This window comes from Chelon labrosus (genome assembly GCF_963514085.1).
Source record: "Chelon labrosus genome assembly, chromosome: 23".
Classification (NCBI taxonomy): domain Eukaryota; kingdom Metazoa; phylum Chordata; class Actinopteri; order Mugiliformes; family Mugilidae; genus Chelon; species Chelon labrosus.
The window spans coordinates 10,158,606-10,302,784 of NC_140356.1; the positions used below are offsets into that span (position 1 = coordinate 10,158,606).

General features: G+C 42.3%; 3 protein-coding genes across 3 annotated transcripts; all 3 read left to right on the forward strand.

Annotated features, from left to right (window-relative positions):
• Nucleotides 1-1,813: 1,813 nt before the first annotated feature.
• On the forward strand, nt 1,814-54,242 carry nrcama (neuronal cell adhesion molecule a). Its single transcript, XM_084573294.1, has 31 exons — nt 1,814-1,926; nt 22,136-22,186; nt 33,623-33,766; nt 34,582-34,687; nt 35,045-35,276; nt 35,349-35,493; nt 35,637-35,807; nt 36,985-37,096; nt 37,215-37,399; nt 37,963-38,094; nt 38,225-38,368; nt 38,574-38,685; nt 38,772-38,938; nt 39,085-39,232; nt 39,314-39,438; nt 39,761-39,790; nt 40,586-40,687; nt 40,864-41,061; nt 41,155-41,225; nt 41,389-41,614; nt 41,756-41,871; nt 43,264-43,474; nt 45,069-45,191; nt 45,313-45,489; nt 45,720-45,752; nt 46,306-46,371; nt 46,893-47,015; nt 47,172-47,327; nt 47,725-47,856; nt 48,410-48,488; nt 49,979-54,242. The coding sequence occupies exons 3-31, from the start codon at nt 33,673-33,675 to the stop codon at nt 50,211-50,213; spliced, it is 3,951 nt and encodes a 1,316-aa protein (XP_084429420.1). The 5' UTR covers nt 1,814-1,926; nt 22,136-22,186; nt 33,623-33,672; the 3' UTR covers nt 50,214-54,242.
• A 3,729-nt stretch (nt 54,243-57,971) lies between these two features.
• cntn1b (contactin 1b) lies at nt 57,972-65,145 on the forward strand (the record flags this gene model as incomplete). The annotated part of the gene is made up of 23 exons (XM_084573142.1): nt 57,972-58,026; nt 58,138-58,173; nt 58,291-58,417; nt 58,517-58,698; nt 59,321-59,416; nt 59,518-59,730; nt 59,830-59,929; nt 60,034-60,218; nt 60,315-60,439; nt 60,539-60,656; nt 60,760-60,910; nt 61,126-61,253; nt 61,374-61,546; nt 61,708-61,831; nt 61,983-62,150; nt 62,298-62,447; nt 62,524-62,594; nt 62,674-62,926; nt 63,072-63,193; nt 64,114-64,303; nt 64,401-64,522; nt 64,608-64,764; nt 64,848-65,145. The coding sequence occupies 23 exons, from the start codon at nt 57,972-57,974 to the stop codon at nt 64,928-64,930; spliced, it is 3,129 nt and encodes a 1,042-aa protein (XP_084429268.1). The 3' UTR covers nt 64,931-65,145.
• A 37,364-nt stretch (nt 65,146-102,509) lies between these two features.
• On the forward strand, nt 102,510-136,461 carry pdzrn4 (PDZ domain containing ring finger 4; the record flags this gene model as incomplete). The annotated part of the gene is made up of 9 exons (XM_084573127.1): nt 102,510-102,578; nt 122,888-123,159; nt 123,748-123,850; nt 128,764-128,862; nt 131,189-131,251; nt 133,618-133,719; nt 133,927-134,046; nt 134,403-135,467; nt 135,560-136,461. 9 exons carry the CDS (start codon nt 102,510-102,512, stop codon nt 136,130-136,132), a joined length of 2,466 nt encoding a protein of 821 aa, XP_084429253.1. The 3' UTR covers nt 136,133-136,461.
• Nucleotides 136,462-144,179: the final 7,718 nt, after the last annotated feature.

Here is a 144,179-nt window from a genome sequence, read left to right on the forward strand (position 1 = left end):
CACCGTTCCAACGTCTGCACAGTCGATCTTCTCGGTTTCAACGTTAAGCTCTCCGAAAAAGATAATCTCCGTCACGCCCATGGAAAACAATTAAATCAGTGAGCTGAAGCGCAGTTTTGTCAGGTGCACGTACAAGCAACATATTTTAGATCTCGTGTTAAGTCATGTTTTGAGAGATGCTCAGAAAACTGTTGTTTCTACTGCAGCCCCTCCACCACCACCATCACCCCGGGGCTTGCCGCCTTTACTAGCATTAAATGCACTTTAGTCGGTGGTGAAGGTTAATGCCGTTGGGCCTGGATGAGTGTTAACACATGGCCATACCATGTGGAGAAAAAACCTGTGCATGTATTTTTCACACAGTGCTGTTGACCCGAACATGCCTTATGGGCAGGTACACATGCCACAGCTGTAAAAGCCAAGCTCACTGGTTGGCTACTCGTAAAGAAATGATGGGTGAAAATATGTAGTCACAGAGTGAGATGGAGTGAAACGGTCTGGACATGATCGTTATTAACGGCAGCTGCGTCGATGACAGAGTCTTAAGACAAGCTTGGTCTGTCGCTGGCTGGAGGAGAGTTATGTGGGAAGGGTGAAGGGTGTTCGCACGCGGGTGTCATGCGAGAAGAAGGGTCTGGAGTTCAAATTGTGAAGTGAATTGGCGGGTGAGTGGTGATGATGTGCAGTGAGAGTGTTTGACAAAAGCACTGACTTGTTTGCGTCTGCATAGGACCACCTGTCCAGAAACACCTGTGTCTCGTATAAGAGTTTAGGAAGCACCCAGATCCAGAAAGTTGTCTTAATCTTCCCCATGCTGCACCTTTTGGACTGGATGTTGTTGCTAGTCTTCTGGATGCTCTCTCTGATTATGATGCAGGCATCTCAGGAGACACATAATGGAAACCTATTAGAGTAGGAACTGTGCCATATATGTTGTTTGAAAAAGAAATTCAGGTTTTAAGTTTAAAAAAATCTTAGGAAAAATTAGGGGGAAAAAACATGAGGACAACTTATTATTTCTGCAAATAAACATACAAATAAAACATAATTAAACTGCTACAGAACTTGCTCGCAGTATCAACAGACACAGGTAATATGTTTCGTCCTTTTATATAGAAAGCTTGCAGTAAATAAATTAAAAAATAAATTAAAAAAAATCATAGTAGTTGTTGCTCTGCAGGGTTCTTGTTTATTCCACATATCTCTTTCTGCAGGTCCCACTGCTGCCGCTCCTTGGAAAGGGGGCGCTGTAGTTCCCTTTTCTTTCTTTTAATATCTTTCCGCACAGGGTTGGGAGCGACTCAAAGATGGGTATAAAGTAAAGAAGTCTCACTCTGATATATTTTCTGTCAAACAATGCGTTAAAGAGCTTGGTCAATTTAGAGAATGTCAGAATGTTTTGCAGCCCTCATTATCAGACTCACTATGCATATTGAAACTCATATTAGCTGAACTATTTAAGTATAAAGTACGTGTTTGCGTGCACACAGGTGACATGTTCCGTTGAACATCTTTGCAGGGTGTTGATGCCATGCTGAAACAGTGTGGATTCATTTTTAGACTCTTTCTAAGCTCTCATAAGCCTGCAGCCGCTAAAACTGGTAGCCAGCAGCGACGACCACTTGCTCCCACCGACTCGGTCTGGGGGAAAAAAAAAAAAAAAAGGTGTGCCAGGTTTTCGCCGACGAGCGCGTCGTCTTCGCGGTGCATAGACGATCGTCGTCGCTGCTGGTTTTGACAGCGGCGGGGGAGCTGGTGAGGAGGAGAGCGGAGGATCCGTGTGGACCACAGCTTGCTGTTGCAGCGGCTGAGGGGGGACGGACACACCAGCCGGGCACGGTCCCTCTAACACACACACACACACACACGCATCATCTCCAGCACTCAGTGAAGGAGGAGGATACAGCAGCAGGTTTGCAGCAAACGGTGAGTTTAAATATACATTTCTTTCTTTCTTTCTTTTTTTTAAAAATGGGGATTGCATTTTTATTTTTTTTTTGTCCCTTTTTGTCGCCGGTATCATCATATGTCGCCGGAGAATAATGGTGCAATGAATGTGTCAGATCGGTGGCTTTTCAGTGGCCACACTGATGCAGGTTGTGTAGGATGACCAGGTGCAAATAATATAGCAATATGGAGGCTGAGGACGCCGCAGGCAGGACGCCGTTTTTATTTATTTATTTATTTATTTCATGTGGAAGCATCAGAGGCAGAGCGTTGCAATCTCACCGCACCGCACTGCATCTTGAGAAGCAGCCATCAAAGCGAGCAGAGGGGAGAGAAAGCAGTGTGTGTGTGTGTGTGTGTGTGTGTTGATGGGAGCTGTTGTGTGGAATGAATTGTATTCAGTGCTGCAGGAGGGTTCGTGCTGCCGGCCGGTGCAGGCAGGCAGGCAGAGAGGCAGGCAGAGAGGCAGGCAGGCCCGCAGCGCCCAGCGGATTATTTGATGTCTGTTGGTGATGCTGCCAGCTGTAGCTCAGCTCCTCCGGGTGTCAGTCCAAGTGTTCAGACTTAAAGGAAGAAAAGGCGTTTTAGGCCTTGTTTCCATGTATGAGATTTGAAGGTGTGGATGGGAGGGGGGAAACGTAGCCCGCTCGCCTTTATGATCCACACTGATCACTGATTCTTCCACAAAATGAAATAAAAGGCTTCAATGAAGAGAAATAATTTGTGATTTTTAGCTTTAAAAAAAACAAAAAAACAAAACAAAACAGAGGAATACATATATTAAAATATATACATAAAAGATGATAGGCCTACATGATTTGGTGAGGCTGACATTGTGAGCCTGATTAATCTTTTGTCTTAGTTAAACCCCATTTGTAAATGAACAACAAGCCTAATTATTGACACTGGCTGTCAGGATTGGAGGGGAAACAATTCTTCACCGAATTAATCGATCAGTCAAATGTGATCGTCTATTATCTAACATTCCGGTCAACTAAAAAGCAAAAGTGCCAAATGTTTTCTGGCTTTAGCTTCTTATATGTGTCATTAATTTACAAATGGTAAAAGACACAGTGGTTTTATGCGACGCTGTGGCGGATTGCAGGCTGTGACAACTTTCTGTTTGGGTTTGTACACGTGTGGCAGACTTGTGATACTCAGAACATGCTAAATTATACCTGGTATGTCCTGTTTATTGTTACTTATGTAAAATATATCTATCTTGTGTGTATCCATTGCGATTTAAAGCAGGATACAGAGCATTGATGTGTGTGTACACTTGTTTGTTTGAATAGTGATTATTGGTATGGTTCGCTGTGTACCGTATAAGACCAGTGGGCATCACACCTGACTAGTCCGTGACTAAGACTCATTGTGACGCTAATAAGGATGACTCCACGTGTCACTGTGAGATTGAAAGTGTGAGCGGTTTCATGCAGTGTTAATATTTGCAGTGAGCATCTGCTGTTGTTCCAACACTCTGTGATACAATATGACTCGATGCAGCGTGTTCATTTCAGTACAGAGCAGCATCGCAAGGGAGCGGGTGGCCTCCAGTTGTGTTGTGTTGAGAAGCTGCACCAGGATGCTAATATCAGCCTCATAACCTACATTTTGAAAGCTCCAGTCAGCATTTCTTACTGTATTCGTCTATTGTAATAAGAGCTGAGACCGCACAGAACTTAAGTGGCACTCTTGCCTCTACTTCTGACCAACAGCCGACGCTCTCTGCAGATTTGCAGGTCTTCTGTCAATCACAGTAAAAACTAATGCAAATGAGAACAAATAGATCTCACGCAGCCATGCCTTAGGCTTAGGCAAATACCAAAGCCTTCTCTTACTGGGAAGACAGTGTGTTATGTACTCAGTATTCCTTTCATGATTTTGCTTTGCAAAAGTGAAACTCCGCAGCAGAATCTGGCTTTTCATAGAAAACATTCTGACAAGTTGCAGCAGGAATAAACTCAGGTGTAAAATTAAATAACAGAAGAATTAAATCAAGACTCTTGAATAAACCCTGTTATTATATGAGTAACGTCTGTGCCTCTCCTGCTAGACAAGTCAAGAGTTTCTGCTGTTAAAAAGACATATTTATATAAAAACATCCTGGTTTATTAAAGTGTTAATATGACAAATTCTTTACCAAATAAACTTGACAGTGCTATTAATTATTTAGCAAGTAATGTTCTCAAACGCTACATCTCATTTGCAAAATAAAACACTGTAATCACGTGGCGTGCCAGGTGTTGTTTGTTGGCACCGTGGCCGTCGTGACCGCTGCCGGCGAGCTTTTCCTCCCCATGAGACATCAGAAGACATGACTTCAGTCTCCTGTGACAACTCCCCAGACTGTCAGAGCGGAGCCAGCACCGAGCCATTACTCATGGCAGACACGGCGTCGTCGTCACTCTCCCGCTCTCCCCATTTATCCACGGCCCATTAGACGAGAAGTCGAGTGATGGAGCTTATGGTCGGTTTAGGTGCATTCTCATTCTGCCCGCTGTCGCCTTAAGTGATGGCACAATCACAAGAGATGCATAATATTGCTTTCAGGCTGTTTGGGGATCAGGGCTGAGGTCAGCTGCCTTAGGCTGGCAATGTAATGACTTTCAGTCTCTTAAACGTTTATTTTGAAGATAGGAGCCTTCTAATTTAATAGATTGAATAGAAACTTTAGCCAACATCAGTTCTTTACAATAATCTAAGAATAATTATAATTTTTCTATTGTTTTTTTTAGCCAATCAACTTTCAAAAAAAATATTTAATCATGATCATATCTTAACTATTGATATTTGATATTGTCATTTATTAAGCCAGTAAACTAAATAATTGTGTGTGATTTTTTAAAATAATGAATTCATTTGGTGTGCAGCTGTTTACATGATCAATACATTTGTCTGTTTTTGAGTAACCGAGTAAATGTTTTGTTCTGTAAGTAGTGACAAACGTTACCAAGCCAATTCAAAAATATTCTAGGAAGTTGTTTTTTTTCCAGTTGACTTGGTTCAGCCAGGGCCCTCCTGCAGTTTACGTTGATGTGCTCTATACTCGTAGAACCCAGGGTTACAATATGTAACCAATCATTTCTATTTTTTTGTTGAGTTGATTTTGAGCTGTCCCATTTTGGAGATGAGGGCGATTGGGGATCGGATTTGACTTCTGTGCCTGCACATTGTGTTTGTATTTGATGTGTGTTAACCCAGACCATGACCTTTTCCTAAACCTATCCAAAATGCGTCACAAAAAGAAAGAAAACAGCGAGTGAGAGTTAGACTTTAATGTAAAAATGAACTGGTAAAGTACAGGACTAGTATCGGACTCAAACCCCAGTCTCCTGCATGATGGGTATCAGTCAGTTACATTTGTTTTTTGTTTTTTTTGTTTAATTCATCCCTGGAGGTTATTCACCCCTTACATAAGCAGTCGCCAACAAAGTATGCAGGTGCAAATGTTAACAAAGTAATAACAGAGGTATTCAGGGTTTTTGCCTCAGTCTAGTTTTTGTCAGATGTTGCCCAACCCGCCATGGAAGCTGCAGCCAAATGAACACAATTAGCATCATGGATCAATCTGGTACTCTCTGGGTTAATAGCACCCTGCAGCGATTATGGTGGGGTTTGGAGTGGGAGGCGCATAAACACCACCCCACACCCTCGCTGTATGTTTTTCATTAAGGGACCGGGACACATTAAATTAGCACGAGAGGCTGAAGACTGATGAATTGGAAAATTGGGACGAGTTAGGGGCAGGGCTTGGAGTGTGACACTCAACTTCATCTGGTAAATGTCTGAGAGAGCAGATGCGGTTGTTTTCCCTGTCTTCCGCTCAAGACAGATGGTTTTTAAATGTGTCTTTTTTCCCCCTTATTTGGAAGGTGGTGTTATTGCTGGAAGATATAAGAGACCTAGTTTTAACTTAGTGAGTGGCTATTAGAGATAACTTACAACTGATCACTCTGGTACTTTTCTACATCAGGGCCACTTAAGTAAGTGTATTCAAGTTTACTATGAATAAACACATGCTCTAAAATACGTTCTCTCTGCCACTGTGAATTACTAGCAAGAGCTCAAACTGAATATGAGGCTGCTTCTGTAAATTTTTTTAATTGTCTATTCAAATATGTCACCATCAGGGAATTATGATTGATAGGAGTATATACAGTTAATAGTCATTCATTTAACCATTTGTCATTAACTGACAGAAGGGAAATTAATAGCGGGAGGAAATGTGATGGTAAGGAAAGAAAGCAATGGGATAAATGAAAGGAAAACTGGACAGAGGGAAAGAAAGGAAAAGGAAAGAAAGCAACAAAATAGAGGGAAGGAAAGTAACGGAAAGGAAAAAATGGATAGAAAGGAAAGGAAAGAAGCAACGAGAGAAAGGAAAGGAAAGACATGGAAGGCAAAAATGAAGGAAAAGGAAAATTGGATGGCAGGGACCAGAAAAAAAAAGAAAGCAATCAGAGAAAGGAAGGAGAAATAAGAGAAACTAAAGGATTAAAATAATGGATAAAATAGATAAAATGAAAAGGAAGAAAGGGAGAGGAAAAGAAAGGAAAGGAAAAAGGAAAAATGATGTAAGGGAAAGCAAAGAAAATACATGAATAAAATAAAGGACAAATGAGATGCAGAGGAGGAAATGAAACAAGGAGAGCAGGGAAAGGAGTAGGGAGGGAGAGAGTGGGAAGGCAGAGGAGAAATGGGAAAACGCATTACTGGAGAAGAAGGTGAAGTGAAGACAAGTGGAATTAATAAGGAGGAGTAAAATAGAGCCGCAGTGAAGAGGAGTAGAGTGAAGAGGAGAGGAGAGGAGAGGAGAGGAGCAATGTGCTGCAGCGATCGCCAGCTGTGCCAGGAGACATCTGAAGTAGACTGGACATTAATAAACAGAGACATACAGTACAGTAGCATGCAGCTACCGAACCACTGGCACACGAACACATGCACGATTCTCGCATGTAAATACACCCGATGCATGGGCAAAATGACACTTTTCTCATCCTCTTTCACCTCATACATGACTGTAGTCTTCTATGCCGGGACTTGGCTAGAATCCTGCAGGTCTGAAGCAGGCTCGTAGGCTGCAGATGAGTTGTTTGTGTGGATCAGGTGGGCAACAGATGGGCGAGTGGGTGAGAGCGGAGGAGTTGCCAGACTGGTAGTAGCTTGCCGAGTGCGGCGGTCACTTGCCGAGTGTGAAAAACATATCATTATCCGTCTGAACAGCTGATTTGGTTTCATACGGAGCCGTATGCAGTGGATTTGCTTTCACTGCAGTTGTGTTTTGAGTTTGCTGGACCGTCAGCGCGACACGGCAGATGATTCAGGCATTTTTATTCAGGACTGTGGGGTTTGATTTTTGAAGACAGGATTTCCTACCATCATCATATGCGACTATATGGTTTTTTTATTCTCTCTTTTAACCCGTCTTAAGGAAACAAAGGAGGAATGTTCAATTCCCAGCGCTGCGGGCTTAATTCGTCGTACAGAAGGCTTAAAAATAATATTACCCCCACCCACCAGAATCTTTGTCACAGCTCTAAAATGATTAGTGAGGATTTAGGTCAAAGAAGCCATTAGAGCTCGTCTTATCACACAAAACATCCAATTGGTCCAAGGTATCTGCATCACATGGCGACTGCGCGCCAACCAGCCTCAACGATGATTATTGATAGGGCATAATTGAATCTGTCAGTGATTTCTTTGCTGCTCCGAATCATTTTGCAAAGAAGGTGAAAACTGAATTTTGAATGTAGTTTGAGAAGAGATTAGTTTGATGGAGAATTTCTCTTAAGGCCGTCACGCGTGATTGGTAGACTGTGTAATTATGTATTGCTTTTTAAGCCGCTACTGGCCCGAGCAGATAGTGCTCACACGACACCCGTGACCCCCCAAGACTGGTTATTTCCTCCACCTTAGGGAGCTTCTTTTTTTTTTTCCCTTTTGAAGAAAGTGAGTCTGGACACAGTTGTTAATCATCAATATATGTGTGTGTGTGGGAAAAACGGCTCCAGTTCAATGGAGCCCGCATGTGTCCTCGATCCTACTCGTCTGACCCCGGAGAGGAGGGCGTTCTGAGGCCAGCCCGCCTTCAGCAAGAGCCCTCCGCTCGTACTGAAAGAATGTCTTTGTAGAGAAAGATAAACCGAGCAGTGAGCAGACGAGGACAGAGAACAGAAGCGGGGTGGAGAAGCCATCTATTAGCTACAGATGGGTCTGATAACTGATGAAGGAATTAAAAGGAACACTGACCCTTGAAAGATAAAAAAAAAATGAGAGGCATCCATCATCTTTAACATCCTTTAAAACTTGTTTATTCCGGCTTTTAATTTGAGCTGACGGAGCTTCGCGTGCCCCGGCCGTGCAGGGTGAACAAAATCCACCATTAAGTTTGAGACAATCTTTCACAGGCTGTGTTTACAGGGACACTTCTGCTAATGAGAATAGTGACCCTGTCAGAATACAAATGGCGCATATCGGGACAGTCGGTCTGAACAGGCGGGCGGTGTTAACCTTTGATAATCTGTAAAGTAGGAAAATATGAGCGGCATGTAAATGCTAGTTTTAACCACGGGGGGGTAAATATCTGGTGACGTGACAAATTTCTGTGCAGGATAGAAATAAAGTGGTGGCAAAAACAACAAGCAGAAAGCGGGTTGTTTGAAAAGATGCGTGTGGCACCGTCGAAAATCGTGGGTCAGTCTCGGCCCTCGGTCTTGCCTGGGAAACACATTGCCCCGAAATATTCCAATGGGATGTTCTTTCATCATACTTTTGACCTACTGTAAGAATAAAGAAAAAATCTTACTCAGCATCATTTGGCGCATCTGGATGTCGGCCCGTGTAACTCAATGGCATTTCATTGTCAATACCGCACCCTGTCACTCTAGCTGCACCGCCTCCCCTCGCCTCTTTCGCCCTTAAAACTGCTGAGCCGGCTGCTTTTTGGGCTCTCAGATTCTCTGCATTGTCCTATCAGAGCTAGGCGGTGCTACTCACCTTGGCTTGTTGCTCCCTGACATAATGCACCCCCCGACTGCTGCTGCCGCCGCTGCTGCTGTTGCTGTAGCACTTAGGCTTATTGCAGTTTGACATGAGATATGGGCAACTCCACTATGTCTCCAGTGTCTTGAGGGCCCTTCTCTGTATTTACAGCTTGTGTTTATTACGTTTTGCTTGACTTCTACGTGAGTTGATTGAATATCAGCTATTAAAAAAAATCAACGCGAGTCTAGAATGAAACCATTTTAAATTCTTGGTGCTGATCTAAAAAAGGAACCGATAGCGATCAGGCCATTTTCTGCTAAATTATCTCTCCTGCACTGTTTGCCTTCTTGATCTCTGTTCTATGGGAATCAGATAGCTGTATCTCAGCAGTCAAAGCCTGCACATCAAGGTTAAGGCCGACTACTTGGAGACATCCGTCAACATCAGCTGTACGGTGTCACTGTCCCTCAAATATTTGCCTCATTCTTTTAGACGTTTTGCTATTAATCATTTTGGTTGAGAAGTAAGATGCTGTATCCTTCATAATCAGGGATTGTGAAAGGCACTATCTCAGAAGAAGCTAACAGAAAGGTGACAGAGCCTATAGCCTATTGATGAAAGAATGCTAACGTTGCCTAAGCGTCTGTGGTGACATTAGCAGGAAAATGCTGTATTAAGTGACTGCTAATGTACAGATTAGACTCGCTGCTAATGCAAACCAAACATTTCCTTCTACTACAGCTTCACACTTAAAGTATTTAACTAGCAAGACAGAGGATAACCTTTATTTTGACGTAGTCAGAGCAAATGCAGTGCGTTTTGTCGATATTGTTCATCAAAAATGTGTCTATAAAGCAAGACAACGGTCCTTTCTGGCGTTTTTTGACAGCAAATCAGTTTGAAACATTACAGGGAGTTATGTAACAAGAAGGGGCGGCCACACTGAGCTGTTAGATGAAGAGCTGCAGACGACAAGCTGCTTCTCAGCGAGGTATTCAGTGTGCATTTAAAAACTGATCATGATTGCTCACAGAATAATGGACAACGATTGATGATTGTATGACTGCTTTATTAAAATGACAATAGTTTGGTCCCAGAATTCTATTACTTTTAGTATTAAACCACATGTGCTTTTACCTCCAGTAACTACACGGTGATAAATCAACCAGGACTTCCGTTTGAGATTTGAGCCACTTCAAAACTACTTTAAAGTGACAGCTTTGGCTGCACAGTTGAGATAAACAGCATAACTGTTATTTATCCACCACTCCGAGGAAGGAATGTGGGCTCGAATTACAGTAGGCCCAATAACATTATGAACTTGTAAAGCATGTACTTACACGTTAACTGTGGTTTAACACGCATATTTTTTTTTTCCACAAAGGTTCATTTACAGCTACGACCTTTTGGAATTATTTGTGAACATGTCTTTACAAGCGCAAAACTTCATTGACCCCGCTTTAAACACATACAGGAAAAATATGGGACTTTCATGTCTCAGTGCATTTCGCAACTGTCTCTTTTGTTAACAGATCTTGTTTCCTGACTGTACAAATGACTTGGTTGTGAACCGGTGGCTGTAATTTCAGTGATTCAGCCATATGTTTCTCTGGCGAGTGTTTTTGTCCAGCTGATTTCAGTGCGTTTCCACGTTGCGTCGCGCCGTAAAATTGACGGTGATGAAATGTGACATATGAACGCATCCACATTCTTTAAATTATAATTACTTCTGCGCCTGGGAGGACTGCGCTGCAGCTCTGCACTACGCCTGTTTGCCCAGCTTTCTTTTCCCCTGTGTCCTCCCGGCTTTTTCCCACCGTATGCACACTGCTGGTATTGACCCTCAACCCACTCCATCTCTCCTCCACTCTCCGCTCTGATCCATGACTCACAAAGCCCATTTAACCTTTACCCAGCTAAATGCAAGCCGGCTCTCGGTTTCACTGGCTGCGAGCACCAAATATCTCCATTTCTGTTGTTTCTGCTTGTTATTATATAAGCGTTGAGGAATATGGCTCTTGTCTTTTTCATTTGCTTTGTAGCCCATGTCTACGAACTGTTTATAACATGCAATATATGTCCCGTGAAGAAATTCTTCCCCTTTGTCAATAAAACAACCCAAGAAAAAGAGGAAACAGCCTCATGACTCCCAAAGAAACCCATTTGCTTTGTTAGATATCCTTTCTAGCCATTCATCCGGTCCAGCTATGTGATATGCTACCTGTGAGATATTCACTCTACAAAAGGTCCATTAATAAGTGGAAGAGCAGCTACTTTTCTAAAATGGGTATCACTGACTTTTCCCATGGTAGTTGCCTCTGTGTACACATTCACAAGCAGGTACTACAAGCTATCGGGTGACGAGGGAGTGTCCAGTAACTGCTGGATCACATTAACTCGCACTTGTTCGGTCTGAAATGATACAGTTAATACCCCCGTTCGCCAGTGTTCTTCTATACTTTGTATGGGTGTATGTGTGACTTTCTAAAGCTTGTCAGTACTTGTCTGACATCTTGTGCGACTTGTTTAATGATATTTTGATGATGTTAAACACTGGAAGGCCTTGATGCAATGCTAACGGATTTTGTGGACTGATCATTTGAAGACATGTCTGATGTGAATGTGCCTTCCATTAGAATATACTGTAGGCTACATCTCTCCTTGTGCATAGAAGGCCGATAACACTGTGTACTCAACAATGGAGTAAACAGCAGTGCGCTCATAATCTGGGATTGTCTTGCGAGTATTACCACTGTTGACTCAATCTGGGGGTCATTTTTAAGCTTTTCATTTGTACTCAAATTTGGTGATTTATTTATCATTTCATTGTCTGAGAATGTCTTTAGCCAACATCACACAATTTCACCGGTTCTAGCTTCTTGAATCTGAAAATTAGCCATTCTTTTTGCCCTTCTGTAATATTCAACTAAATATTGGGCAATTTGGGCATATTTCTTATTTTGGACACATTATGGATCATATTAGTGCTGGATTATTGGAAATAAAAATGCAGATGATTTGATCATGAATATAATATTTATTTGAAGATGTCTTGTTTTGGATTCTAAGTGCTTCTCAGACAGTATTTGTTTCAATCATCTTTTGACCATCATTATTCTTAGATGTTTTTTTCTGTTATAGCCTTGCGTGATAATTTTTTAAAGTATTTTTTATGGTGGCAAAAGGGTACACATTTGCCTTTATGTTTCCCTTGACCGATCTAAATCAAGATACCTGAACAAGAAAAATGGAGTGCCATACCAGGCCCTAGCTCTCTGTACTGTATGTGGCGTTAAGGCCGATACATGATTCTTGTCTGCAGTTGTCCAATAAGCTTACAGTGCGTCAGCCCCCGGTCATCATGTTATACGGAGGCTGAATACTGATGTGTGGATTGGTTAGCTTGAACCAGAAAGGGAAAAAACATTGCAGAGCTCACCAAAAACCTTAAAGGGTCAACAACAACACAAACAAGGGCAACAGTGGCCTAGCTTTCAGGTTGTTCTACGCACTTTTGGAACTAACGGACAGCAGACAGCTATAACAGGTAGATGTGCATGTCTGTAGCTCTGCGTAGCACTAGCATTGTACCATGTTGGAGCCTTAGGTGGGCTCAAAAATAAAGTAGCCTTCAATGCTCTTGACTAGTTTACACCACAGGGCTAATGCTGCACGCCGTAGAACGATTGACTTTCAGCTCGCTCTACCCATGAGACATGATTCATGTTTGAATAATTGATGTCCTCTCACATATATATGCAAAAATCTGTCTTATCTTAACCACTTCCACGGCTTTGGTGAATCAAATCCAGGCCAGAAAATACTATACAGGCTGATGAAACATTGAGGGATTTTCCCTTCTTGTCACTAGCACTTGGAAGAACATTTTGCTTCTCATTATCAATTTCAGCTTATTGTGATGTTTCTCACCCATGCCAAAGCATTTGCACACACTAATTGATTAAGTTGATCAGGTATCACAAATCCATAAGTGTCAGGACATGAAGTCCTATTGACATCAAGATTATTGATCCTTTGATTAGGTTTGGGGACCCTGAGGGCGTCCCTGTTTCAGACAGCTGTGTGATCCTTCACAAGCTCATTAACACAAGCTGGATAAAGATAAGTGGGTTAACTCAGTTTATCTTGGTTAGCCAAAATCCCTGCAGTCATTTTGTAAGATGGATCCTCCTCTAGCCAAAAGAAGGGGCTTCAATTCCCACTAGAGCCAAAAGACTTTCACTGTCAGTCACATTTAAATGCACAAGAGACACAGAGCTGCTTTCTAATACATAATCTCTGTTTGCTGAATCTGACTCCTCATCCAAACACTTCATTCCACTTTTACCAACACTGAAACACAGATGGAGTTGTAGACTGTCCCAATGTAAACCCTGTGCTGCTTTGCTGTGAGCTACACTCATTAGCTCAGACAGCGTCTGTTTTTAGAGTACCAATGTGCTGACTGGAGCCTTTGTATAGAGATAGCTACAGCCTCTCTTTTACTGATGGGTCCATGCAGTCTGGCTTGCCACGAGCTAAGCACCGCTGGCCAAAGAGGCAGTGGAGTCCTGTGGGCAGCCCTGAATAGCGGATGCTTGTGTCTATGTGTGAGCAGCGAGAGATGGAGTGATAGGAAGCTGCTAGAGTCGGCTATTTGAGTAGTTCCATTACAAAGTTTTACAAATGAAAAGATTTCCTCTTGGTGTTATTGATCTTGGCTCGCATTTCTTTTTCTTATATCTGTCTTAAAAGATAACCTGTCAGAGATGTAGTCATATAGACTGGCCTCGGGAAAGTTTATTTTTCTTTATTAAAGTGTAGCAGGAAAACTTTCCATACATGTGAGCATTGAACTTTTGTGGTTTACAGAAGGTACTTGCTGTTGGCTCAAGGATTGATCTTGTACACAAGCAGTTGTGGTGGTTTCATTTTGTATTCATTACCATTGTGGTTTAAAACTTTGGTCCAAAACAAGGTTTGAGCCCAGAAAAAAATATATTTAGCTCCAGTCTATGTCAACGCGAAACTACTTCTTAGATCTTCCGTGTGGGCAGTTAAGTTAGTGGCAGCAGATGATGATACAGCTGGAGAGATGTTAACCAATTACTATTAATTTGGCTGCAATGAAAACAAACCGCATGCTTAAAGCTGGTGCAGAATTTTCACTCATAAAGAAATGTCCGTTAGATTAAAGCCATTGCCAAACAAGTGCATGCAGTGCTGATTAAGCTAATCAGTGTCAGGTAAAGCCATCTCTATTTTGCAAGATTTTTAAATCTGTTTTCTGTAGCAAAACATTTCTGTGTCCTAGCAGTGTGTTTCATGTCAACAAGAAATGATTGTTTGTCAGAGCTGTAGAAGGGAAGTAGGAAAGATGGAGTAGGCTAAATGCTACAGCTATTAGAAGTATAGTGGAGCCTGCAGTGGAAAAGCAAGTTACAAATGTAACTCGGTTCTATGAATTTACCATCTATGGTGGTCAGGAAGAATGAAATAGGATCTAGGAGGTGTCTAGCAAGAAAATTATCAGAAGGGATTGGGCAACCGTAGGCTGTAGCCATACGTCATGCGCACGTGTTTTTTTGTAATAACTATCGCCACCTGAAGGGGGAGTCAAAAGTCCCACAATGTAGCTTTAAGAGCAAGGTGATTCAACATAGAACCTGCAATAACATTTATTTTTTTCGTCAATTACAGCACAACAAACCCAACACTGACGTATCACTTTAGCTTAAATGGCCACAAACTAGGGAATGTCTAGCTCTTTAGTGGCTACTTAGAAATAGAAATACAAAACATTAAGCTGGCAGATACTACAATGCTTAACTGTGTAGTCATTTCATGATATGTTGTTATTAAAGAATGAAAGTAAAGACCTTATTAAAGGTTTTATTTGGCTAGTTTTAGATCAGACATTTTAAAGTGTGCAGTGTAACTGCGATTTAAGAAACTGTGATTTTAGGAAAACTGACCACGGCCGTAAATAGGTTGAAGTTCTGGAGTCTGTTCAGAAGAGGTGAAGAAAGGAAGAGGTGTTGATCGTTGTAATTTGAGGAAAGGGAAGAGATTGGCAGGTGTGAAAGGGATGGCACTTGAAATATTGATTTTCTTTCTTCTCCAAAACATGTGATGGTGACAAAGGGTAGCTGTAGTCAGTCCCCCTTAGTGCAGAGATTGGTGTCAAATAATGAGGAAATTAGGACACATGCTTCCTCAGTGGAATATTATCTACTGTGACACAAATGTGTCACATTAGTGTATATATATATATATATATATATATATATATATTAGTACAAGCATGAAATTAGTCTGTTGTAAACCTGTGTGTTTCTTGAGTGTCTCAGACCGATGTGGCTCTCTGGTTCATTCCGTCTGCTGGATTTGACTGCAGGTGGATGTTGTTTCAATGCAAATTTGTTTAATGAAAATCAAATCATTGGTGGAAAGCAAATAAAGTAGGCGTGTGTGCACGTTTGCATTCATGTGCATGTCTGTGTGAATCCATGTGTGTGCCCTTTATAGATATACTATGTGTGCCCAGTTCATGGTACAGTGATCCTGTCCACCGCAGTAAGGAGCAAACAACAACACTGTACTGCTGAACCATGACAGCATCCAAATAAGTCATACCAAGCTCCTTCCTTTTGCTGCTCAGGTGTGGTCACGACTCTCGGCCGTCACACAGTTCAGGTCGGCCTCGGGAGACATTTGCACATGGGTTTTGTAGCTTCATTAAGGCTTCTTTTGTCGTCCCACAACAAAGCTGACAGCTGCGGAGACGAAAGCCACGTGAGGGGAAACTGAGATTTATACGACCCCAAGGCCTGAATAACAAAGACAGCACGTATTAATGCAAAAGCAAAGCCCACAAACACATTCATTTGGTACACATGAAAGCACCAGCAAGTGCGTAATGCTGCTGTTTAGACAGCACTCGGTTTTGTCTCTTTGTTGCCTGGAGTCCTTGTTCAGAAGTGGACTGCTGCTGTCAAGTTTATCCATCATATTGAAGCACATGTTTTAGAGCTTTTACAATCAATGAAGGGCAACTGCTAAGTGGAGGGTAATTAGTCACTTTGCGTTAGGCGTGTACATGCACAAACACACAGACGATTACAACTCCACCCAATCCTGCATGCCGTCCATATTAGCATTCCACTGTTGTCGCCTTCACCTGCTGGTACTGTCCTATCCGAACTGTTGTGCATGTATTTTTAACACTGAAACTAGAAAAGCTATAAAAAATACATGAATATGGTATGAATTTTCCACCATCTTATTCCTTAACTGTCTCTAATTGTTGTTGGCTTGAATCAAAACCATGAGCCCTAAGTAATTTCAAGCATAAGCTCATGGACTTGTGTCCTTTAGATTCTTTGATGACCTATTAATGTAGAATGGTCGTACCGTCATGCTGTGAACATTTTTGCTTTGGCTCACAAATGGCTGCGGTGTTGGGATTGATGCTGACATGAAATACCATGTCTGATGTGCTGTCAGCAGCCTGATTCATACCCACATATATGCATGGAAGCCCTGAGGGAGACATTCTTGAAAACGGAAAGCAAGACAAAATGCTGTGCCACGTGCTCCTTGATTCATTTCTAAAAATAGCAAATTCAGTAATGTCATCTCCTGTCGTCGCTGATTTCCAGTCGAGATCTTTCATCTAAGAGGCTTTTCTCACATGATTGCTGCAGGGTGTAACAACCACACAGCTGTCAGGTGCATTTTTCTTAAATGATAAGTGTGCTACCTAGTATGACAAAGCCACAATCAGGCATCGGTTTTCATGATGTGACTTTGCTGAGAAAATCTCATTTACTTTCATCTCACTTGGTTACAGCTACACTGCCAGACTTATGTAGCGAGTGCAATCACCGACACAGAAAGCTTTCGTGTTAGCTTGTCGCTCTCTCGCCACAGTGCTAAGCCTGAGAACAAGTTGTTTTTTTTTTTAACAAGGAGTCCTAATTTAATGAGATCCCATTGTGAAATCCCTCTCCAGTGACGTTACTAATATTAGGAGGCCTCGATCCTCTGTTCTCCTTCTGCCTTTCCCTCTGTTAGGCGGAAGATATGCAGTCAATATTAGACGTCTCCCAGGCATCCTTCAGGTCCTTGCTCTTTACTGTTTGCGCACCCCTGTCAACAAGCCTTTTGTTCCCACTCACTCTCATTTCCACTGTTTCTCATTGCATTCCTCTCATTTTGTTTCCCATTGCCTTCTTTCGCATCTGTCTCAGTCTTTGCCTTTCCATTATATCCCTTCTGTGTTGCTTCCCTAGATAAGATGGTCTCCAGGGTGCCGGCTGCGTTGACATTGCTTTAGCTTGTTTCTGACATGGCGTGCCACTGATGGCCAAGTCCTGCTCTGTTAAGCTCCCCTGTGCTTTTCGGCTCTCTCCGTGGTGATACAAGTTTCTGCCTAGTGTCCTTAGCAATGATGACTAGCATCAGGTCTTTTGTAGAAGATGGTGGAATACTATAGTACATATTTGAAAGTGGGCATCTAGAACATTTTAATTTAAATAAAGACCTACGATGTAACTGTTTGTTCTCTGGAGGGTCGCAGGGCAGCTGTCATTGGGCGAGAGGGAGGGTACGTCCTGGACAGGTCGCCAGTCTAACGCAGAGATACAGACAGTCTCTGGAGGTGGGAGGAAGCCGGAGTACCCGGAGAGAACCCACGCAGGCAAACAGCCTGAAAGATGAATCCAGCAGCTATTATCTCTTTATTACATGGGTATGCGTGATGTATGTATGTTTGCATTAAATGAGATTGTGTACCCTTGGGTGGCATCCCCCTGCACAGACTGCAGAAACTGACATCAAACTCTATGGCAGGCCTCTCCCTCACTGCGACTATTTAATAGAGTCAAGCGTCACATGGTGAGATATTTCATCTGTATTCATGGTGGCCCGTCTTCTTCAGTCATCTTGCAGATCTGTTTCTGCAGTCTCTCCGTTTCTCCTTTTGTTGTTGCAGACCTCCCAGCCATGTTTCTCATCCCCCTTCTCTCTTGGTTTAATACACTCCTTGTCTTGAGGATTTAACTCAAGTCTGATGATTGGATCTAACCCCATGAGAACTCATACCTGGACATTTTTACAATATGCTCCCTTCAGATGAATAAAGCTTAGCAGAGGATCGGCAGCACAGGAATGCTACTGCCTACTGGTCTTTCATCTTGATTTATCATTCTTGCTCTTCAATCTCGGTTTGTATGTGTGGCATCTTGATGACTCCATTGTGCGGCATTGAGTGGGAACCACAGGGATGGGGGAATTGTCCCTCTAACCTCTGGAGGTTAAAAAAAACAAACATTCGCAGGCAGTAAATCTCTCTGATTAAACCGAGCTCTGAGACTGCTCTTTTTGTGCGGGTCTGGACTATGTGTGTTGTCTGTCATCTGAAGGATGCTCACAGACTGATAAAAAACCCCTTGGAATAGTCATGGTAACCAACCCCTCCTGCTCAGAGAGACATTAAAATTACACAGAATGGGTTTGGACTCCAGATGAGACTTTAAATGCCCCTGGTAATCTGGCCAATCTTCAATGCAAGACTGTTTCATAATTTACAAATTTTCTAGTGCTCATCTTTGTCAATACCCTAAAATATTCAAGCTGTGGTTAAAGTGTACAAATGTAGAAAACGTTGCAACAAGTACTGCACAACTTTAGTTTTAATTTTCATATCCCGATCGACCCCAGAAAGTGTTTCAGTCAGCCAAGAACTATCAAAGAGGAAAGTGTCATGGACTAGTTTCACAACCATACCAAAAATTTACCAAAAATGTTTTTGTTCATTTCCATATCAGTGTTTTATTGATGTGATCTGACTTAAAATAAATGCAAAAACAGTTTTAATGTCTCTTTGCCTAAGGCAGCAATGCATCTCGATGACACAATAACACGGTGCACTAAACGCAACCTGGCAACCATCTTAATAAGGCAATTTGTCATTTTCTGTGACTAAAGGAACGTGTAAACAGATGTGCATGGGCACACACATACACACACAAAGCAATAAACATCCAAGGCCTACACCACAACCTAATGCACAGATGGAATGTCTGATACGAAACAAAAAGGCTTCCGGCTCCTATAAGCGAGACATTTGTTGGCATCCAGGTGCATCTGTCCACACAGCTGACATCCTTGTCATTGTGGATATGCTTCTTTTTTTTTTTTTCTGATTTTACCATGACGCTGGGAGGCAGTCGCAAATCCACGCAACCCTTTCTCTTTGCTAATAAAGGGCTGATAGCCAGTGATTGTATAAAGAAACATTTTGCATCAGACTTCTGTGTGTCCCGCTGTTTTTACAGTCTTCATTCTTGCCAGTAAGGGAATATCTTGCACAATGTCCTTGCTGTTAGCAAAAGACCCCTATTTACAGCCAGTTAGCCTAGCTTTCGGTTTGCAAACCAGTTTGAAAGTGCGTCGCCGCCAACTACTCCTACAAACTACCTGCACAGTTAACATTGGTTACATATTGTAGCCCCAGATTCTATGAGTGTAGGCATAATGCATTGCTGGAAATTGGTATCAGGTTATATCAGAGTTGTTTCATGAATACAAGTACATGAGCAGTATCGGGCGGAGTTGGGCGAGGCTCAACCGTAGGTTCACAATTAACAAATGAGAGCCATGGCTGTTTAAATGCAAATTCCCTTAACAATATAGCCAGCAATAGCATCGAGGCTACAAAGGGCAGCAGACCTGTGCATATTTGTGTCTTTTGTGTGTTTCAAATACTACAAAGGAATGAGATAAAGGTAGACACGGGTAAGGAGGTCAGGCAGTCGGGGCATGTGCCAAGTGTGTTTTCCGGGCAGCTGCTGCCTACGCTGATTGCTGAAGTCTCTTAGCCTAAGGGATTACAACAAACACAATAATTTCTCGTCGTGCCTGGGGTCAGTTACTCTATCAAAGTCTGAAAAATCACCCCCTTCTGCCACACACACAGCAAAACATTTAGCTGCATGTCGTTTACCGGCTCCCAGTGGATCCATAAACTCAGGAAGCTAATTGAAACAGGGCATGGATAGTAAATCAAAGTGGTACTGCACTTTGTGACATACAGGCCTTGGGACGTAGAGTTTTGCTAATCAGACATCTTGATCATACTGTAGTTGGTGTAGTGAAGAAACGTAGCGAGAAATTATGCTAGTTAATAGGAATAGAGTGCAGTGACAGTGGGAATCGGCTCTTTGCAGTGATCAGTTTTAGTCATATTAGGTAGAGAAGAATGACCAATGTTTCACTAGATTTGAGTGTTTCACCCTTTAAAAAAAGAGACCAGATGAGATCAGATCACTTCAGTGTTACGAAGGATTCGTAAGCTGAGCATAAAGGCTGCTAACAGCTAACTAAAGAATCGCTTACCACCATCTGTAATGCTTTCCAATTAACGGGTTATATCTTACGGGTAAATGACTCAATTCACCGGGAGAAATAACATCTTGACGTCAAATATGCAAGATGCGCTAACATGCTGCGGTTGTTAGGTAGATAGCTAGCATGCGCACATAAGAAGATCCCCTCTAACTCCCTGCAAGCAAGTGAATAAATATGTTAACCAAAATGTCCTGTGAAAAGAAATGGCATTCTTTGTTGTTGCGTGGTATCCTTGTCTGTATGTCTCTCTTGTTGTCTCCATGGTAACATGTCGGAGCATGAGGTCAGCTCTGCTAGGTTTGCTTTCCTCTCTGCTTACTCTCCGTCTCCTCCTCTCCCTCCATCCCCCCTCTCTTGCGCTCTGATGATGAAGCGCTTTTAGATTTGCCCGTTAATAATGCATGCTTCTGATCCCCACTCACTCTTCATTTTTTCATGTTTGTTCCCTTTCTTTTTTTTCCCTTACTCTATCTCACACACACTCTCTCCCCCATCATCTTTGCAGTGCCTCCCCTTCCACAGTTTTCTGACGCCTCGGTGTATTTCTGTCTCCATTCGTTAACGTCTCAGACTCTGCCCCCCCCCCCCCCCTTCTTTCTTTACCCTTATGTGTCTATGCCCCCTCTTGTCTCACTTCAATTTGTTTCAGTTCAGCTGAGATGAGATCAATGCAGCTCAGTTCAGATCAGTCCACGATATAAAATTCATTCAGTTCAGTCAGTATATTTTATTTTTTTCCAGTTCTAGTTAGCCTGATGAATGTTTCATGTACTTCAGGTGAAATGTGGTAGCAAAGGCTTAGGGTTGAGTCATTGGAGTTCCTCCAATCTCTCTCTCTGTGTCACCCGTGTCATTGCAAGGCCTTCAGTGGAGAGACTCATCTTTTTATATATCACCTGACAAGTTCAGCCTCATCCTCTACTCATTAATGACTACTCACGTAATTCTCCACCGTTCTCCTCTGAGCTAACTACACTTTTAATGGCACCGTGTCTAAACGGGCCAGCGTTTCTTTGTCCATCACATTTGTTTTGCTAATGTGAGATGAATGGAGAGTCTCTGAGGAGATTATGATAATGCATTCGCGGTCACGAAGGGTTGTCTTTTCGCTAGAGGTGGGTGGGTGGGGGGGCACCGTTATTATGTGTGCGTGTGTCGCCGGGTAACCTTTCACTTGTGTGTGTCCCCTGCTGGAGGTGAAGGTAATAAAAAAAAAAAGTATGACGGACACATTTTGGTTATTGATTGAGGGCCTTGTGTTCGGCAAGACGCAGTCATTTACTAGATATTCCCCGGAGAGCTCGGAGGACGTGACAGTGTATTGTACACTGGCCTTATGTGATGAATGAACTGACGTCTGTTAGCTTTGTGGACTGAATAATTCCCTTTATAAATTAAAGGCGCTTTTCATCTTTTTAAAATACAATATTGTCAACAAAGGAATTGAGAACCATGAACAGTTTAAACTATTTTTACAAACAGTGCTCCCTTGCTTTCTGTCTTACCTGATGTTAATGGAAAGATTCAGGTCAAAGTTTGCATGAGTGCAAGCGGTGATAGATTTTGACTAAACATTTCTTTGCCAAATGAATTGTAATGGAAACGTTGGTGCGCCATAATGTCAAAGGGGACAAAGCAGAAGTAGAATATCTTTTATAATGTTACAGTTTTCATTTACAGTGGATACTTGACCTTTTGTAGTAGTTCTATTTCTAAAACCGATGGCAAGAGATTTTCTTATTTGGGCTAAAAACAACCCCATTCAAGAATCTTTTCCTCTTTGTTGCAGGTTTCTACAACCGTCTGAAGACAAGCGTCAGCTGAGATTTAATCCTCACTGGTGAGTTTTAAATTATGTTTTTGGTAACCTCTGATTTCTTGTTTAATATTGATTTGAGGCTGTTATCTCATTGCAATCGTCTCTAGGTATAAACAACACTGTTATGCAATTATATACTGATCAGGTTGCAGTTTACATCTACTGTATGTCCATACTCTCATAATAAACATAGTGAAGACTCTCAAAGAACATAAGTGCTTTTGAAGAACTTTTTAGACAGAAAAATATCAATCCTCCTCTTATCCTGGAAGACATTGTGCCATGTGTTTTGTAAGGTCACCGTGACCTTGACATTTGACCTTGTGCCACCAAATTCCACACACTTCAGATCCACGTTTGTGCCAAATTTGAAGAAATCCTATCAAGGCGTTCCTGCGAATCGCCCTCACAAGAGCAGGTTGGCCTGCGTCCGTACGCGCATACATACATACGGTCAATATGAACACATAGTGCCTCCGGGGCAATGATACCTCTGGTTGCTTGTGTCGAAGCAGAAAAATGGGTCACCGAGGTTCAAAAACTGCTTATACTTTGCTTTTGCTCACTCACAATGCTGCTGCAGCTGGTTATTCTTTGCTCGTGTGTCTTATGTTACGCACTGATGGTACTGAAAGCGTCAGCCAGATTCTCCCTTGAATACTCTTTGTATTCAACTTTGGATTTTTGCTGATGGCATGTCTAGCCCGGTGTACGTGCTTTTATGTTTTGCATCTTCGGTTGTATTTTGCTCAGCATCGCAATCAGGCGGCACTACGTACACAACCCTACACAGTTAGCTGGTAAATAGTCATACATTAGATCCGTTGCTAATGGACCTCGGTGGGTTTAATAATCCCTCCAAATCATGGGCGTACTTCAAATGAGAAAGGTCAGTTAGCATGGATGAAAAGTGCTGAGTGTTAAAACGTGACTCACTGCTGGCAGTGACTGATTTATAGCCTTTGCAGTCTTGGCTGTGGCCTGTTTGTTTCTGCAGTATGTGCAGTCAGCAGAGTGTAAGTCAGCAAATAAAGAACTGTAGCTTTATGCTTGTTGTGTCCTGTGTGCGGCTGTGATTTAAGCATTCCCCACTAATAACCACTAAATAATAATAAAATATTACTGATTTTATATAGAGATATTAATTGCATTCGTGTAGAAACTCTGGACAGTCAGTTGTCAAAACAATATGACCACAGCCTGAAAGGCGAGAGGACAATATGATTACCCAGCATGGGTTTGAACACAAGACTTTATTTGAATATGACTGGAAAAATACGAGCCACATGTCCTGGCATCACCTGCTGCTCACATGCTGCCGAACGCCCTCTGTTGCACACACAAACAGAGAGGTGGGCAGCGCATTGATGCCATTTAACAGGCTCATCGACAAGCAATGAAAGTCCACCAGAAATGATATAGATTACTTCTCCACTCGCAAATACAAATGTTAGGAGAGGTACAGAGATTTCCTTCGCCGTGGGGTTAGGGTTAGCTATACGATACAACAGAATCGCCACTTCAGTGCTGAGCAGCAGCAAATATAAGACTTGTATTAATGAGCGCAGATAACAAGGCTCCGGAATACAGCATGCTGCATCCACCTTTTGGAAAAAGTATAAAACATATTTGTCAGAAGGGAGCAACAGTCTTAGTAAGTAGAGCACGCTCAGTGGTATTACATAACACATCACTACCACGTTTCCACCTTCTATTACTATCGTTGTTACCTGAATAGTCCCATAAGAGCCCTCCACTATATTGCACCGAGCCATAATTTTAACAGTTAAGTCATTATCGCTGCAGTTTATTTGACTGGAAAGATCTCATGGAAAAGTGGTTTGAGTTCAGTTATCGTATGATGATGATGGCTCTCTGCTCCTTCAGCTTCCCCTCTCCTCCAGTCCACCCCTCTCTATGAGTAATCCTGACGAACAGATGGGTGGAGGAGAAAAAAAAAAAAAAGAAGAGGCCGTGCCAGCTTGTTTCACTGCTGCTATAACACCGTCAATCAGTCCCCTCCCCCTCTCAACCCCTGCCCCGTTCCCCATCATGCCCTTTTCATTCCCGTCAACATTTCAGCCTGCTCTGACTCAATCTTTTACCCCCCCAATTCTCCCTCTGTCATTACTTTATGCTGATATCTGCCCTGCCAGCTCTGATTGGTGTTACCAATTGGCCCATCGATCATACCGGGTGTGATTGTTTGTCTGAGCATCCATCTGCACCACAGCTACCAGTCATAAAGGAAATCAAACAGGTTAAACCGCCTTCGCCCCGAAGGACGTACAGAGCCACACACAGCAGCTCATTTAATAGTAAAGTGCAGAGTCACGCATCAAGGCCACGTGCATCTTTCTGCTCATCAATACCTTTTACCTAGCAGTAGCACCGCAGGAATACCAACGAGACTTGGCTCGTTTACAAGCCCAGCTGGATTTATATGTCCACAGTGTGCCACACTGTATTAGAATGAGATCGAGTATTGATTTTAGCTCCTTTTAGCCAACGTTTCAAACTCACATTTTCACAGTTCACACGGGCGCAGGACGCCCCGCAACGGTTTTCTTCAGCTAGCTTCTGACAGTACAGCACATCTTAACCAGCGAGTTAGAAAAACATGTTTCTTTTAAATTGTATTAGAAATGGGTTTCCTTTATTGACTGACCGATTGTGCAGATGAGTTTATGCTGTAATGTTGACTCGATCATTAGAGGTCAATGGCATGGGAGCGGCATTGTGAAACCTGATATCAGTCTGGAGCGGAGTACGCTGGTTAGATAAGGTGTCTGAGGTAAAGAGAGGGAAGTTAATGACTGAAAAATGAGCTATCGAAGGATGAATGCACTGACTGCAAGCATTTCATTCTGATTTTTGTTCAGCTCAAATATGATATTTGCAGCAGTAATTGACATTTATAATCAGAGCATTGATGCAGCGAATAAATCATTAGACTTGAGGATCCCTCAGCCTGTCACACACAAATAAACAAACAACTGACTGAACCCCAGGGCTTGTTGATGTGATGACCTTAGACAGGCGAGTCCGGCACTCACAAACACACGTTTGCACACATGCTCGCACATCTAACGCCTGGCCGAGCCAGCGGCGGAGGACAAACCGGTCCAAAAGCAAAATGGCAAAATGTGTGCAATTGTCCCAAATATCACAGTGTTATCATCGGATGTCAGATGAAGTGAATTTTAACGGCAGCCATCAGTAATGGCTTTTGATGAGTCACACATGGATGAGTCCTTTGTTTTAAAGCTATTATCGTTTTCAGAGCGATTCCGGTTTAATTACATAGCCATGATTTAACAAAACCATATTTTAGAGTAATTTGTCATATGTAACGTTCATGGTCTGTATTTTAAATTCTCGTTCCTTATTTTGTTTTTATTATTACAAATTATAGCGAGCTCTCTCTTTCTTTCTTTTTTTTTTAAAGCATTTATTTGTTGATTTTCATCACAAAAGGAACACTGCAGCTTGTGTTCATAGTCCTTTGTCAGGCAGTGGGAATGATAGCTTCAGAGGTATCCTGCCCTTCCTATTTTCTCACCTTCTGTTACATGAATGTGCCTGGAGCAAAGCTGTTAAGATTTACTCCATACAAGACAGGGCTGCTTCCCTGAATAGGAAAAAGGGGAATGACAGTAAGGTATTCTTTTTTCTTTGGCAGGTTTGGGCCATTCATATTGGGGATTTATGAATGGTTAGAGATGGATGGGAATTTACTGCAGTTAGAAGTGATTATGGGGGATGGGGTCGGCAGATGATCATCTTCATGCAGGAGACATGTACAAAATAACATGATCATCATTAAAGCACAGAATTACAGAGAAAGGCATTACGTTTCTCTTTCACTACTCATTCATGAACATACTCGTTCTCTCCAGATTTGAGTGTCAGTCTAATATGATGTCATTAAATTACAGTTTTCATTCCCAGCCAAAGAGTGTCCAGCCGATGTTAATTCCTCGTTGGGCGGAGGATCACAAAGATGTGTCATTCACTGACCCTTTCAAATACACCCCTGACGGGCTGGATCAGTTAATTTAAGTTGCCCGTGTTCTCCCGCCAGCTACAGCATGAATCACCATTTATATTAAAGGCTGAAAGGCCACAAAGTTTGACTGTATTAAGCTTGAAGAAAGACAGCTCGGACCAGTTGTCACTTGTCACAGCAGCTAGTGTGCGGGGATTACATTAATTTTCACGGTCATCAGTTGTGCCACTGAATTGCATTTGGGAGCCTTCTTCTTCCATCTCAATGACAGATCAAGCGGTAACCCCTCGGGCAAAAAATAAATAAATAAAGCTAATACAGAAGCATCAAATAATACTGTTCTTAGTGACCACTTGAGGCTTTCTTCACTCAACCCACACACACTCCCCGAACACACTACAACCCTTTACCCATTTTTTAATTAGCCAGGAGTTATAGGTGGTTTAGACTTCTGTGGTAAGTTGGCGCAGAAGCTACAGCGACAGCGCACAACGCTACCCAGACCCCAGCACTGACGTGCACCTCCCCAGAATTGTAAATAGGAGTTGTGATTGGTCCACTTGGTAGTAGTGTGTTTCTGTAGTATTTCCGGCTGCTTCTCCATCTCTGCAATTTTCGAATCGATAGTTTTGGATGAATAAAGATGGAACGCATCGAGGAAAGGTTAACTGAGGAAGTTTGGACACACAAACATTTCACCATTGCTGAAAGTGAAACCGGAAGTAGAAACAAAAATGAACATGATTGGCAAAAAAGACACATCGCCAAGTAGCATTTGGGTGGTGTTTTTACAGAGCCAGCCAGACTGACGAGCACACAAGGATAGGCTACATGCGTAGGTTACGGCATGTCCCGCAGTACTTTAAATGAGCCTTTAGGTAGAGTTAGGTGTTGGCAAGTTGAATAAACGCTCTTCAGGAAACTTATAGGTGACTAATAGGCAAAGGACAAAGTTGGAAATGCATTTTCAAATGAGTACTGCATGCGACTGGAAACCAGGTCAAGGCGTACATGTAAATAATTTCCATCATCATAACAGTAGATGCTGGTGACATGTCTTTTATTGCCGGAGGTGTCAACTTGTGCCCTTGAACACCCCTGCCATTTCAGCATTATGCCAGCGGTAAACAACGAGAAAGGACAATAGGTCCCGTGGGTCAGTGTCAGGGCTGCAGATGGGGGGCAGGCATGGCCTGGCGCATGCTGACCATCAGCACTTCACAAAGCCCCAGAGAAAAGCAGGCACCGGGGGATTCAGCGGATGATGCTAGAATAACTGACCCTAAAAGGGATAGCCCTCTGTGTGTGTGTGTGTGTGTGTGCGCAGGGATAGTTTGTTTGGAGTAGGTGGCGGTTTGTGATCCGGTTTGGGGACTACTGGAGACAAAGGTCCTGCCAGATCTTACTTTTCATTGTAGTGAAGTGGATTTAGTGTAGTGAAAGCTCCTCTTGCGTTAACTTTCAGTGTATCAGACTGCTCCTCTGATGGAGTCAGCAGTTACATCATGACGCTCTGTTGGTTCCAGTTATGGAAAATGAGTAAAGCCTGCTGGTGTGCTCTTGAATTGCTTACAGGTCAAAAATAAAAGAATATAACGCTGTAGTTTTGGTTGGCTGCTGGTTTAAAGGAATGTTGGTCCTCTTCCCTGTGTAAACCATATCTGTAATACAAGCAGGCCATTACCTCACCCAAGTCTTTCTTATAGCCAACTCCACACCTCACCTGTGCATTTCCCAGTATCTGATATTTGTTTGACAGGATACTCAGCTTGTATATCACCCTGCATAGCTTCACTTTTGCTTGAATGCTTTATTTCCATCGCTCATATGAACTCTCTCTTTTCCTTCCAATCTAACAAAGGTGCAACCCTAGCCGCCTATTGTGCCTAAGTAAATGATACTTAACCCTGTAAAAAGATATGAAACGGGAAGAAATGGCCCATCTATTGAGGCAGATTAGCGAGGCAGTGCTACCTGTTGTTTTCCTCCCACATCTCCACAAAGTCTAGTCAAAGCTTTGTCCCAAAGAATGGACACTTTCTCACCTCACAAGGAGCTTTGCTTGTAGTAGATTTTGTAGTAGTAGGGTTTGGCAAGGACAGAGAAAGAAAGACGGAGATAAGGGGAACAAGACAGAGCAGACGGTAAAGCTATCAAATTGACAGATACAAGGATTGAGAGTTTTTCTGCTCAGGGTCAGACCTTCTTCAGATGTTTACACAGAGGACTTGTAGGTTAGCATGTCTGCTGCTCATGGTCTGTCTAACGCACGTCTGTCTGGTATCCATCTGCAGGGCTTTCATTTGGGGGATGTGAGTCACTCTCTACAGATGCTGGAAGACACATTTTATTGAGTTTGAATGTCTTACAGCTAAGTTCGCTTGTGAACATGATTGAATTAAACATATAGAATGCTACATTTATTAGCTAAAGTGTATGATATCTAACTTGGGTGTTGGTGGAGACCAAAAGCTGAGCTACACGGAGGACTATTAAGTTAGGTTAACAGGTTTCTTTATGCTGTTGCCAAGTGCTCATAGAAGTATATCAGTAAAGGGATTACGCTTCATACACAAGTGAAGATTTCCCGATAGGCACCTGTACCTACTTTCAACCACAATTAAAGGATTAGTTGTGTAAGTACTACGAGCCAGTGAGGATGAGTTCCTACCTCGGACATAGTTTGCACAAGGCAGTTGTTTTGCACCGTGTTTTCTTTTCCACTTTATTTTTAGAAGCCCAATAACTGGAATTTAGTTACAGTTTAGTTTTTGTTATAGTTTCATTGGTGCTTGGAAAGACGAGACGAGCCTTTCTCCTCTGGAAACTTACAGCGGAATAACGAAATGCAAAGTGTGCCTTTCTCCGGTAGCAGTGATATGGGAGCTGCAATTCATTTCCATGTATTTGTGGGAACTCTCATGGCTCAGAGCTCCCAGTCTACTGACCTGGTTACTGGAGAAATTGTAACAGAGCCACGGCAGTTCAGCATAATGTGGTCAGTGTGTTTTCTGATGCGTTTCCCTGCTGGCTCCCCAAAAGAAGTGAAATCTTAGCCTGCCCTGATGTCACGTTTAAGTTCACGACAGACTGCAAACAGGTCATTGTTCTATCGGTTATGAACAAACAGCAGTCTGCCCATGTATGTGGAGCTACGGATGAGAGAGCAAACCCTCCGGTCCAGTCCAGATGAAAGCAGTCTGACTCAGTCTCAGAAATATCTCCGTCACTATGATTTGATGTGACCGCAGATGACTGTGTTTTCCATCCCTCCCTCCGATTCTCTCCCTGCTCCGCTTCTCCCTCGTCCCTCATCTGTCCAGTCATCCAGGCTGTCATCTCTCAGTGTGTCTCTCTGTGTGACTGAAGGCCGTGTAGTGACCGACTTAGCACGTTGCTTCGGGGTTTGCAAACTGAGAGGCAGAAAGACTGTTGGGTTTGTATCAGCTGGTTTCACATCTTTGTTGTTGAGGATGGCTGGCTCTGCTTCTGATGGATGCTTTTGTCCAGGGTCATTTCAGTGAGAGCAAAGGGAAGTTAAATGTCTTCGGCAAAGAGATCGAATCAACATGAATGGCGAAACTGAAGTGTTTGAGTATGCAGGGACTGATGAAATTCATTGGGCGACAGTAAACAGGTTCAAAAATTAACTATTGCCAGAAGCCAGTTAGCTTAGCACAAAGACATATCAACATAGGAGCGCTATCAATCGTGTCAACTTTGCAAGAAGGCAAATAAACATTTCTCCAAATTGTTTTAAACTACAATAAGACTGGAAGCGGTGTTTTAACTTTCAAATGTAAAGAACTGCTTTTCACATCAGCTCAGTACGTGAGTGTGCAAAGCAAAATAGGGAAAGGATCCAGGTTGCTGAAGGTCAGCGCATGGTGTACATATAAATGGGCACACCAGTGGATTAATTCAGTGGCGTACGTGGTGTGCAGCCTCACCCGTGAGTTACATTTTATCCGTGCTTATATAATACTGCAGTGTTGAGGCTTCCGTATGGGTTTGTGGAATATTGACTCATCCCTTAATGGAGACTCCTTGTATACTGTTGCAACCTCACATGCAAAACGGACTAGTGGTATAACATAAGCTGAACAAGTTTCCTGTAAACTTTGCAGAAATATGAGTGTCAGCTGTTGAAAAGGCCCAGAACATGCCGTGACACTGGTATGAAGGGATGGCAGAACACAAAATGACAGTGAAGTAGAGGAAGGACGACAAACAGAGGAAAGGACTGAGTGGTCAAGAAGGAAAGGCAGTGCTTGGGGGCGACTTTTTGACCTCCGGGCTTTGACCCCTGAGTCAGTAAAAATAGGAAAGAGACGGATGAGTGCTGACCTGCCCACTAGCGTAAGTCATCCCACTCATCCTCCTCTGAGTGTTATCATCACCATTGTTTTTTGTTTGCAGCCTCGGAGCAAATGAGCAATGAGAAAGGATTTTTGCCGATTTAGCTTCGGGATGAATGAAGGACTTGTGTTTAATTGCGCTTTTGCTAATCGAGCCTTTTATTGGATAATGTTGCCGTCTTCCACCGCACGGCACGGTACAGGCTGGCGGCATAGCTTTTAACTGCAACATCCAGGTATTAAAGTCTATTTGGCATCTTCACTGAAGGTTAAAAGTTCAGTTTTATTGTGCATTATCATGCAAATTACATGCAGTGATGTATTTCAAACATGAATGTCTAAGCAATGGGCCAGTTATCTCCTGGTGACATTCTAGCTGTGAAATATGGAGATGCTGACATTTGCGCATAGTAGCTAATTTGTGTCTTTTTGTGCCTGTGCTTAGGGATTCATCTGTGCTGCCTGCTGATTTTTTATTTTTTTTTATTATTTTTACCCTTTGGGCAGTCTTCTCTCTGTAGATGTGGCCTGAGGTTCAGTGCAGCTCAATAGGGCCACTGTCACTGCGGGGGGAGACCACGTCTTCTCGAGAGGCATGGAGCATTATTGCCATTAATCTGAACATGGGCTTTTACATTTGCATGATCATATTGCCTCTTTCACAATGAGATTAAAAGATTTAGCATGCACAGGCTGCTTCCAGTGCACACAGTTGTGTGGCTATCTTTCTCAGTGTTGTCCTCCCCCTTGATTAACCAGTGAGAGTAATATCTAATAGGACGTGTCGGCGTAATTAGCTTTGTCCTGGGGTTGTGTTAACTCACACTTTGCTTAGCTCAGCCGGATAATATGTGACACACTACTTTCTGAGTTTGCATTCATTACCATACTCTCCCTATGTCATCAGACATGCTACACCTCCTGCAGAGTGGAGATTTTAGCAGTGCCTAAACAGGAGTGTCATTGCCATGGGGTGGGGGTGCCTGGTCTGGTCTGGTCTGGTCTGGTCTAGGTGGGTGCTACATGTCTAAGTAATATCCACACAAATGCCAGGTCCAAAAGTTTCCCAGTAGAACACTGTATTGTCACAAGATGGTCGATGTTATTTACTTCTCCTGTCAGTGGTTTTAGTTATGCCCGTTCGGTGTATAGTCTAGAATGAGTGTCCAGTTCAGTTATCTGGTGTTACAGTGAAAATAATGTGTCTTCTTAATGGTTTTGTGTTACTAAACAGAAAAGGGATATTGGAAATATAAGAAATGCTTGTTTGCCTCAGCCAGCTACAGGGGCATGTCACCATGTGTGAATGATTGACAGTAGCTGGCATAATGTCAGAGTGCTGGTGTTGAACTGTTTGGACAAAGTAAAGGAACTTGTACCAAACGGACATCTGCAGGTATGTCTCCATGCCGTTTGATGTGCTTCACCAGAGTTGTCAACTGATCCTTAAATTAAATTTTTTTTTGTTTTGGCTTGTGTGTGACCTCAGTATACTCTGGGGCACGGTCACACAGGCTTCTGAGACGGAAACAAAAGTATTTTTTTAACTGTTATCGAGAGCAGGTAATTGCTGCCAAGGTATTCTTGTGATCCCACGGGTGATTAATGTTTGCGGTAAATGGTGACGTCATTGCCTGGGGTGAAACCAGCATTCACATCCAGTACTTCCACAAATGGTGCCATGTTTGAAGTTCTGTTTTGGCAAAGCTTGGCACAATTCGCTACTCTTCGTTTCTTATTGAAGCTGGATGCCACAATTTCTGCTGTTACTAAAAAAAACTGGGCACAGTTTGTGGAAATACTAGATTTAAATCCTGTTTTCACCCGGGGCAAAGATATTATCCTCAGGGGCAGACAGTAGACTTGTGCCCAATCTTGAAAATACTCAGGAAAATGCTAAGTGACAGCTGAAATAACTTAACGGTTTAGCTACTGCCTGGCTCAGTGTGACCACCTATGAACTTTCCTATAAAAGAACACAGACATCAAATGTTCTGAGTCTTTTCTTAAACAAAAAAAACTGCATAATTGTTAACAGTATGATCATTTCATGCTTCAAATTTTAGCCTTGGTCAAAACATGAAGACTTTCCAGTTCCATTATTTTCTTTAACATTAAAGTGTATTAACAGTATCTCAATGCCAGGGGGGTCGTAATATATTATAAATATGCTAATAAATACTAATATATACAGACAAAGTTTATGGACAATGGTGACAGAGGACATAAAAAGGGAAAACAAACACACATAATTTCCCTGCTCCCCATGGCGTAGTTTACAAGATGTCATTAAAGCCAACATGAATTTGTGTGTCGGTGACGGCCGCGCGCATCAATCTCCATCCCTTTGTGATAAACTGCGCAGCAGAAGCTGGCGCTCCTGGGCCTGCACTCATGTGTAACGTGATCCACATGACACACCGACAAGGACGGTTCGGCTGACGTGACGCTTTTGCGCGCGCGTTCGCCAGTCCGTGGGCGGCGGTATCTGCGGCGGAGTTGTGATTGTTCCAGCCGGGCGCACTCACATGCATTATGTTTACAGGCGAGCTCGTGGCACGTTTGAATAGTGCATGGCCAAGATTGTGATGTAAACACAGCTTACACCATAAAAAACCCTGAAATATATCGGATTTAGTCAGATGCCACCCTTAATAGGAGAAGCGTGGCGCTTCGAGAGGGTAAATAAAAGAGGAGATGACATACGCGGGGAAAAATGCCGAAGCTGTTTAAGTTACAAGGACGGAAATCAAGTTTGTTTTGACTTCTCGTTGTGCCAAAGTCTGCAAGTTGGCAGAATGATGGGCTGTGCAACAGACTAGTCCCTTGCAGTGCTTGGCATTAGATACCCCACTACGGACACTGAGCCATGAAAATGTCAGTAAACTTCACAGTAAAATGCAGCAAAGTAAACTTTCCAATGTAGTTTAGACCAAATATTTACATCTGCTTGGCTATAGTTCCTTTTTATAGCCTAATCCTATATACACATTACAGTCACACATGTTATACCTTTGTAACTGTGTTTATGCATGTCTTAAAGTGCGTTGTGGTCCTGAAATATATATTCTATTTTTATTTTTACTGTAGTGTTGATCTGGACTTCTTCATCGCTTACTGCAGCTGGGACACACCCGAACATGGACGGGAATAGGAAGTGGGTGCCAGGCTTCGGAGCTGTGCTACTCATCCTCCTGAGTCACATGACGTCAGCGCTCGAAGTGCCTCTTGATCGTAAGTGTTGTCCTCATCAATATTGCACTTGCTGTGAATATAGGACGGGGTGGTTCACTTCGGTAAACAGAGGGCTACTTTTATACAGTGGGGCAATATGAATGAACAAAAAGGGCTGCGGCTTAATGCAGCCTCCAACTGTAAAGGGCAGGATTCTTTAATTTCAGCTCTGCATGTTTCAGCATGGGATTGTGGTTTTCAGTTATAAAACGTGATTACATTTTGAGGGTACTCCGTCAAACTTTACGTCTTCAACTACTTTTCTTGCATTTTGAACTCCCCAGAAAAGTGGGGAAAGCTGCTCAAAAAATGCTTAAAAGTACCTGAATGTGCAACTTATTAGACTTATACCTGTAATTTACGCCTTGCAAAGACTAACCCCTTTCCTCAATATTCTGTTACTGCGGTACGGCATGTCACGCTGGACAAAAAAAGCTAAAGTACTGGAAGGATGTAAGTTGGACCACACTGCCGTGACCTCTAGCGTGGAGTTTTTGCCTTTGTGTTGTGCATGCAGACGTTTCGACACTGTAACTGAATAATACGACATGCTTGGTTTGAAGTGGTGCTTAGTTTAGGTCAGTTCACGGAATGGGAGTACGTCTGTCTGTTAGATCAGAGCTGCGATAGCTGTTGCGTCTTTGTTTGCATTGAGTGTCCCAGCTCCTCGTGACTTGTTTGTCAAGTTTGGCCGAGTGTGAATGCTTGCCGCATGCCGCTTGCACATCCCCTGCTTGAATGCATACAGCCATTGCGCAGCGTAGCATGTTTACATAGTCGCTGTCTAAACCACGCTTCTCTTCCCGTTCCTCCAGTGCCCCAACCCCCCACTATAACAGTGCAGTCCCCGAAGGTTTACATCTTTGATCCGCGGGAGAACATCGTCATCCACTGCGAGGCCAAGGGGAAGCCTCAACCCAGGTGAGAGAAGCCCCCTTCAACGCTTAATGAGCGATTTACATTCAGCGTTACGGGTTCCCTCTGTGAAAATGTCGCTCAGTTTCTGAGGGCAACTTAACCTGGAGCAGAGTGGAAATATAAATCGCCATAGCAACTGATGTCTTGGAGACCAGGCGCTTGAGAAACACACCTGGAAGAGTGAAGCAGATGCAGCTTAGATTTGCCACCAAAGGATTTCGAATCAGCCAAACTCCTTGCTATGAAATAGGTTGATAAAATCAGTCTGCATGATGAATGAAGTTTGGAATTTTTGTGTTTTTCCTTCTTGCTTCTAGCCTTCAAAATAAAAGCGATATTGATTGTTTTTGTGGATCCTAGGTTTTCATGGACGAGAAATGGGAGCCACTTTGACGTAGAGAATGACCCCAAAGTCCTAATGAAACCTGGCGCGGGAACTCTGGTCATTGACATCAGTGGCGAAAAGGCTGAGGCCTACGAGGGAACGTACCAGTGCACAGCTCACAACGAGCATGGCACCGCTGTGTCTAATAACATTGTCATCAGGCAGTCCAGTAAGAACCTTATTATATACAATTACATTAAGGTTTTTGTACACTAAAATACATACATACTTTGAGCTCAAATATGAATCAGTATCATCCATGCTCTGGGAAGCCTTCAGTGCATCTGTTTGCGACTCGCAGGGTCCCCCTTATGGTCGAAGGAGAGAAATGAGGCTATCACGGTGCAGATGGGGGTCTCCCTTGTGCTGCAGTGCCGGCCACCTGCCGGGCTGCCCCCTCCCGTCATCTTCTGGATGGATAACAGTGAGTCATTTGCATGCATGCGTGCCTGCACAAGGGCATAAGGGTGATGTTCAAGACAAAAAAAGTCCGTGTTCACAAAATGCATTTTCAAGGAGACAAATTCACACAGCCTACGGACTCTATTCACTCTCTCTGTTCTTCAGGCTTTCAGAAGCTGCCGCTGGATGAGCGAGTGTCCCAGGCCTTGAACGGAGACCTGTACTTTTCCAACGTTCTCCCGGAAGACTCCAGGAGTGACTACATCTGCTATGCTCGCTTCCCCTATACACAGACCATCCAGCAGAAACAACCCATTTCAGTCACTGTCATAGAGAGTAAGTCAACTCGCTGAACAGGCAAAGATTTAAGCCGCAAACGGGTCGTTATGTCTCCAGTTCGCATTGAACAGTTCTACCTTTCCGGAGCTTTATAGACAATTTCTAGCAATATTTCACAATGGCCATACCTCAGTGTCACACTAATATAATCCTAATGTAAGTTCAAAATGGTACATTTGGTGCAATTTTTCACAAATTAAAATGCATTTTTGCAAGCCAGCAGATGGGGAAAAGGTCATTTTAAAATAAAGCATTGCTTTTTTTCTTTTTTTTTTTTTCTTTTTTTTTCTTTCCTAGTCTTGCATGCTTATGCTTTTCTGTTATATTACAGTGAAAACAGTGAATGAGACTCTGGCTGCTTTATACAATCTCACTGATTTCTATAGCGGTGAGTGCTGCTGGTTTATTTCCGTTCAGTGTGAACCCAGCCCTTGCCCAACCACGTCACAATCATCTTTAACTCGTGCCTCGGTCCCTTCCTCTGTGATTACATTAACACAACTCCTCCCCAGGTCTCTCCTATGCCACCCTAATGCAGATTAACGGCCAAATAATAGACAGTGACGGACAATCCTATGCTGCTGGTCGATATGAATACACCAATTTATTCCATAACAACAAAATGCAGTCCCCGCGACCCTTAACAGGACTAAGCGGGTATAGAAGATGAATGAATGAAAAAAACGCAGTGTCCATCAGCTAACTGAATTAAAAATTACACATTTTAAAACAACACATCATACTGAAGTGCAGCAGGAACATTTATTTTCTGGCCTTTTGAGCAAAGTACTAAATGAAGTCTAGATGCTTCAATGAGGAACTTCTGAAGGATGTGCATTTGTGTGTGTGTGTAGTTAGGGGGGTTTGTTTTCTCCACCTAACCCCTATGTTGCCATAGCAACAAACAGATGGCTCTCTCCGTCTCGGATTCCTCATGCTCATATTTTCTCAGATACTGTTCATAATGAGGCAAAAAACAGACATATTTATTTTACATTACATTCATTGTGCCGCGTCATCACTCGCTCATTTTCTATCCCCCTCTATCCACTTTGACGGTGTGTATTTCACAGTGCTGCGCCTTTGCCCTCCACAAGAATGCATCCTAAACTGCTCCTTTGTAAAAGTGTTTTGTCCTCGTGCTGATTCGCTCTTGTGCCTCCCCCACGTACAGAAAGTCCAGAGGGGGAGCGTCGACCTGGTTTTATGACACCTCTTGGCGCCACCAGCACCAAGATGGTTCTGAGGGGGGACACTCTGGAGCTAGAATGCATCGCTGAGGGCTTGTAAGTCGGCACATACCTCAGCTAGTCTAATAATTAATCTCATTCTAAGGGTTATCAAATGTAAGAGTTGCAAGAACAAGAGAAAAATGTTTTGTATTTGATACGGTTTCAACAATAGGCCCACTCCAGATATCGCCTGGCAGAAGGATGGGGGCGAGTTGCCGAGCAGCAGGACGTCCATCCACAGCTTCCAGAAAACGCTCAAGATTTCCGACGTGAACGAAGCTGACGCCGGCGACTACCGCTGTACGGCCACGAACAGCCTGGGCAGTGCACACCACATCATCAAGGTCACTGTCAAAGGTATATAGATCGGCTCGGGTACAGTATTCAAATATTTTATTCTTCTGAACCAACCACGACAATGATTAAGCTTTCACTTAACAGTATTTCTTCAGTAGCTCTAAGCGACAGGTGCATAGGATCATACGTTTTATCCTCAAAATGCTATTTTCCGTACAACCTTCTGAAAAGGTTTTCCCACAGAACCTGGCATAGGTTCCTGCATGATGATGTTGCCATATATAAATGCCCATGCATGCAAAGTTAGTGCCTCTTTGTGACTGAGCCAAGCGTTCTTTGAGAATTATGTGTCACCAATCTTTCAAATGAGAAATCTCTCCTTACCAGAAGAGGGTGAAGGCACCAGCACTCTAATCTACGTCACTTGCACCTTTTTGCTAATGACTGTGCAGGCATTTCCAGAAAGTAGATGGACTCGCCCTTTAATCATTTACCAAAACAGCTGCCAATTATTTTCTAATTGTTTCATCTCTGAACTGGTCTTAAGTCTGGACTTTTTAACCATTTATTCACATAGCTGGAAATGTTGCTAAGCAAAGTTTGTTTTTACCCGTGTTCTTCAGCCGCTCCCTTTTGGGTCAGTGCTCCCAGGAACCTGATCCTCGCTCCCAATGAGACGGGAATCTTGACTTGTCGAGTCGGTGGAGAACCCAAACCACAGATTGATTGGTTTGTCAACGGAGTTCCCTTAGAGAGTGAGTAAAATGAGTCCATACCATGTAAAAAACAGAATATGCTACATACATGGACTTTTGACTTGCTGTAGATGGTGTAGATAAAGAACATCCAGAACTTTCTGCGATTCTGTCTCTGGTGCTGTGCTAGATGCTCCCATGGACCGCAGCCGCAAGGTGGAGGACGACACAGTTATTCTCAGCAATGTGAAGTCAGGATCCAGTGCCGTCTACCAGTGTAACGCATCCAATGAGTTCGGCTACCTGATGGCTAATGCGTTTGTCAGCGTTCTCGGTGAGTTAAAGCTTATTTTATCAGCTACCTCATACACATTCCCGTTTAGAAAGACTGTGGAAATCACCAGCTAGCAAGTTTAACCAAGCAGCAGGTCAAGGTTTATTTTATTATATCTGTTTAGCTTTGGACATCCAATCCTATGTTAGATGGATGAGACACATCAAGTGGAGATTTAAATGGGCATTTTTTTTTCTCCCGATAGCTGAACCACCAAGGGTGCTAACTCCACCCGACCGAGTGTACCAGGTCATCTCTAACAACCCTGCATTACTTCACTGTGCCTCCTTTGGTTCGCCAATACCGACCATCACATGGTAAGTCAGGCTGAAGTTCAACAGGATTTAAAAAATTTACTTTTACATACAGATTAATACTAGAGCCGTCTTATTTGGTGTTTCAGGTTCAAAGACAGTCGGATCAGCATTAAGAATGACGACTCACATGTGATCCACGAGAATGGTACGCTGGAAATCCATGTGGCCCAGACAATGAATAGCGGAAAGTACACCTGCATTGCAACCAACAACCTAGGGATTAAGGAGAACCACGTCTACCTGGAGGTTAAAGGTCAGTAGGGTTTTGGTAACAACTCAGAGCAGTATTCTACTGGAAACAACTTGAGGAATAAAATACAACTTGTTATCTTTGCATCACAATATGGCACAGGAACACACTAAAGAGTCGATATAAACTTTTCCTTTATGTCTTTTTAGAGCCTACTCGTATCTTGAAGCAGCCAGAGTACAGGGTGGTGCAGAAAGGAATGACCGCTGAGTTTGAGTGCAAAGTCAAACACGACCCTTCCCTGGTTCCCACCATGACCTGGCTCAAAGACAATGGAGACCTGCCAGACGACAAGAGGTACAAAAGACATCAAGCTTTGGTTCATTTAATAAAGCTTTACCCTGTGAGGAATAAGGAAACATCCTCTTTCTTGCTCAGGTTTGAGTTGACCGAGGACGGTCTGACCATCAAAGATGTGACGGATAAGGATGAGGGCACTTACACCTGCATCATGAACACCTCCCTTGATCAGGACTCGGCCAGTGCTATGCTGACCATTGTCGGTAAGTTCACGTCACTGCCACACCAACATCCTGTTAATTGTGGTAAATTCTTCGACTGTACTGACACTTACTCTCTAACACAAGCGTCCTCAGAACTGGAGTCCTTTTCTTTTCTGTCCTGCTTCTGTTGTTTCAGATTTAAAACTCTGCTCTCATCCTCCAGATGCACCGAGACAGTATTTTTTACTAACGCCATGCTTCGAATATATTCTTAGATTCATGTTACCATAGTGATTCAGCTTTTAATGCAGTTTCTAAAATGTGTGTCGCTAACATCTAAACTTCTTCTTGCGCTCTGCTCTTCCTTCTCGCTTGCTGTCAGAGGCGACTCCTACTCCAGCCATTGTCTACGGTAAAAACAAAGACGGCAGTGTAGCGTTGTGTAACTTTAATTTTCCTTCGCTCTGTCGTCGGTTCAGTTTGTTAAACAAACCTGTACCTTCCATTTTTGGTTTGTGCATTCATTTTATTTATCTTCTGTTACATATTTTATCATTTTTTCATTTAGTTTTGTTAAATATAGACAGAATTTCACTCATTGCCGATCATCACAGTGTGTAACAGTTCACGTCACGGTGCATGCGTGCAGGTGTCTTCACTTCACCTGCCTGATTAGACCCGAGCGTGGCCGTGCAGGTGGCTCCACTTTGACGTTCAGAGGTCTAATAAAGCTGAAGTAAAGTCATCTGTGTGGGGTGCTTAAAATGTTTTAAAAAAATAAAAATAAGGGTTAATAAATAAAAAAAAATTAATCCAGCAGAGGAAAAACATTTTCCTTGACAAGACACTTTTTGGGAAACCTATTTTATCATTTTAATCACGAAGGGATACATTTATATCAAATAACTCTTTTAATATTTGACTTTTGCCAGCAAATAAAATTAGAAATGATCGTGCGTCATGTCCTCATACTCTCTGCTTTTGAAGCCATTCATTTTTATGAGTATATCATAGTAAAAATATTTAATGAGAAGACCTTGTCTAAGAAAAATCTGCGATAAGCTCAAAAGCAACAGTATGGATTAAAATAAATTCCTAATTTATTGCTGCAAAACAGTAGCAAGGACTGGCTGCTCTAAATTCAAAATTTTATTTATTTATTTTTTTTATTTTTTATGCGGTCCTGAGCTCGTTTTTGTCTTTGCAGAACAACCTGACCCTCCGGCCGACCTGGAGCTGACTGATCAGACGGAGAGGAGCGTCCAGCTCACTTGGATTCCTGGAGATGAACACAACAGTCCCACGCAAAGTAAGAAATGCTCGTATTTGCTGGCTGGTGCACATTAAAACAAATTTTCACATTTAAAATTTCCTAGTCAGAATGCAGGTACATTTTCAGGAATTGGGACAGGAAGTTGATAGTTGCTATGCTTGCTATGTGTGTTGTTCAAATTCTTGAACTCCCACATCTTTTACCTCCTCCAGAGTTCTTGATCCAATACGAGGATCTTCTCCACGAGCCAGGAGTTTGGAACAACCTGACCGAAGTTCCTGGCACAAGCACTACAGTGCAGTTACACCTCTCTCCGTACGTCTATTACTCTTTCAGAGTGCTGGCTATGAATCAGGTGGGCTACAGCGATCCCAGCCAGCCCTCACACCAATACAGGACCAACCCTGCAGGTGATGAATGTGGTAGCCTCCCAGAATAGAAATATAATAATTCACTGCTGAGAACTCTAAAATACTAACACAGAATGCTTTGGTTTTACACAGCTCCTGATGTAAATCCATCAGATGTCCAGGCAGTGGGAACAGAGCCTGGAAACTTGGTCATCTCATGGACAGTAAGATTGTTTTCATATTTCGATTTCTGACTGCTGTGAGCTTCAGTTTAGTGTGTGGATAGAATATATACTGGCACCAATATTCAGGTTATGTTGCATGCAGTTTGGAGGACATTCCACTTTTATTTTTAAGCACTGGACTAAATAAAATGACTGTTTGCAGCCACTGACAGGATTCCAGTCTAATGGTCCCGGTCTGGAGTACAGAGTGCAGTGGAAACGAAAGGACGTGGACGAGGGCTGGTCATCCCAGAAAGTGGCCAATGTTTCTCAGTATGTCGTGTCTGGAACTCCGACTTACATGCCCTATGAAATTAAAGTTCAGGCCCTGAACGATTACGGCAGTGCCCCTGAACCTGAACCGGTGACTGGGTACTCTGGAGAAGACTGTGAGTGAACTCTTTTTCATTTTTCGGTCACGAATATGGAGGTTGATGCAGGAATATAGAGCAAACTGATTTTTCATGCATTGTTTCTGTAACTGGTGCCACCATTTAGATTTTTTTAATAAATTTTTTTTTGCTTGGCAGCGCCTATGTCTGCTCCCGATAGTGTGCAGATCATGGTTCACAACAGCACACTCGCAGAGGTGCACTGGGAGCCAGTATCTTTCCCCTCAGTTCGAGGAAAACTGCAGGGATACAAGGTATATTTTGACAACACTGTCTTGGTTGTAGGTTGCGAAGGGCTGATGGTGCCTTGCTAGTCAAATCAATGCTTGAGTGACATTTTAACTAGTGCACATACACCCTAAATGTCTCCGGTAAACCAGCAACACCAGCTGATGTTAAAAACAAACAGCAACCCCTCAGTTCAGACCGTGATTCCCCCCAGATCATGTGCTGAAGTCTATGCATAAAGAGAGAGATTGACACATATGGAAACACCTTTAGGTAGGTTTATCTGCACACTGCACATGCATGACAAGTCAACACCACAGAACTGATTTTGCAGAATTAGTGAACACAAGGCCAAACACACCTTAAAATGGCCACCAGTTTATCCAATGGGAAGCCAACACACAATGCCAGCCCATCAGCTCCACCGGCAAAGAAAAGTCAGAATAACAGCTCAAAGTATTAACGGCAACCATAAACACAACCAACAGCCTACAAGCACGCAATACTAGGAATGCAAACTAACAAAACTCATTTTTTTTGGCGTAGTAGAAAGAATACATGGCATTTAAATAGAAAATACCCAATTTCTTTTGGCCGCCTCCTCAGAGGTGTGCCCATGAGGTGTTGGCTCTTCATTGGGTAACACGTCGGCCATTTTGAGGTGTGTTTGTGTATATATATAGGCCGTGTGTTCGCTCATTCCGTAAAATGTGCTCTGGAGTGTTGAATGTGTTTGTGGTGTTGACCTGTCATGTATGTGCTGTGCGTAGAAAGGTCTCTTAGAATGGTTTTCTGTATGTGTCATGCTCTCGCCTTCAAAAAGATAACTATGGCAAACTTAGCTTCAAATGTTTGTGCTAACTTTCAAAGACATCAAATGTCATACCTTCAGTCGGGCATTGGCCCACTCAGAGCAACAGCATTAGACTCCCAAACATTTCCATTAATCTCTTATGTTTGCTGCATGGTGGCTTCCCAAGTTATTCTGAAATAGGAGCACATATCAAATATATAATTTCACAGACTATAGGCTGATGTTACTGCAAAAATGTGGGCCTAAGATTTTAACATTCTGTTGTGGAATTGAGAGAAACTGGGAAAGAGGGGCAGACAAGCATTAATGAAGTACTTTATATCCACTGAAGACAGTTATGTGTCAAATCTGGCAGTTCTACACAAAAAGTCGTACTTTTTAATACACTGACCGGTGTCCTGTTTGAGTTTCTCATTGTGAAATAATTGTGTATTTGGGTTTGCATGTTGAGGTCATTAATATGCAGCTTTAAGACCTTTTTACATTTTTATCAAGCTCTTCTGACCCTTCTTCATGAAATGCCTCTCTACTGAGCCACCTCAGCGGAACCATGTGGTGAAAAAAACATCCTTTACATCAAACTAAACCGGCGTGTCTCCTCTAGGTTTACTACCGTCGTGAGCGCGGCTTGCATGAGGCGGAGGAAGAGGCAGAACAGCAGGAGGAGAAAGTTCTAACTTTCAGTGGGAACCGTAGCGAGGGACGTCTGCCGGGCCTCCAGCCTTACAGTGTCTACAGCCTCTCCATCAGAGTCCTTAATAACAAAGGAGAGGGGCCTCCCAGCCCCAGCAAGACATTTGAGACACCTGAGGGAGGTGTGTAGGGATCTAGTTCCCATGCATGTCTAAACTGATGATTTTAATTTCTGAAAAAATAGCTTGTATGCAGTTATTTTCCTGCCAATTTATGACTAACATACAATGAATCATGATTTTATTTCCTAGAGCTCTCACACACAACCAGAAAATATCCTACAACGTTATACTTGTACAAGTGACCACGACAGTTTGAATGTACACTGACAAGGCATAACATTATGGCCACTGACAGGAGATGCAAATAACACTGACCATCTTGTGACAATACATTGTTCACACACAAAACCAGTTTAGGAACAACTCAAAAAACATGAAGAGAACAAGAACACAAGGTGTTGACCTGGCCTCCAAAACTAGATCCCAAACTGATCAAGTATCTGTGGGATGCTCTGAAACAAGCCTGATCCACAGAGGCCCCTCCCCTCAACCCATAGGACCCAAAGACCCCCACTAACAACATTGTGTTGCCAGACACCACAGGACACCCTCAGAAGACCCATGTCCATTCTCTGATGAGTCACAACTGTTTTGGAGGCACAAGGGAGACCTACACAATATAATGTTATGCCTGATCGGTATAGCTACACTCATAATTCGGTGTCTTCATAAAAGACCACATCTCTGCCTCTTCTTGGTGGAAAATTAATGACACTTGCCATAAACTTTTGAATATAAATTTGTTGGAAAATGACCAAAGACGCACATACATAGAAATGATTTTATTGATCCATCTGCATGTCATGTCCCTTCACCCTCCTAGCTTAAAGTCCCACCTATATGCTAGCTAGCAATGGCACTTTGCTCTGAAAACAGACCTGGCATGTTACGTCCACAGGAGTGTCAGGTGAAGACAGACGACAGTGTCATCATCCATTGGCTATGGGTTCTTGTACATTTATCAGCTACCTTGATTCAGTACAGCAGACAAGAGCACTCAATCTTCCTACCACTGTACCACTTTTGCAAGATGTGCTACCAACCTTATGGTGCAGATGTAAATCAAATCCAAAAAATTATACATGGTTTCTTTTGGCCCCTATGAGCTAAGTAGTTAAAGTAACAGGATGAAGTGACTTGTTTCAAACACTTGCCAACACACTTTTAATGGTGAGAAGAAATTGCTCAATATTTTTTTGCAAAGTATTTTCATTTAAACTGGTTTGTTTAAAGTGTTCACACTGTTGCACTGTATAGATGTATGTACACAGAACTGCTTTCACCCAGATAGTGGCATGGTGATGAGAACATACTCCGGATGATGTGTTGCGGTTTTGATGCATACTGTTTGCTACCGCTAGCTTTATTAGCACTGCTATGACCTCTGCCGCCACCAGACACGCCATAGCAACTACCCATGTCACAGAAGATACCTGCAACACCCTTGCAAACATGCAGCTACATCCTAGCAACCAACTTGTGATGCCTTAGCAACTAGAACCGCAGCAACTCTGTTTATTGAAGACCTTAGCATTCTTACATTTCTTTGTATCGCTCCACAGCCATGATTAAACTCACAGTATATAAAATGCTGAATCACACAAAAGAGCTAGCGTGCAACAGGCCATGACAGTGATTCTGCTTTTGTCTTCAGTACCGGGGCCTCCCTCTTTTCTCAAGGTGGTCAACCCGAGTTTGGACACTCTCACTCTGGAATGGGGAGCGCCTATGCAAAACAATGGGCGCCTTACTGGATACACGCTCAAATACCAACCAGGTAGCCTGAGTAGAAGCTTGATTTGCTGCCTGTATATTGCAGCAGAATTATGCAGCATTTGTGCAATGGGAAAGCTATGTTATGCATTCCTAACTCTCTGACTCCTTGACTCTCTTTGCAGTCAACACCACCAGTGAACTGGGACCAGTCAAGGTCATGACCTTTCTAGCCAATGAGACCATCATTACCCTGGGCAACCTGAACTCGAGCATGCTCTACAAGTTTTATTTAAGTGCAAGGACAATCAAGGGCTCCGGCCCCATCATCACAGAAGAGGCTTTCACAGCCATGGACACTGGTTAGTGCTGTGTTCATAAACGCACTATTTAAAAAGCATATCAAAAGCACAGTATGAAGAAAAGGTTAAAGTCTGAAAGTAACCATAACAACGGTCAAAATAAAAGTGCTGTCATAAATCTAAGGGGTTCTTGTAGAAATTACAACCACGAGGAGGCTTCATTGCATTCCTCACTCCGCATCTTACACCCCTTTTATCTCTCTCTTTCTCTCTTTTTCTTCTCCCTGAAGCTCATATTCAGCCCACTGTAGAGGCGGGCAAAGGTAACCCAAGTTTGCCATGGAAGCATCTGCATGCTAATTATAGCAACAGAAATTAGAAACCAAAACCACAAATATAGCATTTATGCATGTTCAGTTTGTACATCTGCAAAACTTCCTGGTTAGTACGACTTCCATGGCTTCTGCAAGCAGCTGAGCTTGTGTCCTATTCTGAAGGAATAGGCTGCATTTAGTGCAACATAGTGTACAATGTAGGATTTTTTATGCATTTTAAAATGTGCTTCTTTTTTGAACCTTCAAATGAATAGTTTCATTAGAACCCTCTTGCATGATGCTTATGAATGCGTTCGTTCCGTTCTAGTGCTAACACATTTTATTCCCCTGCCGATGCTGTAAACGGATTGTGTTTATAAATGTAGTAATTCATTTTTGAGTCAAATATGCATGCCGCAGCTGCTCGTTTGTTTTGGGTTTGATGCCGGACCAGTTGCTTAATTTAATTCTGAGTCTCGGGACTGAGATGTCCGCGCCAGTACTGAATGCTTTCGATTGTGTTGGGTTTGTGTGTTGTCTCACTCTTTCCGTGTTCTTTCAGGCCCCACAGAGCCCCCTCATCCAACTCCCCCCATCACTCAGTCTCTGCATTCCCCGTTTCACAAGGGTACAAGCACTCCCCGTGTCCCTCACTTCCTCCCCAAATAACTATGAAATCGTTGCTGCAAACATAGTCAATCTCAGAAAGACACAACAACAACAACAATAAAGAAACCTAAGGATCAGTCTGTGTTCTTTAACTTGATTTGTCTTTACTGAGATGGACATTTTTTGTAGCAACTAAATGACCTGTTTTCTATGTTGAACAGATGTTTGGTTGAAAAATCTAACTAACATTGAAATCCTTTGAATAATTTTTAATTTTGGTTGCTCAGGCGACAGTTTGTAAAGTTTTGCTCTCATATGATGGAAGTTTAAGTTTCCAGGCATGAATTGTTTAACATATCAAACCAAAATGTAATGAACCGGTCGTGGAAAGGTTCTGTGGATATATTCTGACAGTTTCTCTATAAATACTTGGTGATTATTAAGGCCATGCTAATGAGCAGAAAATTCAGATGACTTAAATTGGTTCCTTCTATGAATCCTGAATAAAAACCCAACATTTCTTTTTCTCTGTGTGCTTAGCGCCTCCTGTAGGCCCTGTGTTTGGCACCGTTAACACGTCTGTATCAGAAGACGGTGCAGTGATCAGTTGGGAATACTTTGGACACCATAAGAATGTATATGTGGAGTATATTGTAGAAAACAGTAAGGCTTCTCCTTTGTATTTGCATTTCAGACATTAGTGCATGTCTTGACTGTCTAGAACTGAATCAGTTGAGTCAAAATATCATTTGCATTATTATTATTTCTCCCAAAGGATCCCTAAATTTATCTCCTCTCCACTCGCTGCACTTATTCTAGGTAAAGAAGACTGGAAAAAGGAGTTGGTAAATGGTTCACACTCGCATATGATAAAAGGGTTAAAGCCGGGGACGTCCTATAGGGTGCGGGTGGTAGCTAGAGATGCAGCTGACTCGACAGCTCACAGCACAGACGAAGTGTTGGTTGCAGTTCCAGGTGAGGCGGCATGCCTCAGGATAGATGGTCTATGTATTTTTTTTTGTCTGTCCGTCATCAGATGTACGGTGTTACATTCAGACATGAATGTACGCTGGTTGGTTTCCTAGTTGGTGTTCAAGCATGTCGGAAGTTGTCATCTGTTCCCACCTAAACTCATCCCTAAAAGACCCATTACTGTACTGTTGTGACTTGTGGTAGTCCTTTCTTTTGTCTTCTTTAATAATCATTGCATATTAACCCATTTTAAAATCCCCATTTCAGTGTTTACAGCCTCAGTTAATCCCTGTGTCAGCATGAAGAGACTGGATGTAGCAGACTGGATTTAAATTTTATTTGGACTGACAGTTATGCTCACACTCTGCTTTTCATCCCTTCCCTCCTTCTCCGTGTTCAGCTGTACCCAGCAGACAGGTTGACATCGCCACCCAGGGCTGGTTTATTGGACTGATGTGCGCCATTGCTCTCCTCATCTTGGTGCTTCTCATAGTGTGCTTCATCAAGAGAAACAAGGGTGGCAAATATCCAGGTAAAGCACACACCGACAAATGTATCAAGCCTTGGGATGTAAATGAAAGATGGGCGTACCACAATGACGTCAACCGCTGGATTGCGGACAACCTTTTTGAAACGTTGTGTGTAGCATTTGGCCAATGTTGGAGCCAAATGTGGCCGTATTTGGAAGAGAGTGGAGCTTGACAAGAGTTTGCTCTAGAGCAAACATGTCAATCAAGGCAGGCGAGTCTCAAAACATACCTCTTAAAGCTTTTCGACCCATGGAGAGCATTTCGGTTCTCATTGGTGCACCAGTTCTGTTCCGACAGAACCAATCGCCCTGTTGCATTTTGACTTAACTCTAACCTGCCGCATAAAATTATATGTTGCACAGAAAGACTAACTTTAAACAATCCAGATCAATGAAACATACGACGTACGAGCCACCCCTTGTGACCATCAGTGGCATTGCACTTTAAGCTACTTTAGCTATAGGCACTGACCTGGCGGCTACGTCCATCTTTTACATACATACTAGGGTCCATGATGGAAACTGAAAAACAAACGATATGCTGTGTTATCAACAGTGAAAGAGAAAGAAGATGCTCACCAAGACCCCGAGATCCAGCCAATGAAAGAGGATGATGGGACATTTGGAGAGTACAGGTGAGAGATCTGCTTAGAAAGGATAGTCTGACATATGGCCGAGATGGGGCCACAACAGACCTCAGTGTATGAGACATTGTTTTTTTTTCTTTCTTTCTTTCGTTCATTGTGTCCTGATTTGGATGTTTGCATGTAGAACATTTTACCACGCTACAGAGACACTCTCCCCACCAGACTCCATTACCAAACACTCCATAGAGGCAAGACAAAACTACTGTGTTGAATCTTACGCTGACAAACTCACTTGCACCCTGGTCACCTAATTAAAAACGTAGAACTCATAAGTCAAGCTATGTCTATTTGTAACACGTTGTCTAATCTCTGGTCAAGTAAACCATATACTAACTGATTTTAATTTCAACCTCAAGGCTTCAGTGTCTAAAGATTTAATTAGTTCTCTGGTCTAACTTTACAGCTGTTAATCTGGATGTCATTGTGCTTTAAATGTTTCCATCTAGTGTGTCTTGTCTTGCAAAACTGAAATAATTGTCACATCAGAAAGTAGACCTTGTGACTCTTGAACTGCTTTTCACGTGTCCCTCCATTTTTATCTTTTTTTGGGGGGGCTTTAGGTCAATGGAGAGGTAAGGCAACATGTGGTAAAAACCAGCATGCTATTCACGCAAAAATGTCTTTGAACTGTTTCTGGCTTAAGTGGAAGCAGAGGCAAGGATGAAACACATCAGGTCAACTATGTCACTATACTCACTGGTGTGACATAGTCAACACTGTAACTACTGTACAGTTACGGCGTTACCACTAAAAATATCATTAAATATTAACTCTTTTACTGACTCTCATTTAATTACTTATCATGAAATAATAATTCCAAAGTTTAAGTACAGTATAATCCTAACTGTAGGGCTTGCATAGTATTTACTAGAATACAGTGTTTTTAGATAAATGAAGCATTAAAACGGCATTGAACAGAACATAAATGTTAATGGCTTTGGAAAATATTTGCATTTTTGAATACTGCATGTAAACTGAAAGCATATTGACTGAAATATTTCAGACAGTGCACTCTCGTGCAGGTACATGTGAAGGATTGAAAGGCACGCATTTGCAAACTCCTCTTTAGCATTGCACCCAGGCTGAAACCACTACAGCACTAACACTTATAGATAATACTATGTATGTAGCTGAGCTGCTCCACTGTACACGTACGGTAGCATGGAGGACAATGTACCAGGCTGTCCTTTGTTTTTGTGCAATACAAGTGAGCGATTATGTTTCTATATTTGTAGCGCACTTGAGATAAAAACAAAATCTGGTATAGCATCCAAAACAGATATAAAGACATGCTGCTATGATACTGTCGATTTGACAAGTTATATTTGTGCAGTGGAAAAGCCAGGTTGCTTATGTGCAAAATGCTTGAAGAGCCTGTCCTGTGTGGGCAGCGGGGTTTTTGACAACTGCAGAAAAACCTCTGCAAAATGCATGAACTATATTTCACCTTCCCTCCTACACCTTCCTATTTCTCACAGTGACACAGAGGACCACAAGCCGCTGAAGGGCAGCCGGACACCGTCCAATGGGACGGTGCGCCGCGACGAGAGCGACGACAGTTTGGTGGACTACGGGGAGGGCGGGGACGGACAGTTCAATGAGGACGGCTCCTTCATCGGCCAGTACAGCGGCAAGAAAGAGAAAGACACACACGAAGGCAACGAGAGTTCAGAGGCCCCGTCGCCCGTCAACGCAATGAACTCGTTTGTCTAACGACGGTTGCCGCAGCCACTCCTTGTCACCCTGGCAAATGCGACCATGGAGATCTGTGGTAACAGTTGCAAAGGTGACATTTCGTTGTGGACACCTACTTTTACCCCGTGGTGGCTGTCACTGCAGTGGTCCCCTTGGCTACCTGTCACCAAGACTGCTGACACGTCCTCATCTCCACACCCGCCAGCCCCAGTCACACTGTGACCTCCTCCCTCGGCGCACACACACGCAACATACCAACGACCGACAGCAAACCCCCCACCCCGCCACCATGACCATAAAAAAGGTGTGAGACGAGGAAAGCAATATAGAAAAGCAGATGGAATGTACCAGAGGAAAGGGTTTTACCACTGAGCACGAATGTGGCCAAATGTGTGTGTGTTCGTGCCATTTGATCTTCTTTAAAACACTAAATATCCAAATATATATATTTTATCTTAGTACAGGACATGACCCGCAGGCAGGCAAATGCAAATCCCATTCGTAAACCAATGCATGAAGTAAATCATGACTCTACTGAGCATTTCACCACCCTCGTGTCAGTTGCTGCAAAGGTAAGCTGCCTGTCGGATCTGTATGTTGTGCACGCCTGCAGGCAGCTGGGTATGCTTTTTATTGTTTTCAGAAAGTGTTAATTAAATGATTATATAGACAAAATGGCGGCAGTGTCTTGGCGGACACTCGTGTGACTCAAAGTAGAAGCTAGCATATGTTTGTTTTCGGAGAAAGACTGTTTGTACATACGTGATAGAAAACGAAAAAAAAAAAGATATATTTCAAGGTCAGGTACGTCCATTTGTTGTCACTGGAAGCCTGGCTAGAAATGTATTGAACTCGGTCACTCCTTGTCACACCAGCCAGAACTCCCACACTTAACTCCAGTCGGCCAGCTTTTAGCCTCATGTTTTGCTTGCCTTTCTTTCTCAATCCGTTTCCTTGCACCGAGCCTATGCTTCATGTCACTGAACACTAACCGAACACATGGGGAGGCGTGATTGATCCAGTGTCGTTGTTAAGTGCTTCCACCCTGAGTCGTGGCCACTGTGCAAGCCTTTTTGTTCTAGGTGATCATAGTATAACTGCTACCCCGACGTTGTTCCCAATAGCATTTCTACTTGTGTATCTGCTAATGGCAGAAAACTGTATGTTACATGTAGAGGTTCACTGAGAGTACGCTCTGTAGTTTCCGGATATTTACATGTTGATGATCAAGAAGCTCTCAGCACGGTTTCTAGTGCCTTTGTAGAGAACAGTGACCATCCCTCTTCATACACAAGACAGACCTGGGCTCAGTGCAGTTCAAACAGTCCATGAATACATTATATACAAAATACCACCTGACATTACTCCAGTGACGGCTTTAAAAGCTACATGAGCACTACATTTAACATTTGCCAATAATATACAACAGAATTCAGCTATGTGAGTATGTGGGCTCATTAATTTCACATGGCTTATGTGAGTCTCATTTTTGGAGTCCAGGGTCCCTACATAAGGCTAAAAACTCTTAGCTAAAAAACTGATTTCAGTTCTACAATGGCATTAGTAGTGAGGAATCATTTTCTGGGGCTGGTTTCACAAAGACATTGAAGACTAGTCTTCACAAAAACGAATGACCTATTTTTGTATAAAAAGTCGGCTTTATTTTCATAACCTTGTCTTTTTTTTTTTTTACTTTTTTTTTTTGACCAAGCAGCACTCGCTGGGGACTGGAAAATGAAGCTAACGCTAAAGTGATGGAAACTGAAATTCCTTGAATGGCCACTTGAGGCTGTCTCCAGTGGAGGTCAATGGGGACTCCAGTCAGTCAGTCCCCATTGACCTCCATGTTAAAAGGCCGAATACCTGTAGTGAATTGCTCAGTTCAAGAAAAGAGTCATTTTAATGGTTTTAAGGCTTGAAGTTATGCATAATTAAGAGTGGGGGCCTTTGCAGATGCTAGCCACCTGCCTAGGCTTCAGCTGCCCACACCGGCTTCACTTATTCTCCACCTCTCATTTGTGAAGTTGAGTCAAGAAGGCCAAGATGGTTATGGTGTCAGATGTCGCATCTTTTCAAAACACTTAACAGAGAATTCAAAGTGTACAACTTTGAATTTCAAATTCTTACAGATCTAAGCCACAAGCAACATCTGTTTTTGTGAGACCAGCTCCAGCTATAGATTGTTATGGCCTTGTTGACAATCATGTTATCCAGCTTCCATCAGTTCATGTGGTGAACGCACCATCCAGCTAAGACTTTTACACAGGAAATATGTGGAATATTAAAATGTGTAGGAAACCTGAGGTCATGTATTCATTTCGAGCATTCTCCTCCTGACACGTTCATCCTGAGGAGGAGCCGCTGCTTTGCAGCACCGAACTACTGCCAACCTGCTCACCAGGTAACTGCCAATGGGAACCAGACGCTATAGTCTTACTGGTAGCTCTCAGAAGTGAAGGGGTCAGAAAACTGAGTAGTGATACTGAATGTGGAAAGTGTTTATGTGAATGAAAATATTGCTTGTTTCACTGCAAGTAGTAAACACACTGGTGACTTTGGTTTATGCATTTAACCTAATATATGTGTATGTTGTCTTGTTCTGAGTGCAGCACTCAGTGAGTTTTATATTACTGTCAATGAATGAAGCTTATGTGTGAATGTTTGGGTGCATGAGTGTGTGTGTGTGTGTGTGTGTGTGTGTGTGCAGCACATGCATGCTACCGTGTCATGGCGTGCGTGATGTATTACTTTCTATTTCCATTGATAACGGTCTATAATTCTGACGTGTGTCAAGCAGTCTGCTCCTACTCAGCGGGAAACACGAGACTTTAATTTCAATTTCCATGTTTTATCATGACTTGCATCAAGTTTTTAGGTTGCAATGTGTCCGCTTTCCACGTGTAGATATTTTTGTTGTATTTTTGTAAATAATGGCTTGACTTGAGCGTAGATGCGTTGAGGTTGGAGGTGAGAGCTTGACCTCTGTCAACCCCCGTTGCATTATGGGTAGGGGGGTTGCAAAATGGCATTGTGTGAGATGAGACTATTTACTGTTTTCACTCTTTCGTTTGATGTGAAATTATTTTATTTTCGTCAGGTGGATTCGCTAGGTCAAATGTTTCAGCCTACCAGGCATCAAAGGAGATTATTTAACTCGTGACTGAGCTCTTGTGACACCTGTATTGTTTCTGTCTCTGACAGTTCATGCACATTTTCCGTATTTTTTATAAAAAGGCACACAGTTCAAATTGTCTTTTCAAATTCATCTAGTTCAGGACAATATATGCAGCATGCTGGAGAACAGTTGTCCTAAACTAAATGGATAAAAAAATGACTTGTCCTTTTAAGAGTGTGCATTAAAAAATAAAAAAGAACTACAACAAAAAACAACAAAATAAAACTAATTTGGAGCATTTGAAAGGACGGCCGGCATGGACACATAAATGGACTGGCAAATTTGAGTGTGAATACCCTGGAAACGATGTTCTAGTTACTGGTGAACATACAGTAGGATACACAGTATATGATATGATATAATATGACATTCTGGTTAATGTTGAAGCTACACGAGAAGCATGAAAGGCTGTCAAAAATGGTTTACTCGACAATATAATATTGCAAAATATTTTGTATTTTAAATGAAGTTTAAAAAATGAAATAAATGTTGGTTTCAGGTTTCAAACTAGTTCTGTGTTTTTTGTTTTATGACCATGAGTTTATTGCAGCGTGCAAAGATGTGTGTGTGTGGCGCCACCTCGTGTATAAAATGGTTTATTTTTCTCCAGCAGAGAGATTAATTTAGAAGAATTAATCCTCTACAGATTAAATGACATCTGCTGTGTCCTTTATTCATATCTATAGGTAAAGCTTTACTGCAGTGACTTACAGTGACTTGTTTTAAAACACTACACCGATCAGCCACTACATTAAAACCACTGACAGGAGAAGTAAATAACATCTTGACCATCTTGACCATCTTGAGACAATGCAATGTTGTGCTTGGAAACGTTACTTAGACCAGACCAGGCACCCCCACCCCATAGCAATGACAATCCTGGATGCAGCCTGACACAGGCACACACACAAAAACAGTTTAGGAACAACTCAAAAAAACAAGAAGAACAGCACAAGGTGTTGACCTGGCCTCCAAATTCACTAGATCCCAAACTGATCAAGTATCTGTTAGATGCACTGGAACAAGCCTGATCCACAGAGGCCCATAGGATCCAGACCCAGAACTGTTTTGGAGGCACAAGGTAAATTAAGGCAGTGTTAAAAGTCTTGTGCAAACATATTTAAAATTAAACTATGGACTATTTATCTATAGGTATTGTATAACGTATCAACCACCTGCTTCCAGAATATAGGGTAAAGACTAGACTCCCTCATACATCTCATGATGTGTGGTAGACTGTGCCATTAATAATAGATTGATCAGAAGGTCATTTATGATGTACAGCACATGGCTGCACAGCACATGAGCTATATGTACCTTAAAGTATAGCCCTTTTTTTCTTTTTTCTTTTTTGCTAGCAAACAATAGGCATTAAAATAATCCAGTAATATTCCTAATATGATTAATTGTTCTGTATCTTATGGCACAAACGATCACTTTTGTATCCCTTGTCTGGGATGCGCAGCAGCGTGATGCTCGCATCCCTCCCTTCCTCCCCTCTCGCATGGACCAATCGCCGCCCCATCCCCGCTGCCAGCCCGACGTGCCACTCACGCTCTTTCGTCCAATAGAAAAGTTCGTGCGAACGGGACGCTCCGGCGGGTGGGCTCTGCGGGGCGATGCGGTTCGGGTCCAGGTGTGCCATGCGGACAGTGCTCTGAAATTCCCCCGTTCCCCCTCAAAGGTAAGAACGACACCACGCGAGAGAGACAGAGAGTGTGCATGACTTAGTCGCCTCTTGTGTCCGGACTTCGGACAATAAATCGAGGAGGATTCGTGGAGCCTGGGAGTGCAGAAATGGACCGGCACTGGGAGTACCGCAATGCAGAGCAGAGCAGAGCAGAGTGAATTACCGGTGCCGCTCATTCGTCATTGGGGTGAAGTGATGTAAGGGGCTGCGCAGTTACTTTTAGAGGCTGCTAGTTTTTTTTGGATGTCCTGGTTTAGCACCCCACAGTACACTTTTAGATAGTACATGCTAAGACAAGAAAGTCAATGCATGGAGGAGAAGCAAGGTGAAAGTGTCAGATCAGTATGCGTCAAGGGCGCAGGGAGCTCTTGGAGGCATCATGGCATCTGTTTGCTAGAGGATGAATTGTCCTTCATAGGCAAGGCAACTCCCTTATTACTCCAATACTTTTAAAGATATATATACTGTAGAGTCTAAAATATTGTTAAACACTGCAAATCCACCTCTGAATACCAACTTAAAAGATTGTTTCTTCTGCACCATTCTGTGTGCACTAGACTAGATGTAGCAACCCAGAAATGTGATCTATCACACTGTGTTTCTTTCTCTGTCTCCCCCTCCCAACATTTACTTCCCTTGTCTCCAGGGCTCAAACAAAAGAGTTAAAATAAAATGTATGTGAGTCCAGGAGCAATCTGGCTCCTCCCTGGATGTAAGAAACATTTAGCAATGGATACGGATATGCCTGCAAGATTGTCAGAGGAAAAGTGATCATTCCTCTCTTCACATCGCCGACATTTGGCCCCATTCAGTCTCCATGTCTTTGCTTTGACACATCTGAATAGATAATAAACTATTGTTTTGATACGTGACTGAATTCAAACATGGATTTGAATGTGATTTTCTTGCAGCCACCAAAAACAACGGCAAACATGGCCGTCCAGCCAGCCAGCCGGTCCCTGTCACACTGGACTTAATACATGTGCTGACCTAAATTTCGCTGGTCTGTCCAAAGAGGATCTGTGAGGGGATTACTGCTGGGAAACAAATGAAAACACTCTCAGATGAATCGATCAGAATTAACAGAGGGACAGATTGCTTCTGTAATCTATTAAGCCAGATCTATAAGTAACATATCTGAGTATATTTGAATTTGACCAGTGATGTAGTAACATTGGGGTGAGGATCTTTACATAGAAGGCATACTCTATAGATCTACAGTATGTACTGTATCGCATCCAGCTACTGTGCACTGTATTGCTATTAGTGTTGAGTCATCAGGGATGCCCACGAGGAGTCGGTGCTGCAGTCTCTGCAAGAGGATGTGCTCTATATTGTGTGTGTGTGTGTGTGTGTGTGTGCCTCCGATCTCCATTTCTCTCTCCCTTGCTCTCTCTCTCTCTCTCTCTCCATTTCCGGCCGGTTACTGAATTAGGATATTGGAAGGTGGATGCCTGGTCCTTTTTATTAATGCTGTTATGCTTCACTTTGCCGTTTCTTTCTCCCCTCAAGAAGAATCACTTAGCCTTTTTCAGTGTCCCAACGTTTCTAAAACAAGATTGTGGTTTTCCCGATTTACCTCACATGTACTCTCCCTGACCACTCCCTCGGACACTGTGGCAAGATTATCACCTCAAGCTTTAAGATGACGGTTTAGAGTCATCTAACGGCGGCGGGATGTCTATATGTTTGCTATATATAGTGAAACAACTACCAGTATCTTTCCTCTAAGTTTGTATGTCTTTGTTTTCAACTGACTGATCTAATATGACCTGCGCAATCCTTGTGACCAAAATCCAAAATAAGAGGTGGCAGAGAGGTATCATTTAGCGTTTAGAGTGAGCACCTGACATTACAATTCCTACCAATCCTATAACAGGATTAGTCATGGTTATAGAAAGCCTGGCTGTGAAAGGTTTCCTGCTGAAAATGCCTGAAATGCAAACCTAAAATGGGATTGGCTTTTTAAAAATACAACTAATGATTGTGCACTTCATTGGATTCCGTGTTTATGGACTATATTCACCCTCTTGACTCAGGTTGTAGACACATCAGCCTAAAACATCACTCCCATCTAGCTACCACTTCAGCTGCAATCTCGCTGCGATGGGGCTCGTGCTGATTCACCTAATTCCATTTTCATTACATGCCAAGCGTGTAATATTTCACTCAAAAATAGCACAACGAGTATATTTTCCTCGCGCCTAATGTTTTCGGCAATAAAACACGAGTTCTTCACCGGGGCAATTTATGATCGCACACAGAGGCACACCCTCCCCCACCCAGCTTCATCTCTGTCAGTCCTGGGTTTATCCAAGTCGCTCCCTAACCTCTCACTCTAGCTTATTGTATCTGATTCCTCCCTTCTGCTTCTCCCATTATGTCCCGCTAGTGAGAAAGGCTTGCTGCAGTTGCACAAAGCAGAACTGCTGTTTCATCCTGCAGAGGTGATGCGTAAGCACGGGCACAGCTGCAGCATGTTTTGTGCATATGGAGTTCTGGGATTTCTGTGTGCACAGGAGCAGCACGAGTGTGTGTGTATGTGTGTGTGTGTGTTTGTCCTTGCTGATGTTCACGCACTCGACTCACGTATTGTTCTGCTGAGTCACTGGCATCCTGAATCATTTATACGCACTAGGAGGATTCCAGCTAGTTTTGCACAGAATCTCTTTCTGTTCTGGAAAGTCATGCAAACACTATACAGCTATCAGTCTCTTGACAGTTTGGGGTCATAAGTGTTTAAATTTACACATTAAAATCAGGCTAAACTAAATGAGTTTGGTCAACCTGAACAAAAAATGTCTCCTTGTTCTCGTCTCTCTCAGCACTCTTCAGTTCATGCCACGTCCATCAACGTCTTTTCCATTTGTCGAACTCACGTGGCCGCAGTGGGTCCATCGTCTGACTTGTCATGGCTTCCACTGCTTTATTGCTGCTGGCCCTCTCCTCCTCCGTCTCCATCACAGGTAAGGGGACAGAGAGACGCCTGAACTTTCTCAAAGAGATAAACAAAGAACAAAATATTAATGTGTAAATCCAGCGCATTATAAACTGAGTGTTTCTACTTTTTTTTTTAGTGGCCGTCTTGTTTGGTGAGCCTAGAATTTATGGAGGTGAGTTCAGTTTTTCCAAAAAAGAAAAGAGAAACACCAGTGCACATTCAGGATGATTTTTTTTTTTTAATTTTTTTAAATCAGTACATGAGCTAACGTTGTTTTTAAACTGATCAGAGGATGCTACTGGTTATGGCCCCATATTTGAAGAGGAACCCGTGGATGTGGTCTACATTGAAGACTCTCCTGATGGGAGAATCTCCATGAACTGCAGGGCACGTGCGAACCCGCCAGCTACATACAGGTCGAGCAGTGTTTCCTGAAAAAGAAAATTATCCTGTACATTATACCACATTGTGCTGTATCACTTAGCACGTGTTGTGTTATATTGTATCACTGCTAGGTGGCGCCGTGATAACTGGGAAATCAAGCTGATGGAGCAGCCAGACGATCACTACAGCCTGGTTGGGGGGAACCTGGTTATCACCAACCCTCTGCAGAAGAAACATGCCGGGACGTACATCTGTGTGGCACGGAATATTTACGGCACGGTCATCAGTAAAGAGGCCAGGGTCAAGTTTGGATGTGAGCGTACAATCTTGTTTTAAGTCATTTGATAGGGTTTTCGCAAATGTCCAAAAACAGTTTAGATTGGTCCAAAAATGTTGGTTTCCTAGTGAGAACCAGAAGCCATTTGAAATATGAAAGGTGACCATGACAACATCGGCACATGCAGGAACATGGGAGTACGAGCATGACAAATGAAGAAGGCGTGCTGCCTGGCAATCTGAAGAAACTCGTTGTTCAATGTCGATATGGACACACCAGGCTTAGCCAGGGTTTTGCCACCAACTGGACTGTGGTGTGCAACTGATGCCACAGGCGAAGTGTGCCGGTTACCTTCACGGCAATTGGCTCTGTGGTTCCTGAATGGACATGGTGTGACGCAGGAAACCAAACCAGGTCCCCGTTGGTCAGAGTATCCCAATAAGTTGCAAAAACAAGCATTTTCCTTTCAAATGCCTCTTCACCTTTGCATTTATGATAACATTAAGATGCAGATCTGAAGGTCTTGAACTACTTACAGATTTAGATTTGTCTTCATTTGTAGAAATTGTCAACTTCATTTCTGGCCTTATCTCAATTAACTTTCTAATTCGATCATTCATGACCCGTGTTTGTTTGTGTGTTTCCGTCTTATGTGTAGTTATTCAGGAGTTTCCTGATGAGGAAAGAGAACCAGTGTATGTCAAAGAAGGCCAGGGAGCAGTTCTGCTGTGTGTCCCTCCCAAAGCCTGGCCAGGTATGTTCAGGCTTTCCTGTCTCCTTTGGGCTTCCAAAGTTGAATTTGCTCCTTCATGCTTTACACGGCAGTGCTCCATTCCATTACGTTTCTCCTTTCAGAGGAGGTGACCTACCGCTGGATCTACAACGAGTTCCCAGTTTTCCTGAATGCAGACCGCCGTCGGTTTGTCTCCCAAAAGACGGGAAACCTGTACATCTCCAAGGTGGAAGCCCAGGATGCAGGAAACTACTCCTGCTTTGTTTCTAGTCCCATCCTAGGGAAGAGTGTCTTCTCCAAGTTCATCCCTCTTATACCGTTACTTCCCGATGATGGTTAGTCACAGTGCTACAGCTAAACAAGAAAAAATGTCAAAACTTTTTTTCATTTTCAATGTAATTAATGTAATTTTTTTTTTATTTTTTGTTGCTCAGGCGAGGCGAGAAAGTACCCGGCAGATATAAGGGTGAAGTTTGGAGATACTACTGCCATGTTGGCCTCTAATATTACCTTGGAGTGCTTTGCTCTTGGAAAGTAAGTTTAGTTTCATTGCTGTGACTCAGTTGAAGTTGAACCGAAAGTGTTTCCCTCAGATGCAATTTCTATCAGGACAAAAAGCTGTCTTTGTGTATTTTCAGTCCCATCCCTCATATTGTATGGAGGAAGGTGGATTCCACAGACCTCCCAGCGAATCATGAAATCAGCGAATCGGGAGCTGTACTTCATCTGTACAATGTGCAGTATGAAGATGTTGGAGGATATGAGTGTGAAGCCATCAACACGAAAGGAAAAGACTACCACAAGGCCTGGCTCTATGTGGAGTGTAAGTGGAGTCCATGAGAGTGTGCTAAAGATACTAAGAGCTGTATGTCTATATATTGTATAGTAATATACAGTAATGTCCATTTTGTATTTTCAGCTGCCCCAGAGTGGGCGGAAACCATCAACAACACTCAGATCGACACTGGCTCAGCACACACCATGCGCTGTGTGGCATCAGGGAAACCTTTCCCTTTCATCCGCTGGTACAAAGATGGATATATGGTAGGAACAGATATCAGCTAGGGTTTAGATGTCAATATAGATCTTCTTTGCGATTATATTCAAGCACACATTGTCCTGTGTGTGTGTGTGTGTTTCCAGTTTGGGAAAGGTGAGCTGCAGTTTTCCAGCCTCACTTTTGCTGACTCTGGGATGTATCAGTGTATTGCTGAGAACTACTGGGGCATCAAGTACGCCAACGCTGAGCTGCGAGTCATCGGTGAGCTCTCTCAAAACACTGTATTCCTTTTAATTTGTTGAATGTTGGGAAGCGCATTCAGTGAACAAAAAAAAAAAAAGCGACACTTACTCCCTCTCTGTAGCCTGCGCTCCAACATTTGAGTTCAACCCTGTGAAGAAGCAGCTTCTTGGAGCTAAAGACGGACGGGTGGTGATTGAGTGTAAACCCAGAGCGGCTCCTAGACCTAAGTACACCTGGACGAAGGGCAAAGAGCTTCTCTTCAATAGTTCACGGTCAGCACAATTAATCAGGAAACGACAAAAATCAGACTACATTAAGAAACAACTGTATTTTCTTTGCTCAGCTTATTTAACCCTTTAACCCTAACCCTAACCTTAGTCTTGTTTAGGATCAAAAGTGAGACAACACACAGTCACCTTTGTTAACCAGTTTGTGCCTGTTACTCTCTACGTCAAGCAGCTCATCTTAATTAATTGTTAATTTTTAGAATTTCCATCTTGTTTGACGGGAGTCTGGAGATCCTCAATGCCACCAAAAACGACGAGGGAGTTTACACCTGCTTGGCCGAGAATGACAGAGGAAAAGCCAACAGCTCTGGGTATCTTACCATCACGGGTCAGTGTGTGTGTGCGCATATATGTGTCTGTACACTATAAACCTAAATACAGAAAATATTTAGTGAGAAAATGTTTGATCGTGTGGTTTTAGCTGAAACGTGATGTTTGTTTCACACAGAGGCTACCGTCATCACAGTAGCTCCTGAAGACAGCGAGGTTAAGGTTGGTGACGAGGTGATTCTGAGCTGCGCTGCCTCATATGACCCCATGCTGGATATCACATTTGTCTGGGCTATAGACTTCAGAGTGATCGACTTTGATGCCGAGTGGCAACACTATGAACGTGTTCTGGTAGGGTGACTATTCATTCCGGCCCAGTATTTTCTATATCTTATCATTGTTCTGGATGATAGAGATTTTAATTTCTTCTTGTCGTCTGCCATTCCTTCCTTTGTCCCTCTCTCCATTCACTTTCCCTTCCTCTCATCTCTTTTTCGCTCCATGTTTGTCAGAGTGAAGACGGTAGTGGTGACCTGAGAATAAAGAATGCCCAAATTTGGCACGAAGGTCGCTACACCTGCACGGCGCAGACCGTGGTGGACAACGACACTGCTTATGCGGACCTCAAAGTTGTAGGTCAGTCCCAGTATGTCTTGCCTGAGATAATGACGGATGCCAAAATGTATTGTTGGACGTGCTAGGTCTTCTAAAAGCTGTCGGTATTATTAGTTTTTTTTCATGATTACACCTCCCCACCCATTTGTCCATGTGTCTTCCTAAACTCCAGGTGTTCCTGGGCCTCCTGGTGTGATCCGGGTAGAAGAGATTGGGGACACATGGGTGAAGCTTTTGTGGACTAAAGGAGCGGAGCATAACAGCCCTATTCTTTACTACACCATTCAGACCAGGCACTTCTGGGCTCTGAATGAAGATGACTGGAGGGACGCCAGCACTTGTGAGTACTGCTTACTGCCAACAGATGGCCCACTTGTACCGCAGACGTGATAAACTAGAGCATCCCTCACTTTGTGCAGATTCCTTATCATCAAATGGAATTGATGTTCGAGCACAATTTGACTCGGTTGCTCTTCATGTCTTTCAGCTCCAACCTTTCTTGATGGCAGCGTGGATCGTGCAGAGGTAACTGACTTGTACCCCTGGATGGAGTATCAGTTCAGGATCATTGCTACGAATGAGTATGGATCTGGAGAGGCCAGTATCCCCTCCCTCAAGATCAAAACCTGGGATGCTCGTAAGGACAAAATATTAATATTTGTCGATATACAGTAGATATTCTAAAACAAATAACTATAAAACTTTTCCTTCAGCTCCAGTGGTTTCTCCCACTGATGTGGCAGGTTATGGGGGTAAAAATGGAGAGATTTTCATCACGTGGACAGTAGGTGTCTCCGTTTGACCCTTTCATTCACACTCAAGTAAAGTTTTTACAGTTTACCAGAAACTCTTTCCACTTGTAGCCTGTGCAGCCGTGGTATTTCTACGGCAAGAAGTTTGGCTACATCATCGCATTCAAGCCTCATGATGCTTACGACTGGTGGTACGAGACCATCTCGGATCCTGAGACACGACGCCACGTTTACAGAGACTCCCACTTCGTCCCGACTGAAGAAGACTTCCAGGTGCGAGAGTTTCAGGTGAAGATCAAGTCATTCAATGTGAAAGGAGATGGACCCTATAGCCTCACCAAGGTCATCTACTACCCAAGAGATGGTAAAGATTTTGGCTTTACTTTTAAATGACCAATAATACTTTATTCACTTGTGAAAATAGAAGAGATTGACCGTTTTGACCAGCAGTGCACTCAATCAACATTTTCTCTCGTTTTTTTTTTTTTTTTTTATTATTACTTCTCCAGTACCAACAGAATCTCCAACAGATGTCTATGCCAGGCCAGTGTCTTCCACTGAAGCTCTGGTGTGGTGGCTGCCGGTGGTTGACACTGGAACAGGCCTTCAGCAGTATATTGAGGGATACCAGGTACACGCCCACTGAGATAGCAACTAAAAATATCTATCCATGATGTTGATCTGCTAAGAACTGGTACAGCTCTTTTTGGTAATGGAAGCAATTTTTGGCAATTGGAAACAGAAATTTACCAGATAATTCAAAGGCTTAAAAAGCTGAGATACCATAAATAATAGAATAAAAGAGGGGTTACACTTGTTGGGCTACATCCAATACATCTGAAAGTACAATAATAACCTAGTAAACATACACAAAGTAAAATATAGTAAGTAAATTTACAATTACCTGGCTAGATTGTCATATTAGCAAAAAATTTGCTTCAGACTGCTAGCACGTCTCGCTTTGTTAGCAGTAAAATAATTCATAATGCTCAATTACAAATTAATTTAATCATAAATCAACAGTCACAATTGGTGAATGGTTTCCATTGGTAGTCCTTCGGTTACAACACTTGGCAAGCAAGCTAACACGTCACCGTTTGTTGAGCACATACGTTAAACAAAGCTGTAGTGTAAACTGTTAAGTCAGAGACATTGTCTCTCAACTCGTTCTTGCTTCTAAGTTTGGAACCTGGACTGATGTTGGAAGTCTTAGCCATATCCAGTTGTTATCTGGATATCTGCTGGCTACACCTGAAGCACTGAAATACTGGCTATTGCCCCCAGAGGCTAAGTCACTGGACAATAGCCAAGGGGTTCCCAGACTAACAAGTTGTGGCAGAGTAGACCCTGATAATGTTCATTTTGTTTTTTAAGGAGTATTATACCAGGTTCCATTTTAAATTTAAAATTAATTTCCCGCAATCACATTATCACCATATATTGACTTTAATGTCAGTATTAGTTAGCACTAATGAAACACTGTGAATCTTTATTCAATGATAAGTGTATTAGCATAACAAAACTCTCAATTTCAAAAACCCTGCTAACCAGGTCAAATACTGGAGAAAGTATGATGATCCAGAGCCGGGAGCCCATCGTATATTTGTTTCATCCACGGTCAACCAGACCAGGCTGGAGAACATGCTGCCAGACTCTCACTACCTCATTGAGGTCCGTGCCTTCAACGGAGCAGGCCTGGGACCACCTGGTGAACACTGTGAGATGTTCACAAAGAGACCACGTAAGACGGATAACTCACAATCTACGGACAATAAAACAATGAAATGTATAATAATTTGCAGATATATACATGGGGTTAATAAATGGGTTGTTTACAGCACCACCAGAGGCTCCCAGGATGTGGCGCTACATCAGCTGGACAGGAAAATGGTTGTATGTGTGGTGGGATCACATCCCGTACGACTGGTTTGGCAATATCTCCTTCCCCCTGTACTACAAGGTAGATGTTTTAAAGCTTTGCTACGGATATCTAGACTATAAAGGGTGATTAGAAAAACTGAACATCCACTTTTCTTGTATCACAGGTCATGTTCAGAAAGACGGGCTACATCTACGGGAAGGTCTACATCACTGGCTGGCACTTCATGGACTTCCCCATGCCTCAGCTTGGAGACTTTGAAATGATGGTGCGTGGCCGTTATGAAGGAGGAGATGGCCCAGTTAGGATGATAAAGCTTAGGGGTAAGACTGAAACAAATTTATGAATTATTACAGATCTGTGTTCTTTTTATCACTCTGTTTTTATGTTGTCTCTTCTTCCTCAGGTAAAGCATCTACGATGACGCCTACTTTGAGCCTCATGTCGTTGGTGCTGCTGGCGCTGGGCATTGTGGGATTGGAAATGTAATCCTCCCACAACTGACATTTGTATATAAAATACTCTGGGAAGCAAGTATATGGACCTAAGAGAAGTTCTAGTCTTCATTAACAATCAGTCTTTATACTGATAGTCACTGGCTAAGATCCCACATCGTGCGTCTTTTCCTGCATTTATTCTGACGAACGCCACACTGGAAGTTGTTGTTTCTGAAAAGTAGATTGGTTGCTGGTTGCTAACACAGCGGGATGTGCACAACAGAACAGTTTCTGTTTTATTTCTGAAAGAGAAGATCCAAAATCTTTGTAAAATTCAAATGTTTTATTCAACTCACCCCAAGGGTCAAAATGAATCGGGACAGATGATTGTTGGAAGACACAACGAGGTGCTTAATTCTGTAATTTAACACTGTTCACATGAAATAAATGCATCCATAAGCCATTTTTAAGTTGTTATATCACCGCAATGCAATTAATCCCTGTTCTTCTTCTGTCTGCTTAAGTTCCTAATGATTTGATAATGAGTTTGAAGTTGAAATTAAGAGAAAAGTGTTAGTTATAGCACTCAAACGTGTAAAATTCAGTATATTCAATTACATTTTATGAAGACGTATGCACATTTCTGTTTGTAATTTACAGCACTTGCTTCTTCTTTCTTTTTACCTCAGTCACACAGGCACTGTTGCAGAAGTGAGCGTCTTTTAAGACATTTAAGATTTTCTTATCATCCAACGAAAGCTATATCACCTTGACGTCACTCCCTGAGAAGAATGATTTTTCACAGACAAATGGTTGCAACAAGGAGGGACATGTGTATCATGTATCATGTATCATGTATGCTAATTTCCTTTATGTCAGGCTGCAAAACCATTAAACAAGAGTCTAATGAAATTCTATCCGATCTCATCAATTTAATTTTTTGGACAAAGGACAAATACAGCTTGGCTGGTTTTTGTACAGTTTGGCAACATTACATTGTAGAAATGTAGTCGCAGATATAACCATAATCACATTATTCTAGATAAATAATGTTATTCTAGATTAAGGGACCTTTATCCTTTAGACAGCTTTAGCTTGATAAACCATTTTCACAGCTTAGACACAATGTGCGGGGAACAAATATACGTATACAAAGGTAGGAAATAAATGATTAGCCTCTAGATAGCACTCATGCATTTCTATAGCAGAGGTCTAACGTTATCCACAGTTATTATATCTTTACTGACCCGCTTTTGCGAAGGCCTTGCTGGTGACGCTGCCTCTCTCATGCCTCTGTGCCTGCAACAGCCTTGGCCTGAGGCATTAATCTGTTTGGGTTTTCCGTCTTGTCTGTGAATACAGTATCTCAGAAATATCTTAAAGGAATGTCTTCATATTTGACTCGGTGTTCTCTTGGACACGAAGATGAATTTGGTTGTCAGAGGTCAATGTCACGTTGACCTTACAAATCATGCTTTTTGCCATAATAACTCAAAGGCAAGGAAAAAAGGCAACTTGTTAGATTTGTAGTTTTGTTTTGTGTTTCGATGACCCCCCAGCTTGTGTTCCTGAGAGGGGGTGGGGAATCAAACAATATATGTTAAAATGTATTTGTGGGTTTTCTATATAGTTTGATCTTGAGGCTTCTGTCCTCCTCAACATAGACTACACAGTCTAAAATGGGCGAGCTTTTGTCACTGATATGCTCCGTTGTGAGCTCGATGTTGCTGTCCACAGCACTGATGTACTGTGTGAAAGTTTCCACCTCCTCTACACAACTCTACATCCATAAAGAGACTGGTCACTACGGGTGACCCCATGGCACCATCGCCTGTAGAAACACCTGTTAAGAGTGAGATGCTATCGTAGGGAATGCTGGTTTTGTCCACGTCCAGTTTGAATTTCCTGACCTTGACATCTCCCTCTCAACTCTGTGAAATAAATGTTCTGCTTTATGATGTATGTAACATTAAATTCCTCTAAAGTCTTCATTCATTCATTCATCTTCTGTAACTGTTTTATCCTGTGAAGGTTCGCGGGGGGGCTGGAGCCTATCCCAGCTGTCACCGGGCGAGAGGCGGGGTACACCCTGGACAGATCGCCACTCTATCGCAGGGCTTTATACTCACATGCACACCTACGGCCAATTTAGAATCACCAGTGAACCTAACCAGCATGTCTTTGGATGGTGGGAGGAGGCTGGAGTACCCAGAGAGAACCCACATGCAAACTCCACACAGAAAGGCCCAAGTCAGCCCATGGATTAAAACCTGGAACCTTCTCGCTGTGAGGCATCAGTGCTAACCACCACTCCACTGTGCCACCCCCAAAGTCTTCACTTCCTCATATTAAATATGAGTCTGGAGAAACATAGGTGCAACCACAACAACTTAAAGTTGTACTTCCAGTTTATTCTTAACATTTTAGACAAGGAATATAAGGTGATGTCTGTTTTTGTGAAGAAAAATTATCCAAACTCACTGTGTTGCCGGTTGTGATTTGTGGTTTCAGTCAACAGATGGCAGTACATCCACAGCACACTAACAGTGCTTTCCTTTCAACCTAAAGAGTGTCATTGTGTGTATGCAGAAATGTTACTTGTTAATGATTTAAAACTGTTTAATTGTCTTAATTTGCACCTTTTCAGCACCACATCATATTATTGACATGTGCCGTCAGTTAGGTTTGCCACACTCCTGAGGCTTTGCTTTGCTCATTCCAAGTCCAGTGAACAGAGCATGTCCATAATACCTTGTGATTTTGTTACAGAGAAAAATAAGGGTTATTTTTCTTTTTTTTTTTTTTGTATGTCTGTGTGCTTTTATGAGCTTTAAAGTAGGCTTGCTTGTGTGCGGTACAGTAGTCTCTGCGTGGGTGGCTTTTATCTCTCCTGTTTCCACCTCCATTACCAGTTTTTCTCCCATTTTTTTACCTCCTTCCCCTCAAACAAATTACATGGGCGCAGAAACTCCCGTGCGAGGCTGAAATCAATGCCACCATCATTTACAAACAATCGCAGCGGATGCACAAAGGTGAGTCCTCCATGGCAGGGGGAGTGAGTCTTCCTCCAGAGAAGGATATTGAAAAGCCTGATTTAGTGAAACATGGATCTTTCTGCTCAGTGACGGGGAATAGAAATGCACTGTTTGTGCATTTTAGTCTGTGGCTTGGACATATTGGCCATGAAATTCACACATTTAATCACTGTTTAGGCTGTTATTGTCTTGGGCTAGTTGGGTTGTTACATTTCAGTGTGCAGAGTTTGCAGAAGATGACTGTGTGCATGCAAAATATGGATAACTCCTAATGTGCTTTAATGACTATGCGGATATGTCTGTGGTGTGTCTCACTGATATTGCGCTAAGATATGTGCAGGAAGCACTACAATCTCCAGTACCATTACTGTAAATAAGAAAGGGCCTTTGGTCAGCTCACCTGATGAAAGATGCATATGCAAACTGAACTCCAGCGGTGGCACAGGGATTAGCAACAAAATGCTTTCGGGGGAATCCATAGAGAGACTTATTTCACTCATATAGAGGTTTGCAGCACAATGGAGCAGACATCTGACTGAACCTTCATATGTTCATATGAGTTCATATGACCTGTATAGAGGGCAGCAGACAATTTAGCTGTTTTTTCAGTCAGTGGATGAATAAAGTGAATGGATTCTAACTAGCGATGAAACCTAAATGAATACGTTAACTCAAACACTGCTCTACAGTGTACAAAGTAAAGTTTTGACTCCAGTCTTTCCCGTATTTATGTAACTGTCCCACCTTTGATTTCATTTTATTTGACACGGTTTACTTAACAGAGCAAAGACGCAATATATTTTTGAAATATGACTTATACTTTTATGGCTCAAATTCTCGGAATCACTGAAATTGAGGCTAAATTGGATAAAATAATATTTTTTCTCACTAAATGTTCTGTATGCTATGAAATGCTAGCCTGCTGCATAAATAATTAATTTAATAAATACATTAAGTACATTTAATGTCAAAAAATCCTGCTTGAGGCATAAATAAATAGATATTATTGTTGTATAAATACTTTTATTCAGTAAAATTCCCTTTTCCGATCTAGTATCATTCTGTGTAGTACAGCGTGGCCTAAGGTATCCACAAGTCTCAGCCAACAGTCTCCTTCGTTTTTATTTATTTTTTGTTCTTGCCAAAGAAATTGCCTCTGTTTCTGACAGGTGTACTAATCCCACATGTCAGACGCAGTGAATAAATGCCCGGGATACAGCTGATTATTTACATATTAGATATTCCCTTTGCTGCTTTCTATTTGATCAGAAGACTTTCTCTCTGTGTCAGGTGGAACCTGTGCTGCTAGAGGTACATAAATAGATTTAGTAACAGAGCTGGAGCCCTTAGCGTTCAAAGCAGGTTCAGCCTGTGATTTCCTGCCTCTCACATGCGCTCATTGCATTTTCATAAAATCCTCTCAACCCTTTTAGCCCCATTTCCCTTCTCTGAGTTATTCCCTCCTTATCCATATAGCAGGGACTGTATTTTTGCAAAACAGCAAACTGTAAGTGTAAATGGAGAACCCATTTTCTATAATTTAGCCGCGGCTCTGGAGCACAGAGCGTAATGCTATGACAATAATAAACATCAAAGGTGTGGGGAAGCTCAGAATAAAATCTGAATACAAAGAGCCAAACCAGGACATATGTAAAGTACGCCGTATTAGCCTTTGCACTGGCTGATAAATCACATACATCTGCCAGGGGCCTTGGCTTCCTAGATAGTTAGGCCAGACTAGAGAAGCCGCTCCTGCTGGTCCTACTGAGAAACATCAGATGGCTCCCGGGGTTTGGAAAGAGCCACACTAAATCTCCCAGACCAATTTGGCGTGGCAGAGCTGGCCTGCGTTAGCAGCGCGGCTAACCTGGTTAGCAGCATGTAAGACCCTGGTCGCTGGCTCCTCCTGGTGTTTGATTGGCTCAGATGGGTTGTGGTGTCAGGTCAGAAAGTAATTGCCTCTTCTATGGACAGTTTATGACCCTGTTTACTCTGTGAAGAATAGCCCCTTCACATATCCCTCTGTCTGGTGGTGGTACTTTGTCGGGCTGATGGTTGATATAGCTTTCCTGCTATTAGTGAATGAAAAGAATGTGCACCTTGAGGCTGAGGGGGACATTTTTAGTTGTATTGTGTGGCATTGAGGGCGAACTGATTGCTTTCTGTGCATTGTATGCTCTCACAAAAAAAGCACTGTTTCTGTCCGTTGGTTAAATTGGGAAACTTCATTGTGAAAATATTCCCTAGATACCCAGCACCCGACAGTGCTGTCTAAACTCTGAAATAACAACACACAGGTTGGTCTATTGTGTTACTTGGTTCTGTGCAGCTCATCAGTCCCCTGCCAGATTTGTGCTCACTCCGCACCAGGACCCCCTAGTCTGCTTTGGCAGAAACACCAAATCCTCTCTCTCTCTCTTCATCTCTGTCTCGTGCTGGCAGACCTGACGCTTGCTGATGCTGACGCCAGGAAACCAGTTTCCAATCCTCTTTGAGTCCAATTAAAGATTAACAGCGGTACATCCACGGAGCCAGGGGCCTTTCTCATTGTAAACACCTTTTCAGCTTTTGTTTAGGAGATGTTCACTCGGTGTGATTGCTGAAATCGCAAAATGGCCCGTCCACACAAAACACACCATTACGAGTGTCTTTGTTTGAAATCTGAAGCAGCATTTTGAAACACAAAAGACGAGGACATGGTGAGTCACTGGGCTTAATTTAGTCCGAGATCTAGATTCAGTTCTTCTCTGATGTACGGGGCAAACAAGGGCAATGAAATAAAACAGAAATATCTCTTATTTGTGAAACGGAGGACATTTCCTCATGTTTATCCAAGATAAGGATCTTATTTGAGAAAAATCATATATGGTAGGCAATGGCGGGAATGATTTTTAATGCTTTCCCCCCTTCAAATGTGCCCAATACATTATTTGTCTCTTGCCTTTCTCTACTGTACCTATTTGTTCCGCAATAAGGTCCCACGAGAAGGAGCAGAACTTCACCACTTTTTGACATTTAGTTGATTCAACACTTTGGTCCAGAAGGAACTCTTTCCTCCACAAATAAGAAATATCACTCGAACAGGTAGTGGCGTTCATAGCGGATTACAACATTTGCCCATCCCCAACCGTGAAGCTGACATTTTTATAAAACGCCTCAGAAACTGGAACATTCAGCAGATTGGCAGGCGATTTTAGACATCCGTGGCCCCCGAGAGGACGGATCTTAATAATTTAGTGATCCTCTGATTTTAACACGCCAGAGTTCTCCCTTAGCCAGTGAAGTACCTCGACGCTCATCGGACGGATTGGCAGAACATTTTGCACAGACAGGTTTTGCAGAAGACGCATCCTAATGCCAGCTTTGACGTGGCGCTGACTTTAGCGTTTAGCTCAAAAATAAATCCCCACAGAGCTAGCATAGCTGTAAACTATTAAGTCTGGCTTATGTATTATTTAGTGCAAACCCGCAGAGCTTATGCGGCGCACATGTATGACCACTCCCATAAACATTCCTCTTCTCGTTTAATCCATCCTCAATGATTGAAGTGGATGAAGCAGGACCAGGCTGCCAGTGCCTTCAATTACTGACTAGCAAAACTATTATTATCCACCATCTACAAATAGTCTAAAAGGACATAGTGTTGAAATGATTCATCTTTCTACCCACTCTCAGTATGAAGTGCATAGACTTAAGTATTAAGTCTTAAATCATTGCCTTATTTACTCAAATTCATATAAAATTAAACGTCTGGTGCCAACCTTACAATGCAATGTAAGCATGTAAAACAAAACTGAGATTGAATGATTTGATATAGCAGCCACCCTGTTTTTGAAAGCTTTTCGGGGTTGAGTAATATGAATTACAACCTGAATATTAAATGACATAATAAATGCAGTTTTTGCATATTCTTGATAGATACGAGTCGAGCACCGCTCTCGTTTCTGCTGTGGGCAGGAGTTCTGGGGCCATTAGTGTGGCACGCTCTCAGCTGTCACACAGGAGGCCATAAAGTGAAGGATGGATGTCAGGTTGATAAAAGAGGAATGTGATACCTGTGTCAGGAAGGAAGAGGCTGGAGGGATGGGGGCGGAGAGTGGCACGGAGCAAGCTGGCAGAAAAAAAACGAAAAAAAACAGGAAGTCGGGAAGTGGGGGAGAAAAGACAGAGTTTTAAAGACTCCACAATAATGATGTGGCACCAGTCTGTCTGTGTGAGGCAAAATGATCACCTCCATCCCGGGCCTACGCCCGCAGAATAATGGATGGCTTTATTATATGCAACAGGGAAAAGGGTGACGTGAAAGTAGAAATCAAGTTTATAAGGAGTTCCTCCAAAAATATCCTGTTATTGATACTGAGAGGTGTCTGTCTGGGAGCCGTGATGAAAATGCCATCTTAAAAAGTCTAAAGCATTTGCTTCATCTGAATCTGAAGTGGTAGCTGATGCACAGCAAGATGCCTGCGTATTTTGTTTATGCATTTGCGTGTCCTTTATGTCTGTTTTAAATTCAACTCTTTTGGGGTTTTCCTCCCCCCCCCCCCCGACAGATGAAATCCTTTTCACACACAAATCATCTCACACTTGTGCTGGCAGAGCTGCATCAGATGTTATGAGCGCAAGTCGGCTCTGGTTCAGATCTATTGTCAGCCCAGTAGTTGCACAGTGAGTCGTTAGTGGTTTCGCATTGTTAAGTAGGGCAATCTGTTTTGCGTCTTCGTGCATTACTTCCACCTGTGCACAGCAGTGATTGTCCGCCTTAGCAGCAAATAATATCCTCTGTCAGCCATAAAATTTTATCTCCAGAAAAAAACCAACAACACAACAGTAAATATGTCACTCCCCGTAAATGATGACTTCCCTATGTGGGCCAAACAGAAACAAACGTGCCACATTGCGAGCTTTAACAATGGTGTCCCCTTCTTTATCTGAGCAGGTGACACTGATAGCAAACACTTGTAATGTCCTGTTTGGGTAGATAAGGGCGACCTGAAGACCTTGGTGTTAAAATTCTGCAAAATCCCAAGCGTAGCTCGCCACATTATCGCTTAATCACAGAGGACATGTTGCTCAAGCATTCTTTGATGCTGTTTGTGTTGTCATGTGTTTAAAAATGTATGTTACGTCAGCTGCATCTGGTTGAGAAAAAAATAAATGAATGTAAGGTTAATTAGCACCGAGAACTGTGCCACTTTTGAGATGGAATGGAAAAGAAAATCTTCGAGAGGGGGAAAAAGGTAGAACTGGATAAACAAACAAAATGATTGGGCGACGCTTCAAAAGTTGACGTCGGCTCAGCTTTATTTGTTAAGCATCGTGGCCATCACGGCACGTCAAAGGTCGGGCATCAGCTTGTGGCTTTGTATCGCAGGCTTCCACTGAAAATGCCTGCAGACGTTCTCTGTTTAATCACTTGTTAAAGTTAAAAACTGAAGCACGGAGTTGCATGCATGAACAGTGACTCTTCATTTCTTTGGGACACAATGACAACATTAAGATGCTGTAATTCGCAGGGTACACCCTTTAGTTTAACATTTAATTAAAACTAAGCACAAAGTAGAACCATGGCCAATCCTTGTCAGAGTGTTATTTAGCAACGGGAAACATATTAAGGTATCGGGAATGCGTTGACTGACAACATATTTTCCTTCAAAGTACTGATTCTTGCTGTACATGAGTATGTTTAGGCACTTGGTTAAGATCGTGGTTTAATAGTAAACATTTAACCAGAAATATCTCTTTCTGGCCTTTACCAAAGCCACATGTTGAAGCCTGGATATAAACCTGTCTCTGGTGTGGAGTCACCAACCACCTTCTGGCAACTGTGATGTAGATGGGGTATGCAATGATTTATTCATTTAACAAAAAACAAAGCAAAACACCTGCCGTGATTAGTGTTATTGTTGTTAGCTGTTAAAAGAGGGCTGGTGATTCCCAGAGCGCAGGCTTGTCATGACACGGCAGACGGTAATACATTTTGGTTGCTGATAGGTATAAAGCTGCTGTGGTACGTCTGGAGTGTCTTGAAATGGTCTTTAATTAGAGGAGGCACCTGGACTAGCTGAAGCTGATAGCAATATAATTAAAGCTATTACAGGGATTTGGTAGTATTGGACAAACCCAAATACTGTGACCTCTAGTTCAGGTCGAGCTCCAAAAACTACTAGTCTCAAAGCTGAGGCTGAGATATCTGGGTTGTTCCTCCAGTAATTTTATACTGTATATTCAAAGGCTGTGTAAATTGCTTGTGACATATAATTAGCAAAGTGCCTCTTAAAGTTACAATCCAGCATAAACACATAACCTCGGTGTACCCAAGAAACATTTTTACAGTAGTTATCCGTAAATACAAGAGGTGAAGGTGGCTTGTGTGGGAATGAGTTAATGTGTTTTTGCCTTAATTGAGACAGATGCATTTTTAATGACTGGTCCTAGCTCAAAGCAAGAGAGGCATCAAATTATGCTAAGTAAGTGAAAAATGCTAATGGCCCGGCGATGGCTCTGGGTTGTTGCTGAAAGACGAAACTTTGCAGTTTTTTAACGTCCTATCCCCCTGGTAAAATATTTCAACGCACATGGGCTTCATACCTGAAAATGCAATTTTAAAGGACGCCAACGTAGGACGTCATTGTTGCATTCATCTAAAACATCAGGGCGGTATGCATGTTCCACACACAGAAGCATTTAACACAGACCGCTCACAGCTTTGTAATCTCCAAACACAGCAGCCGTTTTCATCCCCAGTTCAGCCGCGTTTATCTCCAAGCTTCAGCCCCGACTGCACTCCCGAGGTGGCATTTTACCTCTCACCTGGAGAGAGTATGGCCGATATCAAAGAGGAGGCATTTCAATGTTGCGGGGACCACTTGTCAGATATAAGCGCAAATTCAAGCGCACAAAAGATTTGTTTGCAGGTGCGCCATGTGGAGAAGTGTGCACATTCAGACACAGGCGGGCGCATGAATAGTCACACACACACACATCGACGGTTTTCCTTTGCTGCCATCTGTCAGTAGTTGAAACCTCAAGGGAAGTACAGTAGCTGCGGATTGTTCCACAGTTGGGTGCTCAAATGAACAACATCGCAGATGTTTAGGTTGCTTATTAGTAGGTTCTGCACCAGTCTCCACAAGAAGACGGCCAGTTTCACTCCGCTTGAGGATGCTTAGCGTGCTCTCGTCATATAATAATGCCGCTGATCTAATGACGCCCCCGCAAATGACAGGAGAAACATCTGTGTTCTATTCATGATTGTCTTCCTCAAGGACGAGCTACGCTCAAGAAAGTTATGTCAAGGCCTGAGGAAGAAAAGTCAGCATGGGTGTCTGTAATGACAAAATTTTACTCCTACACTCAACAACATGTACATATTTGGAGCACTGATTTATCACATTCTTATAATAAATAATATATTTCAGGTTTTTTAAAAAATGTGAGATAAACAGAACTTCCTTTCCACTACATACAGATGACATGACAACAAATCTTCAACTCAACATCTATTAAATGAATTTATTGTCTTGAAACATTTCCAGCCTCTTACCAAAACAAGGAGCTAAAAGATACAAAAATGCTCCATTATACTAAGAAGAACTGCAAAGATGGATGATATGTCTATGGATTCATCACTATGAACAACCCATTTTAGATTATATATAGTAATTTAATCCAGTGCTGCCACAAAAATATTGGTCAGTGCATCTTTTTTTTTTGTTTGTTTGTTTTTTAATGAATTTAATTGTTGCATTCATTTTAATGATGAGTGGTTTAACAAAAGCCTATGCTAGCACCCCATCACTAAAAGGGAGCACGGTGAAGAACGATGTAGGAAGGTTTGATGGGTCTGACATGTGTGCACCACGAATGACATCACCATCACCTCAATTAAAAAAATAAATAAATAAAAAAATATCTCAAATTGTAGGCACCGCTTGCCGTCAATTCCCAGAAGAAGTCATTCCACAGCTCCGCATTAGTCATTGACGGATGACACGGCGAAGCCCTTCTCCCCATTGTTCCTGAACATTACACAAATTAGCTGAGTCTATAAGCCACTCGCCCCGCTGATGTCACCAGAGCTCCTCTGTGAGAGTAGATTACTTATAATATTGTGCGTTTGAAGGAATAATCCTTTATTAGCCTCTCCTTTGAGGAGTGATATGGAGTTTCACTTTGGGATCCTTCTGTTTGGATAAAAGATTGTGTGGAGCTCAAAGTTGTCAAACACTTCTTTTCTTTCCTTTTCAGATCTAGAATTTATCTGTCATCCTCGTCCAGTTGGAAGAAGTGTGTGTGCAAGTAGGGATTTAATGTCTTAGTCAAGGACACATCACAAGGGCATATTGTTTTTTATTGAATTATTTTTCTATGTGCTTTGGACCGACAGTATAGAGCTCTCTGGTACTGAGATAAAAGCTAGGCTCAGTGCAATTCCATTTTGTATGTTGACGTGGACCATCCACCACATTGTGCCATTCCACACCAGCATGTTTGGTGTGTCCACATAAACACGTCTTGTGTATTTAGGAACTCGAAAGTAGAAGTTTTGTGATGTGTTGGCTGATATCCTTTCCTTACGTCTTTGCACCTCGTACATTACGTTACCCACTTTTTAGCTTGCTAAGCTATTAGCCCAAGTGGCTTCTAGACACCAAGAGTTGCCTAGCAAAGGTGTACTCACGACTTATGACCAATATTACCACATAAACTGAGCATTTGAATCTAAAGTAATCTAAATGTTAATGTGTACACTTTGTTACAAAGTCTCAATTTGGAGCAACCATCTTCTGATACCCCAGGCCATTCTTGGATCATTTCTCAAATGCACAAGCTTTTGCTCCATGATTGGCTTCACACAACGCCATGTTCCTATCTCACCTTCTCCTCTGCACAGTGTCCAACATGAACAAAGTAAATCATAAAAAGAAGAAATGTCCAATCCCCTGTCTCAACAATCCATTAACCCCTTTCTCCGAAAGACCTCAGCCGTTGATTTCAGACTACCTTCTGTCAGGTGTGATTTCTAAACCCATCTCTCACACATCTTAAAACGTCCGGAGGGCAGTTTGTGAATCAGCAGACGTGGCTACCTCGCTGTCCGTTCAATAAAAATCGGAGTAAAGAAGAAAAATTCAATCGCTTACAATAACTCAACAACTAGTCAATAACAAGACAAGCTATACAAATGAAGGTTAACAAGTGGGGCTTGTCAACCTCCTCTGACCAGCACGTAGCTTTAATTTTGTGCAAAGGTTAGAGTAGTGACAATTGTCAACGGAGGGCGCGACCCCAGTGTGTGCAGGAACATGAGGATGAGGTTAAAGGTCAGAGGTCAGGGGCTTTGCGGCAATAAGGTCAGGCAGTGATACATTACTGTACTCAAACGACAATGCAAACATCTCCTCAGGAATTGATGAAAGAGGAGCATGTTTATCATTCGCATTCTGGACATACTTGTGTGCTACTTCATCAGCATTAATTTTGCTGCCAAAAAGCTATTAAAATGTATGGAATGAAATGATATTTAATGTATTCAAATGATACTGCAGCATGGCTAGACTGTTGAGCCTTTTGTTTAAACAGTTGTGTAGAGTGAATTGTTATTTGGATTCCAAATTAGCATAAACATTTGCATCCCATAAGCCTCTCTAAGGTAGTTAGCATTTTCCGTACCTAGAATTTAGTGTCATTCATCTAAACCAAGTATTGCAAAGCTGATCACTTGTAATCAGTTGAACATCTATTTGTATTTTTTTGAATAGAAGTCAATGAGGGAGAAAGTTTATTGCTAAAAGCTGTTTTGTCATCTCCTAAAGCTTCTCCCTGAATTAGTAGATGCCCTTTGTTTTGTGAAGAGAAGTGTACAAACACCAGCCAAGCATGAAGATTATTTGTGACCTTTAACCTTTTGAATGACCCCAATCACAGAGTTTGAAGTGCATCTAACGATGATGAGTAATTATGGTTATTAACAGTTGTCAGGGAGAGAGAGGAGAGAGGGATGGGATGCTGTTAAGCCATCCTCCATCAACAAAATTCAAAAGTAAATGCATGCTGAAATACACAAAGTCATTATTTACCCCAAGGAATTAGTTTAACAAACAATATGACACAATTCATAGACTGTACTATCTCTCTGCTCTTGCTTACACACACTCTGGAGATGTTTGTTCTCAGATAATGGAGCAATCTGGCGAATCCTGAGCGCGGAGCTCGTCAGTGAAAATCTGACATGGCACATTGCTCTGACGGATCACACTGTGGCTGCTGAGAGGTACAAAGCTGTTGTGCTGTGTCTGGAGCTTTTCGAACAATTCTTAATTAAATGTAGCATCTGGACTCACCAGACTGGGGAAAAAAGATGAAACATCAGGAAGCTATGACATCTTTTACAAAGCTTCACGTACAAGAAAGAATTTAGATAGATTAGGGTTTTGGGTGCACCGATGTTGAACAAAACCTTTTTAGCGTGTAGCACAATCCAGCGTTTTAGTTTATAATGATATCTGAAACCTTTGCCTCAACTAAATATAGAAAGTATTGTTCTGAGGAGCATATTTGCATGTGTAGTGAAGAATGAAACTCTGACCCGAAGACCCTGAGACTGATGAAAGCGCTGGGCTGCGGTGTGGGCAGCCAGACGAAAAAAGGCTGCGTTTGAGAGCCGGTTCCTCAGACAACAAGACTTGCAATTATCTCCACCGCAGGCCAATCAGACACACTGTGCTGAAGCAAGAAGACCGCAATCAATCTCCAATGCTTGTAATGAGAAACATATTTTTCTCTGCCAGTGAAAAGATAATCAACAGCTGAACAGAGGGGTCAACAGGTCTCCTCTACAAGGATGTACCGAAACAAATAACACAAATCTGTATCAGCCTCTGCTGCTTCATAGCTGAATCCTCAAACAAGGTTACCTTCAGACCTGCAGAACCGTAATGCTGTCTGTGGTATTGATCAGTGTGAGCATTTTGCAGTACCAGCACTTTTCCTATGCATCCTTTGTAAAGCATGCATTAAATTACATATGTGATATACAGTGTATACTATTTGTTCGTTCCAATACTTGGAAGTGCTGTCAAATTGTGTAATGCACTTTAACAAAATCACTAGATTAATGAATGCACAAAACTTCCAGCCAAGTTGCCACATTTTGGTGCCAAAAGAACCATTTTTGTTTTGTTTTGTTTTAAGATTAGCCTGAGGCAGAAAAATATTTCAAAATTATTCAAGATAATTTATTAGAGCTACATTTTGTTGAAAATCTGTATTTTTTTGTTCACTCATTATTCATTTCAGTGCCTTGCCTTATGAAGTATGCATGTGCACTGTAACTCAACTGCATAATTTAATCCTTTGGGTCATTATGCAGGGGGAATGTATATCCCATACAGGGTAAGTTATTCTCGAAAATGGAGCGGTGTATTGTATTTTTGAACACACATTGCTGTTTATCAGGATTTTTTTCTTTTTGTTTTTTGATTAGAGTTGGATGAAAAGACCATTACCATTCTCATACTTGTACAGCAACAATCTGTTACTCCTGTTTCTAGCCTCCGTGCTAACTGAGCTAACTGACTTAAAGGTATGTCTTATCTTAATTTCCAACACATAGACCTCCATGTTAATAAATTAACATGCTTACAGCCTGGAACAGGGTATCTGGTTCAATGATTTTGGTAATTTACTTGTTCATGACAACTTACGAGGAGTGACTGTTTAAACAAGTCAGGTGTTTAAATTGTATTAAAAGTTAAAGTTATACATAATTAAAGGGGAACTACTTTTTTTAAAAAAACCTGGACCTTATTTCTGGCGTAAAATACGAAATTTACTCATCCATATAACTTTTGTGTAATTTGTAGTCATTCGGGAGATAATTAGATCAGCGTATATCCATAAAGTGGGAGCGACTGGGGCACCGAAACGCAGCCTCTAAATAACGCATTATCTGCCGGCTTGTTTACCTGTAATTTGCTACTCCTAGTTTTTTGCAACATGGCTGAATATTGTTCCGATTCTGAGTTTGTGGACGAACCATAGCAGTAGCAAATTACAGGTAAACAAGCCGAAGAGATGACATCATCCTGGTCAGAAGACATCATCTGGGGTCTGTAGGTCAATCTACAGACCCCGGATGATGATAACAGGTAACTCCGGACTCAACAGGGAATAGCACTAGCGTAAGATAACAAAATATTGGTGAAATGAACGAGTTTCGCGGCAGATAATGCCTTATTTAGAGGCTGCGTTTCAGTGCCCCAGTCACTCCCACTATCTGGATATACACTGATCTAATTATCTCCCGAAGGAATACAAATTACACAGAAGTTATATGGGTGAGTAAACTATTGTATTTTATGCCAGAAATAAGGTCCAAAAACAGTAGTTCCCCTTTAATGATGTGGCCAGTTTCAGTGACAGGTGGGTGCCCGCACAGGTTGCAGACAGGTACCCTGTACCACGTTGTTTATTTCTGCTGTAAAGTTGGGCATTTTAATGGAGGTCTATGGGGATTGACTCACTTTTGGAGTCAGCCTCAAGTGGCCATTTGGGGAACTGCAGTTTTTGGTCCTTGGGTTTCTTTTTCAGTTCCAGTTGTACAATAGAAAGACATTTTTCTGTTCCTTTCCAAGAGTTAGATGGAACAGCAGTCCACCCGGGCTACACTCATGCTCCAAGCCTTTGCCCATTTTTGGATTAGCTGGTGGTTAGGCGGAGTCAGGCACGTCCAAGGTGGCAACACCCAGAGTCACCATACTGAGCTCTGCACTGATTTTTTTATTATTTATTTTTTCATAAGGCCCATGTTTAACAACCTGAAAATATCATAAAAGAGTCACAGGCTGTAGTCACCAGTTGTCAGAGCAAAAAGGAAATGATCAAATGTCAAAGTCTTTGTGCTGAGCTAATCAGCTGCAGGTGGCATTTACTCATACCAAAATGAGAGTGGTTTCAATCTCCTCATCTAACTCTCGACAGTAACCTAAATTAGCATATTTCTCAAAATGTCAAACTATTGCTAACACATTTAGACATTAAGTCCTCCACTGTGATGTAAATTGCAGCCCTTCAATGCATTTGCATAGTTTACACTCTCTGCAGACAGTGGAGAATATTCCCTTTCCACCGGATCAAATTGTGCTGTTTAATTGATGATCGCATATACAAATTGATTTGTATTATTTAATATTTTTCAATAATTACTTCACTTTGTGAGGTTATCCCTGTGGCGTTTCCCTGAACGTGCGCCCGCGTGCATTATGGCTTGTGTACGTCTGCGTGGGTGTGTTTCAGTGTGCGGAGAGTTAATGGAGGTTGTCTTGTTTTGTCATTGTTTTGGGAGACGGAGATGAATCCAATTCCAGATAATTGAAATCAGTAATTGAAATTTATGTTGCCGCTTAAATTTCCCTCTACGGTTCACATTTGTCCAATTAGAGGAGTAAAGACGCAGTCCAAGTTTGATAGTGAAAAAACATTCAATCCTCTAAAGTGAAACAGAAAAACACGTTAAATAATACATTCCTTATGCTCTTCTGTTTTATATTGGATGAAAATTCAATATCTCATTTCTCATTCCCTGGTTTTCAGCCTTTGAAGCTTATGTTCTTTTCTTTTTTTTTGTTACGGCGAGACAGCCTAATTCTTCAACAGTTTTGAAGAGTTTTCAACAAAGCTACATAACAGGTTGCAGTCTCCCGATTATCCGTTCAAGTAACAGAGAAATAAAGAAATCTTTTGAGATGACGACAACCACCTTTTCTGATTCTTCCCCAGGTATTTGCAATTACTTAAAAGGCGATGACAAATACAAAGCGTGTGTTTTGCGGTGACCTCTGTTCTCCATTTGACCTCATGTGACTCCAAGTTTATGACCTGTGACGCCTCTCAAAGGACACAAAAGACTTTCGGACCAGTGACATAAATCCATATTAGGCACCGTGTAAAGGATGATTGGACAAGGTCTTTTTTGAGATGCTACATATTATGTATTTGACAGTTGCTACAAGGACAAGACTAATTGCTTGTGAATGGAGATTGTAGCAGGTGGGGACTAAAGACCATGGCACCTACAACCACAAAAAGCATATAACAGAAAGTCACAATCACATAAAATTCACCAAACGTGAATCTGTTTTGGTTATGTAAGTTGAGAGGCTTTTTATTTGGGCTTTTCTTACTGGTTTGCAGTGGGCGGTGATGAGTTCACTGCACCGTGAATCAAATAGTAGTGTGGTGTAACAACTGGAATACTGATTTTGGTAGGGAGCCAGATCTTATGGTTTGTTTCATTCTTTCTGAGAACTATACAAACAGCAGTTAATTGCTCTTTTTTTCTTTTTCTTTGCTGACGCAGCTTTGAATAATATTTAGCAATCTGCTTTATCGATACTTGTATCACTGGAGCGCATCAAAATACTGCTATGGTTTCAAGATTGGTTCATTGAGATGCTGTGAGGCGTTTAGGGAACATCTGTAGACTCTGTACATAGGGCCAAAGCCTTGCCACCCATCGCAAAAAAGCAAATTCTCAGTTTATGTGAAACGCTGTGGTGTAATTTGTGCACAACAATTAAATGAATGGCTCTCACCAAGTATGACTCCATTGGTTCTGTCGAATAGAATCACTAATGCTTACATTCCCAGCACTGCAAATCATACATACATACACCACACAGTCTTGATAGAAAGTTTGATTTTTAGAGTTAGGATAAGGATGTTTTTGTAAAGAACTACTTAAAATTTAGAACCTAATTGTTCAGATTCATTAAAGGTGAAATCAGACATTCCCGAGAAGTGCCGCTGAAGTCACGGACATACATTGTCACAACAACGACACTAACAAGAGAACAACAACAGCAAGAAATGTAACTAACTTTAGCTGAGTAGTAAGCAAACTGTTGCCACAGCTGTCACTGCATGCAAACAGAACTAGACAGTTTCCCCCAACCAGTTCTCCGGTCGAGACAATCAGAGGTGCAGCTTGTCAGTAAGCAAGGTAGGCAACTGCTTAGGGCCCCAGGCCTGCAGAAGGCACCCAAGGGGTGAAAAAACTTTAAACTTCAGCACTGGTAATGTGCTAAGTTTTCAATGAGAGTATAGGAGACCTCCCTAAGGAGCCCCTGACTGACACAACTCTTCACACTCAATCCTGTTATGTGTCATGTGCACAACTTTTTAAAGTAGTTAAGTATGACAATTCCAAATGAAGACAGGGTATTCCTCAGAGAGTGATAGAAAGGAAAGAGGAAGAGGAGAAAAGAAAGCAAGTGTAACAGATGGTAACGATAAGCTGAATGTTGCTAGTCTGGCCTTGACTGTAGGGGAGAGACATTTAAATACAATACCTTGGTATCATATTATTTAATTTGTTCTTTCCGCAGTTGACTGGAGCTGACCAAGTCTGGAGTGGAAATTTTGCCTATAGGACTTCAATAGACCCAATTGCTTTTCTTAGTGCATACACTGAGGATATACACTGATCAGGCATAACATTATGACCACCTTCCTAATATTGTGTAGGTCTCCCTTGTGCCTCTCAACACTTCTGACTCATCAGAGAATGGACATGGGCCTTTCTGAGGGTCCATGTCGATTCTTTGATGAATCAGAACCGTTTTAGAGGCACAATGTGGATCAGGCTTATTCCAGTTTGGTCAGTTTGGGATCTAGTGAATTTGGAGGCCAGGTACCTTGTGCTGTTCATCATGTTTTTTGAGTTGTTCCTAAACCGTTTTTGTGTGTGTCTGTGTCAGGCTGCATCCTGCTGGGGATGACTGCTGCCATCAAGTAGTGTCATTGCTATGGGGTAGGGGTTCCTGGTCAAGTCCAGGTGGGTGCTACATGTCTAAGTAACATCCACATGAATGCCAGGTCCAAAAGTTTTCCAGTAGAACATTGTATTGTCACAAGATGGTCAATGTTATTTACTTCTCCCGGTTTTAATGTTGTGGCAGATTGGTGTAATTTCTTGAATTTCTAAAAGTATATTGAATTAAACTGACTTACTCCACCTTTATAGGTGGTTTTTACTTCTGCGTTAAGTTGACGCAGAGGCTACGCCGAGAATGCAGACCCCTACACAGACCCTTGCGCCGTAGCTGACATGCACCTCCCCAGAAAAGTAACTATGCGGCGCGGCAACGCAGAGCGTATGAACTGTCATTGGTTTGCTTGGTTATAGTGTATTTCCACTTTAGTATTTCCCTCTGCTTCTCCATGTCTGCAATTTACAAAATGATTGTTTTGGATCAATAAAGATGGAACACATAGAGGAAAGGTTAACTGAGGGGGTTCGGAGATACAAATGGTTGTACGACTCATCTTCGGTGAAATTTCTGCAAAAGTAGAAACCATCCAACTAGCGTTTGGATGGTGTTTTTACAGAGCGAGCCAGCACAAGTATAAATGTCTCGCACGGGCATTGGTTAGGTACGTAGGTTACGGCATCTTTGTCTGGAGAGGTATAAACTCTGCTTTCCCTGTCAGGCCACACAACAGTCACCCAAACGTTTAACAGCTGTTGATAGGTCTCAGAGGTCCAGGGGTAAAGCGAGGTTTCCATACATTTCCCATGATCAGAAAACCTCAGAAATCACAAGACATTTTGTAATCACAAAGAACTTTGGTGTTGAAATGCTCGCAGGGTGTCATTTCATGGAGCCTTGTTTTTTATTGTCCCCGCAGTCTGCAGCAGGATAATTGTCATGCATTGGAAGCAGGGGAGCATGACAGGCGCAGATAGACGGGGAGACACACCATATATATACTGTACTAGATCCTGACACTATAAAGCCATTTGTCTCACACAGAGCGGGGCATCCTTTGATCAATGTTTTTTTTCTGTCTCTTTCACCCTTTACCCCTCACTGTCTCCCACTCTCTTTCCATTTGTCTTTCTTTCTCACTGGCCTAATGCTCCTTTTCAATACATCTTTCTATGTCTTCTCTCTTCATGCTTCTTTTTTTTTTTTTTGACATTTTCCTGACATCATGCCAATAATTCCTTTTATAACCTCCATACATACCACCCACAGACTCTGTAGCGCTTGTGCGGGCTATTATGTGAACAATAATGGTCAGTAAGCTCATGAAGTACATATAATCTTCTCTGATACGATTTTAAATGCCAGAGTACTTTGCTGTTCAAGTCATTCTTTTGTCAGACATTCACCACTAAACAGATCACAGGGTGAGCTAACTATAGAGGTTCGCGGAGAGGAAATGGCATGATTACTTTTCCCGGAGTCAGTGACAGTAATTACGTATCGGGGCTGATAAGTCTACGTGTGCTGATTTTAAAAATAACTCCGTAATGTCTGCAGCATACACATTGCGATTACTCAAAGCAACTTAGTGTTACAGTTTGGAGTTTTTGCACAGCAGCATATGGCTTTTTAATAAACAGACACAAGATGAGCTCTTGGGCAAAGGCGACTTTGGGCAATTGACTGAGAATCCAACGGTTAATTTCGGCACATTGAAGGCCTCACGATGTTGGATTCTTCATCTTTAGGTGTCAACAAAAAGATCTAGTAAAAATCACACCCAAGTTTACTTGATCAGTTTGGGATTTAGTCAATTTTTTTAGTTTTTTAGTTGCTCCTAAAGCGTTTTTGTGTGTGTGCCTTTGTCAGGCTACATCCTGCTGGGTGTCATTGCTATGGGGTGGGGGTGTCTGGTCTGGTCTAGGTGGGTGGTATGTCTAAGCAAAATCCACATGAATGCCAAGTCGTGTTTCTTTTTGGCCATTTCCTGTTTTATTTTGAAGGTTACGTACTCTCTGTCACTACAGGTGTCTTCACTTCAGCCTTATGGTTGCTGACCTTGATTGCTTGCCCCACCCTGATGTATCTCACCTGTGCCTCATTGTTCCACTTGTGTTTAGCCTCCGTGTTCCCTTCCCACTTTGGGAACATGTCAGAAATGTTCTGTTTCATTTCCACTTTCCTTTTGCAAAAAGAAACTGCCACCGAAGCGGGATGAAATTAGTGCTTATACAAATAATTGTGATCTAATTCCATCTGTTGTGTTCAAGCCAAATGAGCCTGAGTTAAATGTGAATCAACAGCAATAATCTTGCAAGCTTGCTCTTACGTTTACTCTCCATATGTGGCCTTATGCTGGATGTCACACTCTATCACATTTAATTAACTCAATTTTTGTTGTGTCTTCTTTATAAGCACTTATTATTGTTGTTGCTAAGACACTAACAGTTTCCTAAAAATGTTCAAGTGAGAAAGAAAAGGATGAGTGGATGTTTTGGGTTGGCCAAATACAGAAAATGCTAGGAAAAGTGGGAGTAGTCATAAAAAGGTAAAGGCTGGGGAAGCAAAGTGACCCGACAATAGAATAAATGCAGCCAATACTCTGCCATTAAGACCTATTACATCAAACTGTGTCTATGTTTGGCATGATTGGATGCTTGGACCTTTTAATAGGGCTCTTCGTATTTTTAGCCCTCTTGCTCTAAAAGCTTTGAGTGGTCTTGCTCACCCCTGCCGCACTTGAAGACACTCATGGAAGCCGCCAGCCCAGACAGAGTTGAAATTATCATAAAAACATGGCCTCCTGGGTCAAGTAACCACATAGATGTGGTCAGATCAAGTTTCTAACTTCTGATCTAGAAGCGCCTAGCTTTTTCGAAATCTCATTTTTACTGACTGCACCACATTGCAGGTATAGATATACTCTTATTTCAAATATACCTTTATACAAACACACAATGCGCAGCTGCACAGTGAGAATTCAATGCGGTGTCAGACGTGTCTGGATGTGTTGGCCGCACGCGTCTATAGAGTTCCTGTTCTCGGCTGAACTGTAAAGAAAACATCATAGAAAAATAATAACTGCATTGCGCCAGTGTTGCACGGTGGAATTGTGTGAAATAGAAACAGACAGCAACAAATCCAATAAAGATGGTTTATGGGAAAGTCTTTCTATCTAAAGAGAGCTGTGAAACAAGAGGAGCTATTCAACTTTTGGGTATTTTTACACCCTATAGGACACCATTTCTGCTAACTTCAAACTTTTCAGTCTCCTTTTGAACTAACAAAACTCTTCTCCTAAAATGTTCCGCCTGGTGAGAGTGTTTCTTTTGAGCCTTTCTTCTTCTACTACTAAGCTCAGTGAAAACAAAGAGGGTTAAGCGGATCCTCATGAACTCTGACACTTTCGCTGACCTTGTGGCATCAGGAATCCACCGAAACAGCTTCCCTCTCATGAGATTAAACCTCCTAAACCATTTTGATCTTTTTGACCCAGTGGGATCCTTGAGGACCCCAACACGCCCTTATGGTCTGTCCTGATGAATTGACCACGAAAGGTCAGCAAAGAAAGAGCATCTTCATGGCAGGACAGAAGTCTAACAGACAAATCTGAAAACATTTATTAGACACAAGATCTGATGCACAGTTATGATCTATGTTTGAAACTTGGACCTTTTGTAGTCCGTTTTAAAATCTAATTTTTATCACAAATAGCACCGTATGACTATTGACTCTTTTTTACAAATTAGTAATTCCAGGTCTTGGAAATCTTTGAAAGGTATGCCTACAAACTCACCTTTTAACTACAATTTGTCCATCTGTGGTGTCAAATCCAGCCCAACAGTATTTCTGAGAGTATTGGCCTCATTATGTACTTCTAATTTTTTTTATGAGCAATGGAAACAGTAGTCTTGCTCGGTTAATAAGTCATCAGAGCATGCAGAGGACCAGGTGGACAGTTTGGGAGTCCCAAGCAATGGTGTCACATCCAGCTCTGTGGCACCTGGTCATGTTTAATTCCTTCGCTGTTTTTGGGGCATTTTCTGTTTTACTTCAAAGGTTACGTACTCTTTACAGGTGTCTTCACTTCACCCTCATGGTTGCTGACCTTGATTGCTTGCCCCGCCTTGATTTATCTCACCTGCGCCTCATTGCTCCACCTGTATTTAGCCTCGGTCTTCCCTTCCCGAGTTGGTCTTTGTGCTTCATGTTCTTGTTTTAGCCTGTTCCAAGTCTACTTAGTGATTTTTTTCTGTTCTTTGAGATTTCTTGGACTTTGTCTTTGCCTGTTTTTTCTTTCCAAATTTTGATCTACCACCTGCGTCTTGAGTCGTGTGTTTCAATATTCCTCAGCCTGTTCCTCGTTTCAAATTGACCAAAAGCACTGACTGTATACAAAGATGTGTACGTAGGTGAACCCTGTGTGATTGTGTGTGTTTTGAAGCTCTGTGTGGCAGTGTCTGACTAAATCCCAGCTAATTAAAAATGGTTAAAGAAGTGGAACATGACCAGAGCTGTGGCAGGTGGTTGACGCCCAGGTGGACAGCCAGTGACCTGTGAGGGCATCCATCTGCCACCACCCTTAAAGCCCCATATTTTTAAATGTTGATATAATTTAAATGGGTGAGTCATATAAAAGTTCTCCTTTGTGCAGCTGTCATGAATGAGGAGATTCTGCTTTAGAAAGCAAAACTGTTTTTGTACCAGGCTGTTTAATTCTGCTGTAAAGTTGGGCATTTTTACCACTGACCTATCTTTGAACCCCAATTCAAGTGGTCATTCAAGCAACTGGAGAGTTTGGCACGTCCATGTTGGTTTCTTTTCTCAGTCCTGGAGGTTGCTACTTGGGTACAAGATGAAACCTGTCTCACACTGATGATTGAATTTGAACATATTCAAATCATATTCACATGGTGTACAAGTAGAGTTTTTCATTTAAACCCACGTGCTTGAAAATCTGTTCAAATTTCAAGTAAAAGCATGATAACGTTAAAACAAGATTTTGGAAACAAGAGTTATACACTCAATCGACACATGAGAACAGAAATGCAGCATCGACTGTGTTAATGTGTGACCTCTTCCACAAAACACAACTTCCTACTCAGGTGAAGTAGTGAAATTTTATGGTGTTCTTCTTTAAAAGACTGTTCGCCAGAAGTGTTTTAGTACTGCAAGAAGTTTTTGTGCAGGCTACTTTCTTTTACTCATGCAGCCTTGACTCTCAGTTGAGTGCACCCAAATAGAAAAACCTTTTTGTCTGCCATCAATACATGACACACTGTCCAAACACACTTGACATCGCTCCTTTGTCTGTTTTTTTTGCGCTGAGAGTAGAACTCCAGGGTCACATCAAACCAAAATGTCTTGGTTTTTCTGTGGACACAGCAAAAGGAGAAAAAGTAATGACACATCCACATGTGCGCTGATTCGTCTGCACCAACACACACACGAGCTCGCAGGTATACGCATCATTATAGCATGGCTCCGCCGTATGAGGCTATTTCAGTGACAGATCTCTGCTTAGCGCTACTCTGTCATCAGCTCTGTCATATTGCACGGTTGCCACGACAACCACGGCATGATGTCAAGAAAGGGAGGTAAAAAAGAGGCCTCTGTCTGCAGCACCCTACTAGTTTTAAACGAGACTGATTTGATAAGCGTATGCTCCATATTGCACATGCAAGTGAGCCGCATTAATTCTTGAACATATGACAAATCCAATGATACCTGACAGGCTGATTCATCTTTGACAAGCATTTAAAGCGCTGTAAAAAGCTTTTGACAGCATTATGACTTTCACCACTGGCATGTACCAATAAAAGCCTACACTCTGACCTTCTGTGCTTTTCCCCTGTCCAGGGTGATTGTAAAAATAAAAAAAAAATGGCTTGATATTGGATCATAAACTACTGACAAGGCTGCTGCGGGATTAGAAAAACAAGATATTTTATAAGGAAAAAGAGAGCTGTAAACATCCAGTGGGTGGATGTTCCTTTGACACTACCCATGAAGGAATCCGTTTTAATACCAGGTCATGCTAGAATAAAACATATTTCAAATATTTCATTGCAAATTCAGTTCATTCCAGAGTAATATCAGCAATGAGCGTATTAGCCCTCAGGGACGAAGTAAATCAGTACAAACCTTCCATGTTTAGTTAAAAGCTGGTGAACTTTGACCTGCAAATTCACCTGAATGACCAGTACAAAATGAAAAAAGCTGTTGTGTCTTCCTCTTAGTAAATGAGCTAACGGTGCCCTCACCATTCGGATCGCGTGATTACAACCTTAAAAGCTCAAAATTATGATGTCTTTGCTAACACTTTCATAAACAGTGGAAACCAAGGAAGTGCATATATTGTATTTTTATAAGGGGAAAATATTTATATTGCTAGCATTTTCTACATTAAGCTATACAGCTCGCTAGCTTGCTAAAATATTTGGCATGGTGGCTTCCAGATGCAAACAGTTGCCTAGGACCATGACTTACGGCAGATGTCGAACAGCAAGTGTTATGTGTACACAACTAACCACAAGTTCATGAGTCCCATTTGAAAGCAGCAGAAGAAAACCGGTTAAAGAGCTTGCTAATGGACCATCAAGAGTTAGCAACTTTATTCCATGACATAGCTACATTTTCCTTTGACTTACTGTGACTGAACATAATCCGGTACACTTCTGAACTAAAGGCCACGTGGAGTAAACAGAACAGCCCTGTTTAACTCTCTCACTAGTCACAACATTCTCCTGCCAGTTAGCGAGTTAGCGGTTAGCCGATTAGCCAAATCAGTACATCTTTCACCGACCCTCAAGACCACAATTTACGCAGAGACCATCAGATTAATTTTGCCAAACATTTCCTGAAGGAATGTTTTGGCTTAAGAAATACATTTTTTTTTCATTTTTTATTTTTTGTCCTGTTCCTGCTAAAAGTCTCCTTTAAATTGATTTATAAGCCCATGAGCTGACGATACAAGTATAAGACGTAGTAGCACAAACATTTGTGTGTGTCTGTGTGTGTTGCCTAGTACCTCTGTTACAATACTCATTAGCATTGTAAAGACTGAGGCCATCTGATCCTTCCATCCCTTTGACCTCTGGGGTCACTGCAGAGCTGGTGTCAAAGCTTTGTGTATCTACCAAACCCTATGTGTTCAGGCTGCTTTGAACCATGCACCATATATTTGTAATCTATAAATGACCTATTTGTCAATGCTTAACAGATGGTTCATTGCTGTTTTACAGTTAAGTAAAATTTACATCACCCTAGCTCATACTGTATTTCACGTCTACATCATATGAAATCTGAGAGGTTCATCTCAAAAATAGAATATTTTATTGCTGTTACTTGTAATTTGGGACTTTTTTGTTTCAAATAAACACTGTATATTGCAGAATGGGATGAATCTGTTCAAGTGGACTGTGACGGGTCATCTTCTTGTAAAGCTATTTTTTTTTTTTCTCCTGTTGTATGGCCATCGAGGGGACAGTAACATTTTTTTATTGGTCACTTTGGACGAAGATTGAGACCAGCATAGTGCTGAAGGCACACCCAGTCAATCAAGCAATCAATCACATTTATTTGTGTGTAGATCATTTCGAACACGAGCAGAAAAAAAAAAAAAAAAAAAAAGAGAAACATGCTGTCTCAAAATATCTGGCAATATTATGAGCTCTTAAAATCAAGCACGACAACTGGGATCATTTGTAGACCCTGACGCCCTGTGGCTCTCCAGCAGATGCAGCCAAATAAAATAAAATACACTGCAGGATGGACCGGATAAAAGATCAGTGTAATGCAAGGCAGCTTGGGTTTCATCATCTGGTGATTTTATTACAGTCACCATTATAGCTGCTAGAACATGACAATCTTGCCGGCCAACATGCATACTGCCAAACAGTTCAACTGTCACACCAGAACTAAGCACGCCATTGGTTGTAAGTCACACTGTGATTAAAGAACTCACAGGATGTCTGTGTAACAGAAATCCCCCACAGACCTGCCATATAGATTTGCTCTCTATAGATCTTGGTATTTGCCAAATTACTGTACTTTCTACAATCTGCACATTATTGAGCATATTGACTGTTAGGCCGACTGCTGCCAGTTAGCCCACCACACCCATAGCTTCCAATCAATACAGTGTACTTATTCACTGCATGGGCTCAGGCTCCTGTAGTTAAGGGTACAATGTTGCGCAGGCGAGGCATTCAGATGTAAACTGGGTGAATGCTTCCCCTGAATTAATATAAACAAAATATTTGTGCTTTGAGCGCTGGAGAGATTTTGCTGTCCTTTAGGTTAATGGCTAGAATTTGTCCAGCAATGAAGAAACACAAAAGGAAACAAACTGTTGAAGGATGTCCTCCCGGCATGTCTTATGTTTGTGCTTTTTCTTTCCAGATGGCGGCATTGTTTCCAGTGCCTTTCTGTTCGTGCCACACCTCAAGTTGGCACATTGGCCTAAGCAGCACCTTAATAGACAGACATAAGAAGGATCAGGGAGACAATGGCCACTTCCTTATCTTCCTGGCAGGCAGCGGCTTGTCCTGCAGTCAGGATTAGACAGGAGAAGGTCCACCAGCAGCTGGAACCAGGAAGTGAGACGGCACGCGACATCGCGGACCCCACTTCGAGCTCAGCGGCGTATGACTAATCTTGTGTCCTCCGACCGAACATGCTCTGTCCCTTACGCTGCTTTATCGCCGTGTGTGGGGAGCCAGATTAAGGCCACATTAATTCACAACAGGGGAGTCCTTTTAAACCCAGCCGGTGCACTGATAAAAATCGAAAGGACTACGCCTCCGCCAAGGGAGGATGTGCCCGCGAAAGATGCAAATTCAAAGATGAGGGAGGCAGAAACAGAGTGAGATCTTACAAAAAAAGAAATTGCAAAAGGGATATCTAGTGCCTCCCAGTCATTGAAAATAATTAGTTGCATTAACATAATTGTAGTAAACCACTTGAAGTTATTTTTCAGGAACAAGTTACTCAAGGTCGTACTTAAAATGACAGCACTTCCATCTATTTTATGCCATATTTTCACACAATAAACCTTAAAAAATATTTGAGTTTCCATAAAAATTGGGCAGCTTTTGTCAAATTTGTTTGAGGTTTAAATTAAAAATAAAAGAAAAAAGGTTGGCTGTTTACTACCTTTGTCAGAAAATAGCATATGTTCCATATAAAGTGCACAAAGGATCTTTTTTTTAGCCCAGACTGAACAAGGGACACGGATCAAAAGGACTCTGGAGGGGCAAAACTCCCAGGCGAACAAATGAGAAAGGAATGAGAAAGAAAAAGGTTGTAATGCGTTCGTTTATAGGCGTGCCTCTGCCTCCACTGTTAAACCCTTGGATGCTGTTTATTAGCCTTCCCTTTTACGTTTATTACTGCTGATGTTTATTGTACTCATCATTGTATCTTGTATGGAATATATTGGGTGGTCTTCTCTGGCCTGAGAGACGTGATAGGCATATGTTATCTGTTTCTATATATTTATAAAGGCCGGCTGGGGATGCTGCCATCCCGGATCTCTTGTAAGTTCGAACTAGAATTACCTATTTCTGCTAGTCAAGTTGCTGATTCAGTTTAAAAACCGGTCTGTTCCAATAGAGTTGGTTGCATGAGGCATTTTTATTCTGACTAGGCTGTTATGTTGGATTATTAGCGGCACGCTAGAGTCCATGTGAATGTAGTCTATGTCTGTCCAGACTCACACAGTTTGTAGAGAAGATCTTTGAGAAATTTGTTGAGTGTTTCAGCAGAACATTATGTCTCTGGGAATTTAACCTTTGACTTTTCGGACACTTCATCGTTTTATCTTGTGCCAGTTGTGGCCAAAAACGTGTTTTTCACAGAGATCTTAACGCCTGACAGAAAGTTTTATCGGCTCATCTTTGAGTCCAAGTGGAAGTTTGTGTAAACTTTGAAGAAATACCCTCAGGCGAGTGTGGACAAAACAAAAGCACAATGCACTGAGACATAAAACTCGGCCAAGTGGCTGGATTTCACTGCAAGTCTGTACTGAACTTTGAAGAATTGCTTTTTAGTTTCTATGCTTCAACTACTTGGAATCTTCCATTATACTCTAAAAAAATCATTCCTTGTGATCTCCTCATTGCAAATCAGACACTCTCTCTCTCTGTAGCAGTTTTCATTGATTTGTCTCTTGTATCTTTAATTCATTGTAGGCCTATTTATACACTCATTTTAATTGATTATTTTTTACAGTGTATCTTTATTATTTAAACTGACCTCGCTGTAAATGAGAGGAGCCCTCAGTGAATATTATGATTCATGCCAGAGGAAGCTTAATGCATTAAAAGTACTGCTAAATTAAACCATTTAGTGACACATTATTTTTTTCCCAGTAAAACATGAAACATCAGTCAAACACAAATTTGAAGAGCGTGCTGCTGTAATATTTTTCAAGAAAGTACGACGTTAAAACTAAAGCAAAGACAGTGAAAATGAATCACGTTTCTTATTGGATTTCCGTTGATTTGCCTCAAAACTTTGAACAGCTACAATGCTTAATCTACGGACTGCAGGATTAGCTAGAATGTACATATTCTGGAAGCGGTGTATTTCTTGTGTTTATTTGCACGCTTTGGTTAAAATTTGAACAATGCACCAACACAGGCTTCTGCAGGCTCGGCCAAGCATGGCTCTGGTTCTTATCCTTAAAGCCGAGGGATGATGTGTCCTTGTGCTTCTCGGTCTGCTTTGAAGTTTTAGGTCAAGTCTGTGTGCCTGTATGTGTGTGTGTGTGTGTGTGTGTATGGAAGAGGCTGGCCTTGTGCCCCTCTGTAATCCTGTTAAGCACCTGGACAATGGAGGAACAGCTGGCTTGGCCTTCCTGCGCTCTGCAGTATGGAGTGGAGGAGAGGAGGATGTGCATTGCATTCAAATGGAGACACAAAAAGAGGATAATGTGCAATGCCAATAGAATGGACAAATATAGGTTTCTATTGACCTGTTTTCTACCTTTAAACGGTGTCTCTCTGTCTGACAGTCTGTCTCTATATTTGCATCTATCTGTTTTATGTGTCTTCCTTTCTCCCTCCCTCAGGTCGCCAATGGCGCTCTCCTGGCCCCGGTGCTCCATCCATCCTCATGGTTCAATACTGGCACAGATGTGGTGGAAAGTTTAAGGGGCCCGCTTGTGTCATTAGTCCAGCAGCAGGGCCTGGGAGCAGCAGGGGAAGACTTCTCTAATCAGTTTTATTGGAGCTATGCTATTGGGTTAACACAACAGGGTCAGGCCCAGAGCCCAGCGGCACTCCGGTGCAAATGTGTGAGTGAATACACAGGGGGTATCTGTGTATGTTTCTTCCCCAAGGCTATAGCACAGATAGCAATGTCCTTCTACCTCTCTGTGTGTTTCATGCGTGCACACACATGCGTATGCTGGTCGGAGAGAAACCAGAGACTCAGCTGTGTGGCAGATGAGCTCAAGCTGGTTTAGATGCTGTGATCAAATAACTGCATGACAGCACAATATATTGTTAAAAAGGAAAAAAAAAAAAAGGCAGGAAGGCTAAAACTCTACCGACAATGCTAGCAGCTCTGTAAGGCTCAAGTACAGCGAGGCCTTGGGCTAAATGCCAACGTCTGTATGCTAACGAGCTTACAGTGGCTATGCTGACATGCTCATGCTTGGCAGAAATAATGTTTACTCCATTCATTACACAGGTGTAACTTGTTAGCATGAGACCGTGACACTAACAAATTCACAGTTAACACAACTGCACAATGTGGTAGTTGGCGGTGGATAAATATATTAAAGAAGTACGAAAAGGACAACTCACCCATTAAGAGAACTTTCTAAACTCGTTGTCAACCTTTTGTGCAACATCAAATTTCAAAGGATCACCAAAGTCTGTTTGGATCTACAGAAACTTTTTAACAGTCCAAAAAAAGTGCTGCAATTCATTGATTGAGCTACATAGTTATTTTCCTATTGAGGTGGAATATCAGCGGGCTTAACCCATCCTCTCAATCTGTTCGAAAGTTCCATCTTATCATGATTATGATTGGGCTATTATTTCAATAAGTAGTGGACTACTAGATAAAAGTGACACCGGTCAGGCATAACATTATGACCACAGATGGGAGAAGTAAATAAGCACTTCAAGTAAATAACACTGACCATTTTGACCATCTTGTGAAATTCAATGTTCTGCTGGCAAACTTTTGGACCTGGCATTTGTGCGGATGTTACTTAGACATGTGGCACCCACCTAGACCAGACCAGACACCTCCACCCCAAAGCATTGACACTCCTTGATGGCAGCAGCCATCCCCAGCAGGATGCAACCTGACACAGGCTGACACGATTTGGAAGGTGGTCATAATGTTATGCCTGATCGGTTTTAGCCACACAGTAATACACACTCTGATCATCATAGGTATCCTCACTTAATCTTTTGACAATCCAAAGTAGAACACTGGTCGACTGACAGACAAACATTGCCTTTCCTAGAGTCACACCAACTGAATGTAGTACAAGCCAGTCTAGACCAATTAAATCTGTTTGGTTTTGAGCTATTTGGACTTTCATTTTCTCAGAATACCTTCCAAGTCAGTCATTTTTTCTATAATCGCAGTGGTCAGTCATCAAAACCAAGCTGTTGGAAAACTGAACCTGTGTCCTAGTGCCTGAGGACAACTCCAGCCTTATGGGCTACTTGACCCTGCATGCTAACATGGTGTGAGGTCAGCTGGTCAGACGCCAGTTTGGCGGCTGGCTTATCGAGTAAAGGAGCTGTCACGGTCTCGTATTCCCCCTGGTCACGCTGCTTTTGTGGTTGCAAGTAGTGGAACATGTTGGATAGTGAACTTAACCAAGCAGAGGGTAACGCAGCATCTCGTCGTATGGTCAGTGGTTAAAGAAGGATCTTGAAATGGCGCTGTTTACTTTACTCTGCTTTGTCCAGTGGCGCAATGACATAGAAGGAGTTTGTGGCTGATTTTAACTGCAATTTTACTTCTTTTAATGCCTGGCTTGGCTTGCATCCCCAATCTCTGGTTTGGTTTCATTCATCATTACAATGGTTTTCTTGCAACACACTTCGTTTGTAGAAACTGTACATATGTTAGCCTCACTTTGCAGTTTTACAACAACTCGCTAATGAATATTGTTTGTCCAGCTGGCAATCTGCAAATTATGAACAAAATGTCTCACTGTGTGTTGAATACACCCCAGTTTTGACTTGTTCTTCCTATTATGGTTTGACAGCCTTTTGTTCCTCTAATAACTATGTTTATCATTTGATAATTAAATGACTAGAATCACTCTTTATTATTGTTCATTAACAATCAGGATCAAGTGTGAATAAGTGGAGAAGGATCTGAATGGTAGCCTCCTGCAAAGCAATTAGACAATAATGAATAGTTTCAATGTAATTACCAGAACAACAGAAAAAAAATACAAAAGGACACCGCTTTTAAATTAGCATCATGTGCCATTTTTTTCCCCTCGGCCTTTACCTCCCTGCTGTAAGTAGCACTCTAATCGTGTTTTTACCTAGATGAATGGTTCAGGGTGTTAAATAATGTATGTGTTATGGCTATTGAGAGCTGTGTGTGAGTCGCCCTCAGGCTTTTCTCACGCCATTGGCTTTGAGATGCCCGGCTGTCTACACTAGCAGAAATGCTGCTGTTTTGTATTGATCTTTCCATTCATGCACTGACATCTCAAAGCCAACTTAAAAGTGAACTTCATCACTACAGGTGTTTGGGAACTAATTTTGACGCTAAACATTTCATGTAAAACGTGACGGGTTCATGCTGACGATCGCACGTTTGCCAGTTAAAGACTGACATCTCAACTTATTTGCATGTTTCCTACTATGGTCACCGCTCTGTTTCCAACTCTGAAACTAAATCTAGTTTTAAACATAACTTCATTCTAAAGACTCATCAGTGACATTGCATGAAGGACACTCTCAGATCATTGTCAAACCAAGAATAAAGAGCCCTGGAGGTGTTCGGTTTACCAAACATTAAAGAAGTGCTTCTGCGTTGTTCCAGTTACGTGTCTACGTTGGTATGCTTCAAGGCAACTTTGTTACTGAGAGAGAGAGAGAGAGAGAGAGAGAGAGCGAGGGAGGAAAGTTTGCTCTGGTAACTTATTTAACGTCTATTTGTTGGTATTCCGGAGGGCAGGCCTTTGAGTACAGACCGAATGCGTGACCATCATTCCAGATTAGATCGGCTACGTACCCATGACGCACAACTCTGTCTGTCGTCAAGGATACAGTAGCACCTGAAAATCTCAGTGAAAGATTCATGCGGCTGTCATTACCTGCTGTACCTAGGAATTTGGAAGTTCCCTCGTAGAACTTAACACTCGGATTTACAGAACTGAGTCCGAGCTTACCTGCCAAGTTACTATTTTCAGGGAACAACTTGAAAAGTGGCCCATTTTCTTTCGATCACACTCATATGGGACATTATGCTAATAGGGCATCACAGGCTTCCTTTGAAGTGCAACACTTTCCCTCTGCAGCAAGCTATCTTTGGTTAACCTTTGAATGAGTGGCAGATCCCTCTGACGGACTTTACCATAAAAAATTAAATGACCAGTACAGCTGTTTGAAGCCACCTCGGCCCTCCTCACCCTGAAGTTAACTACCTGTCGAAGAATTTATTGAGCATGCAACCGTCAGGTATGACACCACTCTGCTGCCGTATTGCTACACCAGTTTCTCAGACATCAAAGTTGAAGGCACATTTTTGTTTGTGAAAACCTCAAATATTCACGACATTATTTCACATCCAAGTTTCAAATTCCACGTCTCTTATACTTATACCAGTCTGTTCAATTTTACATGAGAACTGGAGCCAGACACCGGTCCATCTTCTCATTTACATTCACAGAGCAATAATCCTGGGTGATGAAACTGAGGGGGAGACAAATTGTAGAGGTGATGGAAAATGAGCAATATAAACTACAGAAAGGATGGGCAATAAATGACCACAATGATGATGTCACCTTGTGTAGAAGTGCCAGGTGGAGCTTAGATTTACTTTTAAGTCGAACCGAGACGGGAGTGTTCAACCTCGTAAGACTTGTTTGAACAGAGGGATCCAAAAGAGACATTTACAAGAAGATATTCTGAGTTTAATAAGACATTTCTTCAATATATCAGCTGAAAAATGAAATCTCTGAAAAACTTTCAGAACTTTTTACTTTAATTAAAAACCAACAGCTGCACTGACACCCCAGGTTTGTGAAAACCCTGATAACCCATATAATCCTAGGATGATCCGAAAGGAGCTTCTTGAGACGTAACTAGTGCTTACCTTTCTTCACCGTGGTTGAGATCTGGGGGATGTGGAGGCAAGTCCATGACGTTCAACAATCCCTGGTCTCCCCTGGTCTTCAAAGCTTTAAAGTGTGTTTGGGCTCACTCAAAGGGAGTCTTACTTCCCTTTGGCCAGTATGGTGTCCATAAATTCCAGGTGTCCCACTCCAGAATAGCAATAAATCACTTGATAAGAACATTACCACCACCATGTTTCTCTGTGGGTGCGATACACTGTGATTTCTTCATGCATTCAAAACACTGGTATGTCTCCACAACTACCGGACCTTGTTTCCCTTCCCGAGAAGTGGTTTAAAGATGCTTCTCTTTGTCTGAGAACACTACTCGACGGGCTTGTATTGACAAGTCTGTTGCCAAGTTGCAGAGTCTTACATTTGTTTAGTAAATTCAGTGTCTGTGATAATGTTGCTTTTCTATCTGTCAGTGAACAAAGCTTGATGTATTGATCTTTTCGTCTACCTAATACCGAATGCGCTCCTCCCTTAGAAACCTGAAGTCTAGCCTTGACTTGACACAGAGTCTTTCTTTCTTCTAACCCTTTCACTTGGTTCTGAATCCATGTTTCAAACTGTCACAGTGCTATGTAACGCGCGCGCGTGTGTGTGGATGTATTCTACTGAAACAGCATGTGAACAAAAGCTGCAATCTGATATACTTGAAAAAGCCTCCAATGAATATATACACTGCCTGGCCAAAAAAAAGTCACCATCAAAAAAGGTCACACACTCTAATATTTAATTGGACCGCCTTTAGCTTCGATTACAGCACGCATTCGCTGTGGCATTGTTTCGATAAGCTTCTGCAATGTCACAAGATTTATTTCCATCCAGTGTTGCATTCATTTTTCACCAAGATCTTGTATTGATGATGGGAGAGTCTGACTGCACAAAGCCTTAAGCACGTCCCAACAATTCTCAATGGGGTTAAGGTATGGACTCTGTGGTGGCCAATCCATGTGTGAAAATGATGTCTCATGCTCCCTGAACCACTCTTTCACAATTTGAGCCCCATGAATCCTGGCATTGTCATCTTGGAATATGTCCGTGCCATCAGGGAAGAAAAAAATCAATTGATGGAATAACCTGGTCATTCAGTATATTCAGGTAGTCAGCTGACCTCATTCTTTGGGCACATAATGTTGCTGAACCTAGACCTGAGCAACTGCAGCAACCCCAGATCAGAGCACTGCCCCCACAGGCCTGTACAGTAGACACTAGGCATGATGGCTGCATCACTTCCTCTGCCTCTCTTCTTACCCTGATGCGGCCATCACTCTGGAACAGGGTAAATCTGGACCCATCAGACCACATGACCTTTTTCCATTGCTCCAGAGTCCAATCTTTATGCTCCCTAGCAAACTGAAGCCTTTTTTCCGATTTGAATATATAATGAGTGTCATCTTAATCCACATTTTAATGGAAGGATATGACTCATTGAAATTTGGCCTTTTGTTCTTCGTGCAAAGGAGTCAGTGCATTCGATTGCTCACACACACATTTTGCTCTGTGATCGCATGTGTTTTTCAGCAGATTTGAGCCAATGGACGATCACGATGGCAGGTAAGAGGGACACTGACAGGAGAAATAAAAACAACGATGAACAGCAAAAGTTCATTAGTTGGTGATGTCACCTTCAGAGGTCAGCGGAGACAGCGGTGACCTCACCAGAAAGCGACGAGAGTGGTCGGAGTGAAAGGGTTAAGTGTTATCTGGGGGGCTGTATCTGGATCTGCTCTGACACCCTTGACTGAACCGCCATGGTCCCAGTACCTGCATGACTGGTGATAAGGAGGATGACGCATCTGTACTCTCTGCTTATGGTCTTGGCAGTGACGGCTATTCGTCATGCAGACACAGTGCATCTGCCTCAGTATCTAGAAGTTCTTGTTTTGCTATAATACATGATTCTCTAGTAGGAAAAATAGATGGGTTTCATTGTAAAATAAACTGGCTTGCTGGTTGAACTGTTCTGAAAAAGAAAGAAAGAACTCAGTGTTTATAATATATACTGTAAGACTGTCCTTGTCTAATGCAGACTGAACCGTCATGACAATATGATATGTTGTTGTCTAGGCTGTTGTGTGTTTTATTTTCACTTTATTGATTGCATCTTTTCTTGGTTAGGACTAAAACCTTTGTCTGATTCTTAATGGTTGCTTGAAATTAGCTTTTCCTTTAAACAACTACTACAAGCAGAGGTAGTATCACACAAATCTTCAGTAAATATGTTGTTTTAGCAGTTTGTAGATACGTTCAGCAGCAACATTTTACATAATTGCAATTACACTGAAAAAGCATCTTCCAGCATATTTGCTTGTAAATCACTTCTAGAGATGGTTGTAATTCCATCACTGCTCTTTTAGCTTGTCTTAGCAGCCTTTTCTCCTCCTCATTCCACCGCTCCGTCCTCCCTTCCCTTCCACTCTCCTCCCTCTGTCCCCTCACCGCCCCGTAGAGAGGGGCCAGTTGGGCTGGAAGCTAATTTGCAGCCAATCAATACTAGTCTGTGTTTCTTCCTGTGTGTCAGCCCAGTCCGGTGCCCTTGTCTAACTGCCGGCGGAGAGCAAGGGAGCATCTGTTTGGCGACTAACACCCTCTGACTGTAAATCTATGGCAGCCACTAAACACCACTCCTCCAAAGTGCAAAAGGCTATCTGATTGAATCCAAATTAGATTGATTACCATACCAAATCCAGTTGTTGCATGTGGGCACCAACAAATAGCCATCTCTGTAACTTAAAGAACTGCATGGATGAAATGTTAAGTAATTTCTTTTGGTATTTTTGGATTGTGATGCAGGGATTTGCAGTGTTTGTGCTCACACAGACGACAAACAGAAGCGCTATCGAGCATACAAACACAGATGCAATCTGCAAACACACATGCAGGATGTCCTTCACTTCACTCCGCTTGCATGCAACAACACTGATGCTCGGATACTGAATCTTCCGAAGATACGACCAGTCCCCTCCCTCTACTCCCTGCCCCTTCGACTTAAACAGCCAATGAGGACGCTGTCTATTCATGAGCTGGAGTAAGAGCAGGCATGTGTAGGCAGCCTGCCACAGGAGGAGGTGTGTCTCCATGAGCCAAAAGTGTGTACATACGAGAGAGTGCTCACACAGAGAGAGGAGGTGGTGGAGTGAGGAGAGTGGAGGCAGACAGTATATGTAGGCATGCAAGTGAGAGTGACAGGCAAGAGGGAAAGAGAAGCCAGGTGCGTTTGATTCATTTAATGACTGATGCACTCACCACAAACACAACAACAACAACAGCCTCCTCCACTTAAACTGAACTGAAACACGTGTGTGTGTGTACCGTGCTCAGAGCGACGGAGGGGATCTCTGAGGATACACGGATGAGAAAGAGGCGTGGGGGAGCCAAGGAAGAGGAGCCCGAGTGTGTACCACCCCGGGGGGAGCTCGCTCGCACGCACCGCAGACAGCGCACACACTCCAGCGGGCTCTCGGCACTGTTTCCCTGACAACTAGAATGGGCTGCAATTTGTGCACCTTGCAGAAACGGGAGGAACACTACAAACTGCTCTATGAGATTGCACAGGTAAGAGAGACGTAACTGAGGAGGAGGAGGTTTCAATGGTAATTATGGCAGGGAGACTTCTGGAGGAGAGGAAGGAAAGTGAAAGCAAGAGTGAGAAGAAATGCAAGAAAGAGGAGCAAGGCAGCAGACAGACTGAGTGGGAAACCTGGAGAAAAATCTGAGAAATGTACAAAAAATGAGTTACTTCCAAGCAGCGCAGGCAGAGAGCCAGAGTGTGTATGTGTGCGAGTGTATTCCTCCCTCCATCAAAGTGAGTGGAAGCTAGTTATTTCTCCACAGTAGCAGGAGATGTGAGAACAAGTTCAGCTCTTCTTCCCTCGTTGGCTCCAGGGGAATTCATCACATCTCCTTTTTGCCTGTGACTGTCTAGAAGCAATGCAGTTCAAAGGACAGCCAGCAAATGTGTTCTGCTGTTTTCCTTTGTGTTGTTTGTCAGAGGTGGACTTCTCTGACCTAACATATGGTGGTTTTTCTATTGTTGCTCTCTTGAAGAAAACTCCAATGTGGCTATTGCAATTTTTTTCTCTCTCTCATGAAAAGCTCATTTAATGAGTTGACCTTTGCTGAAATTGTATAGACAGAAATAAAAACGCAGTCAACAACCACATACTCTCATATTGTCTCAGAAAACGATTATATTTTCATTACGAGCAGTGAAATGTCGTGAATAAATAACTTGTTATTGTAGCGGGCTTGGCTGGAATGTGTTGATTAGATCGGAAGAGTAGGCAAGTGAGTGTGGATCTGCTACAAAAACATGTACACAAAACATTGGCAAAACTTGTGCTTGTACGGATCGTAATTAAAAATGTGCATTTAGACAGAAAATGCAATGTTTATGGCAGTTTCGAGGCAGCATTTTGATTATGCGTGGAGCTGATTGTGCCGAAACGTGCGCTTTGTCGTTGGGTACAGTACAGGCAAACATCAAGCCGGGGTTCATTCATCATTTAGTGTCTTACACTGTTACAGACAGCAGGGAAACTAGATATGGTATAATGAGGATGAGCCGTACTGTTGGAGCCAGGCTAGTTTTGAAAAGTAAAATATACTACTACTGTACAAAGTGTCCAGACTTGTGTGTATGTATATTTTATGAACACTGAAACTATGCTCATAGTAATGCCAGTAAGTCTGTTGTCAGTTAGCTGATGTTAATGATGTTTAATGATAACGAGGCGGCTACTTGTCTCGTTATTGAGCTCTCTAAAATGTAACAAACATATTATCACTACAGAAGCTTTCACATCACCGCTAGACGCTGCTTTTATGAACCTTATTCACAGTGCTGCAATCTCAAGCTCATTACGCACTCAGACTAAATGCCTCCATGCCCTAATGAGATGGTGGATGTCTGCGTTGTCTGCCTGGGTGGAGCGCAAGAAAATTAGCCATGTCAATTAAAAGAAACTCTGGGAGGTTACGGCTCCTTTTGTGCTTCTGAGTTTAATGGAAAATGCCAGCCTAAACAAAGCCATAGCACTTTATGTCAACCCACGGAGCAATTTAACTCTGATAAGCTGTTTAAAGTTGTTTAAAAAGCTGATTTGGCCAATTGAATTGTAGTTTTTGGAGGAATAGTTTTGACATGTATTCACTTTCTTGCTAAAAGTTAGTTGAAAAGATTGATACCATATAAATGTAGGTAAAGCTAGTGGCTGACTAGCTTAGATTAGCATAAAGACTGTAAACAAGGTCACAGCTAGCATGAATCTTCCCAAATGTGTATATCAAAACCTGATTTGTCTGTACTATATAAATGTGGGTAAAGCCAGTGGCTGGCTAGCTTAGCTTAGCATAAAGATTGTAAACAAGGGAACAGCTAATATGAATCTCCCAAAAGGTGTACATCAACAAATCTCTTATACAAAAATGAAGGGCAATTATGAAAATGCAATGTTTAGAGGTTTTCCAGATCTCTTTAGTAAAGTAACTAACCTACTGCTAGCTACAGTTAGCCCTGAATTAGGTGGTTTTTAGCATTTTTATTCATAGTTACTGTTTGTGTTGTTTGTTCCCGAACTGCAGGAACTGAGAACAATCATAGTTCTTGGAACTCTGTTTTGTGGTGTAAGGTTGCTACGACTGCGGTGGTGGGTAGCACCTGCAATCGGTGTTAAAATACAAATGTCTCAACGCTGGTAGAATGTGCTAACATGCTAAAAGCTCTTAAAGTTAACTTTAAAAAAAAAATTCTTAATCAAGCCAAGGTGTGATTCTGTTCCTCACACAGAAGGCAGGCTTTTATTACGCACATTACTTCAGCTTTCCATTTGACATTTAGCTTAGCTAAGCATTAAGACTGGAAGTGGGAGAAATGGCTAACCTGGCTCTGCACAAGAATATTTCCATCTATGGCTATTTTCTTCTAGTTTGGAATCTGTGTTGTTCCAGTTTCATTTTACATGTACACTGTGCAACCGTCCATTGGCTGGTTATCGTATTTCACGCAAAAAAACAAGCTGAGCCTACAAAAACGTAGCCTAGGCTGTGTTTCTCTGGCATAACATAACAGCAGATGTGACATAAAGCATGGTGATGCATGGTGAGCGGCTGGAACTAACTCAAAAAGTGATCCTTATGGTTTCCTCCTATTTCCTCATCACACTGTAGGTGTCCTGGCACCATGGCACATGTCCAAGAATACCGTGTGCATGTGTGTGTGTGTGTGTGCGTGACAGAGAGAGAGAGAGAGCGAGAGCACACCCGCTTACTGTTAAACGCTCGGTGGTGTGTATGTGACAGTCGGCGGACACCTACAGTTCTCATTACCAGTGTGAAAGAAAGTGACAGAAAGAAAAAGAGCGAGTGGAAGAGAAAGAAAGAGAGGAAGAGGGCTCAGCAGGCAGTAAGTGTGTCAGTGTGACTTTGTCCCGAAACTCGAGGCTGAGGGGATTCTGCAAATCCAGAGAGACTCCTCAACAATCCCGCTATCTCTTTTTCCTTTTATCATTTCAGACTCATTTCTTCTCCTTCCTTTTTCATACTTTCTCCTTCTCTGTAACCTTCATTAGTCCCGCTCTCCCTCAGCCTGTCTCTCTCTCGGCAATCTGTTTCTCCCCTTTCTCATTTTACTTTGGCACACACACAACGCTACAGATTTTAAATGTGTTTCTGGTCTGTTTTACTTCCAACAGTGCTCCACAATAGGACACCACCTGCTCATTATACCAGCGAAAAAAACCAAAGGATTCTGGTAATGTTGTTAAAGCAGGACTGGAACAGGTGCATAGTGTTACTGAACTAGGGTTGCAGCGATGCAATGTGTTTCTTGTGGTTGCTGGCCCTTAACGTGACTGCTTGTTGGAAAGGCGACATTTGATGGTGTGTGATTCTTTTTCAAAATGTCAAGTGTGAGGGACTTTTTTACTGATCAGCAGACAAGCATGATGTCCAGTTCAATCTCAGTGGACCAATTCAAAAGTGTGCCATTTGAGAGGTGTCATAAATTTAAGGCTTTAGAGTCTGGCTTCCACCTTGGGGAGTTAGTTATGGTAAACTCTGTTCACAGCGTTGCATTCAAAATGACTGAATTTTGAAGGGAAATAAATTAAAGCTTTCAGATTCATGAATTTACTCCCAAGGCCAATTGAATAACTTCTGCTTTGGCACATATTACGACCAACAAATTTGTCACAAGATTTACTTGACAGCAGTGTTTTCTGAGAGAACAAGTAAGGCTATTTGCTTATTGGCTTTATTTAACCCCAGTCTGGGAACACATCCCAGACTGGGTTCAATTAATCTGATGACTTAGTTCCTGGTGGCAACCGGCAACATTTCAGAGCTTCCAGTGTAAACAGTGAATATTTAAAACCACTACTGAAGCTTTGTTCAAGGTATTAGCTAGGTATTCACTGAGGACTAAAAGTGGAAATCAGAAACCTTGTCCCTTGCATGTTCATATGCAGGTATCTGCACCGTCAACCTGGAGTCAGATTAAAAACGGTTCCAAAATGGAGCAATGACTTTTAGACAATTACAAGGCGACACTACAAATGCGCCTTTTGAAGAAACTCTGTGAATTTGTGATTGTCCCATTAGCAACCAGCTTGTCAACTGACAGTAAGACAGTCAGGAACATGCCAAAACAAGTCTTCTTTATATGTTTCATCCACTAATACTTTGCTCTTAGGACTATGCTTTATTTCACTCACTAAAGTCTTTAATTTAAGAAAGGAAAATGCTGAGTTAGCAATTAGCTTGCCAGCTACAGTCACTTTGAGACCAAGCCTGGACAAGTATTTGCAATGAAGCACAAATTAATTCGACAATTCCACCTTCTGGTGTGACCCAGACTTTAGGGTGTATTTCTTTTTGTTAAATGTCTGTTGTGGGTGAAACAATGACAAAATTGATGGCACTTATTTTCAAGTTATGGTAATGGCTTCCCTCCAAAATGGACATTCTGCAGTTCAGCACCTTTCATTTTGAAAGGAGCATTTCAGAGGCCAATTTCAGTTCTCAGCCTGCAGGCTTGCCCCGCTGCCTCCTACACCACCAGCTATCTCTGTTCACACAGCTGCACTACTCTGACAGGACTTCTGGCTGCTCGACCCCAGCTGCCCAGCGGCCACAGAGAGATTTATGACTCTCGTCAGACCATTTACATTCAACGTTTCATTTGTGATTTTGTGTGTGTCTCCCTGCAACACTCACACCGCGGGGCTCCATTCAGGCAGAACCAAATGCCATTCCATGAATTTTGCTTGTGGCTGTGTTAAATTGTCCCACAGCCTCTGGCCTTTAGAGTCTCATAGGACCCATGTGTTTTGCGCTTCTAGTTGTACCTTAGTCACAACTGCACAACAACATGCATTTATATGACAGCCACTCTGTACCTTGCATGTAATTTTCCCTCAATTTAGTAATAGACATGTATTTGGAAAGAATACATATTGGTTTTAAGACGCAATAATGTATATTAAAATCAATCCTACACACTTTGCAAAAGGCATGGCCTATATATCCTGGAGGCAACCAAATCTGCTTAAATTTGCAGTTCTTGTTGTTTTGTTTGCTTAATTTTTAGTGGAACATTGTACCGGCCTTGACATTTTGATCACAGCTAACAAGCTAATTCTGGGTTATAAGACAATATACTCATTCAACGTTAGACCCTCTAGCAAAGTTACTTTAAGCAAGCTAACGTTTTCAGCTTCATACCTCTTTTCCATTGTATATACAGGATATATATTATTGTGCCCATCTTTGGTGTGGCCTGTCCTCCAGAGACAGATGCTGTGCCTCATGTCCAGCCTGCTAGACAGCATGAAGGGGACTAGACAGACGCCCCTTCACCCCGCCACCACCTACGGTGTCCAGCCAGTGCCACACAGAGCAGGGCAGGCCGTGGTCAGACCCACACAGCCGTCACCTCCATATGGCCAGAGCAGACCACCACCATGACATCATCCAGACCAGGGATGTGAAATAAACCAATTCTATGGCTCACCCTGTCCCGAGGGGATTTTTCCTCAACCAACGTATATGGCGGAAAATGAAATTAAAATTCAACTACAGCAAAAATAATTCCATGATGCCAGATTGAGCAGGGACGACAGAAGAATATAATCTTCTGCTCCCCAGGTCTCGCCACTGAATGAAGCATTTGGGCTGTGAAACGTGCGCAAAACTATCCGCTTATCAGAGGAGCGCAACACCCACACTTCTTTTGTTTCTGTCTGCGTGTCTCTGATGGGATTTTGAGCTTTGCAGCAGGTAATGAATGAACTGACCTTTCCAGTTTTTCTTGCATTTTTCGGGCCCAACAAGTTGTCTGCCTGTCTTTGTGGGTCAGTGAGTTTGACCTTTTCACCTGTGAGTGTAATTCTACTTGACAAGTATCTCTCTCTCATATACACACACACACATAGACGTGCTTGTGGGTGGTTTTTAGATGGCAGCTTTGTATTGAGTGTCAGAACATAAAATGATGTCCTTTAACCTGCTGCTGCTGTTGTTGCCTGATCCCTATGAATTTACATTTTCGCCTTCCAAACTATGAAAGTTACAGATCTTTATTCAGGTAATTATCTTTTTTTTTTTTCTCCATTATGGAAATGAACTCTGCTGCTAAAAACAGATCATCTGGTGTCTTCCATCATGGTTATAGTTGCTCGTTGGAGCACAGCATGGTGATAATACGGCATGATTTAGAGGTGCATATGGCCTCGTCACCGGCGCCGTGGGTAGCTCGTCTTCTGGTTGTCGGCCAAAAATGGAAACAGGAAATCGAGGGGGTTGTTCAGCGCCAGCTTAAAGCGGGAAAACACCATCTTTGTGTCGTGTTAGAAAGAGTTGAAATAGTGTGGGATATCTTTGAGAGAGAGTGACGTGATACGCGATGACGGTAAGCATCTGTGGCTGTGAGCAAATGCACGCTTTGGCCCTCGGTGAGTGCTGGGTGGGGTTGTGAGGGGATCACAAAGTCAGGCGAAGACGGGCCATTCTGTGTGTGTGTGTGTGTGTGTGTGTCGTTTCGCTCCAGCGGCCAACAATCTCCCCCTGCGTTGGCTCTGATAAGCCCAGGATGAAAGCCCTTTCTGTGGGCAGAGCGAAACTCCTCACTCCCCCTCTCCTGTACCCCCCTCCAGACGAGGCGAAGGGCGCGCACAAGATGCATGTATACGACAACTACGCAACAATATTAAAAGGTAGATATGCCCCCGCTGTGTGCCATTTATGTACCATGCAGCGGGAGAGTCACACAGGGTCCACCCATTCATCAGCTTTACTGCGTTTTTCTGCCCTTTTTACGACTGTGTAAAAACGTCGTTCAGGCTCTTAGCACCTGACAAGAGGACTTATCAGTTGTTATCAGCCTCCCCCTGATTACCATACTCACCAATCAGCCAAGTGGCCTGGACAAGATGATACGAGTCGGGAGAGGGAAAGAGGAAAAGAGAAAGGTGGACTGGAGGTAAAATGGAAATGGAAAGGAGGGGGAGAAAAAAGATGTGTGCGAAACAATGAGACTAGAGTACAGCAGTAGGGCTGATGGGGAGCAAACGGAAGCGAGGAAAGCTGTGCCATCAATAAGTCTTTCAAATCTCCCCATTCTCCCGTTTTCTTCCCCTCTTAACCTCTCCAAAACAGAAAGTCTCACCCCTCCACCTCCTCCCGTCACTTATCAGACGCCAGACACCGTCTCAAGTCCGTTCCGTTTCACCGCCCCTGTCTGTTTGTCACTGTCTCTCTGTCCCACTCATTAATACACCGAGGCATAACCCTAACCTTCAGAGGTGCCACGGATTTTCTCCTTGTGTTGGAATAAAAAGATAGAGATGGAAAGCACAGAGATGGCCTGTCATTCACGTACTGCAGAGAGAGCCAGTACTTTTTTGTCTAGTCTCAGTGTGTGCGCTGTCAACCAGTGACTGTTATACGGTTTGAAGTCAACCTTGTGCCAGAATAACCCAATAATACACCTTATGGCCACATGCTGTAGGCTATATTTTGTCAGGTTAGACAGATGTTACGGCGAAACCATCTGGAGCGGTTATGGATATGTTGCAGGCATTTGCAGCTACACGCCGCCACAAAAATGCACACACGCACATGAAATATGCACACAGAAATATCCCCGGATATTTAGACGTCGCGGGGAGGAAAATGCTAAAACACAACTTCTGAGACATAAAAAAAAAATCATCGAGCACTCTTCACATTAGCATAAAATCTCTCCCAGTCAGATCTTTGTGATGAGCTCTTTGGCAGCAAAGGTGCAATTCTCATCTGAGACCAAATGTCAGTTATACTATAAAAGGAAAAACTCCGCTGTTTCCCTTCGCTTTGTTCTCCTTGCCAAGAATTTCTCCATCACGCGTAATCATTTGGGGAAAGAGGCAGGAACAGTGGCTCTGAGTCGTGAACATTTACTAGCGGTTGCTTAAAATATCATGTTTCCTCTGACGGCCATGTGAGAGCTGCTGTACAGCGCGCAGTCAAAGCAAAACAATTCCTCGTGAGGCACCGTTTCTGGATAAAGCTCTGAGCTGCTTTCTTAAAAATGCAAAAGGATCGCTGTCGTGCCACTGTCAAGTGTGCTTCGAACCCACAGGGTGGATCCTAGGTCCAGGTGGTCTAAAGGGAGATTAGGTTACAGCAGGGAGGCGGTGTTGGATTCCCACTTAACCAACTTGGGTTTTGGAGTCATTAGGCCCACTCTGAGCTTGGCATCGAGTCCAGTTACAGATAGAATAACACTAAACCATCTGCATAGTGAGGGGGGTGATTACATTTAGCACAGGGTGTAACCATAAGCCTTATGTTGATATGGGAAATGCCCTCAGAATGGAGAGTCACCAAAACACTATTGTGTTTTTTGCTGTTGCTGTTTGTGGAAATGTATTGTGCGATGCCGTTTTACTAAGGGTAGTTACATTTTGACATGGTTTAGTTTTATTTCTAGAAATGTTTGAGCAGAAATCACCCAACACTGTTCAGGTATCCCCCATGTGCAAGAAGGTTGGTTTTAAGTGCTTTAAAATGACTCAGGAAAGTTTTCACATTCACCAGAGGTTCAGCCAGAGTTTGGTTGGACTGAGACACAAAATGTCATGGTTTTCAATTTTCAATGTTTTCTGTAACCCTGTTTGGTTTTCTTTGTGTTCCTTGGTTTAATTTTGTAAAGGTCTTCCTTGGTGTTTCTTAACTTGTTTTCCTGTTTTCCCCCTTTGATTGTTTGATTGGTTTCTCCTTGTGGCTCTGGCCACTTTGGTTTCATCTGTCTCTTCTACTCCTCTGCCAATGTGTATATATAGCCCTGTCTTTCCTTTTGTTCTCTGTCAAGTCATCTCTGTTTTGCTGTATCCTCGTGTTTCTGCTCTACCCCTAGTGATTCCTGTTTTTACCTTCCTTGGCTACCTTGGCTTTCTACTCCTTTCTCCCTCTGTGTCCAGCATTTGGGTCCTCCCTCCCTTGCTACTATTCGTGACATAAAAACTCTTTCAGAAAGTTTTGGGAGGAATTGTGGCCCAGAAATCCAGCCTCAAGCCCCGTTGTCTCGTTATGAATTGTAAATCATTTTGTCTTCTTCAGCTGAAAGGACACAAAACTGTAGACGTTCAAACCCTTCTTCTAAGCACAGGTCATTCTTGACCTTGCCCCAGTACTTGATACTACTTGATAACTAACTAACCATCATACTACTACATGTAGATTATGGAAAATCATGGTTTTGTATGACACTGTAGGAAAGTAGCTAGAGATAAGCTTTATTGACACAACCATCCACCCACCCCACCAGGTTTTTCAGTTCTTAAAACCACCTGATACTGGTGGACATGTAACACAACATGAAGAACCAGATTCTTCCCCTTTAAGTGAGAAATATTTGACAAAATCAGTCTTATCTTATCATCAGTCATCCTTGTTACAACACGCTCCACGGCCTTGTTACATGGAAATTCACACAAATTAGGCATGTGACCCATTTAGAGAAAACAATGGTCTGATTAAACGAGTCAATCCGCGCTACAGTCGGAAATTTAGCATAGCCCGGCCTCTCATCACCATCACCCGACTTGCAATACGTTGGTGGCAGATGTGATTAGCCATTCACTCACTCACATTGCAGGCATACACTCGGCCGCCTGAAAGGGTGAATACAGCTCGAGTCTTGATTGAGATGGGTCGAACGGGGGGCAAATTGAGCCACAATGCGCCTCGCATTTAACTAACCAGCCTTGCTTTTGGATGAAAGTTTTTTTTTTTTTTTATTGCTCAAGGCTAGTGAAGTGTGAAGACGTTTTTCTTCTTCACCAAGGGGCATAGCGAGGAAGCTTCCCGTTATGAATAATGCTAATGCGCTAGGTGCTTCCAGTGAGCGTAAACATGCTTCAGTTTCAAATGAGAAAGGCAAAAGTTTGGTGGGTAGAGGGAAAATGTTAAGTTCACACTCTAGGCTTCTGAAGAGAGACTTAATTTTATGCAAAAAGCACCACATAAATCTTTCATTTTCCTGCTCCCCAGTAAAATGTTTTCACTTTCCAAGCTTTAACATTTTTGCTAATTATGCCCCCTGCATCCACAGCCGGCTTTTAGCCTTCAACCATATCTGCGCTCATGTGAATAACTAAGATTCATAGCAAGATTCATTCGATAACGCTTCCTCCTTTTATGAGCTTCACATGCGCACAAGCTACTGCAGAATTTCTCATCGCCGAATTATTTTGCCTCGTGTATTCTTTCCTCGTAGCTTATAGTTTAAAGATTAATTAGTAAAAAGGATGAACTTATTTTTCTGTTGCCACTTGCTTCAGCGCTTCAAGGGGGAATAGGCTATGCTAATTCCCTACCGATGGATTCAATCAGCATTTGTTTAGGGCTCAGTCAGCGTATGATTTGTGTGAGTCTCCTCACTGGTGCCATTTTACTGACGGTAATAAGCCTCGTGACTTAGAGTGAGTTTGAATGGTTAAGCCATAGCGCTGCTTGGACCCAAAACAGTTAAAACGAGGTCCGTCTAAAACATTAGCACCAATGTTACACCTAAAAGTCAGGATTAAATGTCTGTGTGGACTGTGTGGGTTTGTCTGTGTTGGTGGGATGTGGCCAATGGAGAGGGGTTGTGTGGTTTGTTGGGTTTGTTGTAGCGTCCGGGGAAATAAAGGACCCCTGTGTCTTGTGTGGGCAAAGAAACACTTTCCTGCATTTTTCTACACAACTGGTATTTGTTTTACTGCTAGAAACAAGAATCATAAACTATACATAAGCCATTTAGCGCTCGGACAAGAAAATGTGTGGAAATTAATTCAGCAGTCATTTGTCCTGGTTTGATTGATGTCATAGACATTAAAATAAATATTAAAATAGAAACTGTGAACACACTGGTGCACCAATGTTCATTTACCCTGTATGCTGGTATAAAATGAATATTAAACTATCATGATCACTTAGTTTCATTTCTTTAGAGCCTTAGTATTTCCCTAAAACAGTTTTGGGCTTTGTAGATGTCAACTGAATATTATTTAAACTTGAGTGAATGTTATGTTCGGGACCGATTTTCAGATTAATACACATTTGGTGCTCCAGTGATTATTAACAGCGGCAGGATAGTGAATGAGGGCTCGCATTCACGGTGATGAAGGGACACATCACGCAGCGCAATAGTATGACTCATTGATTTGTTACTAATGGCTTTTGGAATAAACTATCCCAGGAACTCAGGATATCATGGATTTTAGTAACTGTAAGAAAACTACAGAACGTCCATGAGTTTGTTCTTTAGTGCAAGATTAAGAAGAAATAAACGGCGTGCTGGGATGGAAACTGTCTTGTTTGTCCCGTATAGAAGAGTAACACATAACCTCTTTGTGAACTCAGCCGTCTGGATGAATTATGTGGGTCTAATCGGTGACCCCCGAGAGCCTAATTCAAACTCATTGCTAGTATGTGTCGGAGGGGTGGGGGCCGGAGGAAGGGCCGCTCTATTGTGAAGCCCAGCTCGCTGGCTGTTGTTTTAATGGCAGATGAGAGATTAATGGCCATCTAATGACTGTGGGGAGGACACGGCGCAACAATAGAGTCCCGCTATGGCACAGGGCAGTACATTAGTCAGTCAAGACAACTATCTGCATGAATGCACACACACACACACACACAAGTGCGTAAAATGTACATACGAAAAAAAGAAAAGATTCTGTTAATCCCCAGGCGCACAAGCCCATTCGTACGTACAGATGCACAGCTAAAAAGAAAGTGGCGTTTATTGATTTGTCAGTAAAGAAGTTTCGCAGACATCCAGCAGCAAAACAAACCGAGCTAATTCTCAACCCCCCGACGTGACAAAAGGAGGCTAATTTATGCATTGGCGGCGTGGTGTGCGAGGAATAGGAGCATGGCAGCGCGACTGGATGCTCACTCTCCGGATTGCGGTAATTGTGATTTGGTTGCTAGGATGTTGAGAGTAATGAATGTCTTGTTGATGCAGTTTGTCATAACCCGTGCCATCAGTGGCTGCTTGAGAACACAGAGCCTATTAGTTAAACACAGACATGTTGGCCCTGCCCGTGATGCATGAGCCCACCGGGCAGAAAGTATCAGTCATTTTATGAGAGAAAATGAAGAAAGCTGCCAGGCTACAGTGGATGTTGAATAAGATTGGGGATTAAACTAGGCAGTCTGAAGCAGGCCTTTTGCCTTTTGCCATCAGGTTTTTCTGGATTGAGGTTTTCTCTCCTGTAGTAGGAAGTTGTTCCCACAAGCATTCACACTGTTACAGTTGTCTTATGAATAAGAGGAAACTCATATTGTTTCCAAAAAGCAGAATATAAGGGAAATCATGTTTCATTCTGAGGCTGCACCGGTGGGAAGGATCTGTATTCATGAAGCCTAATTGAAAGGAAGCCCGCCTTGCATATAGAAGTGGCACAAAGAGCAGGAAATGAGATGGTTCTTAATGCATTCACTGACAGATGATAACCTTTGATTTCCCCCCACTTACATCAGAAATAGCTGCTTGGAATGACAGTCACAAGTCAACAGCCTCTGATGTCTGCGTGCGTGCCTCCACCGCTGTTGTTGCAGGGATGGATAGACATGTGAAGAGCGAGAGAGGAGGAAACCTTTAATACACACAAAAAGGGCAGAAACACGGAGATATGCGATGTCTTTTTATAGGGGGCTTTGGCGATGTGTGTTGTTTTTTTTTTTACTAGAGGAATTGAACTGAAATGGACTGACTGACAATGGCAGACAAAAAAGTGACAAACAGCGAGACAACAAGACAAAGAAAAATAATCTAATAAAAGCATACACATGAGGCCATAAAGGATTAACAGTAAGTAAGTGGGAGAAACCACCAAACAAGAACAGACCTAAGGACTTGGGATATAACATCATTCCTCATACAAAAAGCGGTCATTTTACAGCAAGCGGTTTCAATTTCCAAACAATGAGAACGCGCAAGCAGGCGCAATCGCTGTGAAAATGTGTTTTCTAACCCCTTTTGCCGCCTCAACCTGCTCGTTCTCAAGTGCTATCTGGCGACAATGTGCAGGTCTGGAAGAGGATGCAGGTGGAAACCGCGCAGGCAGGTACCAGCGTGCTGACCTTTTCATGCCTCTGCCAACGGCAAAAAGCAAGCGATGCTCTCTAAATGTTCAATCAATAAATCAAAATCGTGTCAAACTACCTTACAATGTGGGATTTTTGTACTTTGGTAATTCAAAATCAGTGTTAACACAGTTTACAAAATGTTCAAAAAAATCAGAAGAACTGATCCTCGGGTTGATTTTATACAACACATGGACATTATCTGTTCAGGGAAACATAAGAAATAACATTTTGTTTTAGCCCGCCGCAGAGAGGTAAGAGCGTTGGATCAGCTGCTAAACAGCAAAGTCGAAATTGTTAAAGGACTCTTCAGCTGTGCTCACGCTTGCCGTCGAGGGGTTTGAATGTAGGATAACCAGCTGAAGGACAGCACACCAGCCTGTTACTTGCAGCGAGTATCATTGAACAGGTCCATGTGGGAAGCGCTGGTCTCTGTTGTTGCTGTGAAACCGTTTAAAGCATACTACTCTTTAGCTAAAACGTCTCACATTTTTATCTACAGCGCTCCCTCGATGTAAGATCCAACAGCTGAAGCAAGCCGAGACTGTGCAGAGCGATTCCTAGAGGAAAAACAGTCTAATCTACTGTACACAGATACTGTGATGTGGAAGGGATTGACCGCAGCGGGCTACTTAACATCCGTCCTGACAGCAGCTATTTAATCCATGTTTCATGTTGTCATGGCGTCTTCCTCATGCAGAACTAATTGGTTGTTTTCGCCTGTTGTGCAGGAGCCGGTGTCTGGAAAAAAAACTGAAGGACACTCATAACAACCTGTACACACACTTGCAGGCATAGGCATAGACGTAATCACGGGTGCAGATCACAGGAAGAGCTGAACTCAATTTGACGAGTAAGGGTCCTAATAAGAGCACTGAGCGAAATCTCCTTGAACCCGTTGCCATAGCTTATCGCACGCACACACGCACGTACTCCCCAAGCCACCAACAAAAAAAATGCTCCCCCGTTCCGCACTCTCTCCTCGTCTGATTTGCATTTTGGTTAACACTCTAATTGCCTCTCATTAAATACCTTGTCACTTTGATTAATTGGTGTGATACTGAAATGTAAAACAGCGCGGCCTTACAGCGCATAGTGAACAGTTGCTGATTGGAAAAGACGGAACGCGGCGGGCTAAAAATGCAAAACAGACGTGAAATGTCCTTCGTGCACTTAAAAACAAACAAAGTGCATGAAGTTGAGTCAGGGGTTTTTCATGATCCTGAAAGTAGTCTCTTAAAATTTGAAGATTTGCAGTAAACTGAGGGCAAGATTTTGCACTTTAATTAAAAAAAAATAATAATAATAATTAATTCTGCTCTACTTGAATCCATTTCTAGTAAAAAAAAAAAAAAAAAAAAAAAAAGAAACCATTGACTTCCTTTCTTTTTTAAGAGCCAAACCAAACTTTAAATTGTCAATGTGAATCTAATTACCGCATTTTAGCCACATACCCTTTTCTCAAGTTTTTCTTTTCTGCAGAGGAGCAGCGGCCTAAATGTTCTGAGGCTGAAACTTTTCTGCTTTGAATCATGCATCACTGCAACAATACACATTTGTCCTTCCATAAAGAGCTACTGAGGTATGAAAAGGTGCCCTTGAGCCCATCCCCAGCTGCTCCACAAAAGTTGGTCATGGGCCAACACAATAAGTACGAATTAGTGGGATGTTGCTAAGATGAAGCGCACATGCTCAGCCAATCTCCTCTAAACGTGTAGTTATAATGAATCATATCAGGACATAACAACAGTCGTCTGCTCCTGAGAGTCATCATACTCAGCTTAAAATTGGCTGTAATTGAAGTGAATTATATATTTTAGTCACTCTCAGACACAACTTGCATAAAGCTATGAGATTACGTATCCCCTTTGAAATGGCAGGTGTTGTAATTGTAGAGCGGATGAGCGATAATATGAAAGTCTTTGCACTTTCTGACTTCAGAGCATTTTCAAGTTTTACGGAAACTAAACTTCACGGATTTTTGTTCATAAAAATGTCTTTAAAAGTATGTCCCCTTGATCACTAACCTTAACTTACAGAAAGTCTGGTGTCATTTGGAGTCAATCGGAAGATTTTTAGATCTGCGTATATTCATATAGTGGGAGTGACTGGGGCACTGAAATGCAGCCTCTAAATAACGCATTATCTGCCGCGAAATTAGCTTCCCGGATTACCTGTTATCATCATCCGGGGTCTATAGATTGACTTACTAACTTCTGACCTGGATGATGTCATCTCTGAGCGCCGCTCAGAAAGTAGTGACTTGAAAAAGTGTTGGAGCCCTCTGTTGGCCTTCTGCTCGGTCCGCTGACCACCAACCAAAGCGTCAGTTGAATAGATGTATATTGACTTCTTAACTGATTTATTACCTTTGCAAAGATTTTCCTAATTAGTTGTGGTCTCAGTCACTAGTCTCAAGTCTTCAGTAAAGCACAATGTTACTTGTTCTAAATTATGTTCCCATTTAAGGTTAAATAGACGACAAATCAGAGTATGTTTTAGCACATGGCTACCTTGTGATTGAAGTTGTTATGAGTCAAACATTATGTCTGTTTATTTCTTCTGCTAAATACATTTTATTTTAAGACAGTTTCTTTGCTGGCCAAAATTAGCATCACAGTTGACGATGAGTTACCGATGCACCCTGCTAATCAAGACATCAAGCTAGCTTTAGCGTTGCAGTTTTGTGTCCAAATATTTTCACTTCTAGCTTAAAAAAAAAAGCAAGATTGCGAAGACAATAATGCCAAACTCAAAGACGTTGTGTCAGAGCTATTACTATTACAGCGCTATCTGATAACATATGCTTTGCAACGACAATGGCAAACAAAGAAGAGAAGGTTTGAATATTAATCTCCTGTGTTTTGCTTTGCTAGTTTCTCCTGGTTGCTTGTCACATGTGCGTCAATAGCATTATGATATTCTCATAGTGCACAGGGTGTGATTCACGTGACGGGGCGTGTGGCTCACCAGTTGCACAGGCTGCCACTCAAATGCAGGAAACCATGATCTTCTATGCGCTATGTGATATCGCGTGTCAAAGACTTTTATTATTGAAATGAGACATTTATGACAGTGAGCCCTCCTGAATCATCTCAATACGGCTGAAGTAGGAAGAGAAATGAGATTTGGCAGATTAGTGGGGCACGCCACCTGCGCTTCCCCACTCTTCACAATATGCCAGTTTCTATGAATGCAAAAGCGGTCTGTATTGAGGTGAAGTTCACAAAAAAATCACAAAAATCATGATCTAGGGAACTAAAGGAGATTGCCGGTGGTTTTGAGCGCTGCATCTCCTCTGTGGCAGAGGAGGTCAGTGTTCAATAGATAGGAGGTCCCTCCTCGGTCGCTTATTGTTTCATGGTTCATTGTAAGCCTGTACAATGTGAGATACTGGCATTATTCAGTCAAACATGGTTAATGCAACAGAAAAAACACACACACACTGTAGCGCAATGTGGAGCTGATGTAATGCGTAAAGTGTGCGTGTGTACGCGTTTGCTTCCATTTCCTCACAATGACCATATCTGTCAGATTATGCAGTGAGGTTGAGTGGCTTCCACCATGGTCTTATCTCAGGGCACACACATTCAACCACACACACACACACCCACACATAGACAACTTATCGTATCTCCAGGCTTTCCTTATCACTTCTGTTTGTATTCAAAAGTGGAAACAACATTTAGCCATCTTAGTGGCCAACTGATAAAATCCTGTGGCACACTGAAAGGTTGACAAGAGCCTTGCATTGAACATATTGAAAGCTACAGATGAGGCACCGACTGATTCTTCACATATAACATTTTTTTCACACAATGCAGTGCTAGTAATTCCTCCGAGTCAATTGAACAGATAATAAGATAATATATAGCAATAATAGCTTGCAGCTCAAACTAAAACTGCTAGCATGGCTACAAACGCCAAGCCACTAAAGTCTCGTACAAGCTAGCTAGATAGATAGCCACAGCTAGCCGTACAGTAACTAGAGACAAATTTACCTACATTTTCTTTCTTATATACAGTTATGAAAATAAATGTTGATGCTGTAATGACTTTGTTCATTAGTATCTACATCTGAACATCATGAAGAAACATAATAATACCTGCCTAAACTAGTTTTACTAAAAGGTAACTAGCTAACTAAAGTTAGCAGAGCAACACGCCATAGGTCATTCACATGCTCCTCAGATGCCTAAAAATGGAACTTGTGGGGAAGTCATGTACACAAAATGACTGGTATTACATGGTAACTCCATGTATGAATGAAATTCAAAGAATCCTCAGACTTTACATGATTAAAGAACAATACTCGTCCATCTCTACAGGACCCCATATGAGGCAGCATCACTTCCGGAGCTGACAAGTCATTTTTCCTAATTCTTTGTCTTATCAAGCTTTTTAGTCATGTAGTAAAATCATGATCGCTACAAACAAGATGCATTGTATATACCCCCCCCCCCCCCCCCCCCTCCAGAAATATGGCAATTGAATTTGCTAAGTTAGTGTTTCTATCAACAACTTGGCAAATGAAGTTGGCGGGAGAAATTCACATTTGTGTTAGGTATGCTTAGGCCACCTAAAAATCACACCTTTGGATGCATTAAATTATAGAGTCTTTACTTTTATTGTATATGCCCTATTTTTCCATGGCAGTGTTGTTTCACCAGGTCTTAAAATTTGCAACATTTTCTTTATATTCACACAATTAAGGCAATGAATGAAAACAATGAACGCAGGAAGTGCTCCAGTTACAAGCAAATGTAATTTTCACTAAAGGCCATAAATCAATGAGAGGCACAGACTGTGATTAATGAAAACACAAAGAAGGATGACCCACGCACAGAAATTATTGTACAGTGTATTCATTCCTTCCAAATTGTAGCACACCACTTTGAACCTTGACCTTTTGGAAAGAGCATTTGGACAGACAAGAAGCTTATGTTTAGGGCTACTGGGAGCCATTTTTATTGGCAATGATAACCTTTAACTTGAGAGGTATATGAAGGCTGCGCAGGACTCTTGGTTCATTACAACCGTCCCTATGGGCAGCGGTGAACTCTGACTATTTTTAGCATTGCCGTGGAGCTTTCATGGGTTATATGGGATGATGTAGGGGGATGTTATTGTCTCCTTGTCATCTTGGTCACAAGAGCACAGTTGAGTGATGAGAAAGGCATCTTGTAATCAAAATGGAATTACTATTTGATATTGATGGGATCTGTACACCTATGCATCTCAATACATCTGCTGCACTTGCATGTATAGCTCCCATGAGAGTTTGTCCAAGCCTCGTGCATGCAGAACCGGAGCTGCTGCCGCTATGACTAAACCAAACTACATTTCCAGCAGGTAAATAGTCTTTGCAAGAATAAAAAATAATATGTCAATAAAAGGAAACTGCAAGGAAAAATTGTACATAAAATTGTGTAATAGACTGAACAAAAAAGAAAGTTTTATTGAAATGCATGAAAAATGTTCGTCGGTAGATCACCATGTCACTGAAGGTTTAATCCAGATAAATAGATATAATATAATGATGATCAATGTAACTAAGAAATATACAGGATTAACAAAAGGACATACACGAATAAACTAAGTGATCCAGAACCTTTTTGCACAATCCACGGCTCAGTTGTCTCAAAGCTTTAAAATCATTTTCTAACTTTCCCGCCTTTCTCATTGTCTGTTGTTTAATCATCCCTAATGCTTTCAATTCACATGAAGTACAAAGTGTGTGATGAACACAAACAGCAGCAACTCGCACTCATAAAACCTACACGTTCTGAGCCATTATCCATGGTCTTTGTCACATCTGCCGGCTATTAATCAGCTCCCAGTTAGCTCATCAACAGGCGGATTGAATAGATGAACAACAGCAGGTAAACACACCGGCAGGTGTACACACACAATCACTTCCTGCCTTCCAGAGCATTCCCACTGATTGGAGATTAATGTGTCCATCTGGACCTCATTACAAGTTGAACATGTTACAGAACTTTCTCATTGTTTTTTTTGTTTTTTGTTTTTTAAGGGGGGGATGTTGAAATGGAGTTTACAACAGAGGCAGAGGACAACAGATGTCAACATGTCATGGCAAGAAATGCCACAGGGTTGATGCATGCATCTGTTAACCCTAACCCTAACCCATGGGCAGCAAAAGTTTTGCTACGAATTCTCAACTTCAGTCCAACAAATCTCAACTAATTTATAATCTATGAGTTCAACATAACTGCTAATGGAGAAAGAATGCATCTTTACATGTTTCAAAGTGGTTGACCTATTGTAATGCTCACATATGGCCGACACATGTTAGGCTCTGACTTATAAATCAATGCAAACAATCATTTTCATAAATGACAGGTGGAAAATGATCAATCACTAAGGCATAGGGGGTGCTAGTAATTGGATGAGTCAGGGTGCCACACATGGAGTGAATGCATAGATGTGTGTCTTTTCACACCGACAGCTGTCAATATGATGTCTTAAACATGTACACCTGTTCTCAACTGATTCCCCTGTGTTACAACCTTTTCCGATCTTTCCGATTAAGTAGGTGCCGCTTTCTAAAACTGGTATTCCCAACGGAGCCAGATCTACCCACTGCTGCTCCTCCTCACTTTGCTCATTTGCCTAAATCAGTTTTATTATCCTGTATCTAATGGACTTAATGGTAGGAATTTGATATAAATAATGCATCTAACATAGATTGATTTAAAGAGAATATACTGGCAAAACAAAAAGAACCCATTAGAGCTCATTTGGGACCTTTTCCTCCATCAGCAAATGCTGCAATCCAGCACATTATACACTCTCAATAAATTCGCTAGTAGCTTGAAAGTTGGTACATTTTTGAATGAGTGGTCAGCAGTTAAAATGTCTGAACCTGATTGGAAAGTGTGCTATGTAGGTAAAAAAGGCAGAATATGTAGCGCATTCTCTCCATTAGCACTTAACTTGGAGCTGCTTTATTGGGAGCTATTCTGCGCCTGACTGTAGAGACTTGTAAAGGTACAGAGAGGTTTCCAGGTGTGAATGAGAAATGAGTTGCTGCTGAAAGGAACATGCATGACTGACATATCGTTACTGGATAAATGAAGGTTTAAAAATGGCACTTGGATCTTTAACGCAAGGTCTCGCTTTCCACTTACTATTCGTTTTTTCTCACAGACAGTAATTTATGAATATCTCAGTCAAGTGATACGGTGCAGGACTCACTTCATGAGATGCTTTGCTCTCTGTTTCCCCAGGTGAATGGGCGTGACTTCTCTAAGATTGAACACGACGATGCAGTGGTGGAGGCCATCAGGCGAGACCCCATCGTTGTCCAGGTTCTCCGACACACCCCTTCCAGAGCAGCTACCGCTGTGGTACATAACAACAGCGGTGCGCCACAGGATGTGTGTGTGGTCGATGTCTGCACACAAACGGACATCACCTTCGAGCACATCATGGCGCTGGCCAAGCTTCGGCCTGCTACCCCACCCGTCCCCGACATCTGTCCTTTCCTGCTCTCTGACAGGTAAGGGCAAGCACTTACTGTATGATTGAAGAAAAGTTTTATCATTCCATCTTCTAAATGCGAGTGTTGATTGCACTTACTACGTCACACACACACGAAGCTAGGACTTTTTTCCCAGCACCAAACGAATCTAAAGCTTCTCTGAGGTTACACCAGCATTCTGTGATATCATTATGCAGAACCAAACCCGCATGAGATAATTGCTTTGGTGTGCTACATCCATTTTCTTTAATGGGAGCTTTTGCTGGGCGATTAAAAGCCAATGGGCTGATGGAGCAGGCATTCTGATGCTACATCCATTCTGTGGCTATTTATAGGGCTTTTCTGGGCAGCAAATGAAATCAATTTGTCCCGTAAAGTTGCAAATCTGCTGGTCTTGGTCAGTGATTATGGAGAGGAGGTCATCGTGGCGACAATTTACAGAGGTCACGGCTTTTATGAGGGGAACGGTTGATGTCTGCATTGCTTATTTGGAGTTTTGTTGCAAAATGAGATAATCATAACCGAGAAATGAGACAATAGTTGGAGATGTTTGGTTTGGGAACTGTTTGCAAACTGCTTCTTCTTCTTCCTCTCTTTTCTCTCTAGCTGTCATTCCATCCACACCATGGAACATGAGTTTTATGAATGTCCAGAGTACCTGTCTAATACGCCAGCAGAGGTGGAGAGGACTGAAGAGTATGAGTTTGAGGTACAATTTTACATTCTAAATGATTTGTGTCCATCTATCCATCCACAACTGTCCAGAGCCATATTCATATCAAGGTGTATATGAAATTTGGTATAAATGACTCATAGAGGAGCTATTCAGATGTAATTGGTCACTTCCAACCTTTTGTTTCATGGCATTATCCCTTTACCCTGCACACTGGACAAAATATTACACTCTGCATTGACCTGGTGGTGTACAGGTTTGGACTGAAGGGACATGGCTATGGATTTATTTATCTTATTTGGAATATTTATTATCTTGGTGCTTTTGTTCAATCATTTTTTGACCGTAAGCATGTCATCTTTAACTGACCCGTAGCTCGATAGTGACACAAATATTCAATTTCCAGTTGAGAATCAAAGGCTTAATGTTGCATCAAGCACACATGGAGTTCAAAATAGATGCTGCGCAATGCCTTTGTCCCAAAATACTGGGCCGTTTATAAGCAAATCATAACTGGAACAGTTTTCTGTTGTTTTCTGTCAGCGCATGACACAAGGCCACCGTTGAGTCAGTCATTCATGATCCCAGGAGATAATCCAAGGCCCTCATGTGTGATGCTCACAAATCTTACAACAATACAACAAAAATTGCCTAGCACAATGACACGAGCAAATTGGCAGCCCCTTGTCAAAGCAGCATCTACTCTTTATATTATTCCGTGTAGCATAGCGAAGTCCCTGGTTTTAAGATGGAAGGCTATTCTTCATATAATCATACTTTAAGAAAATCCCTCTCTGAATTACCATTGTGCTTAGTGCACCGGCAGTTAGCGTCCCTTTCATCGTGTCTGAAACATTTGTGCACCTTTTCAGGCAGCCACTTCAAGCGGAACAAAAGAACAGACAATCGCGGCGAAAAGTGACGTGTTGGTGAAATCTGTGGCATCTTAATTGAAATGGTAGATGATTTAATAGTGCATCTAACAAGACCGTGATTTGCCAATGCCAGTATGCTAACGTGTGCAGAATGACATTGCTAGCAAGCTGATGTTTAATCCATGTTCACCATCTTAATCAAAGTATTAGCATTGGATAATTAGCACTTAGCAATGGTTGAGACGTGTGGATCAAAGATGTGGACTGGTTGAATGATGAATTTGTTTTGGTCAAAGTGGCCCTATTGAGAAACCTTACCCAAAACTGAGAGGATTGTGTTAAATCCAAATTTTGTTAAACCAGCTCTGTCACTGTTTCTCAAGGTTTCCTTGGAAAATCTTGCAAATAGAAGAGCACATTTTACAGCGTGCCCCCACAAGTGTCTTCATTGTGACAGATGCATTATGCCAGTCAGCCGGTGGAGCTCGAGGTCATGCCAGGTGACAGTGATGGGTGACATTTACTACTGTCGGTGATCCTTGGTGGTTTAATGGGCACTTCCTGGTTCAGTGAGCTGCATTGTGGGTCATTAGGATTCCTCTGCTGCCAGCTGTGGCCTTACCTCGAAGCAGCATCGGCTGGATGAAAGAGTCTCCTGAGTGGGTCGGGGGTGGGTGAGGCGGGGGGCGGAGGGCTTGTGTGTGGTAATAGCAGTAGTATCAGAACAAGATCGGCTTTACTACACACACACACACACACACACACACACACATTTCCACCCCCACCTGCCAGACTTACACGTACCCAATCAGCTGTCCACACTTTTCTCTGTCCATCCATGTGTATCTAACTGAAACATGAATGGCTTTCCTCTTGGATGGAACAGAATAGGGCTGCCATTCCCAGGAACATTACTTTTGAGTGACAGGTTCAGCTTCACTTCAAACTGGTGGTCCATACGGGTACTCCTGCTGTCATAATATGCCTGCTACTTCTGCCAAATCTACCATACCATTAAACTGCCAGGTATTACAACAGAGTTTGAGAGTAACCGGTGGTAAATATGGATACTTTGATTGCTGGGGTAAGACAAAAGTTGTTGAAACTGCACTCACAAATCAAAATACTGGAAACGGAAATATGAGTTAAAGAACAGTTCCGGCTGTATTTGGATATTTACATCTCCTTCGCAAGCAAAGTAATGTGGAATAATGCCAGATTTTAATGAATGCTCTGTTTGATCACCATGCACAGTGGAGTTAATGAAGTTCCAGCAGTCTAGCAGACAGCAGCCACTTATCTGTATGCCAAATTACTCTTTTTGAATGTCTTAATTATGGATTGTCAACAGGTGCCAAACTTCAAATGGCGGAGTTTTTTTAATCTCCAAAACCAAAAGCAAATTTTGGGATGCAAATAATTGTACAAGAACAAAGGGTCTTAATGAGCTTTGAGCTGTGCAAGCATAAAGCAAGATAAAATAAAGCTAAAATATGTGGTACCACTTTTTACAGAGCAGGGACTGACTAACTCAAAAGTAAACGCCTCAGTCATTAAAGGGGGCATTGCTGTGATTTAGTGCTGCACGGCAATAAAAGCCCCGTCCGCATGTGGAGTGATTTGCTCCTCGCCCATCTCTTTGTAGCTGGGAGTTGGTTGCTAGTAGACATTCCAGGTTTACTAGGTAACCCTGTTACCACTGCTTCATTTGGGGTCAACCGATGCCCCAAGCGTCCTATCCAAATTGGGAATTTGGCGGTAGGAACCAAAGTTGTAGTTGGCGTGTCCTTGCGATAAAAGTCATTGTCAATCAGCTGTATCAGTCACTTCCTTTGGTCATCTCAACTGCCTCGCCCCAAGATTTTTCATCTGTCATTGCCGCAACTTGCTGGATTTTATTTAACAGTACACGGTCTCTCATTGCCGCATTGCTACTTGTCTTTTGCCAACCCTAACCCTAACCCTAACCCTAAGCAGATGGGAGAGATTTTCCTTGAGTTCACTCTGTGAAATGGTTGATATTAACTCAAAGCATGGACTTTCCCTAAACCTAACCACATAGTTGTGTTAAAACTGGAACTGGAACCTAAAAACCACCTTGGACAGTCTTGGTGAAAGCCCCGTCTTTGACCCATTCGTCTACCACACCCTCCTTCCATTGTTCTGCTTCACCATTCTTTCTACTACCTCACTGTACTTAAGAAAACCTTTCTGCTAAAAATACTACCTGTCAGAATACCCTGAAGGCTAACATCTCCCATGTGCTAATTATGAGATCCAAGGTTTTACGCTCCAGTGAGCTAGGCATAATGTTAGATCGCTGAAATTTCCAACTATAGCTAAACCTATATGCCAAACAAGTGCCTGCATCTCTTCAACAAATTCAGCTTTTCACCTCTTTTCATCACACCATCCTGCCAACAGTAAACACTTTGTGTTAAACATCTGCCGTGCTAAGAATAAAACTCTTGAACTCTTGACGTCAATGTCTGTTATCCTCTGCTGGCTTTTTCCTGGCTGCTTCAAAATAACATATCATCATCTGCAATGAGGGAAACAATGAGCCGGTGAACGTTACAGTCGGCAGTGATATGTTCCCAATGAAACATGAAGTAACAGCGAAGTGCAAATCAGGCTGCATCGTTACTAACGGGTGTTTAATGTGGCGCTAAAAGGCAGAATGCCACCAATTGTCAATATGACTTTATTTCTTTATATGCCAGTGACATGTGGTAAATGTGATCTTGATTATTGAAACTGTGAAAAACCACGCTGCAAAGATAAATTCCATCAGTTGCTGCATGGATTGTAAGCCACATGAAATGAGTTCTTAAGTATTGCTGTGCCATATTTCAAACTCGCCAGTGGCGCAGATTATGATCCAATCATTACTAATCAAGCCTCTTTCTGGCTTTGGCACCCACATGCATACAGTAATCCACTGAAACCTTGCAAACCTCCTGACATTAAGGCATTAGGTCTGATCTCACTGCGCTCAGCTTTTATTTCACTGTCAGGGTTTATACAAATCATCCGGTATAAACTGGTGAGGTGTAGTCAAGACCAGCACATGGTGTTAGAATATTATAAACTCCTTACACACCCCAACCTTTGAAGGTCACAGATGTTTGCACACGGGGTTAAATGCCACAGAAATTAATTTCTTCCCCTGTCAATCTCTGCTATCGTGCATTCCCATGACGGGGGGGGAGAAGACGACTTGGGTTTAATTCATTCCCCCACCTCTTTTTACCCCATGCTCTATCCCACACCCCTCCTTTCATAACATCATAGTGGTGAAATGAATTTGGCAGGGTGGGGTTAATAAAGATTACCCCCGGAGTTATCTTTATGTGATTACCGTTTATACACAGCAGATATCAAAAGGAAGCAGCAGAGAGTCGGGTTAAATTTAGAGAAATTTCCTGTGGGAAGAGACCAGCGAGTGAAACACCATCATCATAGCATCAAAGAAGACTTGCCCTGTATGTTGCTGCATGCTGGGTTCAGTTTGACACTGACAGGCTTTCATTTCAATCATGTCCAGGTCACATGATGGAGCAAGGTTTACGTGTGTGTCTTGTATTTATATTGCGCTTTTCTTCACATTGGTGCCTTAGTTTTTATAAATCTGTGGATCGAATCTCTTTACCTACTGAGCTTCAACCGCCCCTGGAGGCAAATTGTCACTAAAGCTGCACAAACTACTAAATTTACAGTATTAACGATAATATATTAACAATAAAATGCAACATTCCTCATTTGTGTGTGAGATAGAAGATACTTGAGGCTGCCTGGGTATTATATATCAGTAGAAAATGAGCTTGCATCCCATTTGCCTAAGGCAGTTTCACTACTTCAGACTGTGGAACAACAAAATAATCACAATGTGATTAGTGACGGTGATGTGGAGCATAAAAATCAATTTGGATCCCACCTCCCGTGCTCGATATCATTTCAGCTGCAATGCAGTAATATACTAAATATTTCAAATGGCATGGTTTTGGAATCCATTCAACCCACTGGGGCCATAGCTGGCAGGTATAACATCATTGCTTTGTTTGTGTGTGACAGGAAGTGGAGCTCTGCAGGCAGAACAGCCAGGAAAAGCTTGGCCTGACGCTGTGCTACAGGACCGACGATGAGGAGGACACTGGCATCTATGTCAGCCAGGTGGGCACAGAGAAACTAGAGTTACTATTGTTTGTTACTGGATTTAATAGTTTCTTTTTGGGGGGGTTGATGGAAATTGAGAGAAAGAGAGAAGCATGCAGGTATAACAAAGCACTCAACAATAAGGTTTAATGAAGTTGCAGTGCCTGGGGCTAAGAAATTACACAAACACAGAAGTGCCAAAAACTTTAGTTAATTGACTGGCTCCAAAAACAAGTCATAGACTGTAAAAAAAGTGGACATCATGACAGCTCCTCAGAGCCAGGTGGAGCTCCCCCTAGTGTCTGGCTGCAGTATTGGTCATAAGCTCCACCTCCTCCATATTAGTGGATGGAACTTGGGCCAAACTAAAACACTAAAGTACATGTCAAATATATTTTTTAAGAATGTTTTTTGTCATTTTACAGTAGTTAATATTTGCTCACAAGACATCCTGCCCATATCCCCAGGATCCTAGCGTCAGTTTAACCAATGGGAGGAAGTGTCAATGCTTATAGACCAATATTTCAAAAGAGTCAGCCCTGCAGCAGATATAAACATTTCTGTTTTTGTCTCCATTTGTCAGTTACCCATTCATGACAGCTATATTGGGATAAATTCTTCTATAACACACCCGTTTAAATTATAACAAGGCTCAAAGTTATACATAAGGGCGTGGCTGCTTTGAGTTACAATGGTGGGCGTTCACAGGTCGCTAGCTGTCTGCCAAGGCATCTCCCATCGCCCACCCCAGCTCCACTCATGCTCCACCTCTTTGCCAGTTTTTAAATTAGCTGGGAGTCAGGCGGAGTCGAGCGCTGCCAAGACGGCAACAGTCGCTGCCACAACACTGGGCTTCAGAACAGCTCTTTGGGAATCCTATGAGATTTCGATGAAGTCAATAGTTTTGATGGAAATTGCTTTTTAAATTCCTAAGAGTGATATAAAAAAGGCACTCGGCAATAAGCTCCAGTAGAGACAATCCAGTGTTTTTGTTAAAGCAAACTTGGGGCATGATGAGCAGTTTCTTTCAGAGCAGGAAGTTATTAAAAGATGCCTTCAAATCTCACACAAATTCCCATCTTTACACACTGAAGCAACTGAATCGGGGAGGAAGGGGTAGAAAATGTTTGCCAGTCAAACATCAACTCAGAATAAGCCACACATGGCTGGGGAGGAAGGAGGAAGTTCAAGATCTGATCCCCTTTCTGCCATTCCCAATCCTCCTCCTTTAACATGTTTTAATTTGAAGGGGCTTAATGAGCTCTGAGTGGCAACCTCCTCTCTCCCCACACGGAGAAAAGAGAGATCACATTGCAAATAATCTTTTTTAAATTCAAATGATGTGCAGCTCGGAGAAATAACACTTCCTCAAGCAAAAAAAAAAAAAAAAAAAAAACGTAATGAAAACACGTTATTGCACTTTCTTTGACAAATGTGACAGATGACTAAATTAGAATAATGTTCCGTCTGACTCCAGGTGCAGTTTCAATCCCATTACCAACACAAAGGCAAGGTTGTGGAAAGTAAGCGCTACTACGAGGATTAGCTCACCACCATAAGGAAATATGAATGTAAGAATTAAAAAGGCTTACAGTATATTTAGCTCCTTTCACTCTGTGTAGAACCGCATTCCTCTGGTTTTTCACCTGTTCTTCTTCAACCAGACAAAAAGCGCTAAAAAGCACCGGCACCTGCTGAGCCCCAGCACTGTAAAAACAGCCTCCCACCAACAGGATGCACACAGCTATTTTTGTATGTTTGATAAAAGTATAAAATGCTAATATCCCTCATTAAAATGCACGTATGAACAGTACTGGTGCGACTTCAGAAAACGATTTCTACAGGGCTCAGTTTTTTTCCAAGTGTCGCTATCTCTTTTGATCTTCAGTGCAAGAACAACAAAGTTTAGGACGTGATTGTCGAGGGCTTCGAGTTTTCCTGTAGCTTATACGCATATCCAGTGGGATGCCGTATGAAAAATGTGAGTCGTTGATTCATCCAGCTGAAACAGAAACACATCTATGCTGTAAACATGCGAGATTTTAAAAGTTCATTTTTTTTACACCTCGTCTCTTATTTTCTTTAACACATGCTCCCTACATGACTCACATGCTCTGTTAGTGTTACATCACTTAGTGTCAGTCAGCTACTAAAATCTCCGCACCGAAAATGTGTGTGATATAAAAAATGCGAGGTTGTCAGCGAGGAAATAAGCATCTTTTCTCCTAACAGCAGACATGAAAGAGCAGTGGTGAGAGCGTGGCACATCACCTGTGTTTTCTGGAGAACACAGAGAAGCACAATGACTGGCTGTCAACATTGATTTCTGGGTTCTCTTGTGCAGGTGGAGCCGAACAGCATAGCGGCAAGAGACGGGCGCATCAAGGAAGGAGATCGTATTCTACAGGTGCATATTTTCATCTCACTTCCCAACGTACATTAACATCAGGTTATCTTATGAACTCACATCTTCCTTCTCTTTGCCTAGTTTTAACACTTCATATTCATCACGCCACTGGAAGGACACGCCCTTTGATATTTGGCTTGAATTCACAAACACTATACCCATCTAGCTGGAAAAATGCTTCCACCAGGCTGCTTGAAAGGCAATCTTATTAGAGAATATCCAAACTGGTCTTGTCTGCAGTCTGGGCAAGCATATGTATATTTAATCACCTCGTTTTACAAGGGAAATTAAAGTCCTTAGTCGCGGTTACACCAGGCACTACATCATCTCTAGGACCGCTCTCACTCTATCGTAGTTTTTCTCTGTTTCTCATTATGCAGGAACACCTATGGGGTCAGAGATAGTGAATAGCTCTAACCAACCTCCCTCTTTTTTTTTTTTTTTTTAATTCTAATTATGCATTATGCAGATAATAAAACTGTCCTGGGAGGCTTATGGGAGAGATGTGCAGTCAGGATTTGTTGTTTGTTGAGTGCAAGAATGCAACCAAGTGCTCATGCTTGTTGCAAACTTACAACTTACAATTTTCTCTAAATTGGATTGCATCAAATAGGGGCAGGTTTCCTATAGAAATGCAAGATTAACTAAAAAAATATATTTTGCAGTCTTGACCCAAGGATTACCAGTAAGTGGCACCAGGTGTAACCAAGGTGAACCTCCCTTGTTAAGTCTCAATGAGGAGTTGCTAGCTTCCAGTATTAATGGAGCTAGGTAACAAGTTCACTGAAAACAGCCTGCGCTTCTGAGTACCCTCCTCCTGATTGGCTGCTGCTGTTACCTTGAACGCCTCTAGAGCAGCACAGTCTGTAAGATGTCCTGGAGGCGCAGGCACATGTTTCCCTCTTAAGAGTCTCTCATTTCTTTGTTGGTGCCCATGCATTATTTCTTTTTTTCCTGCATGATGGAGACATCGTCATACAGGGTTGCGTGGTCTTGATTGTTGTGGTGGAAAAAATTGAACTGGCAATTCAGTTTGAATCCACAATGCATTGAAGCATTCACTGTATGCCGTTTTCAAATGGTGCACACTAAAGCCTTGGCGTTCAAGTGACAATATCAACCATTAAATGTGAATACAACGCCGCTAGGCAAATGTTCTATGAGCCACCGAGGTTAGCATAATGGCTGGGTAACTTAAAGGGGAACTAGCGTTTTTTTCAACCTGGACCTTATTTCTGGCATAAAATACGATCGTTTACTCACCCATATAACTTTGGGCACTCAACAGGGAATAGCACTAGCGTAACATAACAAAATATTGATGAAATGAACGAATTTCGCAGCAGATAATGCGTTATTTAGAGCCTGCGTTTCGGTGCCCCAGTCACTCCCACTATATGGATATACGTGTATCTAAATATCGTACATGCGACTCCAAATGACACCAAAGTTATATGGGTGAGAAAACGATCATATTTGATGCCAGAAATAAGGTCCAGGTTGTAAAAAAACGGTAACGGTAATTCTCCCTTAATGTACCTCACACATACAAAATCATGAAGAAGACTCCACAACCAAACTGTAATATACTGGCCAGCATCTACCTGCACCACTTCTGAAAATATCAGCAAACAAATCCTAATTCGTTAACTCCAACCTTTTTCCACTTACAAGGTTGTGAATACCACAAAAAGAGGCTGAATGCGACATACATTTTCAGGGATTATTATTGATGTGCTCATTGATGACATCTCAACTAGCTTTCAGTCTGAACCACAGTGTACTAACAATACCGCTCCTCCATATTTATTGTATATAGCTCTCTGAGTATCTCCATTCTCTCAATCCAGTGCTTGTTTCCCAGTACTATGAATGATTGTGGGGAGCAAGGCCCGCTGTACTCCTGGCCCTATTATCTTCTTCTGACAGCCCCATTACTCTAGTGAGGAAAAGATGAACGCCACCTGTCAAAGAACAGTTAATTGTATGTCTGGATGGTGTAGGGAGAGCAGACTCGTGAGGTTGGACCACGCACCCGCAATTGACTCTCTTTACCGAGCATTCAGCCTGCCCGCGCCTTTCCTTCGGAGTTGGCGGAAGTGGTGGCAGAAAGGAAGAAAGACGGATGGAGAAGACGTGCAGGGAAAGACGGGAAAAATGTATGAGAAAGAGACTAATGGATGGAGAAAATGGGCAGGAGACCTCAGGATGTCTTACAAAAATTGGAACAATAATTAAATGAATTACACTCCTTTTTACCTATATATTAATTAAATGGATGATAAATTGACATCCCTTGTTCGGTACATTGACTTTCAGCCAATTCTTGCTCACTGACCACCACCATGCTTGTCTTTGTTGTACAGATTAATGGCTGTGAAGTGCAAGACAGAGAGAAAGCCGTGGCCTTGTTGTCAAGTGAAGAAGCAAGGAGCATCACGCTACTGGTGACTAGACCAGAAATCCAGGTACACACACACACACACCTACGCAGCCTTTCCTGCCCTTTCCTGACAACCTATGTCATGTCAAATAAAAACCGCTGCCTGCTAAGTGCCTTTACTCTACTTCCCTGACAGCCTGGTTGTTTGGTTCCTACACACACACAAGCACATGCAGCAAAACCACAGAGAGAAAGAGAGAGACAGATTTCTGACAAGATGTTGTGATTTCAGCTGGACGAGGAGGCTGTATGGCTTGATGAGGAGCAACAGCAGCTCGTTGAAGAGTTGAAGATGGAGATCCTGGAGGAAAGGAGGAAGCGGAAGGAACGCGGCTTTGACAGGGGAGATGAGGTGAGGGTGTACTCTAAGTGAAATGAATCAAAACAAGAGACATAAAATGTCCAATAAAGAGGAAGAATGTGTCAAGAGAGAATTCAAAAGGAGAGGTGAGAGGGAAGGAAAGAGAGACTAAACAAAAGAAAGTGGCAGAAGAAGAATGGTCAGAATGAAAGGTTCACAATTGCAAAACCCTGTAATACTTTTATCTGCACACCTTCAATGTGGTTAAGGTTAGGACAAAAGCTTGGATGTAATTCCTAGGTATGTTACATTCTACCTTCCCAATGCAACGTGTGATCAGGATCTGCAACAGCGAAAAGCTCTTGCAACTGTATAATATAGCCCTTGTTTTTGTCTTAATGCCCCAGCATCAAGCAGAAGAGGATATGACAACAGACACGGCTACCTGCTCCTCCAACAATCAAGACAGTGGGTTAGGACGAAGCACAGACAGTGCTGAGCACCAACCACTGCTGGCCAGACTCCACAGGAGGAGCCCAGCTCATTGCCTGAGGGATCGATGGCGGGCAGAGCATCCACACACCAGGCAAGGGGCCACTGTGCCACAGGAAATCCAGGGTGCAAGAACACTGTCCACAGGCCAAGGGCATGAAGGGGTAGTGAGTATTCGCAATGGTGGAGGTGGGATCCTTGGTTTGGAGAATCGCTTCCAGCAACTTCTGGAGCTCAAGTGTCAAATCAGGAATGGTGGCGAGTGTGGGGTGTACTCCATTCGACACAGTATAGAGTGTAGCCTCACTGAGCAAGGAGGAGAGGATGGAGATAGTGTAGATGATGATGTAGGAAGAGGAGGAGTGGAACAAGAGTTGAGGATGTTAAATGAGGAGCTCCGCAGCATCGAGCTGGAGTGCCAGAGCATCATGCAGGCCCATCAACTCCGGCAGTCACACCAGCTTGAGCACTCACAATCCCCGGCTTCCTCACCAGGAAGAAGCCCCAAAGATGGACACAAGCGGCATGGCAGGCTGGCTGACATCTACGAACACCCGGAGAGGTCGGACAGTGACAAGATACGTGAGAAGGACAGCTCCAGTGCCTACAATACAGCAGAGAGTGCGCGGTCAACACCGCTAGGTATGGAGAGATCTCCTGACCACTCTCTGCAGAGACACATCAGTATCACCAACCAGAAAAACCTCAGGCTGGCCCCTTCCACACCTTCCTGTCCTATTCCCATCCCCAAGCCCCAGGGCACAGCCAGTTGTAGCAGACCAGCAGATCCAGGTCCTGTTATCTCGAGTAGCCCAGACCAAAGCAACCCTTCTCGGTCTGAATCAGACCCGGCTCTGCCTGCAGACGATGAGAGGTGTGAGAAGAGAGGGAGGACTAGAGAATCAAGGAGAGGACTTCCCTATGGCACTTCATATCAGACATCTCCCTATCACGGCCAGGGAGCATCCAGGCAACTACAGGTATGTATTATCAGAAGACGAATACTGATATGCCTGTACGTAAGGCACTTTAGAAGATCAACACCATGCTAACAATGTTCTCTGTGTTTTAGAGCTACATGCAACTACTACAACAGCACTCATCCCTGGAGTATTCTCAGAGCCAGCTAAGTCTCCTGAGTCTGTGTCGAGATCCTGTTAACCGCAATGGACGGCCTGGGGAACCCCGTCTAGAATGGAAAGTCAAAGTTCGTGCTGACGGGACACGCTATGTTGCACGGAGGCCTGCACGAGACCGCATACTTAGGGAACGGGCGCTAAGGATCAGAGAGGAGAGGAGCGGCGGCATGACCACAGATGATGATGCCATGAGTGAGATGAAGATGGGCCGCTACTGGAGCAAAGAGGAGAGGAAACAGCACTTGGCACGGGCCAGGGAGCAAAGAAAAAGGAGGGAGTTCATGCAAAAGAGCCGCCTTGAGTGTCTAAAAGAGGGACCAGCAAGTGGAGCGGAGGGCAGGAAGGAAATCAACATCTTAGAGCTCAGTCACAAAAAGATGATGAAGAAACGAAACAAAAAGATCCTGGACAACTGGATGACCATCCAGGAGCTGATGAGCCATGGAGCCAGAGTCCCAGAAGGTTCCAAAGTACATAACGCCTTCCTGTCTGTCACAACAGTTTAGCGGACATGTTTGATACTCCATATGAAATACAGAACACTTTTTTTTAATCTGGTGGCCTGCATTTCAGGAACTACTGCTTGGTTTTAAAAGGTTTGTGAGAATAAATCAATGCTGAGGACTTCTGTAGCATTCCCGAAGCAACTTTGTAACTACCACTTTAAGAATGTCTGAACAGTTCTTCTATCATTACCAGACCTCGAACCATTCAAAACTTCATCTTAACTGTTTTTACACTGACGTTTTGGTAATGCACTAGCTCCTGGCTGCATGTCAGTTCAAACAGAAGTACACAGAAAACGAAGGAACCAACACATTAACTTTGTGTACCTACAATATGTGCTGTGTTTCCATACTCATCATTCTTCTGTTTCATTGCATATGAAGCGACTTCTCTTGCCTCGTTCAAGGTGGCGTTTTTTTTTGTTTTTTTTTTATATATATAATGGGGAAAGTACAATATTTTTCACACTTTGTAAACTTTTTGTAAGGATTTTTTACACTGAATGTCAATGTACTGTAAACATTTTATTGTAATTTATTATTTATAACCAAACCGTCAATGTCAGAGGTGACACTATTTGATTGTACTGTTGTCCACACTGTGTGCCAGACCAGCACAGAGAGATATGAGAAACCTCATGAGCCTGCTGAAGGACAACAATTCGTCCTCTCAATACACTCCTTTCATTGTGTTGACAATGTCACTGGAGACAGAGTTGTCTGAAAAATGTAAAGCAGTAATTTTAAAGCACTGAGAGTATCAATATGCTATCTCAAAGGCTCACATTATTCATGAGCTAGGCCGGCTTTTTGAAATCAATTTTACCTCAGCTTACAGTCAAATCTCTGATCTATCAAGTGTTTGAATGCTTGGCTAACAGAACCACTGACTTAACCTACAACCCTTACTTTATAACATAAATGTGTACTATGTTAAAGTGTAGATATTTATATTGTTTACCGTTATTTGTATTTATTGTAAATTAATTTTTATGGTCCGTCTGATAAATGTTTCACATAAAATGACCACCGTTGAACTCTTTTTCGAGGCGCTGTCAAGAAAATGTATCATTTTGCAGCCTTTCACTTCAAAACTGCTGCTTCTTACTGTAAAGTTAATTGAAGAGGCCTTGAGGCGGTGTTTGTTGATGGTGATGTTTGTAATAAAACAATAACATTATAAAAGAAAAAACTCTCCTATATTCAATAACAATCTCCTAAACATTTTGTCTTAAAGACACTGGAGTGTAATTTATCAGAATATTTTTAGCTATGCTGGATAATCTAATGTCAATTCTTCTGAATTAAAGGACCACTGTGTTGGATGGAGTGGCATCTAGTGGTGAGGTTGCAGATTGCAACCCACTGAACATCTCTCCCTGACTCCTCCCCTTACAAGCATGTAGGAGAGCCTACGTTGGTCACCATTTCCCCATAACATGTGAAAGGCCCTCCATGGAGCATCCAGCATGGAGGAGGACCTGCTCCTTCTTTTCATATAGGGCTTTCTTAACTAACAAAGACATAACACTTTGTAACAGGTGGTTATCCACTAAGGTAGAAAATAAATACTATGTTCCATTTCTGCCAATATTATCCAAATGATCCATTTAATCCTACACACTAGTACTCGGAAAGGGTAAACGCTAAGAATAGCTGCTAGCTAATTAGCATTTCTGAATGCAACCTAAATTTTCCTTACACAGACGGTGACCTTGTAACCTTGTGGTTACTTGTATCTGAAAACATGTTAATATTAGTTGCTAAAAATCAAACTAACTGACCAAATCTATTTCTCTCATAGCGTGTTTATGTTATCCTTCTCACAAAGAGCCCAAAAGTTCTTCCTTTGGATGTCTCCATTGACGCCACCATGAATTATGCATGCTGGGGCCAGAGGTTTACATGTTTGAGTTTGAAAGGCACACTCTTCTTTTGCTCTTTGTGAGGAAGAAAAGTCATTGTCTCCTACAGAGAAGGACACACTTGTCTCATGTGCATGTTCATCAGGCCAGGAATACACAACAGGAGGGAACAAAGCTGTTTATCTAAGACACGTAATGAAGGAAATACCTTGCAGTAAAAGCTGCGGCTGATCAATACTGTGCAATCAGGTACACTCTAAAAACATGAAGTCTATTTGTAAATGATTATAAAGAAATTGATTGCTGATTAAACGCATAGGGGGATCAATTGGGAATGGCGGCTACACCTGGAAATCCACCACACCTGCCTGCAGGCTGAACGACACCAGCCCTCCTGATCTCCATATCCACACTCACATGAAATCATAAAGCATTTTGATGTTTTGTGGCTTGATAGCACACATAGTAATTTAGCTTGTCACTACAGTTTACAGTATTCATGTATTCATAGTGGGATGACTGAGTGACAGTGTGGGGGTGGGATATGGGTACAGGGAGTGTGTGTGTGGAGTGTGGGGGGTGCATGTCCATTTAGAGATAGGAAGCATCAAAGCCAAGCTATACTCCCATTTCAAAGCATTAAGGAGACACCAGTGAAGTCTCCTCATCCCCTGTCAGTCTGCTGTGCCTGTCCACAGCCCACTGAACTGAAGAATTAATGAGAGGCATCAGACTGGCATCCCCATCACCAGAGCCTTTATGCATAATATTAAATCAGGTAAGCGCTGCACCCACTTTCTCTCACAGCTATCCCATATATAATATCCAACCGGTTACATCTGTGTGACAGAAGTGGCACAAGAACCGAGGAATAATTCGTTACAGTCAACTTGGTATTATAAATGATTAATCCCAATGTGCACAGCAAAGATAATTGAATGTATTTGAATGTTGATCTCTTACACACTGGTGGTATTGTGGGAGCCTAAACAGGAGCAGGCTTGGATTTCCGTACATGTAAGAAGCACCACAGCGTGAACAAAACGCAGAGTTTAATGCTAAAGCTTTGGAGGCTTTGGTTGCTTACAGGCTTTTAAGATAAGCAAATACCACCATAACCCTGTGGAATAAGATTACTCAAGGACACACTGTTCGTTTCTTCAGTGTTTCTTGACTATGCAGCTAACACACAAAACCCACTCGTACAAAATTAAGGATTTTTGGATGCACATGCATGGGTGTTGTGAAGTAAATACCATACTAAAAAAATGCTGGATGAATGTTGTCACTACTGTTAAACTGAAAGAGCTCGAGATGCTCCCTTCGGAGAATGAGGAGGAGGCCACACATATTGAGGGCTGAGGTAGAGAAGGAGTAGAGACTGCAGGCTCAAGGGAAACCCAGTGAGGACCATCATGTGAAAAAAAAAAAAGGTGCTAGAGGAGCAGGGCAGTACTGTAGAGGGGAGCTCCCCAGTGAGGAGGACGAGAGGTGGAGACCAAAAGTAAAGTGGCTGAGGAGGACCTGAAGTGGAGTTTTTAAAGGAGCATACCGCTTGGTTTTTATAACTATAGTGTACATTTTCAAAGCCCAGCTTGCTATTAAATCGGTGTGCATTAAATGGCCTGCACTTACCTTAAAACACTTTTTAACCATAACTGACTTTACAATTTTGCCTCTCACTCACCCGTTTGCACTCAAATGAGAATGGCAGTAAAGCTGCCATGTAAGGCACAACTGGAGTTCAGTCTCTTGCTCAAGAACCAAAGAGTGAACTTCAGGTGGACAGGGCGCTTCACCTCCTGAGAACAGATTACTGTACTTTTGTGTCAAACTGTTCCTTTAACAGATGTGACTTTATGAGTGGGAATCATCAGATGCACCACGATGTGATATTACGTTGTTCCAGGCTGCAATTCTTTCCCCCCCGTTGGTCGAGAGAGGTTAAGAAAGGTAACAATCCTGGTGTCTCTCCCTCAGGTGAAGCTGATTCAGTGTAATCAGTGGGAGCCAGTTAATAGGAGGAGGAACCGCATCTCCTTCTTCGAGCCACTGCAGCAGCAGCAGCTGTGTTTTTTGTTGTAGCATTTCCTGATTTGTTATGTTTGATGGGTCTTTCTTTTTCTGTCTTATTTTTGATTAGGGTTTAGTTTTGGATGTGCAAGGGGAGACATCAGGTCCTACGGCCCTTTGTGGGCCTGAGCGTCTGTTCAAGTTATTTTGAACAGACCCTCAGGTTTATGTTCATTGTTTGAGTTGCTTAATTTTAGTTGATAAATCATAGTTTAAGGTGTTAGACTCTTTGAGATTCAGCAGAAGTGGATTGTAACAGCAGTTTTAGGCAATTTGTATATTGCTGTATATTGCTGTATATTGCTGTATATTGCGGCGTATTACTTTTTTCAAGTGCAAATTTAGTCCCCTTGTGATCCCCCCCCATGTTTGTAGTTGTTTGTCATTTCAAACCACATTCCTTGCAAATCCCATGTGTGTCAAACCAATCCCCTTTCAATCCCCAAAGATACAAAATATGTCAGTCAGTTTAATTTGAATGTGAATGATGGATTCTTTAAAGCCTCCATGTCCCATTCATATTTGCAAATCATTTAAAAGAAGATTGATACATGAAATAAAAGTGACTTTCATAGACTTTTGAAGAAAACTACAAAACAACAGGCCAAACCATCTGCTTTTCCTGTACCGCTTTTTACCTTGCAGTGCAATGATCCTACATCTAAATGAAGATAATACTAAGTCTAAGAGATGATTTATTCATTTAGTTGTAATTTTGGAAAAGTTTGGTGAGCATGTGTTGGATGCTCTACAGTGGTAGGACGTGCCCCCAACCCAAACACACATGAGAATACAATATATATCCTGCATCCCTCTTCTACCTTCTTCTCATCTAGATGTGTCTCATTCAAATTCCAGCAGCTCTGGTGAGCCGCGCGGGCCGACTGCTGCGGTGTGGCGCAGATGAAAAAGAGCTGTATCCTGGCTCTCTTTAATCTAACGACGCCTTTGAAGCAGCCGCCAGTGAGCGAAACCAGAACAAAGTCAGGTGTTCTAATGCTGAGATGCTGGTTTAGACGCTGGGATGGGTAATGGGTGACACGCCGTGTGTGTGTGTGTGTGTTTGGATGTTGACTGTGTGTGTGTGCTTGAGTGTGATTACACAGTGTGCCATTAAACTAAAAGGGGATCCTTGGTTGATGTTCCATAATGAGGCCTAAAAACAATCCATCCCAGTATGTAACAGAAAAATTGGCATGATTTTTAAGTTTTATTGCAAGACAAATGAGAGAACAGTAACAGGACTACACATAGAAAAATGAAAGTCAAATGTTTTGTGTGTTTTTGTCAAATGTGGAGAAAAGCAGATGGAGGACTGGGCTAGAGAAAGAAGAGAATAGCTACTTTTTCAACTGTTGAAACTACATCATTTATAATAACTATGAAAAAACAATGGGGCGATTCAAGGATTTTTTAAAATGAGGTGGCACTGGGGGTCCATGAATCAGACAGGATGGTTCATGGAAAATCAGAAAATTCTTTCAAAAATAAAACACAGCAGTCAAAATTGACTTAGAAAACACTGGACATGATTTTCTTGTGCAGGGCCCTGAGCCCTAACGCAGCTGCTATTACATGAAAAGTGGTGCTGCTCAAGACCCTGAAAATCGTTTTGTATTGAATAGCTATTTTGCACAGCTACAACAACACATTTTTGTTCTACTAAATTAGCAAAACATCAGAGGCACTACCTACCACCCCTTCAGACATTCTTTGGGAGTGCTGCCAGCCCATCCTGTGGTCTTTTGTAATTCTAAGTTTGAAATCATTTCTCCATCAAATATGAGTCCAGATATTTTGTTATGCTGTTCTTGTGTGGAACCAGTATAGTGTTGTGAATGCAATACGCACACAGGAATAAATATATAACTTGTTTTAACAGTCTTCAATATGAGTGTACGACCCAAGGAAACATAAGCAAAGACTAGATTACAGATTAAAATCTGGAATAGCTCCTGTCACCACTTGTATGTTGAGACCTTTCAGTTGGTGCAAGAAGGACGCTATTGGAGGTCCTTTGTTTCTATAGCAGTCAGACTCTTTCTTAGCACTGCTGCTGGGTTCCCTACCAATCTTAAAGGACCACCTGCTTCCTCTGGACAATACATCTGTCAATGTACTTATCTATCATGTCATTCTGTGCAATATTTGGTCATAGGTTCTTGAGGGGCCCCAAGCAAAAATGTACGTGTGCTATCCCCCAGTCCAAACCAGTTAGATTTGTCAGGTAGATCAGATTTGTCTGGGTAGACAAATAGAAGGCTCGCCTGGGGAAGACGGTTATGGAGTATTGTCGATGCACTGTAGCGCCATCATAGGTTTAAGGAGGTCGTCATTGCAAAGTATGCCAACAGATAGCCATCTTGGGGCCAAAATAGTTTTGAGCACAGAACCATCTTGAACTTGGAAAAGGGAAGGCTCTTTCAAAAAGTATGCGACGTAACATGGTTGAATCAACCATTTGTCTTTAATCGCCCGGGCTAACTTTGACCGGTCAGTTCAACAAACCCAATGACGTAGTCGGAGATTGCCGAAGAAGGAGCTCAAGAAGCAAACGTCGGGGAGCTTTGAAAGCTTGCAAGCAGTCAGTGTAGCTAGCTATATTGTTAGCATGTTGGTAGACAACTCTTGCGCACTCTTACCCACACCCATACCTGCCAGTAATTACCCACAAGACTCTGACTGGCCTTCACCTCTGTGGATCAATTGCACTTGCATAGTTTGAAGCCTTTTGAGCCCTTGTATTGCAATATGGTTGGAGAGAAATGTAACTGTGAAAAATAAAGCTGTTACTACTATTACTTTTTCAACTAACTGCAGTGAATGTAGCTTAAAGGTCGGTGAGCTATGTGGTAATTTCGGGAGCAACACGCTTGGCAGTTGACTCTCACTTACTTCAGTGAGGTTGTAAACAATTTGAGGCTATGGTTATAGTGGGCTGGTTACGTCTCATCTCATGAATATGCTATGCCCGGCAAAGTTGAGAGGAAAAAACAATCAGTGGTGTGAACTCCATTTACACCTTTGCGTTGTGTGCAGTGCAGCTTGAATGACCTGCAGATGTAGATTTGATCAATCAGTGTTGTTTGTCACGTCAACAGCAGCCAAGTCCGCCATACGTTACAACACGCAGCACAATCAAGAGTTCCGTCTTATCGTGTAATAAATGACTGATTAGGGTTGGGTAATGACTGATAATTTTCCATTCATTAAACTTCTATTCACTGCCCCAATTACGCACTAATGGCTCATTCAGACTTCTAATTAACAAAATGGATATGTTTCACAGTCTTGAAGGACAACTAACTGCACTCCTGCGCAACTTCAGCTGCAAACGCAAACATTTCACCAGGACCCTTTCATACCTTTGGTTCATATCATCTTATTTTATTGTCAGGTTGCTTTCAAGACACAAAATGCCTGTACTGTCTGTTTGGGTACTTTGGCATGAGATAAATCAACCCTTTTGCGACAGCTTCGCTCCTTTGGAAGATTTCCAACATCCAGATGTGTTCATCTATTTCATCCATTTCCACATCAGTAAAATGGGTTGCTTTGCACTGCTGGACTAACATATAGACATACCAATGCAGTTGAAACGTTCAGATATGAAGCACTACATATTAGATTGGGCTTGGTATTAGACAGCTGTGTTCAAGTGTTCTTATGTATTAATGATCAGTTCTACAACGATACTAGAAGCTACTGTTGAGAGTCTGCCTATCATCTGTTTTCGCCCCAGCCGGCTATCTTTTAAAAACCTTTACGTTCAGAGCCCCTATCGCGCAGTGAGCTGTTATTTTCACATGAAAACTCATGCGGAGTGGTAAGACTCACTACAAAGGTGGCTCAACTTGTGCTTAATGAGTGGTATCAAATATTCAGCGGCCAGAGAGTTCCCGCGCAGATTTAACACTTGAGAAAATTTGAACAGTATAAGTAGAAATGGTGGGGTGGTGGGAAACAAAAAAAGGCTGTTAACTGTCCCTTTATGGCACGGTGGATACAAATGAGAGTTTCTCACGGCTTTAAGTGCGTGTGGGCGTTTTCGAGAATATTACTTGAGTCATAATTCCCTTTTGGCTTGTCATTTCACCTGAAATACTGCT

What these genes read in the sequence shown, in the direction of transcription:
- nrcama (XM_084573294.1), top strand. Translation starts at nt 33,673, where the DNA reads ATGGACGGGAATAGGAAGTGGGTGCCAGGCTTCGGAGCTGTGCTACTC. An exon ending in TTCAGTCACTGTCATAGAGA is followed by an intron (nt 35,808 to 36,984) that starts GTAAGTCAACTC and finishes CCCCACGTACAG; the next exon opens with AAAGTCCAGAGGGGGAGCGT. An exon ending in CACTGTAGAGGCGGGCAAAG is followed by an intron (nt 45,753 to 46,305) that starts GTAACCCAAGTT and finishes GTGTTCTTTCAG; the next exon opens with GCCCCACAGAGCCCCCTCAT.